We start from the raw sequence: 144,179 nt of genomic DNA on the forward strand, positions 1-144,179 counted from the left end.
TCTTTAACATTTAGACCAGGGGTGTCAAACTCAAATTCATCGGGGGCCGCATCAGCAGTTTGGTCACCCTCAAAGGGCCGGTTGTATCTGTAGGACTATGTGTCCACTCTTTATTATCATAAATTATTGTCACTGCATTCAATTATTACTGTTTTTTGTAATAATGTAAGTAATAACTAGCTCTGAAAGCAGAAACATAGTCAGAATAATGGCAAGTAGATATTCAAATGTACAATTATTGTACAATTTGTTGAAAAATGATTTTTGGTAACTGCACTGGGTGGTGGAGGCTCGCTAGGGTTTCATGCAGGACCTTTGCAGAGCTACTAGTACCTGGAGATGCTGGGGTCCTTCTGCATGCAGGACAGATGTTCTGCCAGTGAGCCACCACCCTTCACCAAAGGGACTGGCTGAGGTTGACTCACTGGAGCTGCTCTCCTGGTTCCAGGGTGTAAGGGCCAGAAGTATAAAGCAGCATCCTATGTTTCTGAGGAGAGGGAGAGGGAGGGGAGGGGAGGGAGGGAGGGAGGGAGGAAGAAAAGAGGGAGTGGGAGGGAGAGAGGAAGGAAGGAAAAAGGGGAGAGAAAGAAGAGTAGGAAATAAGGAAGGGAATAAAGAAGGAAAGAAAAAGAAAGAGGGAGAGAAGACGGAAAGGGAGAAAGAAGGAAGGAAGTAGAGGGAAAGAAAGAATAAGAATGAGGGAGAGGAAGAAAGATGGGAAGGACGGAAGGAAGGAAGGAAGAAAGGAAGAAAGGAAGAAAGGAAGAAAGGAAGAAAGGAAGAAAGAAAAGAGGGAGCAGGAGGGAGAGAGGAAGGAAAGAGGTGAGAGAAAGAAGAGTAGGAAAGAAGGAATAAAGAAGGAAAGAAAAAGAAAGAGGGAGAGAAGACAGAGATAAAGAAGGAAGGAAGGAGAGGGAAAGAAAGAATAAGAACGAGAGAGAGGAAGAAAGAAAGGGAAGGGGGGGTCGCCGTCTTGATGCAGCGCCAGAAAAGAGCGCAAAGGGACCCAGGGGCAAAAAGCATTTCCCGTGCAGCGTGAGGCAGCGGGTGTCCGTTTTAGGAGACATGCGTAAAGCCTCAGAGTTGCACGTTTGTGAGGCTGAGCCGCTGCTGAGCTCACGTTCATGAGGCTGAGCCGCGGCAGGAGGAGGAGGAGGTGAGGCAAGAGGAGGAGGAGACGGCTTGTCGGGTCGGTGCCCGGCAGCACCGTACGGAGAGTGCCGAGCCTCTGGGACGCAGCAGTGCTCTGTAGCACTTTGAATCCTCCTCCTCCTCCACGCGGCGCTGCTGGGTGCTTTGTCTGTGCTGCTGCAGCAGCAGCAGCAGCCGTTTCCAGGTGCCGAGCTGTGGCAGGAGGAGGAGGATTCAAAGTGCTAAAGAGCACTGCTGCGTCGCAGAGGCTCGGGACTCTCTGTGCGGCGCTGCTGGGCGCTGACCCGGCAAGCTGCCTCCTCCTTCTCCTGCTGTGGCTCGGGGCGCTCCACGCCGCGCTGCTCTGGCCGCCTTTCTACCTCCCCCCGGCCCCAGCTGTTTGTCGGCGCGTTGTCAGCACGGCGCTTCAGCAGCAAGGTCCCGCTGGCTGGGGTGCTCGGCGGGCCACATGACGAGGTCTGGCGGGCCGGATTTGGCCCGCGGGCCTTGTGTTTGACACCCATGATTTAGACTCATTTGTTCACTCAGCTCTGACAGTACTAATTGTCTGGTGGTTGTTATAGAGAGGTTGTTTACCTTTCTACATTCACCCAGAGTGCAGAGGAAATTAAACAGATGACATGACATGCATGGGAAAGTGCAAGCAGACACTTTTATGGGCCTGCCTTACAGTTTTCTATTTTATTTTATTTTATTTGAGCAGTAGATGCATTTGCCTGGAGAACTGTAGCCCGTGACCTTTTCCTTTTTGGTCTTTCTCTCCACTGAAACAAAGAGAGAGCACTAATGTTAGCAGAGAGGCAGGAGAAGTGGAATTATGGTTTAGGGAGAGCTACTGGTACAGTATATGGATAGCTGAAATTGGCCTCTTCCCAGAAGCCAGAATAAGTCTCAGGAGAGGTTCTTGATGGAAGAAGACTCCTGGGGTGGAGGATGACTGAAACTGCAGAGAGCTTTTGTCAGTCATGAGCTACCCTAGACCAATGGTCTGACTCTGTGTAAGGCAGTTTCCAACATTCAACTTTAAAGCACTGGGGACGCTCTGCGTCACACTCTCATCTCAGTTCACTCAGGTTGATAGGGAGCCCCTGAAGGTATCATGAGCTAAATGTGCCCTGTAGCACATGCCTCTGAGCTCAGATCTCCAGTCGGAGCAGAAGGAGGGTTGAGAAAGTCTCTGAAAGAAATCACTGAAGAAGGACTTAAAATGAGAGAAAGGACTTGCCTGGTCAAATATCTGATGTTAACCTAAAAAGATGTTCCAGACCTAAGCTGTGAACCTAAAAAAGTGAGGAAGACAGTGGCAGGTCCCAGGGGCGATGTCTCTTTGACCTCCTATTGATCTTGTAGTCTAGGCTGTATGTTTGCTGTTATTTATTGGGATGGGGATTTGTACAATTCAGGGGGTCCTTTCAAGACCTTCTTTCCCTCTCACACAACTGCATTTTCAAAGGGTGGCGGAAGTAGAGGTCAGGGGCTATCCCTTCCTTCACTCCATATCAAAGAGGACTTGTTAGGAACTTCTGTATTTTTCCAAAAGAAGAAATAGTTTAACAAACCAAATACGCACCCTAACACACACATAATGTAGGCCGACCCTAATGCACACCAGTGCAATCTGTCCCAAATGACGTAACTAGATAGCTGCTGTAACTCTGCTGGAGTGGAGGCCACACCCTGGAGGAAATATTTTATGATAATCCCATCCCCAGCCTTCAAACAATGCCAACCCAGTTCTGCAGAAAAATCAGAGAGAGCTCTGCCCCCACTCCTGGGGTCAGGATAGAACTGCCTTAAGGGGAAGGAGATCCTGCAAGAAGACTCTGTGTATTAAATGCTTGTACATTACATTTCCAAGTTTCCTACTACGTTAGTGTGTTGGACTCAACAATAACTATGGTGGGCAAATGTTGAAAGAAAATGCACCAGGAACATATGGGTTGGAAAATAAACGTATTTGCAATGCTTCTTTAGGGTGGAGCTTCCTGAATTGTGGACAGCTATGTTCTTGTTAAAATTATGACTCAAAAACATTTTTTTTAAAAGGAAACATAACAAAGAAGAGTAGGAAGACTTCCCTGCTGCCTCTCTGTGTAATGCATTTCTCTACAAGCAGCAAACGAGTCACAGGCGTGCTTTGTATGCATTTGAAATGCAGGAATGGCTGGTTAAGAGCAGTGCCGGATTTACGTATAAGCTAAACAAGCTATAGCTTAGGGCCCCACTCTCTTGGGGCCCCCCAAAAAATGTAAAGGGAAAAACTGGATGTACATTACATACAGCACCAGTGTTTTGTTTCGTGTTGTGTAGGCTTCTATGCTGCAAGTAATGGGCCCTTCTATGATGCAAGTAATGCTCCCTAAAATTTGCTCATTTCTATATATAGGGTGATGCGGGTGGCGCTGTGGTCTAAACCACAGACCCTAGGGCTTGCTGATCAGAAGGTCAGCGGTTTGAATCCCCACAATGGGGTGAGCTCCTGTTGTTCGGTCCCAGCTCCTGCCCACCTAGCAGTTCAAAAGCACGTCAAAGTGCAAGTAGACAAATAGGTACCGCCCCGGCGGGAAGGTAAACGGCGTTTCCATGCGCTGCTCTGGTTTGCCAGAAGCGGCTTAGTCATGCTGGCTACATGACCCGGAAGCTGTCTGCGGACAAACGCTGGCTTCCCCGGCCTATAGAGCGAGATGAGCGCCGCAACCCCAGAGTCGTCTGCGACTGGACCTTACCTTTTATATACAGTATAGGGTGCCTACATTCCCCATGTGCAAATGGCTTAGATACCTTTTAGGTCCATAAATTACCACATAGCATATATTCAACACAAAAACCAGTGACAATTTGTTGTTGACAAAGGACAGCTGGAGATGTAAAGGGCCCCATTACCTTCAGTAGCTTAGGGCCTCATCAAACCTAAATCCGGCCCTGGTTAAGAGTCAGGGAACGAGTGGCGTGCAGAGCACCAAGAGGAGATTCATTCTCTCAGCAGTATCCCTCAGGGCAGTGCTTTTCAACCTTGGGTTCCCAGATATTGCTGGACTAGTGCTTCTGTCCTCCCTGACCTAAGCTACCCGTATCTAGTGCTGATGGGAGGTTGTAGTCAGGCCACATAGCAAGCCTTAAGGCTGGAGAACAAAGCAGGAGTGTTTCAAATGGCAGGGGTTTTCCCAAACGTTCAACCCACAGGAAACCTTCCCTACATCAAGATATCAGCTGCAGAAGCTCTGTACAGTTCCGGGGGATTACTGGTATTCAGAAATATGTTGCCTTGGACTGTGGAAGCAGAGCCGAGCCATCATGCCTAGCAGCCATTGATACCCCTGCTCCTCTGTGAATTTGTCCACTCCTCTGTTGAAGTTGGCGACCATCGCTGCCCCTGTAGGAGCAAGTTCCACACTGGCTGTCACCAGTGTTGAAGTGAGATTCAATTGCCAGTCCTGCTAGCCTTTGTACACGGAATGTAGTACGAAAGAGGGTTAGAGGTTGTCAGCTTTGTAATTGCCTCTGGCAGCAGAACACCTACGTGTCCAAACATCTAGGCTACTCTTGGAGGATCTGTTCCCTCTGCCTTCCCAAGTAAGGCAGGTGATGACTGGGGAAAGAGTATTTTCTTTTGTTGTCATACTCCAACACTCTCCTCTAGAAGGCTTGCCTGGTACCTGAGCTCATACCAGACAAATTAGAAGAAGAAGAAGAAGAAGAAGAAGAAGAAGAAGAAGAAGAAGAAGAAGAAGGCGGCACTCATCTGACTGGGTTGCCCCAGCCACTCTGGGCAGCTTCCAACAAATTAAACACATTAAGCACAGTAAAACATCAAACATTTAAAACTTCCCTATACAGGGAATTGATATATTTCCAGGTGCTTGCTATTTAGTTATTTGAGGCTGCTTTTGACCTCCATCTCCCAGCTCTGTTTTAATTTCAGATTTACGGTGTTTTGTTTTTACTTTGTTAGCTTCCTCGAAATGTAGGTTACTGATGGGCAGGGCATAAATATGTTGAAGAAATAAATAGCACAAAGATGTAGGAAAGAAGAGGATTGTTAAAGTTCTGAAACTTGCAGAGAATGTCTCTGCCTTTGCCATAGCAGCCATAGTGAGGGATAGGACTGAGTTTCCCAGAAACACTTTGCTATGCACACTTAGCTTGGAGTAGAGGATTGCACTGGTAAGGTCTCTACACATATCCTCTTGAAAGTACTTGCCGCCATGTAAACCTGCCTAGGATCGTGGCCAAATAATATTTGAAACTTGTGTTTGGGGGGGGGGGAGAGAGAAAATCCCATTGTCACCTTCTGGGTCTTTGTATAGGAGGAAAGAGCAAAGACCAAATCTGTGGTGCTAAGTTTCATTTTATATTGGACAGAATGGATTCCTCTTGCAAGATTTGAACAAGAATTCACTTGGCAGTGTGTACCAGTTCATCTGAGTTCCAAACTATTAGCCATGGGCGGCTGGGCTTCTGAACCCAAGCCCACATTTTTTGGCATTGTTTTCTCTGCGTCTGCAGTCCTACAATAACAGATACATCAAACGATCCGGTGAACCATTTTGGCTTATTTTCTTGGTGCATTTCAGTAGTTTTTTTCTCCATCTTTGAAGGCTTTTATCATGACATTGACTTAAATTTTGGACAGCTTCCAATATTTGTATGCCAGCTATTAACTTTAAGGGGTGAGAAGTTTCTAAATATTAAAAAAATGAATCACAAAAGCTGAGTAATCCATTTAGGTAAAGGTAAAGGTACCCCTGACCGTAAGGTCCAGTCACGGACGACTGGGGTTGCGGGGCTCATCTCGCTTTATTGGCCAAGGGAGCTGGCGTACAGCTTCCGGGTCATGTGACCAGCATGACTAAGCTGCTTCTGGCGAACCAGAGCAGCACATGGAAACACAGTTTACCTTCCTGCCGAAGCGGTACCTATCTATCTACTTGCACTTTGACATGCTTTTGAACTGCTAGGTTCCCGTTGCGGGGATTTGAACATTTAACATGTTCCTAAATCATAAAGTGGCACAGGTGGTCTTGGAAAAGAAAAAGATAGGTCCTGCATTGTGCTGTTTATGTACCTTGATAGAATGGCACCTTTATCATAAGCATTTGTATTAGCATATATTGCAATGCTGAGTTGCTGTGAAACTGCAAATCTCCCACATCTCATTTGATTGGATCGAGCTACATCATGAGAGATATGGGGGAGACCAGAACTTTAGACAAAACGAAGGAGAAATCCTGACATGAAGCTCTGTGTGCTTTAATGGGGTCAGGCTTTTACCTCTGCTTCAATTAAGACACTTATAGACCGATCCATTAAGTGTTTAAGTGCAATGCACCATCAGTAAGAAGGCACTGCAAGCAGAAACCCTAATACTTGGAACCAGGTTGCCAGCAAGCACATTACAGCAATGTGCCTAGCAGGAACATTTATATACTTCGGTATGAACAATACAAGGGTGTTGGTATTCATTTTAGAAAAAAAATGCTACAGGGTTTGGACACATTTTTTAAAAAAACGAGCACCAAAACATTACTAAATACAGACTAATAACTCCTTTACTTACTCTCATGTTTATCTACGTGGTGTTGATTCACACATACGACTCTATGGAGGACAGCACCACGGTTGCAGTTATTCTGAAAAACTCACCATGGTGGACTATTTGCCCAGCACATTCCTTGCTGCAGTAGCTTTCTACTTGCAGGGAGTTTTCTTTGTGTAAGCCTGCACTCAACAAATGCTATGTGCTATAGGCAGCCTGAAGACCAGGGCCTGATTGGGATTTACACCAAGGAGACAAGCAAGGGTTGGATTATTCAAACACTTTCAAAAGCCCATGCTTAAGAAGTGGTTGCAAGGGACGCGGGTGGCGCTGTGGGTTAAACCACTGAGCCTAGGGCTTGCAGATCAGAAGGTTGGCGGTTCGAATCCCCGTGACGGGGTGAGCTCCCGTTGCTTGGTCCCAGCTTCTGCCAACCTAGCAGTTCGAAAGCACGTCAAAGTAGATAAATAGGTACCGCTACAGCGGCAAGGTAAATGGCGTTTCCATGTGCTGCTCTGGTTCGCCAGAAGCGGCTTTGTCATGCTGGCCACATGAACTGGAAGCTGTACGCCAGCTCCCTCGGCCAATAACGCGAGATGAGCGTCGCAACCTGAAATATACTCAGAGTCGAGAGTGAATTTCATGCTCTTTATTCAGCTCATATTCATCAAGGAGAAGAAGAGAAGACGAATGGCTCTTTTCCCAAAACCATCTGCTTATATACATTATTTACACAATGGGCCTTGCGTGATTGGCTACTTCAGGGCTACACCTGTGGGCCAATTATATTGTGGATTGACTTCTGCCTGCAGCCTGATTGGCTGCTCCTACAGGCCAATCAGGTAGCAGATTCACTTCTGCCAGCCGCCTGATTGGCTGCTCCAGCAGGCCAATCAGGTTGCGGATTCACTTCCACCTGGAGTTGGATTGGGTAGCTCCCGCTGATTCTGAATCCTATTGTTCTAGGATTCAGCTCAGTACATAACACCCCTCCCCTCTAAGTTCCAGTCCTGCCCGGGAAGTTGCATTCGTAGTCCCCAAGGTCTGCTGGCCGCCTCCGTGTGCGTTGTGGCCTGGGGTGTTCCTTGGTCAGGGGTTCTGGTTCTGGCTCGTGTTCCGAGGCTGCTGGCTGTGCCGGGGCTGTCTGGTCTGGCGCCACTGAACCACTAGGTTGTGACTCTGGTTCCGGTGTCCTTCCAGCCTCGGGGCGCCCCTCTGTGCCTACTGCTTCTGCTTCCCCTGCCCACCCCTCTCGCTCTACAGGCCTCACTGCCCTGCTGTCCCCTTGGGACCCCTCTGTCCCGCTCTCCTCCCGGGTTCCTCCTGGGAATCGTCGCCGTAGCTGGTCGCAGTGGCGGCGCCAACATTGCCCCCCTTCCGTTAGTACCTCGTACGACACGGGACCGGTCACCTTGGTGACTGTGGCGGGTACCCATGCTGGGCCTGCCCCAAAATTCTTTGCATACACTGGGTCCTGGGCCACAAATGTCCGGGGGTTCCTGCCTTTCCCCACCACTACCTCATCCTGAGCTCTGTCGGGGTGAAGTCGGTCCAGTCTAGTTGCAAGGCGCCGGCCCATGAGTAGTTCAGCTGGGCTCCGGCCCGTCGTTGTACTTGGGGTGCTGTGCTGTGCTAGAAGAAATGCGGCAAGGCGGTATTCCCAGTCCCCTTGTGTTATGCGGCGGAGGCTGTCCTTGGTGGTCCGCACCATGCGCTCCGCTTGGCCATTGGTGGCAGGGTGGAATGGTGCTGAGCGGATGTGGCGGATGGCGTTCTGCGCTGTGAAGGTCTGGAACTCCTCTGACGTGAATGCGGTTCCATTGTCCGAGACGAGGGTGTCAGGGAGCCCGTGGGTTGCAAACAGCTTACGTAGTACCCGGATGGCTGCCGCCGTAGAAGTGGACGGTACCAGTGCGACCTCCAGCCATTTGGTGTAGGAATCCACCACTATGAAGAATGTTTTTCCCTGGCAGGGGCCAGCGAAGTCCACGTGCAAGCGTGACCATGGATGTCGGGCGGACTCCCAGGGCTGGACTGGGGCCCTTGGGGGATCCGGGCGGGATTCTTGGCAGGTCTGGCAGTGTTGGACCCAGGCCTCTATCTCTCTGTCAATCCCCGGCCACCACACATAACTCCTGGCAAGGGCCTTCATCCTCACTACCCCTGGGTGTGTCTCGTGTAGGGCTGTGAGGACCCTTTTGCGGAGGGGCTGGGGAACAACAACCCTGCTTCCCCATAACAGGCACCCCTTGTGGGCCGACAGTTCATGTTTGCGGTTTGTGTAGCCAGCAAATTCTGGCCCGGGGCTGCTGCTGGGCCATCCTCGCCACACCCAGTCCAGGACCCGGGAGATGACCCTATCTTTTGTGGAATGGTGCGCAACTTCTTGTGCCTGAATGGGTCGGTCGGGAAGCAGCTCCAGGGTCATAACCTCTTGCGCAGGCGCTGGGTCGGGGCCTGTTTCTGGTAGTGGTAGCCTGCTGAGTGCGTCTGCGTGGCCCATCGCCTTCCCAGGGCGGTGGATTAGTGCATACTGGTAGCCGGCAAGGAAAATTGACCACCTGAGGACACGTGGAGACAACACTTGGGGGGTCTGCTTCTCGGGGGCAAACAGGCCAAGCAACGGCTTGTGGTCAGTCACTATGGTAAAGGGCCGCCCGTACAAGAAATCATGGAATTTTTTTACGCCCTTCACGATTGCCAGACCCTCCTTGTCAATCTGTGAGTAGTTTCGTTCGGCTGCAGCAAGCGTCTGGGAGAAGTATGCCACCGGCACCTCTCTTCCATCCGGGAGTTGGTGTCCCAGGACAGCGCCGATGCCATAGGGAGAGGCGTCGCATGCCAGCACCACTGGCAGCCTCTCGTCGAAGTGTGCCAAGACCGAGTTCGAGACGAGCAAGTCCTTGACTGCCTGGAATGCGGCCCTTTGTCGCTGGCCCCACACCCAAGGGGCCCTTTTATCTAGGAGTCTGTGTAGGGGCTCCGCTACCGCTGCCTTATGGGGAAGGAAGGCATGGTAAAAGTTCAATAGTCCCAAGAATGACTGAAGTTCGGGCTTGCTCTTGGGCGCTGGGGCCTCACAAATGGCCCGTACCTTGTCACCGGTTGGATGGACCCCTTCTGCGTCCACCTTAAATCCCAGAAAGTCCACCTGCGGCACTCCCAGTAAACACTTTTCCCGCTTCACCTTGAGGCCCGCCGACTGGAAACGGTGCAGGACGGAGCGGAGGCGGTCCTCAAATTCCTCTGGTGTGGGCCCGGCGATCAGTACATCATCGAAGAAGGGGGTGACGCCAGGAATCCCTTTAAGGAGAGAGTCCATTAGATTCTGGAATATGCCTGGTGCCACGCTAACGCCAAATTGCAGCCGCTTAACTCTGAATGCCCCTCTGTGCGTCACAATCGTCTGAGCCTCTGCTGTGGCTTCGTCCACAGGCAACTGTTGATATGCTTGGGCCAAGTCCAGTTTGCCAAAGATTTTTGACCCAGCCAGGGTGGCGAGGACATGGCTGACCACTGGCACTGGGTATGCATGGGCCGTGAGAGCCTTGTTTATGGTGCATTTGTAGTCTGCACAGATGCGGACCGAACCGTTAGGCTTGACGGGTGTGACAATTGGAGTTTCCCAGGGGGCGTTGGGCACCGGCTCCAGCACTCCTTGCTCCACGAGCCGGTCCAATTCCTCGTCTATGCGGGGTTTCAGGGCGAACGGGACCCGGCGGGCCTTGTGCCTGATGGGTCGTACAGCGGGGTCTAGCTGTAGGGCAATGGGGGGTCCTGTATATCGTCCCAATGCCCCATCGAAAACCCCTGGAAACTCTTTGCATATGGCGTCCACGTCCACTTGTAAGCTAGTGCGGTTCACCCCGGTAACGGCTAGCCCCAGAGGTCCAAACCATGCCAGTCCCAGTAAGCTAACGTAGGGGCCCTTAACTACCAGCAAGTCCAATTGTTGCTTTCGCCCTCGATATTGCACCCTGAAGGTCCCCACCCCCATTGTAGGGACCTTACGTTTCTGGAAGTCCCGGAGGGTGAATGGGGCCGGCCTTAGTTTGGGACCCCCATTAGGGCACAGTTCCCTTAATGTTCGGGCCGAGATTATGGATAGAGTTGAACCCGTGTCCAGCTCCATGCGGCATGGGGCTCCCTCTATCTTTACCTCTATATAAATTTTCTCTGTGCTGGGATGGGGCAACTGGAATACCTGGTAGTCCGTGATCTCCGTCGAGTTGCCTTGGTGCATGGTGCCGTGTGACCTGGGGCTCCTGGGTCGGTCATCTGATGCTTGTCGACGGGTGAGTCGAGCCCGACACACCCGGGCGATGTGTCCCAATTTTCTGCACTGCCTGCACTCTGCGTTGCGGAAACGACAGGTCCTCCTCTCGTGGTTCTCCCCGCAGCTTGCACAGTTCCCTCCTTCTCGTCGAGGCTGCTGTGGTGTGTGTGCTGCTTGAGTGCGCCGCTGTACTCGGTGTACTTCCTCCCTGTCAGATTCGGATTCGTTGGTGAGGTCTTCGTGGTAGACCCTCGGTTGGGATGGCGGGGCCGGTCGTGCCTCTTGCGTTGACCTCTCGGCGGCTTCGGTTGCCAGGGCTTCCTCCAGAGCAATCTGGAACGTGAGGTCTTTTTTGGCGTAGAGGCGTCGTTGCAACATCTCGTCCCTCAGGCCACCGACGAGGCGGTCACGAAGCATGTTCTCCAACTCTGAGAAGTTGCATAACCGGGCGGCTTGGCGGAGGGAGGTCACAAACCCAGTTATGGTTTCCCCCGGGGCTTGCTGCTTTGCGTAGAAGGCATTTCGGCAAGCTACCACCGAGGGCTGTGGTGAAAAGTGCTCCTTCAGCCGTTCCATTATTGTTTTGTAAGAGACGGTAGCGACATCTCTAGGTGCAAGGAGAGCCCGGGCGATTTCAAACGTCTCCTCTCCACAGACGCTGAAGAATGTCGCCCTCTTCATGGCATCGTTGGTGACTTCTTTCGCTTGCAGGAGGAAGTTGAAACGGGCGGCGTACCCTTCCCAGTCTCCTGATGCTGGTTTGAATGGCAAGAAGCTGCTGTCGGTTGCCATTCTGGGTTCCTTGGGTCCTGGAGCTGAAGCCTGGATGCACGGTGCGATGCAGCGGTGCAGCAGGTGGCGGTGCTGCGGTGCAGTGCGTGGTGGCGGTCAGCTCATCAGGATCCCATCCTCGTCGCCAGTGAAATATACTCGGAGTCGAGAGTGAATTTCATGCTCTTTATTCAGCTCATATTCATCAAGGAGAAGAAGAGAAGACGAATGGCTCTTTTCCCAAAACCATCTGCTTATATACATTATTTACACAATGGGCCTTGCGTGATTGGCTACTTCAGGGCTACACCTGTGGGCCAATTATATTGTGGATTGACTTCTGCCTGCAGCCTGATTGGCTGCTCCTACAGGCCAATCAGGTAGCAGATTCACTTCTGCCAGCCGCCTGATTGGCTGCTCCAGCAGGCCAATCAGGTTGCGGATTCACTTCCACCTGGAGTTGGATTGGGTAGCTCCCGCTGATTCTGAATCCTATTGTTCTAGGATTCAGCTCAGTACATAACACAACCCCAGAGTCGGTCACGACTAGACCTAATGGTCAGGGGGCCCTTTACCTTTAAGAAGTGGTTGCAGTTTGGTTTTAATCCATGCAATCAATTGTTATTTATTACCCTCTGTATCCCACCAGACTTGTTCAGTTCCCTTGTTCAAATTATGTAGGGTGGTGGCAGTGCATAAACCCAGAGCCCCTGTTCATCTGTTTTAATTCAAGTCGTGCCTCCCACCAGCACCTTAGTTTCATGCCCCGTGGAGAACGTCCAGAGCCCATGGTTACTTCGGATTTAGGTGCAACAAAACTGCTAGCACATGTGCAAAGCTAAGCAGGGTCTGGTTTCAACTTGCATCTCAAGGGGTTGAACTAGATGACCCTCGGGGACCCCTTCCCACTCTTGTATTCTGTGAAATTAGTTCACAGCGACCAGCCACGACCTAAACATTTTTTTAAAGATAAAAAAGCATTGGTTATGACGCCTTGAGAAGGCTTGGACTAGATGACCGGGGAGGGGGGGGGGCTGCCGTCGCTTCCAACTCGACGATTCTGAGACACGCGTCGCAAGCGACCCAGCTCTCTCTCCGCACATCCCCCGCGCAATTAACCGCGGCGCCCCCCCCTCCGCGCGCGCACCGGGGCGTAGGAGGGGCCGCAACGCGGGTCAGCCGCAGCAGCAGCAGCCACTCCCTCCCTCCTCAGTCTGGAGGGCGCGGGGGCGCGAAGGGTGTTTCTCCGTCCCCTGCTCCTCCTCCTCCTCGCATCGCCCATCTGGGGTGGGAATCTCCTCGCGCTCGCTCCCTGAGCGAGGCAGTGCTTCATGGCCGCGCGCCTGGGCTGAGGGGCCGGGCTTGGAAGCGGGAACATCGAGGGACGGGGCGGATCTCTCCTCCGCCGGACACAAAGCGCCGCCGACGCCGCTGCTTTCCGCAATCCCGGGAGGAGGAGGAGACGGCGACGGAGGCTGCCCCTCGGGTCTCTCTCCGGCCCTTCCTCGCGTATGAGTCAGGTATTTCCCAGCCCGCCGTCGGCAGCCGAGGCCGCCTCCTCGCGCTCTCCCCGCGCGCTCCATGGAGAAGGCAGCGGCGGCAGCGGCGCAGGGCTGCGGCGGCGGCGGCGGGGACCCCGGAGCAGCAGCAGCAGCCCCGTCCAGCGGCGGCAGTAACAACAGCAGCCGCAGCAGCAGCCGCCCCACCTCGGCGGGCTCCTCGCCGTCCTCCTCCGCCAGCCGGGGAGGGCTCTCGGGCCGCCAAGGAGCAGCGGCGGCGGGTACACCAGCGGGGAGGCCGGAGGGAGGTGGCGGTGGCGGCAGCAGCAGCAGCCTCAGCTCAGCCGCGGCCAGCCCAGGAGGGAGCGGGGGGCTGGCGGCAGGCAGGACGACGGAGGCGGTGCTCGAGGGCTCTCTCAGCAAGTACACCAACCTCATCCAGGGCTGGCAAAGCAGGTAAATGTTGTGGGAATGACCTCCTCTCTCAGTCTCATTTTTTGGGGTGTGTGTGTGTGCCAGTGGGTCGACCTACTTCCTTTCCCCCCTGTCTCCCCACCCTCCCTGTTCCTCAGTCCCCCACCCATTCCCAACCCCACAGTATTTGCCCCCTCTTCCCGCCCGCCCTTCTTTCAGCGTCGGCCTCTCTCGCTCCCAAGCCCGCCCTCTTCCCGCCCTCTTTGCCTCAAGGTGTGCGAATTGTGGAAGTTTCCCCTCACCTGCGACGGCTTCCCCTTGGGATTCCCCACGGCCACTTCCCACAGGGCAGCTGTCTGTGTCTCCCCCTGCTGGCTGCTCATGAGGTGTCCAATGCTGTTCCACGTGTTCCTCAGCACACACACCCCCACCCCCAATTTACCCGATCTTTCTTTTTTAGAGGTTGCTCTTCCAACATGCACTCATATCCCAAATCTGAACTCTGTGGACCTGCTCCATATGCAGGGGGTAGCTCAGCCGGTAGAGCAGGAGACCCTTAATCTCATGGGTCATGGGTTTGAACCCCATGTTGGGGAAAGGATTTCCTGCATTGCAGGGGGTTGGACTAGATGACCCCTTCCGACTCTACAGTTCTGTGATTCCAGTGGCAATGGGATAATAACAAGACAAGAGCTTGAAGAGCACCCGGCTCTTGGGAAATTGGCTGTGCAGTCAGCCCAGTGCTGTATGCCAAAGTTGCAGGGTCGATCCCTGTGTGGGACAGCTGCTTATTTCTACATTGCAATGGGTTGAATTAGATCAGGCATAGGCAAACTCAGCCCGCCAGATGTTTTGGGACTACAACTCCCACCATCCCTAGTTAACAGGACCAGTGGTCAGGGATGATGGGAGTTGTAGTCCCAAAACATCTGGAGGGCCGACTTTGCCTATGCCGGAATTAGATTATTCCCAGGATCCCTTCCAACGCCACAGTTCTATGCTTCTAGTATGTGGGACACTGCCTTTTGAGGCTTTCTAGTGCATGCTGAGAATTTAATTTTGCATGTGGCAGTGGTGCGTGTGAGCAAGCTTTCCCCAAGGCCACCATGTACCTGGAATATCTAAACTGGCCATGTAAATAGTCTGAAATACCTGGAATGATTAGGAGCATATACTGAAGACTTAATATTGATCAGTTTTCCTTCTTGGTATGCTTTATTCACCCTGTCATGTTTGTATTCTGGGCTGTTTTGACTGCGTGCTTGCTAGTGAAATGGAGGTTACGAAACATTAATTCTGAACTATTCAATACATCGTTGTGATATTCTTTTCTTTTTAGGTAAGATTAGACTGCATTAACTGCTTGTTTCACACTCAGGTTGACTAGGGAAAAGAGTAGTGGGTTTTTAATATTTTAAATTGGTTTCCCCAATTTGCAGTTTGAAAGCAGAGATTGTGCAGTTGTGTATGCAGCAGAAAACATTTCGGTTTTTTTGTTCCTGTGTTTCATTATCCCATCTCTCCTGGGATAATACACCATCAAAAAGTTTGTCTTGTCACTTTTTCTTTAGAGTTGAAAGCTGCAGTCCTAACCCCAGTTTACCTGGAAGTAGGTAATTGCAATCCTAACCCCAATTTACCTGCAATCAAATTTACTTCTTAGTAGACAAGGTTAGGATTGTGCTATCAACTGTATTTTTATTTTTACTCTCTACTCCTGAAGGAGCGTCTCCACCTCCATCGTTCTGCCCGGACACTAAGGTCCAGTGCTGAGGGCCTTCTGGCAGTTCCCTCGCTGCGAGAAGCCAAGTTACAGGGAACCAGGCAGAGGGCTTTCTCAGTAGTGGCACCCGCCCTGTGGAACGCCCTCCCACCAGATGTCAAAGAGAAAAACAACTACCAGACTTTTAGAGGACATCTGAAGGCAGCCCTGTTTAGGGAAGCTTTTAATGTTTATTGAATTATTCTATTTTAATACTTCTGTTGGAAGCCGCCCAGGGTGGCTGGGGAAACCCAGCCAGATGTGCTAGGTATAATTATTATTATTATTATTATTATTATTACTATTATTATTACTCTTCTAGACTTTTGCATGGTCATGGTTGGATGCTATCAACTAGAATTTTTTTGTCACTTTGACTGACAATAAGAGTTGGACTTGTTCGTTTGGTGGTAAGATCAATGGCATTTGTTGTGCGCAAAATGGCGTGATTTCCCCTACAAATGACATGTTAGTGGAAAGATGGAAGGAAATACTCAACGTTCCGCAGCACAATCCTATACATGTCGCTTCTCAGTTGGCCCGAGTCCTAGTTCAATAGGGCTTACTCCTAGATGTACAGTCTTGCAACACAATATTCTGCCCATTCGCTCCCTACTTCCAGGGGAAAAAACAAAACTTGTTCCATTTACGGTAATACTCATTGGGTGAAGGAGAAAAAAACTTGTATTTCATGTGCATAAAAAGCTGTAGGGATTGACAATATTGATTCTTTTGGTTTGCATAACTTTACAATATTGATTCTTTTGGTTTGCATGCCCCTTACAAAGTCACTCTGACTTTCGTGGGCATGCAGGTGGAGACAGCCACTGTGAAGGGGAAGAATGTGTGCCATGTTTTTGCAGCCATCTGTAGGAGAATGTAATGCTGAATGCTGCTTTTTTTCTTTTTAATTTATCAGAGCTGAGGTTTCTGTTTTCGTAAGATAATCTGTGTGTGTGTGTTTCTTCCTTTGTTTCAATAGCAAACTTTAATAACTGCTGAAAATGGCAAATTTGCAGAAATGTTTACTCGATTCAGTACAGAACGTATACCCTTGGCCAGCCACTCATTTTGCTGGAGAGGCAACATGAGAAAAGGGGTTATGGTGGCCAAGACTCTGACCCTGCTCCTTGTCTGACCTGCTAGCAAGGCTGGCTGTCATGTATACTCCATGTCTCTTTGATTTTTGAAATGGCAACTTGGGAAAGGGAGGCAGGCAACTCCTTTTACGGGGCTGGATTTGGTCCAGGAAATACTGGTTGCTGATCTTTATAGTCATTCTTTTTCTTACTGGGAACTGGGATTTTCTAAGTCAGTGTTTAAATTTCTGATGGGGAACATAGATTCTACACAACGATCTTAAATATAATTATTTTGAAAAAGCTTGCGAGAGCCAATGGTCTTTGATGCACCTTTTCTGTTTCTTTGGAATTTCCTTTCTGATACAGACTGGAAGCACTATTTCTAGTACTGTATGGGCATACTGTTACCTTATGATAACCTGTTCTTCTGCTGTTTCAATCTATTTCCCTTAGTGAAATGCGCTACTGGAAGGAATTTTTTTAATTTTGTTTCAACTACGGCAGACCAACACGGCTACCTAACTGTAACTAATCAATTTCCCTGTTAACTTTTATAAATTTACATGGATATCATTCTTTCGGTTTCCTTCCTACCTTGATTCTTTGATCTGTTTGGTTGGTAGATAACAGGTTTGTTTGTTTTTGTAATAGTTAAGTAGTAAATATTAACACCATCCCAGTGTGTATTACTTTAGAGCACTGTTTCCCAGCTTTGGGTCTCCCACTGTTTTTGGACTACAACTCCCATCATCCCTAGCTAGCAAGACCAGTGGTCAGGGATGATGGGAATTGTAGTCCAAAAACAGCTGGAGATCCAAGGTTGGGAAACACTGCTCTAGAGTTATATTGTACTTTATGATCTGCTGGTTTTTTGAGTTCGAAGAAATTAGTGGAGTTGCTCAGCCTTGAATTTTCACCATCCTGTATAATTGGGTGATATCTGGACACTTGGCTGCCTCACTGTCTACTGCTGACTCAAAATAAACCCACCTGTTCTGGTTTGAATGTAGATCCTAGCAGAGTGCACTGTTTGTAGACACTGACATTTTGTTGCTACACACACACTGTTTCTTAAGCAGTTAAGGATCAAAGTTGTTATTATTATTTTTATGCCTATTAAGTCCCGTTGGAACCTTTTGTGATGAGCTGTGTTCAAAGGTCCCCCTCCGTGGCAGGGGGGGGGGTTACCGGGGAGAGGAGGGAGGGGTGGGGTGGGGTGGGGACAAGCCCAATTATAAAATGTACCACCTTCGACTGCGCACTGTTCATGGGAATACCTCGTGGCAGGAGGGATCTCATGGAGGGGGGGTTACAAGAAGGGGAAAAAATGCTACCTATTGTATATGTGTCTTTGTTTTCTCAATATGCAAAATCAATAAAAATTACTATTAAAAAAGGTCCCCCCATCCAAAATAAAAAAAATCAGGTTGAAAATGTTCCCTATTAAATGCATAGGGACATCCTTGAATAACATGGAACACTTCTGTTGCTGCTATTCATTAGATTTCTTATCTGCCCTTCATCACAAGGTCCCAGGGAGGGTTGCAGCAATCTAAAAATATAATATTAAAAACAGTTGAAACAGATTACAACCAAGAGAACTGAGTAGGTCCTAACCTATTTATCTGAGGTGTCAAACCACAGAGTAAATATGTGACAATAAAAACTACATTAAGTAGGTGACAGATGCGCGCCTCGGGGGGGGGGGAGAGGCCTCTCCTGGGCTCTCTCTGCTGTTCTTAACACCGAAGAAGGGAAGGAGGCAATATTTCAGATATTTTGGTCTGATGTATTGAATACAGTGGTTCAGAATTAATGTTTCATAGCCTCCATTTCACTAGTAAGCATGCAGTTAAAACAGACCAGAATACAAACATGACAGGGTGATTAAAGCATACCAAGAAGGAAAACTGATTAATATTAATATTAATCAGGATATGCTCCTAATCGTTCCAGGTGTTTCAGACTATTTACATGGCCAGTTTAGATATTCCAAGGTACATGGTGGCCAATTTGAGCACCTTGAACTGGGCCTGGTGGCCAATTTGAGCACCTTGAACTCAAAACGAGGGCAGCTATTTTAAAATGGGGGTTATACAAGTTCTAAATGGAACCCCCGCCATTGATCTGGCAGCTGTATTTTGGACCAGTTTAAGCTTTCAAGCCAACTTCGAAGACATCCCCAAGTAGAATGTGCTTTAACAATCTGGAAGTTTCCAGAACATGGAGCACAGCGGCCAAATCATTTCTGTCTGAAAGGGACTGTAGCTGGCGAAACAGCCATAGCTGGAAATAGGCACCCCTATCCGCCTGAGACTCTAATGACATGTTGGATCCAGGAACTCCCTGCTTTATAATGTAGTCCTAACTACATCTGCTCAGAGGTAAGTCCTGATGAATTCAATGGAGCTTACGCTCAGGTCATTGGGGTTAGGACTGCAGCCTGAGTTAGACCAGGCTTCCCCTTACAAAAGCCATGCTGGTTCTTTTTGGTAAGGCTTGTTCTACACCAGGCATCCCCAACCTGCGGCCCTCCAGATGCTTTGGCCTACAACTCCCATGATCCCTAGCTAACAGGACCAGTGGTCAGGGATGATGGGAATTGTAGTCCAAAACATCTGGAGGGCCGAAGGTTAGGGATGCCTGTTCTACACTCAAGCACATGTTTGTTTCGCCCTTCTATCTGCCCTTGCTGATCATTCATTGACCGGGTCAGAAGAAGTTACAGGTTTGCAATTTCTTGGTATCTTTAACCACTTTCTAGTTGTATAGTAAAGAGGCTGATTTGAGAGAACACTTTTCCTCTTTTGCCCCACTCACCAGAGGGGTATCCAGATTCAACTGTTCCTGGTCTGGATATCATGTAGATTACTCACAGCTGCATATATCTTTTGTGAGGGCTCCCAGATGCTTGTTAGAATTTGGTGTGGGGAGGAGAGGAGTTGCAGTTTGTACCGTAGTCCCACACCCCATTGCATCCTCCCCTGTCCTGGACAGGTTGCCTGCTGCTGACCTCCAAGCTGGTGACACATGTCCTTCCTCAACAGTTGTGCTTCTATAACTAGGAAAATTAAAGACCTCCCATGTATGAATTCTAACCTGCACTAGCTGCTAGCTGAGCTCCTACAGCTGAGTCTTAAGTATATCCAGTAGGGCTGGGTGATATATCGATATATTGTCCAAAACTAGTTTGAAGTCCATATTGTGGATACCGGTTTCATAATGTTTGACCTGGCAATATATCGTGAATCATGACGTGTGTTAGGGCTGGGTGATATATCGTCCAAAACCAGTTTGAAGTCCATATTGTGATAACGGTTTCATAATTTTTGACCTGACAATATATCGTGAATCACAGTGTGGGTGTGCGCACGCGCATATGCTATGCAAAAATCATGAAGTGGGAAAAACCGTGAAGCCAGCTCCATCCTTATTTCAGGCATTGTGGTATATCAATGTATTGTGATGCTTAGCTAGTAAATGGCACCTTAAATCAAGGTTATGCAACAAGGGGATGTCTAGGCACACTTTTTTAACAACTAGAATGCAAAGCTGAAAATGAATGAACTGCAGCTAAAATCTTAACGTTCATTTTTTACATGGTCCAGTCCTCATCCGTAGACTGCAAAAAACAAAGCCATGCTTCTTCTGCCCACCCCCCTAATATTCTTAAGAGTGTCTCTTCTCCAGTCTCCAGGGAGTGGCTGGAAGTGGGGAGGCAGATGAACTTCCTTTCCTTCCACTCTGCAGTTTTAATCTGAAATCTTAGGTGCAGCACTTTGCCTAGACCTCAGAAACTTCTCGCACTAGTGAAATTCCTTGTCACAAAATGCTCCTAGAACAATGGGAGTTTCGAACGCTGGTGATATATCTCAATGTTGAAAAACAGAGATTGCCCAGCCCTGATAATCCACTGAGCCATTGTGTTTCTCAGTTGCTGCTCATACATTGGGGTTCTGACTTTTCTCGAGATGCTTGGCTTAAACAGCCGCTTTTGAAACTTGGGAAAATGTTGAATGTTGCTTATGATGCAGAGGGGTGGTGGTGGTTGTTAGGTCTCCTGAAGGAGATGTTGCGACCCAGCATCTTGCTGTTAGCTTGTAGGCTTTTATCTGAGTGAATAGTTTAGCTCCATTGGCATACAGCTTGCTGGGAACTGATGTGTAAAATGGCACTGTGCTATAGCCACATTTGCTTCCTTCAAGATCTGTGATATTTTCGAAAACGTGATTCTTTCGCAGTAGAATAGAGCGCTTCATAATCATTTTTTAAAAAAGTAAACCTGGTAGATCCATAATTTGTGGCACAATCCACCCTGGGCTTCTTTGGTAGGAAGAGGCAGATATAAATTGGATAAACAAAATAATAAATAAATCATCTAGTCAAAGACGGGCACTTTTAGGTCTCATCAATTTCAGTGTGAGATGTTTGAAGCATGTGACCGTTGTTTATTGGCTGTATTCAGTTGTCATCCCCTCAGTTTCTAATGTATTCAGAATTTGCTTCTTGCTACAAGTCTGGTTATAAATTATCAGTTAAGTTTTCAAAATGAGCAGTTCCCTAGGGCACATGTTCTATACAAATTAACCACTGTTGTTGTGATGCATTAACTGTTTGCCACACTTCAGGAATTAAAAGGTCTGTGTAGAATATCAGTCCGCTTTTATTGAGTCTGTGAGCCAGCTAAGTAGAAATGGAATGAATGGAATATACCAATTTAAGTAGAACCCTTTCAGAACATGATTGCTTTAAGCCAGGATTTCCCAAACTTGGGTATCCAGCTGTTTTTGGACTACAACTTCCATCATCCCTGACCACTGGTCCTGCTAGCTAGGGATGATGGGAATTGTAGTCTAAAACCAGCTTGAGACCCAAGTTTGGAAAACCCTGCTTCCAATCCCTAAAACTTCTGTTATGAGAAGCTGTTTTCAATTCCTCACAAATAGCCATTGTGTGTGTGATACATTCAGATACTAGACAGCTAGTAAAATTATTATTATTATCATTAGCATTTTAATCACCACTTTTGATGTTCAGTTGTTTTATTTTTATACCACTATTCTAAAGTTAAAACCATGCTCAATAATAATAATAATAATAATAAATTTTTATTTATACCCTGCCCTCCCCAGTCAAAACCGGGCTCAGGGTGGCTAACACCAATAAAATTACAATAAAACATAAAAAGCAATTAATTAAAATACAGATTAAAATACAATATTAAAATTTAAAATGCAGCCTCATTTTAAGTAGTCCATAAATCCAAACCATGAGGGAGGAAAAACACAGGGGTCAGACTAAGTCCAGCCCAAAGGCCAGGCGGAACAGCTCTGTCTTGCAGGCCCTGCGGAAAGATGACAAATCCCGCAGGGCCCTGGTCTCCTGTGAAAGAGCGTTCCACCAAGTTGGGGCCAATACTGAAAAGGCCCTGGCCCTAGTAGAGGCCAATCTAGCCACCTTATGGCTCAGGATCTCCAGAATATTGTTGTTTGTGGACCTTAAGGTCCTCCGCGGGGCATACCAGGAGAGGCGGTCCCATAGGTAAAAGGGTCCCAAGCCGCATAGGGCTTTAAAGGTCAAAACCAGCACCTTAAACCTGATCCTGTACTCCACCAGGAGCCAGTGCAGCTGGTAAAGCACTGGATGAATGTGATCCTGCGGCCGGCACCCCGTAAGGAGCCTTGCCGCGGCATTCTGCACCCGCTGGAGTTTCTGGGTCAGCTTCAAGGGCAGCCCCGCGTAGAGCGAGTTACAATAATCAAGCCTGGAGGTGACCGTCGCATGGATCACTGTGGCCAGATCAGGGCGAGAGAGGTAAGGGACCAACTGCTTGATGCGGCGGAGATGGAAAAATGCCACCTTAGCTGTGGCTGCAACCTGCGCCTCCATGGAAAGGGAGGCATCGAAGGTTACACCCAAACTCTTGACAGAAGGCTCTGGCACTAATTGAGCCCCTGCAAGAGATGGGAGTTGGCCCCCCAACCCCATGTCGTCCCGACCCAGCCAGAGGACCTCTGTCTTCGAAGGATTTAGCTTCGACCGGCTCCCATGTAGCCATCCAGCCACAGCTTCTAAGCACTTGGTGAGTGTGTCTGGGGCCGAGGCAGGGCGGCCGTCCATCAACAGATAGATCTGGGTGTCATCTGCATATTGATGACAACCCAGCCCAAAACTCTGGACAATTAATAAAGATATTAAAGAGCATCGGGGAAAGGATTGCGCCTTGCGGGACTCCACACACCAAGGAGTGCCGCGGCAACAACTTCCTCCCTAGTGCCACCCTCTGTCCCCAACCTGAGATAAAGGCTCAAGGCTGATTACGACCTATATAAAGAAAATTACATAACTACAAACATAACAAAAAGCAGCCATAAACTATAAACAAAGCATTGAAAAGTATGCAACCAAATCAAACAATTTCCACATAAATCATAAGATCCAAAGGTATTCTTAGTTTTTAATTTAATTCCCACTCCCAATCTGTTAATAATGGAACAAAAATAATCAGCAAGAGGTAAAAAAAAAATCCGTTCTGTTTGTATCAGCAACGATATGGAACAGCTTGATGTATTCGGGCTTTACACTTTAGGTGAAGGCTGGCAGCTAATTAAAATGCTCTCCACACCTCCTCATCTGTGTTGCATAATATGAGCTGGTACAATTGTTCTGTGTCAAATAGACTCTTAATGTCCCTGGGTGTTTGTATTCCATAGGCACTGTGGAGATTTAATATATTATCTCACACAGAGCTTGCTTTAATTCAATTAATGTAGAATGAAGTACAGTATATTAATGCTTGCCGTTTTACATTTTGTCCTTGACTTAGTAAAATGTCTTAGACTTTTACTATCTCAAATCATTTCTGTCACAGATAAGTTATATTAAAATGCGCGTGGCGTAGTAATTCCTGTTTTGTTACTCTCTCAAAGAAGTAACTTTTCAAGATTTATACCTATGATTTATATAAAGCCAACTGTGAACTGAGATATTTTGGAACTGGGACTGAAACTCCATTCCTATATACACTGACCTCAGAGTAAGCAACCATTAAATTCCCTAGGGCTCGTTTCTGAACCCGATATGCATAGGATTCACTGCGAATCAATTCAATGAGCAAACTAATATAATGCGAATGTTGCCTGATATTAGACAGTACATAGTGCTGCGCCTGGCCTGAAATATCTGTGTGCTCCATCTTCAAGCAGAGGTCCTTACCAGATTCTTTCAGGATTGAAATTCCTCCACCTTTTGCATCTGTCTGTCCATTTCTTAACTGCAGCCTGTGACAACAACAACAAAAGTAATTCCAGAACAAATCCCTCATTTCTCTTCAAAACGTGGTTTTAACTTCACAATACAGTTGGACCTTAGAAGTCGAATGGAATCCGTTCCGGAAGTCCATTCAACTTCCAAAATGTTCAGAAACTAAAGTGTGGCTTCTGATTGGCTGTAGGAAGCTGCTGAAGCCAATCAGAAGCCGCGGACGCCCTGTCGGACATTTGGGTTCCAAAGAACGTTCACAAACCGGAACACTCACTTCCAGGTTTGCAGTGTTCGGGAGCCAAAACGTCCAAGTACCAAGGCGTTTGGGATCCAAGGTATGACTGTATGTGCATTGGTAGGCAGGTTCCTTTTTTTTTTGGTAGGCTAGTAACTGTTGTGAGCTTATTTATAATGCCTTATTGAGCACAAAAGAACATGACGGGCACAAAGAGGAGTCCTGTTTTTGTGTTCTTTTGTTCGAGAGGACTTGAGAGATGGATGGAAAGCTAGCTATGTCTGTTGTGGGCCTGGGAACAGATGGGGTTGCGGCGCTCATCTTGCTTTACTCGCCGAGGGAGCCAGCGTACAGCTTCCAGGTCATGACTAAGCCGCTTCTGGAGAACCAGAGCATGGAAACACCTTTGCCTTCCCGCTGGAGCGGTACCTATTTATCTACTTGCACTTTGACGTGCTTTTGAAATGCTAGGTTGGCAGGAGCAGAGGCTGAGCAACGGGAGCTCACCCCCGTTGCGGGGATTCGAACCGCTGACCTTCTGACCGCCAAACTCTAGTCTCTGTGGTTTAACCCACAGCACCACCCGCGTCCCATAGACCAGTGCTCCCCAACCTTTTTATCGCAGCGGATCAGTCAACGTTTGATCATTTTACTGCGGCCCGCTGAGGGGGGGGGACGTTGATTGTTTCGCGGCCCGCTGAGGGGGGGACCTTGATTGTTTATATTTTATTTAGATTGTTTGATTTAATAATTTTAATTTAATTGTATTTAATGTTCCTTGGGCGGCCCGGTACCAATTGACGCACGGACCGGTACCGGTCCGTGGCCCGAGGGTTGAGGACCACTGCCCTAGACCAGTGTTTCCCAACCTTGTGCCTCCAACTGTTTTCGGACTACAATTCCCATCATTCCTGACCACTGGTCTTGCTAGCTAGGGATGATGGGAGTTGTAGTCCCAAAACAGCTGGAGGCACAAGGTTGGGAAACACTGCCCTAGATGACCAGTTAGGATGGTCTATTCTCAGACCCCTGTAGGGGATTTCCCTGCTACCTCTTTCTGGCATGGTTCCCTCTTCTGGAATAGGGGAAATGGCCTGGACAGTTGGCATTAATGCTGCTATACCAGGCATAGGCAAACTCCGGCCCTCCAGAAGTTTGGGACTACAATTCCCATCATCCCTAGCTAACAGGACCAGTGGTCAGGGATGATGGGAATTGTATTCGCAAACATATGAAGGGCCAGAGTTTGCCTATGCCTGTGCTAAACACAGTGTGTCTTGTTGACTAGATCCTAAGCTCCCTGGTTTTCTGAGGAGCTGAAAGGGAACATGTTTTAGGAGAATACATTTTAGCAGACCAGGGAGGGATGTGTTCACATCTTCTGCTTGCTTCATTTTCATAGATAGCTTTCGGTTTATTGAGCCTTTGAGGATGCAGACTAGTTGCTTGGGGACTTTAGACTACCCATGTACTCAGCCTATCTAAAACCGCCGCAGTTTCCGTTCAGATGTTGGGAAATTCATAAGCGTGCAGCCATTTGCCCCATTAGTAAGTCAAAAAATTCGGTTGTCGAGTCGTTCATAAGTTGAGGTACCACTTAATCTAAAACCAAGATAACCACAACACCCGCAATAAACTTCCCATTATGGGTGGTTGGCATCCTTTGTGCAGCATGACCCTGGTCCTTCCTGTATTGGATCTCCTTCCTTGATCCGTCTTCATTAAGCATCTTAATATATGGACGTGCTGGTTTTCTTGAGCACTTCCATACATGGCAGCAATGACTTGGACCAATGATGGCAATGTGGTCAACTCTACTGTTGCACGGTTCGGCAACTGGTGTTAGAAAGAGCCCAGGGACTCATTAGTTTTTTTATGGTACGGTTTTATAGCAAGATAATATGGGTCTGAGTTGGCAATGGCTTTTAATTTTCCAGTTAGAAGCTGTGACTAAATCAGGCTATGACATTAGGCAAGTGTGGGAGGTGCCGCAGATGGTTTCCTGCTTAAATATAAAACACTGAGCCTGGGACTGGTCCCAACTGTGTCTCGGGAGGGTGCCTTCAAAGTGAGCAGCAAAACCAGTTGGCTGAGGCTAAATATAAAGCCAGCACTGTGAAAAGCTGGTTAGGGAAGAATGCAGTTGCATTGCAGACAATGGCTTTGTTGTGCAATAGATTTGCAGTCAGGTGGTTTTTATTTAATGGGCTCCAGATCTCTCTTGCCTGGCAAACTTGTCTCTTGTAGAGAGATCTCACTTTCCCAGCACAGAAATAACCATGGGTTGTTGATACTAGTAGGGGAAAAAAAGTGCCACTGTTCCCTTAGTTCAGGGGTTGGCAACCTAAGGCCCATGGGCCACAAGCAGCCCACGGGGGGTTGTTTAACCGGCCCATGAGCTGCCCCCAAACCCAGTTGGTTGTTCGGTGAGTCCCTGCGCGCTGCGCCAAACCAGCACAGCACAGGGGCTCGCTTCCGCAGTGCCGAAAATTGCAGACGCTGATGCCAAAAATTGTGTCTGTGCAGATGGAGTGAACCGGCCCAGGGGAGGTAAACCTTGCCGATCCCTGTCTTAGTTCCTCTCTGTTTGAGAGGCAAATGCTCTATGAAATACAGCTGCACAAAAATGTATGGGTACCCATTGGCCAGTACCTATGTAGTCACCCATGACAAGCTGCTTTTCCACCGATATCATTAAAAAAGAAACCCACCAGTGAACACCTTATCTACAATATATTACACAGGCAGTGCATTTCCCCAGCAGTGTTCGAAGTTAGCCAGGTGCCAGGCGCATTTTGCACCTGGCTTAAGACCCCTTTTGACCAAGTGAAGATTCCTGGGTGCTGGGATGGCCCCTGGTATCTCCACCATCTGGAGGTGCATGCCTGGGGATCGTTGGATCTGGGCTGTTTTCACACACTAATACCCCATCCTGTAGAATTCTATCAGTTATATTTTATCTGCATAATCAGAATGAATTTCTGGAACCAAAATGCTTTTTCTGTGCAGCCTGAGCAGGATCAGTCACCATTAAGAAAAAGAGCTTGGAATCGGCCAATATATATGTGGACTGTTCCTGGCTGGATCAAGTGACTTTGCTTCTTTAAGTTCTCAAAGCTCTTAACCTAGCTGAACAAAGCCAGATGTCTAACTGATAATCAATCACAATCCATTTGCCATTTGAAAAATAAGACTTTAGAGCTGTCTTGCCCCCAAATGGCAACCAGACATTCCATTTTGGCGATTGTAACCTTGGTTTAAGGAGCCATTTGGCACCTAGCTTATATATCTGAGTTTCAGACACTGCTCCCCAACTACTGCTGCTATAACACAACAGTAAAACATTTATTTCCTTTTCTTTCTCCAGCTGCAGGAGATGTGACGAAGCAAACCTTTTGATGTAATTGACTGGGTGTGGGTTGGCCAGTTGAAACTAATAAGCCCAGTGAATTGTGAAATAATTGTGAGGTTGGTCAGGTTGAGGATTATGATGCCGTGTCAGCTTTGGTGCTTCTAGGTCTAAGAATTCCTTTTCCGTTTGCAGCAGTGGTTCTGAAACTACATATTACTCACCAGCTCTACCAGATGCTAATGGCCTTGTCTAGGTTGCAACGTCTGGCAAGAGTCTGTTGGTGACTCTCCAGGGTCTCAGGCTTGGAAGTCTTTCCCATCATCTTCTACCTTTATCCTTTTAATCGAACATGCCAAGGTTTAAACACGGGACCTTCTAACTACAAAGGAGGCCTTCTAACCTTCAGTAGAGCTATGATGCCTCAAACTGCAACAAATTACCCCTGGGGCTGTTTTTTTAAGGAATTGAAGATTAGTGATTCCTTGCACGATTTGGACACTGGGAACCCATGATTCCCATGCACTTGGGAGCTTCTGATCAGGTGTTGCCAAGTTCAGATTGTAGTGGACATTCCTGAATGAAGCAGATCCCAATGGCACTTGTATTCAGTGCTAAATTTAAAATACTCCAGTGAACAACTGGCAGTCCTCTTTAAGGATCCTGGCCTCTTTTTTTTTTGCTGCTGCTGTTTCGTTACCTGTCACACACACACCTGATGTCATATGATAGCATCTGTTTGGGACAGGTAGGCGTGGCTTGTGGGAAATGTCTGGGCCTAATGTGGCCCAGAGGGTGGAGCTTTCCCACTACACCATGTTGGCTTCTCAGTGGTTTTGTTTGTGTGTTTATTGTTTGCTCAGCCGCTTTATAAAATGTTTATGTGCATTTTATTGTGACACACAGCACTCTGACTTTAGTTTCTTTAAATTCAGTGGATGCACATAAGCCTGCTCATATATTTATTTATTTATTGCAAATAGCCTTGGGGACCATGTGTCACTGGATATTAATGCTTTTCCTTCGTAACATTGCAGATTTGCTGGTGTCTGGCAGTAATTCTTGCTGAGGGCTGAGGGTTGCTAAAGTGAAGGGTGAACCATGAAGGTCTGGGGAGGAGGGGGGAAACAAACATGACCTCAGTATAGAGCTCTGCTGACTGAGGATAACTTAAGTTAATCTATATCATATTCACAATGACAGTAGACCTCTTGGAAATGCAAGTGCCAAAAGTTCCAGGAGTTCACCCTGAAAGTGCACTTTCCTAGCAGTTTGTGTGTTAAAATCAAATTAATGGGTCTTAAGCTGTATGTTTATTTAATATGCAGTAATATGCAGTTAAGGTGGTGTTTTCTGACGTGAGGCAAAATTTGTATGAAGTTTCAGGACAAAATTTTCTGCAGGCTGCTGTATTCATAAAGATTAATGGGATAGCTTGCCATCATTGAACAGCATGGGTCCTGTGGACTTCTGCCCTGGAGTATGCATCTGTTTATGCATGTCTAAAGACCAAAGTTCAGTAAAAAGGAATGTACACAGGTTGGTAGTCCTTGGTGGTTAGTAGAGAGTGCAATCTTCTGCTTCTCTTATACTGCGGATCACATGGACATGACAGTGTTTGCAAAATGGTTTTGTTTGCGCTACGGGCAACTCCCCATTTATGTGGGGGTTGCATTCATGTCAGTGGGATGTGCATAAGACCCTCCTGCCTCACCCTGCCCCCTTGCGGGGCCAAAAACAGTGTGCACATGCTGATCGTGTGCAAATGGGAGAACTACAGTATATTCCGGCGTATAAGACAACTGGGCGTATAAGATGACCCCCAACTTTTCCAGTTAAAATATAGAGTTTGGGATATACTTGCTGTACAAGAAATACGACCCGGCATATAAGACGACCCCCGACTTTTGAGAAGATTTCCCTGGTTAAAAAGTAGTCTTATATGCAGGAATATACAGTAACCTATTTTACAAGCCCAATTCCTATGTAATGCTAAACTTGTTGTTGAGTGCTACATGGACGAGCCTCAAAGAGTCCAAAGAAAGTCGTTGGGCTCACTTCTACTCTTATTGCTTAATTCAATTAAAACAATCTCTGTCTAGCATCGTACATGAATCAGGCATCTTCCTTTAAAGCAAGCTCTGGTGAGTTTCATGCTAAGCCACACCATGTGCTATGAAGCTGGTTTATCAAACTACCCAGAGTTTGTTTTAAGCCAGGATCTTTGGTTCGGGGGTGCACAAAGCACTTCAGCAGAAGTTCTTCTTCTGACCACAGAGAGGAGAGGGTCATGGTGCTTTCCTCAAGCTAATTGAGGCTCATCCTCATGGTGCTAAACATCACTTGCCAACATGATCTTTGTGCCCATAGCAGAGGAGTGTGAACTTGGCCCTATCAGATCCAGAGCCAAATCTGTCTCCCATATACTGAGTCACACTGCCCAGACTTATCAAATTAATGGTACTGTTCTGTTGATCTTGGAGAGTATATTGGCTGTCTGTCTTAGGCCTAGCTGTCAAGTTCTCCCTTTTTAAAAGGGAAATTCCATTATGCTGAATAGGCTTCCTCATGAGAAAAGGGAAAACTTGACAGCTATGGTCTTAGGTGTGCATGGGGCCTAGTGGCTGGAGGGTACATAATCCCCATGTGGGGTTATTTTATGGGGATTACATGCCCACCACCACCAATAATACTACCCAACTTGGTTTCTATTAGGTTTGCTAAACTAAGGGCTTGTGTTGTTGTTGTTTAGTCGTGTCCGACTCTTTGTGACCCCATGGACCAGAGCACATCATGCACTCCTGTCTTCCACTGCCTCCCACAGTTTGGTGAGACTCATGTTGGTAGCTTTGAGAACACTGTCCAACCATCTCGTCCTCTGTCGTCCCCTTCTCCTTGTGCCCTCAGTCTTTCCCAGCATCAGGGTCTTTTCCAGGGAGACTTCTCTTCTCATGAAGTGGCCAAAGTCTTGAAGCCTCAGCTTCAGGACCTGTCCTTCCAGTGAGCACTCAGGGCTGATTTCCTTAAGAATGGATAGGTTTGATCTTCTTGCAGTCCATGGGACTCTCAAGAGTCTCCTCCAGCACCATAATTCAAAAGCATCAATTCTTCGGCGATCAGCCTTCTTTATGGTCCAGCTCTCACTTCCATACATCACTACAGTGGTACCTCGGTTTGTGACCACAATCTGTTCCGCTGAGGTGGTCGCTCGCCGAAGCGGTCGCTCCCTGAAGGCACGCTTCTGCGCGTGCGTGAAGCACCGATAGAGCGCTTCTGCGCATGCGCGAGCTGTGCAAATCGCGTCTGCGCATCCAACGCCATTGAACCCGGATGTAAACACTTCAAGCAAGCTTTGGACTTGCCCCAAGGGAGGAGATAGAAAGCTTCCATTTTCCATTTGGTCCTATCAGGAAACTGCAGTTTATTCCAAACTTTAAAGGTGATTGCTTTCAACAAACTTGGATCAAATGCATACTTCCAGATCCTGGTTTGTTAACTAAACCACAGCTGGAATAAACCAAGTTTCGGTGTAAGGACTGCAGTTTATCCAGAACAAAAATGGGGAGCTTTGAATGTTGTGTGTGTATGAGAAGGAGAAGGAAAAAAGGTACCGGAGCAGGGAATGCCTGAGCTCAGTGCTCATACTGGCTCATTCTTGTAAAGCTTGAGCTACGCTGCTGTGACATGCCCATTTCTTAGCAATAAGCTGCTGAAGGATTTTATTATTAAAATAAGCTCTAGGAGTTTTACATTACTAAGGTGGCCAGAACCAAATGACCCATTTATTAATTTATTTACGTATTTATGTAAACCAAGCTTATCTCTCTGGGACTGATTGAAGTATGCATGTTTTCTCCACCCCCCCACCCACCCCTCAGCAAAGTCTGGTTTGCAAGATAATGCAGGATCATGGGAAATGTATTTGGGCTTGTTATTTGAACTGCAATGAAGAAAGGGCACGAACCTTATGGGATAATAGTGTTCAAAATTCATGCGGGCTGCATTTTGGGTTTGTTGTTCTACGAATTAAGAAGCTTAATTGAAGGGGATATGAACGCTACGCAAAGACAACAGCAGTTGAATCCAAATCTGAAACTGCGGCAGAAGTGAATGGGAAAGAGGCTGAGGAACGCTGATCATTGTGACTGTCTGCTTCTCCCCTCCGTTTCTACTCAGATTTCTCACATCCCTTCGGGATACTCAAATTGGTGATGGAGGGACCTGGGCTTGCGGTGGTGTAGCCCCACTTCATGGTTTAGAAGCCACTGTTTACACTGGCGGAGGAAGAGGAGTGCGGGGGGAGCGTACCACCCCTGGCAGCCATCGCGGCTGCCCCCATGCCCCCGCAGGCGGCACGCCCCGTCCCCAGGATGTGCGCCAGCCCCGCCCCCGCCTGCTCTCGGCCCCCCCGGTGCCAGAGCATGAAGCTCCACCACTGACTATTGTTTCAGTGAGTTTTGCGCTGGCTAGCCTAATTAAGGTGCAAGAACAGACTTCTACAGGAATAACCTTTAAGGTTCCTGAGCAAAGATTCAAGCTGCCTCAGTACTTCCCAGTCGAAAAGCAATCGCGTGGAGTTGTAGCCAGCTAACTAATTCTGGGAAACTATGAAGCAGCTGCTCCTGCCAACCTAGCAGTTCGAAAGCATGTCAAAGTGCAAGTAGATAAATAGGTACTGCTCCGGCGGGAAGGTAAACGGTGTTTCCGTGCGCTGCTCTGGTTTTGCCAGAAGTGGCTTAGTCATGCTGGCCACATGACCTGGAAGCTGTATGCCGGCCATAGTCAAAGCTGTACGCCGGCCATAGTCAAAGCACATTGGGTTCGATGTTGGTTGGTGCACATAGTCAAAGCACATTGGGTTCGATGTTGGTGGGATTGCCAACATCCAATAAAGCAAGATGAGCGCCGCAGCCTCAGAGTCGGTCATGACTGGACCTAATGGTCAAGGGTCACTTTACCTTTATGAAGCAGCTGGTGCCACTACTAGGAAGGCGCCGTAGCCAGGGCGGCACGTTCCGTTTCGACCGCCTGAGGTTTAATTTCATTGTTTTATTGCTTATATATTTGCCACCCTTTGGGAAGAAGGGCAGGAAACAGATTTAATAAATAAAATAATAATTGCTTTAGCTGGAATGCCAAGAGATTAAAATACCTTTAAAAGCAAGATTTCCTTAATGAATAAGCCCATTTATGGTATCAGGATTTTCATTATAGGTCTGTATTTTTAAACTGTCAAGAAAAAGGCTGACTTGGTTTTATTTGCCAATTAATTTTGAATTTCTAACATTGAGTTCCTGGCACTTTGCCTTAGTCTACAAATGTTTGTGTACAAGCAGCCTCCTTGAAATCTGTGCTGCACCGTCTCTGTTTTTGGAGTTTTGGTTTGAATTGCCTGCTCCTTCAGTTTCAAGAATGAAGGACTACAGTGTGTTTTCTATGGGGCTGTCTTTGCTCAGGGTTTGGAGAATGAAGGGATACATAAGACCTGTTATCCACAAGTTGCCCTGTCTTCTAAGCTTAACTCACCATCTTGGTTCTTGCATAGAAAGAGAGCTCTTTTGTAGCCTTGCCTCAGCAAACCTTGCCCTTCTCTCTATGAACTCATCCATCCTTCAATATCTGCCTCAGTCTAGTTAAGTTCCAAAGTGAAAGGCATAAAGTAACTTGAGCAGGATTTGGCTATTATTGGAGACAATACAGGGAGATAACGTAATACTTTTCAGCTGGAATACTGTGTCCAATCCTGGGCACCACAATTTAAGAAGGATGTTGACAAGCTGGAACGAGTGCATAGGAGGGCAACCAAGATAATCAGGGGTCTGGAAACCAAGCCTTATGAGGAGTGGTTGAAGGAGCTGGATATGTTTGGCCTAGAATAGAAGAGACCGAGAGGAGATATGATAGCCATCTTCAAATATCTCTTGGGCTGCCACATGGAAGAGGGAACAAGCTTGTTTTCTCCTGCTCTGGAGGGTAGGACTTGAACCAATGGCTTCATGTTATAAGAAATAAGGTTCTGACTAAACACATGGAAAAACTTTCTGACAGTAAGAACTGTTCGACAATGGAACAGTCTCCCTCAGGAGGTTGTGGACTCTCCTTCCTTGGAGGTTTTTAAGCAGAGGTTGGATGGCCATCTGTCATGGAGATTCTTGCATTCCTCATGGTCTCTTCAAACTCCGTGATTCTTTGTATTGCTTGCATTTTTTTGAAAAGCCAAATTCTTAGTCCACTTCTAAGTATTACAGCAAAAATGTAAATGTGGAACAAATGTGTATGGTAGTCCACTTCTATCTTTATATGCAGTACATAAAGGTAAAGCTATCCCTGACCATTAGGTCCAGTTGCGGACGACTCTAGGGTTGCGGTGCTCATCTCGCTCAATAGGCCAAGGGAGCCGGTTTACAGCTTCCGGGTCATGTGGCCAGCATGACTAAGCTGCTTCTGGCGAACCAGAGCAGCGCATGGAAACACCGTTTACCTTCCCGCCAGAGCAGTACCTATTTATCTACTTGCACTTTGACGTGCTTTCAAACTGCTAGGTTGGCAGGAGCAGGGACCGAGCGACAGGAGATCACCCTGTCGCGGGGATTCAAATCGCTGACCTTCTGATCGGCAAGCCCTAGGCTCTGTGGTTTAGACCACAGTGCCACCCGCGTCCCATGCAGTGCATAGTTGCATATTAAAAATGAAAACTTTTTCGGGGGCTGCATAGGAAATTGGGTTACATGCATCTGTTTATTTCCCTCTCTGTTAACAGGTATTTCATGCTGGATTTTGAGACTGGAATCCTACAATATTTTGTGAACGAACAAAGTAAAAACCAGAAGCCACGAGGACTGTTATCCTTAGCTGGAGCAGTAGTTTCTCTCAGCGATGAAGCCCCTCACATGTTGGTGGTTTACTCTGCTAATGGAGAAATGTATAAACTCAGAGGTATGATTCTTTGTCACCGCTGCACAGTAAGTCTGCAGCTCACACTGGGTTTACATTCCGGGGATTTCGCCTAAAGCCAAAATCGCATATAGTCAAGCCAAAATTGCACATAGTCAAAGCACATTGGGTTCGATGTTGGTGGGATTGCCAACATCCTTTTCCCCCGGACATCCAACCCCTTTTTAATGAAAGAAAAAAACCCCTTTTGCCAATTGCGTAAAACTGAATGTGCACAAGTTAAATGTGTGTCAGTTGTGGGCTTATTGCAGTCTTTAAACTTGCCTTTCCTACAGCTGTTGCATTTCCCCAGCTACTCTTTGTTTAATAGTGACAAGCTTTTAATTGGTTTGGAGAAGGTAATGCTTTTGTGTTTGAAATTTTGAAATGACTACCTTAAGGCAGTAGACTCAGCCAGGCAATGTGGTTCACCTGAGAGCCAGTTTTAAAAAAGTGAAGCTTACTCGCTGAAATAAATAGTCTACTGATGGTTGCCTTGTTTCCCAAGACCAAACTGAGGAAGTCCTGAATATAGCTGGGATGGAAGAATCCACCCTCTTCTTCCTCCCCCTGCCCCCAGCATAGGAGAATGAGCATAAAATGAGCTGTGATGGATAGACCAAAGGCCCAGCTATAATCCAACATCCTGTTTTCCACAGCAAGGGTCAACAAGAAGACCCTGGGAAACCCACAGGCAGGACATAAGCTCTTTGCACGGTTATCCATACCCCTCTTCTTAGGAAAGAATTTCTAATTGATATTCAGTCATTGAATGTTTCAATGCTGAAATAAAACAAGATCTGAATTCCTTTAAGATTATCTTAATGGGAACTTGCCCATATTTCTCCTTCTGTAAAAAAGAGGTCCTAAGGTCAGTACAAGGTGATATGTGCCATTGTGCCAGTTGTACACGTGGCTGCTTTGAATGGTTCTCTGCAGAATAAGGCAAAACTGAAAGATGTAGGTTTTATTCTCCACTTGAAACAGAACGTCCCAAAAATCTCAAAAATGCAAAGTGCACATTTCCTTATCCAACTAACGTTTTAATAGCCACTGCACAATATCTGTTCTTTGAAAAGATTGTGCTGACTTATGTTGCCTTGATTCTGAACTGGAATGTTGGCATTCAGTAGACTAATCTTAGATTGCCTTATTTAAAGTGCAGTTCTAAGCACTTTTACTCAGAATGTAATCCCACAGTATTCGATTGAGCTTACTCCTTGGGAAAGTCTGCAAAGAATTGCAGGCCCATATTAGAATAAAGTATTTCAGGACTGGAAAAAGGGTACATCCCCCAAAAGTCTATTGATTTTAACGAAGGGATGATTGATGGTTGATAAGTAATAGTTTAAGTTGTGGTTCACGGGAAAGTAACAAACGTTAAAATATTGTGTCAGGTGCATGCTAAAATGCATCAAGTTAAAAATGAAGATAGAAAAGTCAGTTATCAATCTCAGTAACCAGGTTGTTTCTATAGGGAGAGTTTGAGATTAAAGAGACTGTACATAGCAGGAAAATTGGTTGGTTTTAAAATGAGAAGAAACTACATCTCCCCCCCCCCCCAACATGTGTTTTCTTTTTCCAGCCGGGGATGCAAAGGAGAGGCAGTACTGGGTGACTCAGCTCCGATCCTGTGCCAAGTATCACACGGAAAATAATTTGAAGGTAAATAATTATAGGGCAGGAAATTGCATTCTTGCATGTCATTTGTAGTAAGTGAAGGTCGTGCCTGGAAATATTAAACTATTAAAAAAAACCACCACACCAGTCGGTAGAGTCCTTCCATTATTCTCCCACTTTCATATTCTCTATAGTTGTCTCTATACAACCTGCTTGCCAGATTTTTAGACAACAGCAAAATGTTTAGGACTGCTTACTGTTAAAACAGAAACAAGGTGGTAGCCAGAAAGCAATTGGATGTGTGTGTGTGTGTGTGTGTGTGTGTGTGTGTGTGTGTGTGTGTTTTATTTTGAAGGGAATGTGTGTGTTATTTTGAGGAATACTGCTTGGGAGGTACGTATTAATTGGAATCATGATAATTTTTATTTAGAACAGTCTGTTAAATGAATGGACAAGAAGGTTATGTTGCATCTAAAATTTGCAAAAGGATGAAAGACCCTCCCCCATGTTTTGTTTTGTTTTTGCTGCTTGTAGCTGCATTTTGATTAGGTTATGTTTCTCCAAACGCATCAGACGTTTGGGGAGATGCTAGTCCAACATAGGGAGTGGCTCAGGTGAAGATTGGTGAGGGAGAGTATAGGAGAATCATTTCCCTGGCTTCCCAGCTGAAGCAGGGGATCAATGCTAATGAGCAAGGGTTACATATGTGTATTACCCCTGTTCTGCAGATTGTATACAAACACTAAGTTAAAAAACTGAAGAAGACCAAACCGAAACAGTATGATTACCTTGGATCACTGTCTCGCATGTCGTTATAGTTTATAAAGATAAAAATAGATATATTTCGCCCGTTGGAATTGGTCGACGTGTTGTCTCTTTTTTTGGTATTTTGAAGCAGGGGGGTCAAGCTATGTGAGCAGGGCCGTCTTAAGCACATCCAGTGCCGTGGCGCAAAGGTCCCTCCGGCGCCCCCTCCCTTTCCCCAAGCTGCTCTCTCGCCCTGGCTCAGGGTCCCCAGAGCCACCAGCCCAGGCTTCCCCCTGCCCCTCAGCTGCCGTGCGGTGTCCCGCTGCCAGCCCAGGTCACACCGCCGACCCCTCTCTGCCCCAGCCAGGGCGTGGGCAGCTCCCCAGCTCCTGCCACCTCCCTGGCCCGGAGGCCGTGTAGCCCAGTGGCCGCCATCCACACTGGAGGAAACAAGCAGGAGCGGTGAATTCCAGGTCCCGCAGTGCGCCGCTTGTTCCCCGGCCAACTGACCGGTCCACCGCTGCCTCCGCCTGCTCTCTCTTGCTGCGCTCCCAGCGGCCCGAGGAGCAGGAGGTGTTCGCCACGCCGTCGCCTGAGCCCCATGAGTGGTAGTGGTGGGGCAGTGGGCCACAGATGTGGAGGAGGCCCCTCGGGAGCTGCTCCTGCCACCGCCGCTCCCGCAGGCGACAGCATCTTGGCGGGCAGCGACTGAGGGGAATCCCACCGGGCGAAGGAGAGGAGGAGGAGGCGGAGCCATAGGGCTCAGACATCGGCTGTGTGGCGGGCACAGCAGCGCCCCTGGTGGCTAGGCGCCCTGGCGCATTGCGCCACCCAGCCCAGGCTTAGAGACGGCCCTTTATGTGAGGAAGTTTACTGGTGAGTTGGCAATGGCTGGTAACTTTTCTGACTTTGCATAGTTGTCGCTGCTGTGGCTGGAGAGTGCGTGGCTGGGATTTCAGAAAGGTGGGAAAAGAGTTCCATAAGGAATGCTTACCATCACAATGACATGACTGTTTGCAAGGAAGGAAGAGGTGTGAGTTGACTGCGCTCCTCTAGGAAAGTGGCAAGGAAAAACACACAATAGGGAGTTAATGGAAAGCAATATTTGAAATGCAAGAGGGTTAACCCAAGAGAGAGAGGGAGAGATGAATAACTGAGGAGGGAGTTTACTGTTGATTTTCTGCGAGGATTGAAAAGAACTTGTTTCCTTTTCACTACATGTAAAATTATAGGAATTATGTAAACTACCTTGAGACACTGAGAGCTAAAATACCCCTGGTAGCACCTTGCCGTTGGTTGGGCAAGGCAGTGAGAGGTTTAGGATAGCGCTCTGGTAGCCTAGGGGCCAAGCCAAAAAATGTGTTGCATCCTGAGAGAAGGACTTTGTTCATCTAGTGACACTGTGATTTCACCTGTATGTTTGGAATCTCAAGCCATAGGTTCTGAAATAAAAGCAAGGGCCACAGATGGTTCAGTGTGATGTTTGAGTGAGCTCTTTATGACCGTAACCAACTGCCAATAGCTGTTTCCAAGGTCTTCTAATTGTAGGTGGCAGAAAAAGAAATGGCTTTTCTAAACCACACGAAATAACCACTGTAAAAATTATTGGGCTGTGAAGAAAATGCCCTAGTCTTTTAGACTAGGTAGCAATTTTGTCGAGTCTCATAGCCACGGCATTCATCGTCTTTATAGAAAATGTGCTATGTAAAGGGGTGCCAGGTCAGCAGTTATGTTTAATGTCTTATCTAACATACATAAAGACTATTATTAATAGAAGCTATGTCAGTACAAACCATTTATTCAAAAGCTGATACAGTCAGCCTGTCATTTTGACCATGAGTCAGAGTAATAACCTACTATAACTTTAATAATTCTGCTATCATGTCTGAGGCAACGTCCAAGAAATCCTTGCTTTACTCCTTGTAAATTTTTTTAAAAAAAACCCACAGTCTTCCCCTCCCTCTCTTTCTATATATTTTAAGTGAAACGCTTTGTATTCTGAACAACAGTGAGTGAATTCCACTAGATTTCCATCAGGTTTTGTAGCTTATCCCTTTCTCTTCCAGAAAATGTTCGGACACCAGGCTTTATTATTAAGGGTCTGTATAGACAGAGGAGAAATTTTACATGTCTTAAACTCATTGTTAATATTCGCTTACCTTTATTCCCCCGTGATTTAAAATGTAACTCATAGATGTGTGGCCTTCTTTATCTTGTATGACTCCAGCATCAATCTGCTACAGTCAATATGGCCAGTGATGAGGGCTGATGGACGTTGGAGTCCCACACCAGGAAGGCCATGAATCTCCCTCTCAGTTCTTCGTATTCTCATGTACAGTCGTACCTTGGGTTACGAACGCCGCAAACCCGGAAGTATTTTCGTTGTGCACGCGTTCTGTGCATGCGCAAAGTGCGAAAATTGTGCTTTGCGCATGTGCAAAATGGTGCTTCGGGTTACGGCCATTTCGGGTTACGAACTGCGTCCCGGAACGGATCGTGTTCGTAACCCGAGGTACCACTGTAAATGCTAAGACAATTAATATTATTTTCTCTTTGACCTCTTTCTTTCTTTCTTTCTTTCTTTCTTTCTTTCTTTCTTTCTTTCTTTCTTTCTTTCTTTCTTTCTTTCTTTCTTTCTTTCTTCCCACTGTTTTCTCATGGCTGTGTGTCTCTTTTGAAGTTAAGTCTTTTCCCCGGACTGAAATATACTACCTTTTTTTGACTTTGGGTTCTTGTCTTCTAATTCTTTTTTTAACTGTTTATGCAATCGTATCTTCTCATCAAGGTAGAGATGTTTGTTTTTATCTTCTCAGACAGTAGCTAGATATTGTCATTTTCAGTTGTCAAATATTGCTTGAATTTCATTATTTTCTTTGTGTCTTAAATATTGTCCCAGTGGGTTATTCTCATACTCTTTTTAGTTTGTCTTCTATATTTCCACAGTAAGCCTCTTGGGTCTATTTTGCTTCCTGCGTTTCACCTCCTCTTTGATTGCAGATATGATAGGTTCCCCCCCCCCCCAATGCCTAATGATTTCTCTGAGCTGGTTGCCTTTTCCTCTTTCACATTCATTTTAAGACTCTGTTTCTTCATTCTCTAGCTCCTGCTGATCTTTCATTGAAATATATTTTCATTGAAAGCTATTTTATTCATTCTCAATATTCTCCGTCTCTGCATTTTTTCGAGTTCTTCGCTGCTTGTTAAACCACATATTTCTTCCCCTCATTGTATCTTTGCACCCTTTTCTCTAAATGGGCTTTTATGTGTGAAATTCTTTTTGCAGCTGGCTGAGTTTGATTCTTTGTAAAGAAACACCGAAATCCAGCTCCTGAAAAATAATTTATTTCTCTTTAGTCTTTCTCCCACAATTCTCCCCCAACCTTTCCCCTTCCCCTTTTGCTATTTTGTTGTTTTTGTCCAATTGGGCAGGACTTGTAATATTTAGTGTGTGTTTTTAGGTGCTTCATACATAATCACGCACATGGTCCAGAGGCTCAGTGTTCATTACAGAGTCTTTGTCTTTGGGATTGCTTCTCTCTAAGCCTGGTATAGGAGTGATATGCCAGAGAGCCCACCAGTTGGATTTGGAAAGATAGATGGGCCTGGTTTATAGTCGAGAGTTATCCCTGGATGGGTTTCACCTAATCCATCTGGCCCTTATGGTGAAACAAATATATTCCCATTCTGAGGTTCCCTTTGTTGGAGGAATTCAACCCACAATTGGCTCCTTGAAGTCTTGGTTATATAGGGATTATATATTTTTTATTTCTAGACTGCCTTCATCTGACAATTGTAGGGTGGCTGGCATACTGTTGGAAGTTGGGAAAAAGTTTGCTGACTCCTGATTTAGAAGGTCCTTTTGACAGCTGAAGGGGGGGGGAGCCCTGTTTGCTGTCACTGCTCCAGGGTTGCTTATAAAGGCAACTTGTATTGCATTCAGGCTCTGCGATTTAAGCACTGCTTGAACACTAATACTCTCTCCTCCAGCTTCAGTTGTGAGAGCTCCTCATGAACAAAAGATGTGTGCTGCCAAGTCTGTAGGAGAAAGCAAATGAGAGCATCAGTATTAATAGACAAATAGTTGCACATGGTATATTTTAGTGTAGCAGCTAACCTTTGGAGTTGTGCCATGACAAAGCACTGTGACGATAAAAATCATTTGCACCCACTGCAACTTGGATGCTGCTGATCGGTCTATGGATGCGCCCAGAGCCCTGTCTAGTCTACTGTTCATGGGTGAATTTCGCTTGTTGGAAGACTCAAGATGCAGGCAATGTACTTGGGCAAGTCCGACGCAATTATAATTTGTGTGCTCAACCTTCACCTATGAAGCTTGGTTGCATCAAGCAGAGAGGGTTTGACCTCCTCTGCCTAGGATAAGGTGAACATCTCCTTGTAAAGGGGTAGTTCTAGCTGCCTTGCTGTTTAACATTTACATGAAAACTCTGAGTGAGATCATTCACAGGTATAAGGTGAGGATCAGCAGTATGCAGGTGACACACAATTCTTCTTTTCTCACACGCCTCTCCATCTAATGAAGGGAAGGCAAGGGAAGTGCTGAATTGGTTCTTGGGTGTAGGCATGGTCAGGATTAGGGCCAATAAACTGAAGGTAGGCAAGGTGGAAGTTCTCTTTGGTGGGAAGTTCACCTGCTTAGGTGAGTGGTGTTCACCTTTCTCTGAATGGGTTTGCTGTCCCTTGAAGGATTGGGTTTCCAAACTGGGGCTGCTTCTTGATCCAGTTTCACCATTGAAGATACAGGTTGCTTCTGTGTTGTGGACTGGCTTTTTCCAGCTGTGTCAGCTGCAACCTAGCCATAGCCTAGCTTTGACTGTCCGTGCACAGGCAATCTCCAGATTATAATCTGCTGAACTTCTGTTGAACAGCAGTGTTTCCACTGTCTACAAACATCTCCTCTAGCCTGGTAAAAAGGAGGCTGAGAGGAGATATGATAGCCATTTTCAAATATGTAAACGGCTGTCACATGGAAGATGAAGCAAGCTTGTTTTCTCCTGCTCAGGAGGCTAGAACCCAAATCAGTGAAGTCAAGCTACAAGGAAGGAGATTCCAACTAAACTTTCTGACAGTAAGAGCTGTTCAACAGTGGAATGGATTCCCTTGGAGGATGGTGGACTCTCCTTCCTTGGAAGTTTTAAAGCAGAGGTTGGGTGGCCAGCTGTGATGTATGATTTAGCTGAGATTTCCTTGGGATCCCTTCTGACGCTACAGTTCTATGATCTCCTCACTATTTGAGATAGTTTCTTATGCTGTCATGTCATTTTAACTTCTTGATTATTCCAGAGTACTCCAACCTCACGAATGAAAAGCTCGTCTTTGTTGCCCCCTGGAACACCCAACTCCACATCTTCTTCGAGTTCTCAGAAAAGCCTGAATCAAAGTGGGCCACCAGTTGTCACCATCACACATCACAAATCACCTGCAGCAGCCCGAAGAGCCAAGAACCAAAGTCCTGGACAGCTCAATGAAGTCAGAGAGGTAGGGGACAAATGGAGCTTTCTTGTTGGTGCAAAGCATGACATAAGTGGGTTTTCCACTTCTAAAAATACATTCTTGTAAGTTTCTTGTGGTTTAATAAGTTCTTTTGGTTTAAGATAAATACTAATTTTACCTTTTATTGGTGCAACATTTGTGTGTGTGTGTGTGTGTGTGTTTGTGTGAATAAAGTAAATGGATGATTAGCCGGCTTGAAATAATGTACTTTAGTTCTGCTTGGGGAATTGGGTGGAATGAATCTTAGCAGGAAACCTGTACATTCTGTCTCATTCTCCTCTCCTCACAGAAGCAAGTCCTCTTCATTCTGTGATTACGGTAGCATGTTACCTATTTTGCAAGGAAAGTTTCCTGTACTTAGTTCAGATTTTGTTGTGAATTCAGAGTTTGAGGGGAGGCTTGTGTGTGTCTGGACCAGCTTAAAATCTTCCACCCAGTTCCATCAGAGGGATGTAAATGGACCTGTACAGCTAGAGACTCCTCTCTCCTAGTTGGCGCAAAAATGCCTTTCTTTTGTAAAAGCATCAAGAAAAGAGGACGAAGCAGGGTGTTCTCGTTTGGGTGCAGTTAGCTGCTCATACATACATACATACGTAGCATGGACTCGCCCTGTCTTCGCAGTGTAAAGAGTTCACTTCAGCCATGGGAAGCTGAAGTGATACCATCCAAATGTTTCGGATTGCAACTCATATCAGCCTCAGTCAATATGGCTAACGGTTGGGGATGGTGGAAGTTGGAAGTCCACCAGCATCTAGAAGGAACTGCATAGACTTCTCTTGACAAGCCACCTCTTAGTGCATGAAGTTCTAAGAGAAATGGCTCTACTCCTTAATAGTCTTGGTCCACAAGTGGGCCACCACCCATCTTTTCAAGCTGCTTCTTTGCTGCAAGTAGAAGCTGTGATATCCATGCAATCCTAACGGTGCAACTCGGCCAGGGCCTGTCTCTTGTGTGCAGTCTTTCCGGATAAAAACGGTTCCCAGGAATTCAGTTGCACAGGCAGGCAGTGATAGGGGTGAGGGTGGTGTCTCCTTGCTTGCAGCAGTGGGAAGATGAAAGGGCTGTGTTAGGGAGCAGGCTTCTCAGGGATTATTTATGAACCTGTGCATTTACAATTAAGATATTCTAGGAGGTCAAGCTTTGTGGGCAAAAAGAGCTTTCCTCAACCTGCTGCAATCGAACTTCTACTCTTTTCGTGGCTGAAAGCTGCCACTACCGTATCTGCTGATGGCTCTGCACTAGGGGTTTTAACAGCTTTGATCAAGACGGAGTACATAAGGAAAGTGGGAGCTTTAATAAAATCTGTCTTCTAAATGAGAGAGATGCTAGTGCCATAGCTTCAGATGAATAGAGATCTCTGAAAGCTTTAGTGCTTTTATTTGGCACAGTTGCGCTACGGAACCACTCTGTGTGTGCCCTGTTTTCTGTGACCGCTGTGATGGATTTTGTTCCATTCAGCACTGATGGATAATATGAGTAGTAAGTAACAGTGGTACTATGGAGATGTGTGGAGAGGGGAATTGTATGCCAGATCTGCTTCCTCCGAGAGATAAATCTAGCAGGGAAAAATAACTAGTAATACTTGCTAATAATTTCCTATTGTGCATGGTGGTTATTTGAATTTTATTACATGCAGTGGACATATGCGCCAGAATTGGTTTTACGCAGGGATAAAATTTCACTAAGCTTATGGCATAGTGTAACGAAATAACCCTAGGATGATATATTTGGTCACAGCCTGAATGTATAAGGGTTAACGCATCTCCTAACCTGAGTTACATCACATGCTTTTGGGGGCGGGGTTACGAACATTCTATGAGAAGAAAACGGAAGTTAGAGAGAGTTGACAGTTGGGAGAGAGAGGGAGATGAAGCAGGAGAGTGTGAGCTTGGGTGATGGTAGAATAGGTTTATAGAGTAGTGTTAGGTGAGGAATTGGTGAGGTTTGAAGTTATATGTTTAACAAGAACAGTTCCATTGAAACCACATGCTTGTACACATGAACCTTCAATGCAACCATTAAGTTCATAAGCCATTAAATGTTAAATTAAAGTTCCATCTGTACTATCGTCTGTGTGATCTTTCCAGCAGAGGTATCTATGGCTCATCTGGTGGGGATACTCATTAGAAGGACAAAACCCCTTTTCTAAGGCAGAAAGGATAGGTTGTTGTCCCTTGAGTGCACCAAGAGGAGGAGGAAGAGGGAGACTGGTTCGAGGGTGACACAAAGTTTCCTCAGGTGGGAGGAAAGCTTCAAGTGGGGGGAAAGCTCGAGTGAGGAGAACCCCTTACTGTTGTGTACATTAAGAATAGTCTCATATTTCCCCTCAGAGCTTAAAAGAAATCGTGCCACGTTTTGGGCTGGAAGAGCACTTTCATTTTACCTTAAAACTCCAAGCGTTGTGAGGGGGTTTATAAGGAGAATAACTGGGATAGAGGGAGGTGAACTTTACCTCAGGACATCCCCATTAAAGCCTTGCACAATCTGAGAAGTAGGTTGTACAATAAAGACGGAAAGTAGAGGACTTTCGTCACACATAGCTTTTTTAAGGGGTCTTGATGAAACAATGAAAATGCTACTGCCTTTTTTTATGCTGCATAGCCAATGTGGTATCATTCAGATGTTACGGACTACAGTTCCCATAATTCCTGACTGTTGGGGATGGTGTGTGATGGAAACCAACACCGCCTGGCGGACTTCCCCTATTTCATAGGGATGCCAGTAAGAGAATTTAGCACCTGCTGGTATCAGTGAAAATCATTTTTATGTATGTGGAGTGGGTGGTGCTGTGGTCTAAACCACTGAGCCTCTTGGGTGTGCTGATCGGGAGGTCAGTGGTTGGAATCTGCATGATGGGGTGAGCTCCCATTGCTCTGTCCCAGCTTCTGCCAACCTAGTAGTTCGAAAGCACGCCTGTGCAAGTAGATAAATAGGTACTGCTGTGGTGGGAGGGTAAACAGCATTTCCATGCGCTCTGGTTTCCGTCACGGTGTTCCGTTGCGCCAGAAGCGGTTTAGTCCTGCTGGCCACATGACCCAGAAAGCTGTGGACAAACGCTGGCTCCCTCGGCCTGAAAGCGAGATGAGTGCCGCAACCCCATAGTCGCCTTTGACTGGACTTAACTGTCCAGGGGTTGTTTACCTTTACCTTACCTTACACCTTCAGATTTTCAATTTTGCACCCAGCATTTATTGGTTGTTGATTGCAAAAAGATTAGAGATTTAACACCGAAATTATTAAGTACATGAGGGTAGGCATGATCAGAGAAAGCTCTGAATGAATCTTTTCTGGTGGCATGTAGGGTTGAGTTATATAGGATTGGATACTTCCAAAGGTTGTCTGTGTCTGTGTTTGTGTGTGTGAGAGCACTACACAGTCTTTAAACTTTACATTTCAGAAGTTGAATCTTTGCCCTTCTTTGCTAGAAGCTCATAATCCTAAGAGAGTAAGCTTCAATATTGGGCAAAGGGCTGAACTGGAGGAACATGTAGCTCAGCCATATGCTTGCCTGTGGCAGAAAAATGTATATACTGTATTTTAACCAAGCTGCAGGGACCCAGGTGGCGCTGTGGGTTAAACCACAGAGTCTAGGGCTTGCTGATCAGAAGGTCAGCGGTTCGAATCCCTGCAACGGGGTGAACTCCCGTTGCTCGGTCCCAGCTCCTGCCTACCTAGCAGTTCGAAAGCACATCAAAGTGCAAGTAGATAAATAGGGACCGCTCCGGCGGGAAGGTAAACAGCGTTTCCGTGTGCTGCTCTGGTTCGCCAGAAGCAGCTTAGTCATGCTGGCCACAAACGCCGGCTCCCTCGGCCAATAGAGCGAGATAAGCGCCGCAACCCCAGAGTCAGACACGACTGGACCTGATGGTCAGGAGCGCCTTTACCCTTTAACCAAGCTGCTTCACTGTCAAGCATTTTGCCATATTCATGCTAAATGAGCACCAAAAGCTTTTTGCTAATGGAATTGTAGTAAACAAAGTCGGAGGATTGCTATAAGAGACAGTACACTTGTGAGGTTATTGATCGGTAACTTAAAATATCTTTAGAAGAGCATAAATAGAGTTTTTGAGACCAATCTGGAACTATAATGTAGCGCATTGTAGATTCATGGTTGGTACAAAACGTACTAAAGATCAGACATCGTAGGTTTCATTTCCATAGATCCTGGCTCCTTTTGCTGTTCTACCATTATTCCAGCCAAAATAATAATATCCTGCGATCGTGAAAAATATTCTAGTAAGAAGTAACTCACTTTGAACTCCCTAGGCCACAACCCTAAGTTCCTTTTAAATGTGGAAAAACTTCAATTTGAACTGGAAAGCTTTCAGAGAAGCAAAGGGCACATTTGGCACTTGATTACATGAAGAGTTGGTCCCTGCTGTATTGAAAGAGGCAACGCTAAAGGAACCATCTCTAGATCTGGTGTTTTTGAACTAGATATCAACCAGTCACAAAACTTAGGGAAGGTTGTGAAGAGGGTCATGGTAGGGCAACTGCAAACTTTCTTGAATAGTACTGATTATTTTTTAAACCCATTCCAATCTTGGTTCGGGCCTATGATTTCCTACTGCACTGGCTTTATGGGATACGTTTTGGGGCACTGTGTTACATCTGAAGATGTATAGACAGTGAACAGTTCATTGGGATTTTCTGTTATTTAGACTTGCTATCATATTAATGACATTTGCCATTAATATGTGAACCGCCCTGAGATTTACAGATATAAGGTGGTATACAAATTTTAACAACAACAACAACAACAACAACAACAACAACAACAACGGTAATTTCTGTATTATTAACAGACTAGCTTTCAGCTACTGACAGACTTACTGAAAATAAAGTTTTAATTGGTGAGTGAAGATAGTGTATAGAATGATACACCCTTTCAAGATACCTGAATAACTTTTGGTATGCACATTCAGGACAAAATTCTACATTTCAGGTTAGAATGCTAGTTTTTGAGGGGAAAAGAAAAGGTGCGAAATACAGGTGAAACTCGGAAAATTAGAATATCGTCAAAGTCCATTTATTTCAGTAATGCAACTTAAAAGGTGAAACCAGTATATGAGATAGATGCATGACATGCAAAGCAAGATATGTGAAGCCTTTATTTGTTGTAATTGTAATTATTTGTCATTAGGCGTGTCAATTATAAATGGAATGTAATTAATGAAATGTAATAGTGATGTTTATTTTTGTATTATTGTAACTATTTGTTTTATTAATGTGGATTTTCCAAAAGAAAGCATTTGTAAAAATAATAATAAAATAATAATAATAAGTTGCATTAGTGAAATAAACGCAGTTTTTGACGATATTCTAATTTTCTGAGTTTCACCTAGTTGGCATTAAATCATGGATTGGAGCAGGATCTTTTTTCCAGTTGTACTGTGCAACAGAGAAGTCAGCAAGCGGTGATAATGGTAACCTGTTGACAAATTGGCTGCACATATGCATTTTAAAATATGTACATATACTTGCAGATCATGAGCCAGGTGGAGGGACAGCAGAAAAGCCTTGTGCAAGCCATTGAATCTCTCCCAGGTTCTGGTCCTCTTTCTGCCTTGGATCAAGACCTGCTGCTTTTAAAAGCTACCTCTGCTGCCACCCTCAGCTGCCTTGGAGAGTGCCTACACATGCTTCAACAGAGCATACAGCAAACGAGCCAGCACAGTAACAGGAGATTGTCTTCAGGTGAGCGATGCTAACCTTTTCAACTCCACCCTGGGAGTTACCAATAGTATCGTAACACCCCCTTTCTTAAAAAGAAGACTTGCCTCTTACCAGAACACACGAGTCATTTAACCAAAGTGTAAAAAAAGGGAGCACCTGTGAAGTTTCTTCACAGTTCTGGGTTCTTACATCACGCCTAAGTGAAACCACGGCTTTGTACAAACGTGAACTCCCAGAGAGAAGATCCTAGCTGCTTCGCTTTCCCCCAACTCTGCTGAGCTAACCCATGGTTTGGTTTTTACCATGTTGACCAAATCTGAGCTCTACCGGGCAACGCATGAGTGGCAAACCATGGGGCAAACCCTGGTTACAGCTGATGGTTAGTCTGGAGAGAGCTAAATCATGAACCCAGGTTTGGATGTGATGCTAAGCCAAGTTATGGCACAGCATCAAAAAAGACTGGGGAGCTGCAAAGCAGTTGGGATCTCATTTCCAGAAACCTGCATGCTTGTGTGTTCTTGAAATGAGCCAGTTAAGCTTTGATGTTGGGTTTCAAACTGGAATGTTTGTGTATAAGACTTGCAACACAGGCCAATAAACAGCCAGGAAAGTCATGCATAGTCCTAATCTTGCATTCCAAGTGCAGATACTGAAGATTGTGTTGTCACACTGCCAAATTGTCGTAATCCATTGGCTGATGCAAATTTAGCTTAGCTTGTTTTGTTTATGCACGGTGACAATATAATAATGCAAACTGTAGTCACATTTTGTTTCTGTTTTTTTTAAAATAGGAATGACCTTTCTGCATATTAAGCCCATGCAGGTCATACAGAGGGTTTTTAAGTTCTGAAACTTTCAGCAGTTGATTTCTAGACAGTCTTTTATTTGAGCTACATTTTCAGAACATCCTCAAAATCCCATTAAATTCCACAAACATAGCATTGGAAGTGCAAATATATAAAATAGCTAACACTTTGATTCTAACACTCTAGTCATTATCATTGAATGTTGTTCAGTACCTAAACTTTTGGATCTATAAATAGCCATAAATTATCAAGTGTCAAATCTACTTGGGTGAATTCCCCCTAGATTAAGTTAATTATGAACATCTTAAGATCGACAATTATTCAGGCAAAAGTATGCCAGTTTAGACTTGATATGGCCCAGTAATAGGCTTTTGCTTGCCAGCCATTGGTCATTTTCAAAGTGGCCCATGCCTTGAACATGCTGACCCAGAGGCTTCTTTGCACCTTAGAGGGAGGGCAATTTGTCATCTGTATGATAATCTGGGATTTTTGCCTTTGAGCCAAGCCCATTGACTTTGTGGGCCATTTGCAATAAAGCAGTGGTGACCAGGAGATGATGGCTACTGAGTTATTACCAACTTTAAGAAATGATGCTGCCCTGGTTCTGATTTGAGTTGAAGTATGTGTTTGCAGCTAACAAGAATCGGAACCTTTCTAAAATGACGAGCACCTTTCTAAAATGCTGTTCTTGTGAGGAATTGCCGCCGTCTGTGATTGTATGGGACAGTCTGGTCCACGGTGCCTTCAATTTATTGGCAGTGTTGCCCAGTTTTCAATGAAATACGCCTGTGGAGAGGCTGTTTGCCCAGAAAGTATAACATGAACACCTTAGCTGAAAATATCACTGGGTCACAGAGTGTGCAAATTCTGGAATTCTGTCTTTGTTCCATCACAAACACCTGGTGTGAGCAAAATAGGGTTAGTAGAATTCTGTGTTGTCACACAAGCCTGCCCTCCCTTTGATCATGGAGTGGAAACTGCTTCAAGTCTTCATCTTTTAAGCTAACGTTAACTTGCCTATCAATGCCTATGCACCTTTCCTTGAAGCAGGTTTTGGACTGCTTCTGCCGCCGCTGCTGCTGCTGTTGCCCAATGTCTGGGACCAGTTGCTCAAGTACATGTTTATGCTAGAGCTTTCTTCTAGCCTTGAATAACTTGAATATGGGTATTAATCTTTGGAGTAAACCTGATGTTCAGCAGCATTCACAGCTAGAGAGCTAAATAACACTTGAATAAAAGGGATGATGTGCTGCTACCTGCCCTTGGATGTCTATGTGCAATGGTGTCTTTGGGCGTGTATATAATATATGCAGTCACTGGGGAAAATGTCAGGGACTCTCACTCAGCTGTTAATATTTGACACCTAAGTACTGTATAAAACAGGCATAGGCAACCTCAGCCCTCCAGATGTTTTGGGACCACAAGTCCCATGATCCCTAGCTAATAGGACCAGTGGTCAGGGATGATAGGAATTGTAGTCCCAAAACATCTGGAGGGCCGAGGTTGTCTATGCCTGGTAGAAAAGGTAGGAGTGTAATTGCCTGTACTCATTTCAGAACTGAGCGAATCAAGTCAAACTGTTTTGAGAGCGGTGTTCTTATTATGCTGGTGCTCGCTCAACAATGGAACCGCACTTGCTACAAATAATAATAATAATAATAATAATAATAATAATAATAATAATAAGAGTAGCAAGAAGGGACGCAAACAAGGTTGAAATGCAAGTGACTTAATGGGAGGTGGGGTACAAGGGGCCGAGAGAGATGTTCTTTATTGAGACCTCCCTCAGGCGTTGAGAGAGATCCCATTCCCTGAAAATGAGTATGCATTGAAGGAATGACATTACTGGTAACTTTGGCTCTGTTTCTGTTTCAGAAAGCTTTCTGGGATGGCATGGGCCAAAGTCACATTCCACAGAGCAGCTGAAAAATGGTGCCCTTAGTTCTTTGACAGTTGCTAGTGCCAATCTTACGTGGCCAGGAGTCCCATCTAAGCCGCAGGAGGCACAAACCATATCGTCTTTGTTGGTGAGTGTGGTGCAATTAAAACACTTGGGCCAAGTATTTCTGTGTTCAAGGCATGTCATGTATATGTGGTGTGTTACGTAGCTGAACAGATCACCTTTGAAAGGTCCTTTTTTTACTAATGCTAGTGTTTCCTCCCTAGTCTAGGAGTTCTGGTTTATATGAACTCATTGGAATGCAAGTTGCTGTGCAGGACTAGAACTTAACCTCCTTAAGAATTACTTTATACTGTGTGTTTAGATCTCCCCATTATAGCAGAAATATAGGAAGCTCCCTCTTGTGCATGGATGTTGGCTGCATACGGATCAGTACATGGGCAAACATTATTAGTACATAGGTTGGGAGTTATTGGTTCTCGTAACCAGAGAGGTTTAAATAGCCCTTTTAGATGTTTGGTGAAGAAAAAAGGCTGGAGAATATAAAGGCTGTGGGTAAATGAGTTAAGTGCTTCTGCTCAAGTGCTGCGGATGTTGTTCTTTTAGTCTTGTTAGATTGTGGAGCCCTTCGATGAACAGGTTAAGTGTGTGTGTATATGTGTTAAGTACAGTATATGTGTTGTGAGAGTCCTCCCTTTTATTTTTCAGTTCACTGTGCAGTGAAGCAAATGCCCGCAGAAAATACCTAGCATAAGCAGAATGCTCTCTCTTTCTTTTGTGCTGAATTGTTTCCAAAGGCCCCCTTGAATTATGAACTGAGAATGAAATGTTGTGGCATATTTAAAGTGGCTACTGGGTAGCTGCTGTTGTGGGAATTGGTTGCCTAAATTCTGCCTGTGTTGCCTGTGGATGTGACACCTGAAGTTGGGAGCTTTTGCTCAGTCTTCACTCTGCCAAAATAAAAACAAAAACCTTCAGAAAGTGATGAATGGCATTTTCAACCCAGGGAGCAAATAATCCACAGGTAACCTCGCTGACAAAGGAATTGCTTTAATAAACACCGTAGCTTCCCTCATCATAGGCCTGTTAATGATTTTCGTTTTCACAAGTCTCATTATCTTCATCCAACTCAGCAGTATTGCTTTATATGCCCTTTGCTTCATAATGTCTAGTCATTCAGACAAGATGAATATGTTTACTGCCTCCTTGGGAGCCAATCAAAGCTCATGCAGCCAACCCTTCTCCCCATCTCCCCTTTAACTCACATGGTCCACCTTATTGAGATTCCCTTTGGATGTGTGCCACTTACATCCCAGTTTTATTTTCTTCCCTCTTAGGCTGCACTAAGAGATTCCTTGACAAGCAGTGTAGTGTTGCTGTAGATCACCACCTAGTGGTCAAATGCTGTTCCAGTGGCTACGCTTTGAAACCTTTTACTGTATAGAAAAGTCTATGGTAGAAGATTGAAGTTTTTTCTTCAAGAATTAGAAAATATTACGGGCAGATTCTAACAATACCTGGCATTACTCAAGTCATATGTGTAGTTGGTCAAAAGCTCAAGAGACAAGGATGTTCATGCTTATTCATGTAAAAATATTAAAAGTAAAAATAGTAATACACAATTGTACCCTGTTTTGTATAAATTGAAGTAAAAACTAATTTAATAGTTCTTGCTTGCTTTTATGCTGATTAAAAATCCTTTTGTGGGATTTTGTTTTTATAATGAGGCATTTGTAAAACGCATGTTTTCTTAATTTTAAACCAACAACAACAACAGCAGGTTCAGGCTTGTATAAAGAAACAAATATAGCACTAACAAAGTACAGTGGTACCTTGCAAGACGAATGCCCTGCAAGACGAATTTTTCGCAAGACGACTGCATCTTGCGATCTGATGGTGACTCGCAAGACGAATTCATTTTGCAAAAAATTTGTCTTGCGAATCATGGTTTCCCATAGGAACGCATTGAAATTTAATTAATGCGTTCCTATGGGCAAAAAAAGAAAAGAATTTTCAATGTATTCCTATGGAAAACAGCGATTCTCAGGACGAATTTTTCACAAAACGAATTGACTCGCGGAACTAATTAAATTCGTCTTGTGAGGCACCACTGTAGACTTCTCTCCCTTTGTTCAAAGACATTAATATTCTTTTTTTTGTAAATCTTAAGTTTCTCATTTGAAAGTATTTTTTTGAATTGCAATATCTATCTATCTATCTATCTATCTATCTATCTATCTATCTATCTATCTATCATCTACAGTATCTATCTGTTTATCTATCTATCATAGTGATTGTTGCCTAACATTGAGTAAAGCTAGAGTAAATAACCATATAGATGTACCTGGTTGTGAAGATTTCTGGCCAGATTTTGCCTATGAAACTTTCTTCTTCTTCTTCCATCATAGCACCCCAATTTATGAAACATCAAGGGCTGTATCTAGGGGGTTGGGGGAACTCTCAAAGCAGGTGAGATGACTTCATTGGATACAACCCAAAGATACGAAAGTTAAAAATTTGTAATGAGTAAGACCTTTTAAAATTGCTCAACTCTTGTCTACTATTAAATGGCCCATGGTTCACGGAGTATAAGTTGCACTTTCAAAACAACAACAACAACAACAACAAATCTAATAAAGGGGGAAATGGATAAAGGGGGAAATACAGCCAAGTGTCATTTGCGAAGCTATACACGGAAACACCAAATCAGCTCATAGGGCTGCAGAGCCATAGGGCAAACCTCAGTTGCAGTTTGTGGTTTGTCTGAAGCTTAACCCACAAGCCTGGGTTTGGACGGTACATGAAGGCAAGGCAGATCATGGTTTGGCTCAGCACAGCAGCAAAACAACAGGGGAGGAGGTTAGCTGCTGCCCTCTCCTCTCCTGCAGTTGTTTGTTCTTGCTAAGCCTTAGCTTGGCTTAGTGTTACATCCCAACCAGGCCAGTCTCAGTGCATCACTTTTGTAGTTAATGCCTGGCTTCCTGTATCTGAATACCTGCAAGGTGCTTTGAACCACTTCAGAAAAGCAGTAACTTAGTCACCCTTAAAACAACCCTTTAAGATAGGCATCACTAGATATCTGTCTCTTGAGACAGACATTGGATGCCAGCAACAACACCAGATATTCCAAAGAGACAATTCCTTTCTTTTTCAAAGGACTCTGACTTTCTCGCTCTCTCTTCCCCCTCCATGCGCCAAAACTTGGTGAATTTCCTTTCTAGTTGTTCTATTCACCACCAACCCAGGCTGCTTTTAAAACTCCATTTAGGGAGTGCATTGATTTTCATCTCCTAGGGCGGGTAAGCTAGGCTTTTCCCTGCCTTTGCTGTGAAAAGAGCAGATGTACATTCCATTGATTTTTGAGCATTGATTCACCCCTCAGGCTTGGCCCTCCTCCCAGGCTTCAAGCAGCCTCGCAGCCTTCCCCGCTCCCCCCTTTAAACCCCCCCCCCCCAATTTAAGGTTTGGCCTAGGTATTTATAGAATTAAATGCACATTTCCCCTTCAACCCCCCCTCCCATTTATTTATTTAAAAAAGAGACTCTATTTTAAAATTCTGTAGTAAAACCTTTTTTATATCCCATCTTTTACGCTTTAGATATGCAGCCTATTGAAAATAGTTTTAATTCCTCAAAACGTTGGCCGATCGCAACAGATTTTGCTTCCCTGTCTGGTTGCCAGGGGAGCCCCAAAGTCCAGCACAGAGCTAAAAAAATCCATGCCTCTCTGCTTCCTGCCTACTTCCAGCTCAGCTGTCTCTCTCTCACACACTTTTTAGCCCAGCCCTCCCCACTATTGTTCCCCTTTGCTGCAGCTATTGCAACGTAGCTCTTTCTTTTAGCTGCTGATCAGGGCAGTCAAATTGCCAGCCATGGGCGTACCCAGGATCAAAACTAGGGGGGGGCAAGGGGAGGGGCCAAGGCACGGAAGGGGAGGGGCCACAAAGTGGGCGGGAACAGCGAACTCACGCTCCGCCGGGCTGTGCCCCTCCCTAGAAGCAGGGCTGGTGGGCGGAGGCGGAGCCCAGCCCAGCGGAGCGCGAGTTCGGCATTCCCGCCTGCCGCGCCGCGCTCTCTGGTTCCCCGCTGCGCTTGGCCTTGCCAGAGGGCGCGACGGGGAGCTGGAGGGAGGGCGCAGCGCGGCGGGAACGGCGAACCCGCGCTCCGCCGGGCTGTGCTCCGCCTCTGCCCACCAGCCCTGCTTCTAGAGTAGGGCAGCTGCCCTAACTTGCCGCATGGTGGGTACGCCCTTGTTGCCAGCCTAGGTCATTGTCTTACTAAGGAACTTGCCTGACTGGCTTGGCAACCTACTCTGCTAGAGTCGTACATTCATGGAATACAGGATCCCAAGAATTGGAAGGGATTTGGGGTATCATCGAGACTGAACCTCCCCCCCCAACCCCTAACATTATATTTAAAACTGCTTCACTTTCCATACACAGATGCCACCTTGTTAGATTCTCACTGTATTTTTTCAAAGAGATAGCAGACTGTTTGAGAGGCTTTGTTGCTTCGTGTTATCAGCATGCTTTTGACTTTGCAATATCTGGCAAGCGAACTTACATAGATCCTGAAAAGGAGGACCTCCATGGCAGGATGTTTCTTTTTCCTGGAGTGTTGGCATGGCGCTTGAGTATTTAAAGGCAGGTTTCTTATAGTAATTGGCTTTCCTCTGACTTCTGTTGGGGTGTGTTGCTGTAAATTGCATCTCTCTTAATTAGAGTTCATGAACTGACTGGGAGGGGGGGGGTTGGCTGACATCCAAAATATACATTGCAAGTAACTAAATAAAATGAGGTTTCACTTGTCTCTTGAAACAGAACGAACCATTTAACGCTACCCCTGAGGAAACAGACTGACACAGCTAGATATTACCAATAGTAAATAATAGTGCTCCTTTTTGCCCCCTCATACCAGTAGTTTAGTGTTTCCCAAACTTGGGTCTCCAGCTGTTTTTGGACTACAACGCCCATTATCCCTAGCTAGCAAGACCAGCAGTCAAGGATGATGGAAATTGTAGTCCGAAAACCGCTGGAGATCCAGGTTTGGGAAACACTGCTGTGGCTGGTAGAATCTGGGTTCTTGATGTCAAGTGGGGTTTCTTTTTTAAAATACTAAGTTGAAGGGTTTTATATCTATTTTGTTTCATTCAGCATCTATTTTGGATTTGGGGTGTGCGTATTCATACCAGAGGGAGATAGTGGGCTGTGTGTGTGTAACACCAAACAAATTATATGGGTTAGCAAATTCCTAGTCTGGAGTGAGATACAAGGTGGCTAAGAGGATTTTTCCAGGTGTCCACAGTTCTGCTTGCTAGGAGTGAGTGTCTTTGCTCCTCTAGGAAGAAGGAACTCCCAGAAGTCGCAGGCAGGTTCTCGCTTCCACCGCAGTTTGGATAAGAGAAGAAATAGCAGGTGTCTAAGCCTTCACACAAGTAATGCAAGACCCCACCTCTCCCCAAGGCCTCTATGCTTGCTGGAGGGGACAACACATTGATAGGAAGGACAGAGGAAGCTTGATTAATGGAGGAATTGGACATTTGTTTCCCTTTTCTCCCAGGGGAGTGTCTGTCTGCAGAATGCATTCTGCTCATTCCACAGTTCTCACTCAACTCTACAACTTTCCCCCTTCCCTCTCATAAAACTGTTTAATGAATAGGGGTAGCCCAAGTTGCAAAGCCAAGGCAACTTGGGCAGGTGTTAGCTAAGTGGCTAACTTGTTGACTCGAGATGATACCATGTGGTTTATTCTGAATCTAGGCAAAACTTTGCAAGGGGCCTGTGGGGGAGTTCTTTTTCAGGTAAGAGCCATTGGAGATGCTCTGATTCTGCTGAACATGTTCCTCTTATTTGCTTTTAAACTTGAAAGGGAAAATATCTGTTCCACAATAACCCACACACTCCCATTTTTATCCTTGGCTTCTCAGGTCTTGTTTGATGCCTATTTCGGATGCTACTTTTGGCATCCTTTTGCTTTCATTACTGCACACCTGAGCAAACCACACCCAGTCCTTGTTTCAATGCAGGGGCTGCACGAGTGCCCAGACAGCTTCCCCATGTGTGCTGCCAAAAATTGCTGCTTGTCAGGGTGAGGAGTGTGATCGTGATGAAGAGGAAGGGTGCATTAGGGAGAGTTCATCGCTGTGTACCTTCCCTCCATGGAAACCACTGTTTGGAGGGATGGGGGGGACGACAAAACTCTGATGGGAGGAAGGCATGTGGGGAGAGTCACCTCTGTACATCTCCTGTCCATGCAAATCTCCATTGTGGGTGCATGTGTAAATGGCCTAGCTCACTTCTGGCCGCTGGTATACCAAATGGGGTGCTGAGGTGCCGGGGAAAAGATTACCCATCCCTGCATTGGTGCATCGTAATTCGAATGTTAATTGAGGATCCCATTGTAAACAATGCAATCTCAATAGCTGAGGGTGGATGGAGCCCGTTCAGAGTGTGGGGCAGTGCTTTGTGAATAGGGGAATACTTTCGACCTCTTCAAGCAAAACCTGATAATCGTCAATTGTGCTACTATCTAAAGGTGCCGGGATGTTTGTGAAGATTGCCAGTCCTTTCATTTCAGACCTTCTTTACATAGGCTTGAAAAGAATCTTTTTTATTTGTGCTTTGGAAGTGATGGAATTTAATATACTTCAGGCCATGAGTGAATTAGCCCTGCACTTCAAATCCCAAACACCCATGTCCTGAGCAAGCTGAACTTAATGGCTTATGACTTGCATACATCATTGAGGATCATTGTGACAGCATAGGTGCATCTTGTCCTGTCAGTATCATGTTTCCTTAAGTGACCAGCTCTTTTCCTACCCCAGGTGGGTAGACCATTCTCCTAGGCCTTATCCTTTATCTTGGTTCCTATTTTAATTTCCCCTTGTTGCTCTGCTTCCCGTTCCAGCATTTGTGCTGACTTATAAAAACAACAACATGTTTACAATAACCCTCCCCTTTTCATTTTCCTTACTCCTTTCCTCCTAATTTCCTCCTCCCCTACTCATCTCACTGATTTAGTGGATAATTAGCTCCTTACCCAGTATGGAATTTGTGTCTGTCTCCCCTGCTCTGATCCTCACAGACCCCAGTTGTCCCTCTACTGCAGACTTGGGCCTTTTCTTAGCCACTTGCTAGCTCCCTCTGACTATCATCTCCATCCTTCCATCTCCTATAACTTCCTTATGTTTCGATCTGCGTGGTAGGAACTGCAGGCACTGCTTTCTTGTTTTCTAGAGTTTAGAAGTGCTACCAAATGCTCCAGAGATTCTAACATCATGTGGTACAGTCCTAGTACACCAGAGGGAAAAGATCTAGCCAAGTCCTGTCCCTGATGGTGCTAGTTTTTTTTATGGCATCTGGCTACTCGGGTGCTAACCCAGGGACCAGTTCATACGTCTCCCAGGTGAGTAGCAAGGTTGTGTTGTGCCGTACTTGAAGTGCATTGCTGCTCTGGCTAGTCTGCTAAAAAAAGAGAGTATATTCTGAATGTTTATATTTAATGCAAGGTGACTTTATATTGGACTTGATCTTTATGGCATCTTGATTTGTATGAATGATAAAAAATAGTTGCACAAAATAGACATTCCATGGACTCTTGTTGCTAAGCTTGCAGAGATACACAGACACACACAGGAATTACCTGAGATCAGAATGTTTTCAGTTTGCCTTGCACTTGAAATGAAATGCAAGCTTTTAATGGTCCTAAATGACTAAACGATCAGCATACCTTCTCAGTGTTGCTTGCACTTAGCAGAAAGTGAACAGTTTCAGCTTTGACGAGAGCATGTTCAGTATTACATAGCAAGGCACATCCTCTGTGTGGCAGAGACATTAAAGGATTTCTTACTGTGGCCTGTCTTTTTCCATTATGCTTGATTAAATCCTTTTTAGGCTGCATAGTACTGCAAATGCCTTTAGCCTGTAATGATTCGTAGGGCTAAATTAATCTGTTGGCAAAACGCTGCTGTTCTAAGCTTATTTGCTATATCGGACCACCCAAATATGACATCTGACATAATCAATTGGAAAGTCCCAGGTAAGGTATGCTTAGCTCAAATGATTAAATGTACAATTACACTAAAAGTAGAATTAAATGACATTAAGCCCGTTGCAGCAGCATTGACAGAAATGACTTATTCCAATCTAACTAATCTTGATTTTTATAGCTTGCTGCAACAGACATTGTGCACGCAAGTAAAATCTCCCTGGTAAACCTGTTTGCGTACATATTTTATACTGTAGCAAATGCCTTTTAAGCCAAAGCTTCTGCCTTTATTTTCTCTTGGGAGTGGAACACCCTGGATAAGATGTGTGTTTTGCATAACTTTTCCAATAAAAATGGGAAATGCATATCTCCATGTAAATATATAATAGTTGCATAAGCTTGGAGCCTAATGTTTTGCTAACTTGTTGAGTTATACTCACCCAACTTCCATGAGGGCTGCTCCCCTTCCATGAACAGTAACGCCTTCCTTTCACAGTTAAGATCCAAGCCATAACCCTAATTTTGATCAGGTTCTTGGGATTTTTATGTGGCATATGCATAGGGTTTGGCAAAAGGTGGCTGTGGTCCCCCTCTGACCACTTGACCAATTCTGGATTATTATTATTTTTGCAAAGAATACTGGGCTGGGTAGACATTTAAGGCTGATCCGTTAAGGCACTCTGTTAAGGTTCTGAGTGTTCACTCCTGTTTGTAAATTTCAAAAACCTGTAGTGAGCCATGGGGATTCTAGTGTTTTCGATTTTTAAAAAATTAGACCCAGCAATAGTAGCTGCAGCAATGATTTTAAGTCGTTTTCTTTCTTTCTTTTCAATTAAGGACAAACCTATAAGGGCCACTGCTTGCTTTTATTCATATCAACTCCATTTGGTGCTGGCCTGTTTCTTGCTTATTTGATAGCAACTCTGATTAAGACGCGTTGTCCTTGAGATTTACCGTGTGTTCGAAACGAACATTGTAATTAGTTTTGATCTTTCTCTCTCTGTCATCCCAGCATTGCCAAATGTTGTTGGCCAGGATCCAAAGAGGTACTTTAGGTGCATCCAAGGCCTTGAGCATATCCGTGTGGAGTATTTGACTAGAACAGCAGAAACCCGTATCAGAAACTGCTTTTGAAAAGTCTCCCTAGCTTTTTAAAAACGAGTTTGCTATGTTTCACAGAAGTCTGCTGCTTGAGAAATAGAAGCCATTAGCCCTTACCTCTCCCTGAAAGAGTAGAACAAGGTGGGTGTGCTTTTTGGGGGAGATTCTGGCAGCGCCGTCTTAAGCGCCCCTGTCGCCATGGTGCGCCGGATCTCTCCGGCGCCCTTCCGCCCCATTTCCCAGCGCGGTGGGCAGGTGGGCGCGGCGCTGCTGCGCGGCGGGCGGGCGGGCGGGCAGGCACAGTGCAATCTCTCCGGCGCCCTCCCGCCCCGTTTCCCAGCGGGGTGGGCAGGTGGGTGCCGCGTGCAGCTGCGCAGCGGACCGGCGTACCGGCCGGCCAGCGGGCGGGCGCAGCTCGCGGTGCCCTCCTGGCGGGCCGGCGCCATGGTGCCCTGTGCCACTGGGGGTCTACGTTGAGCCGGCCCTGGATTCTGGCCATAATAAACAAACCACGAAATTTTAATTGCAGGTTACACTGTGTTGTGTGTTTATGCCCTGGTGGACATTGATACTAGATTTCAAGGGAAAGGCCCATTTTAACACATGGTTACATGCAGAATTTAGGGGACTAGACTTGCTTGGCTGAACTGCCTCCCCTTCTCCCCCTTTTTGGCCGCTCTAGAATGTGCCTTTGTCTGTTGTTTTCATTTGTTCAATTTTAATACTGGTGCAGAATGCTGGAAGGAAACTTAAATAGAATTGAGAGCATAATATATCATGTATTTGCACAGAAACACATATGGTTCATTGAAGTGGGACATCAGCATTGATTATTAGAAGAATGCTAAAAAGGGGATCAGAATCCTTTCTGTAAGAGTGTTAAATATGCAATCTATTATTATAATTGTCTAAACGTTTTAGTGTCAACTTAGAAAAAGAAGATAAAGAACAGCAGGCTAACTGAAGATCTTCTTTACACTTAGAAAACTTTGAATGTGTCCCATTAAATTAAGTATTGGGGAACCTGTGGCCGTTGAGAATTTATTTATTTATTTGATTATATTACTCCCATTATCCCTGGCTGTTGGCCAAGTAATTACATGCAAGTAATTACAATTAGAAGAAAAATCCTCTTTTAAAAAAACAAACATTGCCTCAGGTGTGTGTTTTGGGCTGCGGGTGGTATTTGCTCACTTGGAGGTAAAGTTGAACTCACTAGGGCTTACTTCTGAAGACACTTCTAGGGTTGTGCCGTCGCTGTCTGATATGAGTTTAACAGGATCTTAATGAGTTGGTTTCTTTTTGGGAGCGCAACACACAGCCAGTGACCATGTGCTTTGACAAATTCAATAGGTCATACTGCCTGATCGTTACTTAGAGCAAGGACAGAGTGCATTAAAACTATCAATAATTTCCCTCTCTATAGAGCATAATAGTAAATTGATCAGTCACTTACTGGAGTGTCCTCTGGAAAAGGTGACATTATGCTGATAAGCATTGCGATGTTTTTTCTGTGCACACTAATACAGTGTTCAGGATGAACACAATGAGCTGTGGGTTGGTAGACATCACTGCAAACTAGTCTAGCTTAAATTGTTGCATCAAACACCATTTAGTGCCTGTGGAAGAAGTTTCTGAAATCTGGTTATATATAACTTGTTTAGTTTTAGGTTTGTAATTTTATTTTTTTTAAAAGAGGAATACTACCTTTTATGTAAGAATCATTTCCCATTCAAGGTCACTAATATGCAATTATATAGATATATTATGTAGTACATATAGGGATGCGGGTGGCGCTGTGGTCTAAACCACAGAGCCTAGAGCTTGCCGATCAGAAGGTCGGCGGTTCGAATCTCCGCGATGGGGTGAGCTCCTGTTGCTCGGTCCCAGCTCCTGCCCACCTAGCAGTTCGAAAGCACGTCAAAGTGCAAGTAGATAAATAGGTACCACTACAGCGGGAAGGTAAACGGCGTTTCCATGCGCTGCTCTGGTTTGCCAGAAGCGGCTTTGTCATGCCGGCCACATGACCTGGAAGCTGTCTGCAGACAAACGCCGGCTCCCTCGGCCTATAGAGCGAGATGAGCGCGCAACCCCAGAGTCGTCCGCGACTGGACCTAATGGTCAGGGGTACCTTTACCTTTTACACACACAACACACACACACACACACACACACACACACACACACACTCATCAGAAGCCTCACAGGTTTGTGCCTAGGGGCATGTTTTTCATGATTAATGCATTGGATGCAGACTATGTCTGCAACCCCAACCCCACATATTCTTTATTCTAGGATCAAATTGTTTATATATGGCGGCTGAAAGTTGTTCCTTGCTATATTTAGGCACAGACCTTGCCTAAGTGTAATTTTTAAAAAGGCAAAGCACAGTGCTGTCATCATATACATGTCTATTCAGAGGTCGCGCTGAGTTCAGTGGGGCTTAACCTCCTGGTAAGTGAGTACAGTATAGGACTGCAAATTTAATTCCTGCTTGAACTTCAGTTTTGCTTTCTGCATCTGAACATCACACACTTTGCTCAAAGTAAACATAGGAAGCTTTCTTATGAGCCAGACCCTCAGTATTGTCCATGCTTACAGTCAGTGGCTCTCAAGAGTTTCAGACAGGGACTTGCCACAATTTGAACTCGGGCCCTTCTACATGCAGAGCATATGTTCTACCACTAAGCAACAGACCTTTAGTGTAATTACTAAATGTAGAATGGGTTGCATGATATGTCCTTTATTTTGTTTTTTTTAAGGCGCCATTTCAGACATTTTGTTTCCGAGTGGCATTTTAAAAGCACCTGGCAGGATCCAAAGTGGGGTGGGGTTGGTGGGAGTGGACCTTTAAAACACAGCACTTGCAACACACACAAAAGACTGCAGTTGAAAGGAAATTTCCTCCCTTCTCTGTGCATGTACTGGCATGCTCAGTCAATAGAGCCTCTTAATCTCAGGGTCATGGGTTCAAGCCCCACACTGGGCAAAAGATCTCCACATGACAGGGGGTTGGACTAGATGACCCTCAGGGTCCCTTCCAGCTCTGCAATTCTATGATTCTATGCTTTCTACTGCTGGGGCGCACACAAGTTTGTGAGAACAGTTTCACGTATGAAGTGACTCTCGACTGATGGCTTTATATGCATTTTCCTAAACCAGGCATAGGCAAACTCCGGCCCTCCAGATGTTTGGGACTAAACAAACAAACAAATCTTTATTGTCACTACACCACCTGTGTGCAGTGAAATTAAGCTAACAGGACCAGTGGTCAGGGATGATGGGAATTGTAGTCCCAAACATATGGAGGGCCAGAGTTTGCCTGTGCCTGTCCTAAACTCATCTTCATTGGCAGCAACTCGCATTTCATTCATATAAACTAGGCATCGGCAAACTCGGCCCTCCAAATGTTTTTGGTTTACAATTCCCATGATGTCTAGCTAGCAGGACCAGTGGTCAGGGATGATGGGAATTGTAGTCTCAAAACATCTGGAGGGCCGAGGTTGAGGAAGCCTGATATAAACCTTCCGTGTGTGTGTGTGTGTGTGGATGATTTTGTAACCCTTTCTCCTTTAATTCTAATGAACTTCTAGCAAAATTGCAAGATGCTTCTTATAATCTGGTATAGGGTAGCTCTTCCACCTCTGCAGAGGCACTTGAAATCTGACATCTTGGTTTTTTGTTTTTTTTAAGCCCTCTGTAATAGGGAATTATTATTTAAACCCTGCTAGCCGAAATCTGTTCCTGTTCTGAGCACTGAACAAGATGCTCTTTTTGTAAGGTTAGCTCCCGTGCCCAGAGGGAAAGAGACCCACGGCCCCCCAACACAGCTTCATTTCTCCTGTTGTAAGCGATTTGTAGTTTAAGCTCGCTGATCCCGTGTCACATGTCCGGAACGGTAGGCAGCAGATTCGTGCTGAATTGACATCATGCTTTTCAAATTCAGTGGAAATTAAAAAGGAGGTGGGGGCAGAGCAGGGAGGGGAGGCTTCTCTTGACTCTCTTCTGGTACTACTAATTCCTAGCTCCAGCTTGCCTGTTATTAAAAGGAGCTAGGCAGCAGCCACCAAAAACAGCAGCGCTGTTACGTAGCTCAGGACGCTCAATGAGGTCGAGCTGGATGATAAACAAACCCGCTGTAGAAACATCCTCTGTAAGTTTTGAAGCTCCGTTAATAAGTTCTTTCTGTCTTCCTCTCCCCTTTGCAAGTTAAACTCTGTGTTTAACTCTGTGCAGAATATTAGTTTACACCCATGGATAAAATTGCAGCCTCGGGTTCTGCGCCGTGCTCACTTTTAAATCCCGTTGAAATTGAAGCCACTCTTTCAAGTTAACAAGTACGGTAAAATAACCATACGGAAGAATATTATTCCTTTGGTTTTTAATGCCTAGCATTATTTGGCCGGGGGGGGGGGGAACAGTTGCTGTTTTACTCTTTCAGAGCTACTGCAATCTACAAAGCTTAAATGGATATAGCTAATGTAGTTAATGCAGTGCTATCTTTGAAGACAGCGTTACAGCTACTCTTCTGATGGAATTATATTGCCAGATAAAGCTGTATATGTTGCTTGGAGAGCAAGGATATTTAATGCTTTGTTTTGGAAGGTATTGAGGGGTCTGAGCGAATTTTTACTCTGTAACTTGCTTATATAATGACGCCTAACTGGGTACGATGTAGATAAGAGAACCCTCAGTGTTTTTGACTACTAGAAAGTTACTGAACTTCAGTAAGCAGCTTTTGGGAGGTAAAAAAATGGATTCAGTTTTGTGTGAAGTCACAAAGATTCAGTAAAACATGTTATTTTCTTCTGGACCTTAAATTCTCTGATCTGTTCCTTTTCTTTCAGTTCTGTTATCATATCAAGAGAGCAACTCTCTTCTCACACTGCTTCTTATAACTGCTTAAAATTATTTATTGGTTCATTTTGCAGTTACTGCTATGGAACTATTCTATTACTGAGCTTTTATGAAATGAGGCAAGATTTCCCATGGTGTCTAGTTTATACCAAATATACCAGTAATATAGCCTCAAGAAATACCTGGCCTAACCCAAATGATTCATTCCCTGAAACTCCTTGAGTTGTGGCCAACTAAGTTCTGTTACGCTTGCCATATGTCTGGAATTTCCTGGACATAGCTGGGATTCGGTTGTTGGAAATAGTGTCGGGGAGGAAATTGCTGAAGTGTCCGCGAAAATCCAGACGTATGGCAACCCATGTTGGAAGTGTAGATTTTGGTGAATTTCATTAACAATAGCTCAAAAATGTCATTTTAAAAAAAGATTTTTTGGGGTGGGGGGAACTCAACAACCTTGGCCTAAATAAATAAAACAAGCAAAAATTGAAATAATATAATATAAAATAGAAAGCTCAACAACTTAACAATCTCATCAAGTTTTGTGTCTGGATTTCCCCTTTTCGAAATATGGTAACCCTAGTTCTGCTCCAGGTTGACCCATTGCAATTAATGAACCTAAGTTAGCCATGTCTCTTATTTTCAGTGGGTATACTTTTGAGTAGAACTGTGCATGCAACCTCCTGAAAACAGGAAATGCCTTTATCTTAGTAAATTTGGAATCCTGTTACTTTTAGTTAAAAGGTTATGGATTATAGTATTGCTTTTCTGACGAGGAATTCCTTAGTTGCTGCTCTTCTCCTTCCTTCCTTCCTTCCTTCCTTCCTTCCTTCCTTCCTTCCTTCCTTCCTTCCTTCCTTCCTTCCTTCCTTCCTTCCTTCCTTAAGAGTAAGTACAGGAGTTGGTATTTGAAACACTCACCAATATGTCTGAAAAATGAACACATTGTGCAACGTTGCCATAACCTTTAACACCAGAACTTAGAGCATCCTGAACATCGCAGACTTGTTATTGACAGATGCATTGTCTTAAAATAGTGAATGAACCATTTATTTTCGTCTATTACATCCAATCTGCTTGAAATATTTAGCTAGCTGACTCTTTATTTGACCCCTAGCTCTTCAAATGATTATATCAGGGGTCAGCAAACTTTTTCAGCAGGGGGCCGGTCCACTGTCCCTCAGACCTTGTGGGGGGCCCGGACTATATTTTTTTGGGGGAAATGAACTAATTCCTATGCCCCACAAATAACCCAGAGATGCATTTTAAATAAAAGGACGCATTCTACTCATGTAAAAACATGCTGATTCCCGGACCGTCCGCAGGCTGGATTTAGAAGGCGATTGGGCCAGATCCACCCCTGGGCCTTAGTTTGCCTACCCATGGATTATATCCTTCTCTGATTTACTAGGTGATAGTAGAACATTTGTCCTGCTGCATAGCATCCAAAATTTTCAATGAGTAAGATGACAAGACCGTTTTAAAAAAATGAAAGTGGTGCCTTCATAGTATATGCTCACATTCATTCTGCAAACTCCTTATGGCTTATCCAACTCCTCAGCGCCGTGGATTTCGTAATTGTTCATAACTTACTGAAGATTATGCTAGTCAGTTAGTAATGTTGAGTGAGTATTTGGAAATAATCTGGTGTTCTACGAGATCTCTGTAATTAAGCTCATATGAATTCATGCCATATTGTTCTTTGTTGCGCCCAGCTGGTGATACTGATTATATATTTTCCCTCTCTCCCTTCCACTCCGAAACCAGTATTCCACTCGTGACTTGATCCTAGTTGAAGATGAGGTGACAGATACTGAAGATAATGAAGAAGAAGATATAGGAGTCCTGGAAGATCAACGCAGTGTAATTCTTCACCTCATCTCGCAACTCAAACTTGGAATGGACCTAACTAGGGTATGCATCTCCTCCTCCTCTTCCTCCAACCAACAATGCCTTCTTTAAGAGTCACATGCTATTAAACAGGCAGTCTCATTGGACTTTGCCACAAACCTCTCCACAAAATCTACTTTGGCAACATTTGTTCCAAGTGTTGCCTCCCTTAATGAGTGTAATGAATTTGATCCACTTTACCAAGCGGACAGTGTGCTGCCTTTTTGTGGGAGGTTTTGCAGTTCAATCTGACTCATACTATGTGCTTTGACACCATTTCTTACGGTTGAAAATACTGAAGCTTCCAGCTTCTTCTTGGGCAAAATCAGAAGGAGAAGTAAAAGCAGGGGTGTGGCTAACCCATTTTTTAGGGGGAGGCAAGAGTTTCACTGACCTATCCGCAGCCCTCTAGGAGCCCTATTTAAAGTGAGTATGGCTGAATAGATGGGGTCAGTTTTAAATTTTGTTAAGAGACACATTTTGAGGGTCATGGGGCATCACTGAATTGTATCAGGAACCCACTCCAAAGGAGATTTTTTTTTTAAAGAATGGACACATTTGAGGGGCCTTGGAAGGTCACAAAGCTTACAGTATTATGGCACAGAGCAGTCAGTTAGTGTTTCTTTTTTAAATTGAATTTTAAATATTTGGGTTGCAAAAAACTTTTGGTACCATGGCATAACAGTGAGGGGTGGCTGGGATAGGAGCAGCCAGTTGTTGTTGTTGTTGTTGTTGTTGTTGTTGTTGTTGTTGTTGTTGTTGTTGTTAACAACAAGCCTAAAGGGGCCTCACAGGTTAACCACACCTGAAGTATGCAGATGAAACCTAACTCTGTTACATCTGGAACCATTTGTGGCCATGCAGGTATTGGTGTCTGGTCGTTGGTGGTAGGCTGGAAGAGAACCATTACGTTGATTCCTTGTAAGATGGAGAGTTGGCAGGTGGTTCTGCAAATAGGGGCCATTTGTCTGTTCCAGATAGGCCACACTCCTTCTGAAGAACAGGTGCATAATCTTTGGGGTGGGGGCGGGGGGATGTTTCTGAAAGCCAAGTTGCTGAAATGGCTTTGAGCATCTTCTGGCAGCTTGGGATGGTGTGCTGGCTTCAGTGGTTCGTGGACAGGGATCACTCGGTAACCAAAACTGCATTACTGCAAAGTGAAGACCCTCCCCTTCCCCATGACTAGTCTGTAAAGACCAGAGCAAGACTTTCATGTTTGTGTTGGGGGGTCCCATGCCTTGGAGGGGGAAGCAAGTGAGGCTTATCGATGACCAAACTTAATTGCTGATTACCATATCCAACCAAAATTTGTTGACCATGCAAGGCCAAATTATTTAATTTCAATCGTTCTTTTTACTATATACCATGCTAGAAAACAAAATTGCCTCTAACAGTTGTCGAAATCAGTACACCGGTGACATGGCCAATATACAATCGTCCACACTTTTGGGGAAATGTTCCACATCCCTGTATGTAAAAAATGAAGAGTATTTAGCCTGTGAAAGGAGTACTGCAAAAAGCTCTCATTATATTGGGTTGTCGTCTTGAGTGTATGTCGTTTTTCTGAACATGGGAAGGTCAAAAAACCACTGACTTTGATTGGTGTCGTAACCCAATACACCAAGAGAGTACTATCCTGAATAATGCATGGAAAGAAAATGGTTTTTCAGTTTGACCTCGTAGACTAAATGAAAATATAAAGGGCAGCTGGAGCAGAGATATTAGTGAAATATGTGTTTTCCCCATGAATTAAATGCATTGGCAATCATGGAACAGAACATTATTAAATATTCATTTGCATGTTTGAGGACATTGTGGAGAACTTTTCAATCAGAATGGTTATCTAAGGATGATGCTAGAATGAATAAATATGGCTAAGTGAAATTGTTTTAGAATTCTTTTCCTTGGTAACAATGGAAGGATCTGTATTGTGGTATTTTAGAAAAATATTTATTGGGTTTCAGCATTTTGGGTACATAGCCAAAATAAAAAGGGAAGAGACCAATATTCAGATAACGGGGGGGGGGGTAGAGAGGGAAACCCCCAGCAGCATTGTGATAAAATGCTAGCTATTCACAACTCTTCGCTTATGCAAAAAGGTTGTGTAGGAATTCCACACAGCAGGGAATCTGTCTGTATTCTCATCTGTTCAAAAGCACTGGAACTAAATTTCACATTCTTTACACATCAGTAATCAGGTCCATTAGGGTTCATTCTGCGCCCTGATTGATCTTTTGAGGGTGGGTTCCCCCTCCAACCCTAATTATTTAGTAAATATAACAGAGTTCAGAGCTGAGTATCCCAAGCGTTAAAGCTCATCGTGTGATATCTCTGTTGATTTTAGTCACTGCACTGTTGAATTCTAGGCTTTGCACAGTTTTCTCTAGGCATATCCACTTTGTATCAAATTGTGCAATGACTGCTGTAATCTTGGCCAAGGGAAGGAAGCCTGCAGTTTTAAAATGCAGCCTTCCATTTCCCAGTGGCGGTGGGGGACTGGAAACGAGGTGTTCTTTGCGTCTTCCCGCCAGCAGTGGCGACAACCGTGATGAGACAGGGAGCATGGGAAGCCTTGTCTAGGTCACCCATCTGCTTATTCGCTTGCTTTGCCTGCTCCTTTGCTTGAAGCTTTCCGCTTGAATGTATCTCCCAGTTCTTTAAGAATCGCAGAAATAAAAAAATAAACGCAATGCAAAATGCTGCCAGGTTGGTTGGTGGTACAATTCTCAGTTGCAGGGGAGTTATGGAATGCTGTCTACCTTTAGCTAGTCAATGAGGAGGGATTTTTATTGGGACAAGTAAAAGGGGTTCATTCTCCTCTGGTTGCTAGGTGTGCCCTGCATCTGTTTACCAACCAAGATCCTTGTTTACCAAGGTCCTTGAGCTCTTATGATTAAGGGCAGTATAGAAATCTAAAATTGGGACGAAGGCATAGCTGCCAAGTCTCCCGTATTTCCCGGGAAAGCGCTGTTTTTCCAGCCGTTTCCCGCTGGCAGCCCGGATTAAAAAAAAACCCGTAAATCCTCTGGATTCTTACCGGCCCGGGGAGGCTCCTTCTGCGCATGTCTGGAGTCTCTGGACATGCGCAGAAGCGATTTCTGGCGCTGCTGCCATTTTGGAAATGGGCAGAGCATGCATAGAAGCAACTTCTAGTGCTGCTCTGCCCAGTTCAAAAATGGCCGCAGCACGACTTCCGGTGCCACGTCGCTGCTGATCCCGGATTTTTCAATCTGGGAGTTTGCACCTATGGACGCGGGTGGTGCTGTCGTGTAAATCATTGAGCCTAGGGCTTGCTGGTCAGAAGGTTGGCGGTTCAAACCCCCACAATGGGGTGGGCTCCCATTGTTCGGTCCCAGCTCCGGCCCACCTAGCAGTTTGAAAGCATGTCAAAGTGCAAGTAGATAAATAGGTACCGCTCCGGTGGGAAGGTAAACGGCGTTTCCATGCGCTGCTCTGGTTTGCAAGAAGTGGCTTAGTCATGCTGGCCACATGACCGCTTGAATGGACAAACACCAGCTCCCTCGGCCTATAGAGCGAGATGAGCGTCGCAACCCCAGAGTCGTCCGCGACTGGACCTAATGGTCAGGGGTACCTTTACCTTTACCTTTACCTATAAATCTAATAAATCATCACCATCTTACAGTTTTGGTGGAGTCTCCCTGCCTTGGGTCTAGCACTTCATCTGCTATGCCACTTGTATTATGGGGAAGGAAGCTCCTTAACACATTCACTTTGCATTCCTATCCATGCTTATATTTTGGGATTTTCTAATAGTTAAACTCAACTATGGGATTTGTTCCCACAAGATGTTGTGATGACCACCAACTTGAAAGGTTTGAAAGGAGATTTGGACAAGCTGATGGAAGATAAGGCTGTCTTCTGCCTTTCGGAAGTAGCATGCCCTTTAATATCACTGGGTGATGATCACAAGTGGAGAGGGAGCTGTTGCACCCATGACCTGTGGTTTCTCACAAGCAACTGGTTGGCCACTGTGGGAGCAGAACCAAATGGAACCGGGCTGCTCTTGTTTTCATTCATTGTTGTCCTTCTTCACCTTGCTTGTATTATGAAAAAGCAGTTATATTTTAAAGATCAAAAGCTGTGTTTGGGACAGGCCTTACTTTTTCCTATAAAAGCATCACCTCTGGGTATCCGGATAGTCACAGGAGCATTTATCACACAGTTCAAAGATGGAGCGAACTCTTGATTAGCAAAAACACAACCTCTACAGACTTGGTTGAGTGTCAGGCCTAATGAGCAGAGCAGCTCATTCCTAGTGGTCTTCCCCCATGAAAATCAGTTGCTGAGACTGAAAGTCCCCGCCTCCTCAACAGGACTTTCCCCAAGTACAGGTAATCAGTTGTCATAGCAGGAGGGTGAGATACCCATGCCCCTGCCTCTTGGCCTTCCTCCTCCCTCCCACTCACTTTCTTCAGCTTCTGCCTCTGATTTTGTACTTCTCTCTGTCACAGACTCTCCCTGCTCACTAAGCCCTGTTACCTCTTCAGCTTCTGACATTTCCTCTTCCCAGGCTTCTCCCTCTTCTCCTCTGACCACTCACTGTTGTCCCATCACCACTCTCCAGGCTCTGAGTCTTCTTCCCTTGCTTCCTCCCACCATCCTTCTGTGTCCACCCAGCCCATAACACTGATGCTGATGTGAGATAAATAGCACTTAGTTATTACAGAAGAGGCACCACTTTTTAAATAAAAAAACATTTGCTGTTTTACTTGTATAAGCTACCTTTTTTGTGACCTAAATGCTGGTACCTGCAATCTCAGGGTCTTTTCCTTATTGAACTTTAAATTGCAACGTGGGTGCAGAGAGCTCCTCTGCAGAAAACTTAATTTTGCATTTTGCTCCTGGTGGACTTGCTCATTATGTAAGCTCGTATGCTATTCCAAAAGTAGGATCACTTAGCATGCACACACCCCCTCCACGGTAAATAAATATTGTTGGTAGTGGCCCCTAGACACATGCCATTTTGACTCCATTCTCTCTGCAATATTAGCCCTGAGTGTTGCACAGGTGTTAAAGAGGAATGTAGCCAAGTTTCCTTTTGAAAGCTCTTTATTACACCGGCAGCCCTCCCAAATTCAAGCATCACTGGTGGGGGGTAGGGAGGGCCAGTTCTGTATTGGATTTGCAGGTGACTTTTCTGTTTGTATAAATCGGCCTGCAGCAAACTTTTTGAAGCCTCCTTGTTCCTTAGCCTTTTCAGTGCAACAAATATTGCATCTATTGTTGGAAATAAAAATGCACAGCTATTCTTACAGCATAGAGCTGCTATTTCTGTCCATTAATAGACAGAACTGTTTGGCAAACAGTATCATCAATCACACACATGGCTGTTGGGTAGTCAGATCAGTCCAGCAATGCTGGGCATTATTCCAGAGCTGATGCTTATGTTCCTTTCTCTCCCCAGCTATTACTATTCCATTTTCATGGGCAGCCCTGCCAAATCCCAGGCGTCTGCTTACCAGAAATTGATATTGTAGATGTGCAGATTCTCTCTCTCTCTCTCTCCCTCTCCACCCCCCTGGCACATGCTGCTGCTTGTCTCCATGCTGCATCTGGCCTAAAGGACCCCTGACCATTAGGTCCAGTCGTGACCGACTCTGGGGTTGCGCGCTCATCTCGCATTATTGGCCGAGGGAGCCGGCGTATAGCTTCCAGGTCATGTGGCCAGCATGACAAAGCCGCTTCTGGCAAACCAGAGCAGCACATGGAAACGCCGTTTACCTTCCCGCTGTAGCGGTTCCTATTTATCTCTCTCTCTCCCTCTCCACCCCCCTGGCACATGCTGCTGCTTGTCTCCATGCTGCATCTGGCCTAGAAGTCTACAAAATAGCATTTGTCCCTTGTTATACACTTCACGTGTATGTGTGTGTTAGAATAGGGAATTATTTTGGTAGATCTTTACCTCTTAAGGTAAAGGTAAAGGGACCCCTGACCATTAGGTCCAGTCGTGACCGACTCTGGGGTTGCGCGCTCATCTCGCATTATTGGCCGAGGGAGCCGGCATATAGCTTCCAGGTCATGTGGCCAGCATGACAAAGCCGCTTCTGGCAAACCAGAGCAGCACATGGAAACGCCGTTTACCTTCCCGCTGTAGCGGTTCCTATTTATCTACTTGCATTTTGACGTGCTTTCGAACTGCTAGGTTGGCAGGAGCTGGGACCAAGCAACGGGAGCTCACCCCGTCACAGGGATTCGAACCGCCGACCTTCTGATCAGCAAGCCCTAGGCTCAGTGGTTTAACCACAGCGCCACCTGGGTCCCCTCTTTACCTCTTAGGTTGTGCTAATATTCACTGATCGAATGACACATGTTGGCTTCAATAGTGCTTCAAAAACCTTCTAAACCTATTTATCCAGAGGCAACAGCAGAGTGAGCAGGAGAAATGAGCAGCACTATGAGGAATGACAGCACTATATCAGCAGTTCTCTCTGAAAAGGAGATTATTTGTAAAGATGAATATTTGTATGCATGCTTAGACCAGGTACAGCTCTGATGCTGCATAACTGTGGTTTAGGTATACAGATCAAGTTGCTGGGTTGCATGCTTTCTCCCTTCTGTCCCTTCTCTCTTGAACATGAATCCTTTCTCTTCTCCTGGCTCTTTTGTGCCATTGCTTTGGATTGAGAATTTCCAATTATAATTAGTGGCATTCTTAAAACTCCAGAACCATGCAGTAAATACTGAAGCATGGCTGAGGATGGGGGGGGGAAGAGTAACTTTGTGCCCATGCTCCTACAGACTGCTTCATATGTCTCAACCCTGATTTAGTGTCCTTATGGCTAGTGCAGATGTAAGAATGGTAAATCATGATAACGTGTTTTGAGAAGGCAGAAGCAAACATCTGCTTATTTCCACCATAGTTGGCTTAGGTTCAGTTTAATGATAAACCATAAAGACGCAGAGAGAGTAACCGAGAACTCTGTGTTTCCATCTGTGCAACTGAAATATTAATGTGGACAGGTTTGTTGTAAGGTCTGGATCAATCAAATAAGGTACCCTGCACTGCGTATTAAAGTGCTGTGGAAGTTGTACTACTGACAGTTGTATCTCATATGCCTTCTAAAGCAAATCTTTGAAAGCATCAAGGCAGGAGAGGAAAATCAACTCCGCTCTCCCCCCCACACACTTTTGGACCTTTCAGGATAAAAGCACAGAGCCTAGGGCTTGCCGATCATAAGGTTGGCGGTTCGAATCCCTGCGATGGGGTGAGCTCCCGCCCGTTGCTCGGTCCCTGCTCCTGCCAACCTAGCAGTTCGAAAGCACGTCAAAAGTGCAAGTAGATAAATAGGCACCACTCCGGCGGGAAGGTAAACGGCATTTCCTTGCACTGCTCTGGTTCGCCAGAAGCAGCTTAGTCATGCTGGCCACATGACCCGGAAGCTGTATGCCGGCTCCCTCAGCCAATAAAGCGAGATGAGCGCCGCAACCCCAGAGTTGTCCGCGACTGGACCTAATGGTCAGGGGTCCCTTTACCCTTTACCTATGTATTTAAAGTTGTATTTTGTCAGAATTTCTAAATGTACCGTACTTTATCCCAAAATACACATTCTGGCAAAAACCAAAACACAATTGTTTCCTGATCTATGGAATAGCATGGGAAGCGTGAATTGGATCAGTTTGCTTTAGAATGTGGATTGAATGAAAATCTTCTCCATCCCTACTTTTGTAACATCCCTAAAAGAGAACATTGCACGCTTCCACTAGCAGTCCCTGTATATGATGATGTGGCCATATCACACTTTAAGGACCCAGTGTATCTGAAGAAGTGTGCATGCACACGAAAGCTCATACCAATAACAAACTTAGTCGGTCTCTAAGGTGCTACTGGAAGGATTTTTTTATTTAGTTTCGACTGCAGCAGACTAACACGGCTACCTACCTAGTTGATTAAAACATTGCTTTTACTTAGGACTGGTTGTGTCATTGCTTGCTTTGGTGCTTTTTAAAGTACAGTCATTTGATTTAAATTTAGTGTTGTATTCTGGGCTTAATGTTTTTTTAATGGTTAATTCTGGTTCCTTGGCATAGAATTGCTCATCGTTATGGCGATTTGCATGTTGTAGGCCACCTTGAGAGGGTCTGACCTGGAAAGACAGCCTATAAATACTTTCAAAAATAAATAACGCCAGTCCTCAACTAGCAAAGACAAAATTAAGGTGGGATCAGAAACTCCCTGCCGGGTGAAGCCCCATGTCAGTTTTGGAGAGGCATTAAGAGCACCATCACTACGAAACACCTGCTCTTGGGCACAGCCGAAACATTACATGCCAGCACTAGAGAGTGGTGGAAAATTAATGTGAAACAGTGTGTGCTTATAATCAGGTTTGTTTTTCTTACGAGTGGAATCCTGGGCAACGCTTTTGCCTCGCTCTGATTTGAAATGTGTCAGAACTACCGGTGTCCAGATAGATTTCTTTGTGCCACCCACATCCACCCTGCCAGCTGCCAAAGTTGGCACGTCGCTAGTAGAACTCAATTAACTTGAACCAAACTGATGTACCACTTTCTGTAAACAAGGAACACTGTCGGGGAACAATTGGCTCACTTATTAGCTAAGCAGAGCAAGACAACGAAAGAGTCCAGGCAGTTTGAATAGCGTGACCTTGTTAGGCCACCGAGGACTCTGGCGAAATAGATAGTGACTTGTAGAATTGACCAAAGCAATGAGTGTTGCCTTCATTCATTATTTGCACTTCTCAGTCCTGAGAGCGAGCTCTCTGGCAGTGCGAGGGAAAAAAACCCACACGTTTATTTTGGCACAGGAAGTTTTGCAGCTGCCCTAACTGTTTACTCCTCCCTGTTGCAGTCATGAAAAAAAATGATTATTTGCTTTCCCCCTGCACTCGATACAGGTAGTTCTCCCAACCTTTATTTTGGAGAAGAGGTCCCTGCTGGAGATGTATGCAAACTTCCTGGCCCACCCTGACCTGTTTTTGACAGTTTCGTCCGGAAGCACCCCTGAGGAAAGAATAATTTACTTTGTGGAGTATTACTTAACAGCCTTTCATGAAGGCCGGAAAGGAGCTGTTGCCAAGAAGCCCTACAACCCAATTATTGGAGAAACTTTCCATTGTTCTTGGGATGTGCCTAAAGACAAAGTGAAGCAGTCAAGAACTAACTCTCCCTCTCCAAGCCCCAAGGGCAAGGCACCGCCACCACCAGAAAAGTACAAGCTGCGGTTTGTAGCTGAACAAGTATCCCATCACCCACCAGTCTCCTGCTTTTACTGCGAGTGCAAGGAGAAGAGGATGTGTGCAAATGTTCATGTATGGACCAAAAGCAAGTTCATGGGAATGTCTATAGGTGTTTCTATGGTAGGTGAAGGTAAGACATACCACAAAGATACAATATATATTATAGCAGGCTTGCTTGTCGCACAGGATTTTAGGAAGCATTGAAGAGAAGCTCCCCACCCCTCAAAACAAACAAACAAACAAACCCTGAAATCTACCATCCTCCATTAAGAAACATACTTGTGAGTAATAGCAGCAAAGCACTTTATGTACTTTTCAGCCTCTGGACACTAAAACAAAACTAGTGGAAATGTCCCTTATATAAGCTTTTCAGGAGTCCCAACAATTTAACATGTGGTCACAGAATCCTAGAATTGTATAGCTGAAAGGAACCATGAGGGTCATCTAGTCCAACCCCCTGCAATGCAGGAATCTTTTGCCCAATGTGGGGCTCGAACCCACGACCTTGAGATTAAGAGTCTCATGTTCTACCAACAGATCTTCATTTTCCTCCCCAACTGACTTAACATATTGGCCCAAATATAAGCCACACCCCCCCCAAAGAAATTCTGACCGTGAAAAGTTAAAATGCGACTTAAATTCACAACCTTACAAAATTTGGCTTTTACGATATCGCTGCTGAAACAGACATGCGATAAAACGGTACAAAAAACATTTTATTGCTGATTTGCGAGCTTGAGACTATTGTGCAATTAATTCTAATGTCATTCATCGTATTTTACAGTGCAGTATTGATTTTTTTATTTGCATTTACGGTGCTACGAACAGGTGTTTAACCCACTTGAGGAGGGTCCTCTCTAGTACCCTTAGGATTTTCTTCTACATTTGCCATTTACAGGTGCGAGTGCCTGCGGAATTGTAGGAATTGAATAGCGATTTGCGATTTTAGCAGTTGTACGGTAACTTTTGCAGGCTTGCAAGATCAAAGGCTTAAATTGGCTCGGAGTTACAATTCTACCAACCGCAGCGATTTTCAGCCTGTAACCCAAATTTAAGGGAGCTGCTTATATTCGGGTATTGTCTTTTTCCTCCCCGCCCCCCTTGAATTTTAAAGGTGAAGCTTATTTGCGGTTGCGGCTTATATTCGGGCCAATGCGGTACATACCCCAGGCTTTGCAACGCACCTTGGCTGTGAGAAAATGCCACATTCCCGGCTTTGATTTTAATATATTTCTTTCAAATACATATTAAACATATTATTGCAATATTAGTAAATATGGCATACCCCGACTTACCTGTTAAAAGCACATACTGCAAACATACTAATGGAACGATAACACAAGTTGTAAATCACTGCTTCTCATTTTTGGTTCCCGGCAGACATAATAGCCTAGGAATACGTCCTGAGCTTTGGGTCGTAACATTGTTTTGAACATTGCATCTTGCTCACTGTGTATTACTTCTTACAGTATAGTTGTTTTTGCTCAGTCTCATCTTAAGAATTGTGGGCCTTTTCTCGCCTCTCCTATCTGATGCTGTTCAGATGTTGCTGAACCACAACTACCATAATTCCTGACCATTAATGATGTTGGATGGGGTTGATGGGAGCTGGAGTTCAACAATATTTGGAGAGTAATACATTGGAGAAGACGGATATAACGTATGTTGAAATAATGGGTTGATCTGCAACTGCTTCCAGGCAAAGACTACTTCATGCTCTGCCAAAAAGGGAAAAACACACACAAAGCATGCTGATTGGAAGTTAGTATACGAGAGATTCTTTATGGCGAGCCTCCCCAAGTTGAGAAATTAATTTCACGCTGGGAAGTATGAATTTTCTCATCTCTTCTCTCCTTGGGAGCGTGTGAAAGAATCCTTCGTTTTGAATTAAGGGGGAAAGCCCTCATGTGTCCAATCCTTATTTGCTAGGATAGCAGTGTATACAATTAGACTGTCACAATCTTAAGCTCATTGGAAACAAGCAAAATAAAAAAATTCCTTCAGTAGCAACTTAAAGACCAACTAAGTTTTTATTTTGGTATGAGCTTTCGTGTGCATGCACACTTCTTCAGATACAGTACAGATACAGTACAGAATAAGTGTGCATGCACACAAAAGCTCATACCAAAATAAAAACTTAGTTGGTCTTTAAGGTGCTACTGAAGGAGGTTTTTTTTTTTTTTGCTTCGACTCAGACCAACACGGCTACCCACCTGTAACTGGAAACAAGCAGTTTGGAATAAATTATTAGTGTCTTCTCAGGTGGGACCAGTCTCTCTGCTTGCTTTTAGGTGGGGAGTGATCATGCTTCTATTCTAGCACAGCTTTTAATGGTTTTTGATATGTGAAAGTTTGATTCCGTTCCTGCTGGTTGTAAGATGCTTCCTGCTTCATTCTTAATCTGGGTTTGTTGAATTTCGGTTTTAATGTTTGCATGCAGCTTTTTTTTTGTTATTTTTGCAAGGGGGTGTGGCGTCCCTGTTAGGATTGAAGGGAAACATTCATGTGATGATGACATTCCATCATATGACTATGTGTGCCATTTGCCGTGCTGCTCAGTTATTTTCGTTCTGAAAGTCAGTGTAGCTGCTGGTTGTCCTAAGTGACTGAAGTTGTGGCCTAAGCGAGTACCATGTGATTGAAAAATAAGAGATGTGCGTGAGAACCCTTCTCTTGTAGGAAACCACTAAAGACTGCTGACGTCTTCCAGCACCATTCATTGCGTAAATGTTTACAGAATCGAAAGGGAATGTTGATTCTAACACCTTATGACTTTAAAAACTCTGGTTTCCCAAACTTAGGTCTCCAGCTGTTTTGGGACTACAGTTCCCATCATCCCTGACCACTGGTCCTGCCAGCTAGGGATGATGGGGGTTGTAGTCCAAATACAGCTAGAGACCCAAGTTTTGGACCTACAGTGTCATCTTGTGTATTTTATTGATGTGACCTGCAGAAAACGTGTTTTGAGCATTGAGTATGGGGTCAAAGAGGGAAGAAAAGAACATGTTTAGCAGTATATATAATGGATGCTTGTAGTGAGAGCTTTCCTTGTCTCATATAAGCAGTGACCATAACATGGACCTGCTTCAGGTTTGGGAATTTGGAAGCATTTGTTCACATTAAATGCCCAAATCAAGGATGCTGGGACTATATCCCAGAATACATGTCCAGGTCAAATCTGTGTTTTTAATTTTGTGTGTGTGCTGAATGCATTTCTCAATTCATGCTGTTAGTTCTAGTTAATGGTAACTGATGGTGGATAATGGTATAAAGGTCTCTTACTATAGAGTCGAGTCTTGCTTGCAGGTTTCTTCAGAAGGCAGGCATCTGTTTGGACACCGTGAGGATGATGAGCTAGATGGGTCTTTGGGGCGATCCAGCAGGCTCCTCTTGGGTCTTAAAATATTGTTTTAGGGGAGCCTTGTTAGATGCACTGCCAGGCTACCCGTAGTTGGTATCACTTTGCCACATTAGGCACCTCATATGCAAGACAGGTACTGTAGTGCCTGACGTTTTGGCTGAATCTAAGCAAATACCGCAAGTCATTCTCATGGTGGGACTTCCATTGCATGTAGGCTGCTTATTCAAAGATGGCAGGAAGTGGGATAGATACGTTATTTTATCAAATTTTCAGGAGAGTGACTTCTAGTTAGGCAGTTTTCTCTTGGGGTGTGTGTGTGGAATATAACACAACTACAGTATATATTTTTTGAAGCTTGCAGCTATGTTGAGCGTGGAGACCAGGTTGGGTTGCTTGAATGGATTCACCAGTCATGTCTGGGTTGTTTTTTTTTTTAAAAAAAAAAATCGTAGCCTTTTAAAACCAAATTACCCCAAGAAAAGGAGGATTTTACAAAAGGGCAGTTGCAAAAAATAAATAAAATAAAATAAAATAAAATAAAGCATCTTTATTCTTGGTGGAGATCGTTCCTGTTATATCAGTTTTGGTGCCCCCCCCCTTTCAAGGAAAATAAAAATAAATAACACTTACTATAAACTACAGTCGTACCTCGGGTTGCGAACACCTCGGGTTACGAACTGCGCAAACCCGGAAGTATTTTCGCCGCGCGTACGCGTGCAGAAGCACCACGTGCATTTGCGCATGCGCAAAGCACGAAAATAGCGCTTTGCGCATGCGCAAAATGGCGTTTTCGGGTTACGAACTTTTCGGGTTACGAACTGCGACCCGAAACGGATCGCGTTCGTAACCCAAGGTACCACTGTATGTTGCTTCTTTTCAGTACCAGGTAAACAGTGACCATTCTTCTGGAAAGAATACATGTATTGTCAAATTCTCAATGCTGAAAAATGTTTCAACCCCCCCCTCCCATTTCTGCTCCCATCCATAGGTATTCTTTATCTGCTGGACCACGGGGAGGAATATGTGTTCACGCTGCCTTGTGCCTATGCTCGCTCCATTCTTACCGTTCCTTGGGTGGAGCTTGGTGGTAAAGTGAACATTCTCTGTGCCAAGACTGGCTATTCGGCTACAGTCACATTCCACACCAAGCCTTTCTATGGGGGAAAAGTACACAGGTACTGAAACGGCTCTTTCGCATACTTTACTTTTCTTAAGATTGCTCTGTAAAAAATAAAAATAAACACTAAGACAAGCAATATTAACTGCCAAACTGCTTGCTGTTTATAAGGCTGCAGTTGCTAGTGATTTTATACTACTTTAGAAATGTGCTTTGCAAGCAATGTCCTGTATGCTTTCATAAGAACAACATGTGCTCGTATTTGAGGCTGTTCCATTTCCTGCAGCTAAGTGAACTCCAGGAGTGCCTGGAGGCGGTTGGAGGATGGATGGCGGCTAACAAATTGAGGTTGAATCCTGACAAGACAGAAGTACTGTTTGTGGGGGACAGGAGGCGGGCAGGTGTGGAGGACTCCCTGGTCCTGAATGGGGTAACTGTGCCCCTGAAGGACCAGGTGCGCAGACTTGGAGTCATTCTGGACTCACAGCTGTCCATGGAGGCGCAGGTCAATTCTGTGTCCAGGGGCAGCTGTCTACCAGCTCCATCTGGTACACAGGCTGAGACTCTACCTGCCCGCGGACTGTCTCGCCAGAGTGGTGCATGCTCTAGTTATCTCTCACTACTGCAATGAGCTCTATGTGGGGCTACCTTTGAAGGTGACCCAGAAACTACAACTAATCCAGAATGTGGCAACTAGACTGGTGACTGGGAGCGGCTGCCGAGACCACATAACACTGGTCTTGAAAGATCTCCATTGGCTCCCAGTTCATTTCCGAGGACAATTCAAAGTGTTGGTGCTGACCTTTAAAGCCCTAAATGGCCTCGGTCCAGTATACCTGAAGGAGCGTCTCCACCCCCATCGTTCTGCCCGGACACTGAGGTCCAGCACCGAGGGCCTTCTGGCAGTTCCCTTGTTGTGAGAAGCCAGGTTGCAGGAAACCAGGCAGAGGGCCTTCTCGGTAGTGGCGCCCACCCTGTGGAACACCCTCCCATCAGGTGTCAAAGAGAAAAACAACCACCAGACTTTTAGAAGACATCTGAAGGCAGCACTGTTTAGGGAGGCTTTTAATGTTTAATAGATTACTGTATTTTATTTTTCTGTTGGAAGCCGCCCAGAGTTATTATTAGGAGACTCCCAAACACTCAGTGGCTGAAACTGCACAGGGTCTTGAGTCCACATCACCATCAGGACTGGGAGATACCTGATTTTCAACTTCACGATCTATCACTAGCTAAACATCGTGATATACCGATATATCACAGTGTCTGAAATAAGGATGTAGAACTGTGTAGGGGTGAACAGCAGGGATGGGCGATACCTGTTTTTCCCAGCATCGTGATATAATCACCAAGTAAATATCGCAACATATCAATATATCACAATGTTTGAAATAAGGGTGGAGAGTGTTGGCTGGCTCCAGTTTTCCCTGCATCGTGATTTTTGCGTAGCGCATGCGCACACGCATACATCATGATTCACAATATAGTACCAGGTCAAAAATTGTGAGACCGATACCACGATATGGACTTCAGACTGGTTTTAGGTGATATATCAATACATAATCACCATATTCTAACTCTGGGTGCTGTGTGAAATGTGAAGCACCAACCACAGGGAAGTAATTCAGATGAAGAGAAAGGACACTATGCAAGAACAAGATAGTTCTTTAGTGTGCCCCCTCTTTTTTTTAAAAAAAATACCCAGACTAAGCTAGGAGTCACAAAATTGGCACTGCATTTGCATAGAGCAATGATCCCTGGTATTTTGTTTGTAATGGAGACATCAAGTTTATGAGAATGTGGTCAATACATAATGAATGTAGCTCCTTGAGTGCTCTCCAGCTCAGAAATGTATCTGCATTGTTCTTGTTGCTGTTTTTCTAAAAAAACCAAAATGATTATTCTTGGCCTCCTTTTCTGAGTTTGAGTCCAGTGGAAATATTTGCTGTGCATGCAAGTGATTTCCATTCTGGAATCCCCTGTGTCTTACTTTTATCATTTTGATTTAGGGTTACAGCTGAGGTGAAGCATAACCCCACCAACACCATAGTGTGTAAGGCACAAGGGGAGTGGAATGGCACGCTGGAGTTTACGTACAGCAACGGAGAAACCAAAATAATCGACACCACCAAGCTACCCATCATCCGCAAGAGGATCAGACCGATAGCAAAACAGGGTCCATTTGAATCAAGGTGAGGACGCTTTTGCAAAACCATCTTGACTAGTTGCTCTTAAGAGAAGCAGGAAAAGAAAGGATATATTGAAGCACTTGTCCTTGTTTGTCCAGCAGTGTGGAAAAAGCAACACCTTGCTTCCCTAAGGATGTTTCCAAGTTTATGGGTTTTTTCCAATGACTTGTATGCTGAATCAGCATGCTGACATTCTGCCCGCATGGGGATCTTCCACCCACTGTGCTAATTGCTGCTGCGCAAAGGCTCTTTGGAAGCTGCTTTCCCGTAGATGTTATTTTTATTTGCTGAATGTTTACCCCTCTAATACGGAGGCCCCAGAACAAGCAAGAAGAAAAGTCACGTAATACAATGATATCCTTGGGGGAAGGGCTGTAGTTTAGGGAAGAGCCATCATAGCTCAGTGGCAGAGCATCTGTCTTGTATGTGATGGTTCCAGATTCAATCCCTGGGATCTTCAGGTAGGGCTGGAAGAAACTCCCTGTCTGAAATTCTGGAGAGCTGCTGCCAAGTCAGTACAGACAAAACAGAGTTATGGGTAAGCTCAGTGACATTCACACACTCCACCATGAAAATTTCGCAGAGATTTTGTTCCCAAATGTTGCCGCCCTGCAGTGATTATTAAAGTAAAAACAACAACAAGAAGATGATTCTAGAGTTGCATGCTATTTCTTGGAAGTCCCTTGTGACGGATTGGCCTGGTGGGCAAAAGAACTCCAGGGTGCAGAGAGTTAAACCCCAACCTCCTGGATAAATGACGCATTCCATTCCTGAGGGGCGGGACTGCCAGGAGTTTAAAAGGGAGGCTGTTAATTCGGTGGAGAGGGTTGTGGGAGCGAGGGAGAGTGTGGGTAGGCGTAGGAGATCTTAAAGTGTTCTGAGGAGTTTAATTGAATTATATTATCTAGCCATTGTTAATTGAAACTAAGAATATGATCTAAGAGCCTGTACCCATGAAACCATTACGCATTTAAAAGTCATCTAGTCTAAATAAAGCTTTCTTAAATGTTAGTGGATGTGCTTAGTTATTCCAGCTGGGTATCTAAACTCACAGAAGTGATGGCTCAATAGAGGACAACACTTACCTCGGGAATAGAGGCAACAGTTTGTGTCCTAGAGTTACACTGAGGAGGCTTAGGAGGATAACCTGGGGTGCTACAAAGTTGCCAGAGTGGAAAGGGCAAACTTTTGCAGTGGGGAATCAAACTGAGTGAGACCCTTTACTGTAGGCAGGAGGTTATTCCGTCTTTCAGCCTAGAGTTTCTCATGATACCAGGCCACGTAAGCTGGAAGACTCTCTTTACTAAGGAACCCAAGTAACAGGGGTTTATTTTAAGGCGGCAGGAGAAGTGGGGGGTGGTGGTGGTTTCACCCCTGGATTCCTGTGGCACATTTTTAGTAATAGAGAGGGAGGACATTTCGTTACATCCCTCCTGCTAGGCTTCAGTTGTTTCCCACCTGCTGGCTAGGAGGTTCCTTTCCATTCCCAGACGTGGACTGGCAATTTTCTTAATTCCTCTCCAATTCCCTTTATGTCCTGGTCTGATCTGCTCGACAGGCACCTTTGGCAACACGTTACGAACGCCCTGAGAGAAGGCAACATCAGCGTAGCAACAGACCAAAAACAGCTTCTTGAGGAGAGGCAGCGAGTAGAGGAGAGGCAGCGAGCAATTAGCAATACGGTCTGGAAACCAAAATATTTCATCAAAGAGGTAATGAGACTGCTACTTAAGTGGCAGGCAGCTATTTATTTTTCCTTTTACCATGGCAATGCATTAAACAACTGTGTTCAGACATCATGCTCAACTAGGGTTAGCAAGATGCGAATGAACCTTGCATCCTCCTGCGTGCTCATGCGTCTCCTTCCCCTCCTCTCTCTTGTCCTCTCCTCATGTGTGGTCAGGAGGACTTTATGCCTTTTGTTAACCACAGATTGCTGTGTTGCCTGTACCTGGAACTGTGATTATCGTTAACTTTGGCTGGTTTAAGCAAACCCACTTCAGAAACCATGGTTTGAAACCATGGCTTGCTGGAACTAACCATAGTTAACATTAAGCGCGTATGATATTTACCCAAATAGGGAGCAACTGCTTCTGAATTCCATCAAATCTCTTGCCCCGTGTGGAAGGAGAGGAGAGCATTCAAGCCCTGGAGGCGGTTAGCTTCCTTCACTAAAGGAAGATATCCTTCAGCGTGATATCTGAACGCTGCCAACGTTGTTAGGACCACGAGGACCTTTGCTTTTAAGATTTGTCTTAGCCATAGAACATGCCTTGTTGAAAAGTGCTCTGATGTTGACTCATGCAATATTGATAAAGATTTCTCTACATGGAGGAATGACAAATGCGCCATTCAGCAACACTGGAGCAAATTTTGACGAAACTATTTTTGGATGCCATTTAAAATTACTTTTCAGGCTCTTAGTAACCATTAATTCTTATTAAATGCAGGAAGCAGGGAGATGAATAGAATGGGCGAGGTAGAGCCTATTAGATGCCTTTTACCACAATAAATATTTTATTCAGTTATTTATAGGAAGACTTTTATGGAGTTCTGCACAACTCTATGAAATGTCATGAGCCACTACAAGCTTAAAGCAATAGGCTCAGGGCCAAATGTGCATCTTTCTTTCTTTTTTTCATTTTCCTTTCATTGATTTCCCCCTCGGTTTGATATTTTTCTGTGGCTTGTGGAAGAGCTAATAGCTTGAAACAGGGTTACTGTTGTCCCTCAATAAGAAGATGGTTTTATTGCAAACCATTTTTCTGGAAACCAAACAGAATGTCTATTATCTTTTCGTTCAGACAGAGCGTTTAGGGTGGGGGTAGGAATCTGTGCCCCTGCAGATGTGTTTGAACTGCAACCCCCAGACAGCCTGCTCAGGGATGCAGGGAGTTTTAATCCAACACTTGAAGGTCTACTTTCCTCCATCCCTGGTTTAAAGTAAGGTTAATAAATGAGTAGTTTTGGCCATGAGGTGCAATTAGCCTTGCAGGCAGAAAACAAGAGGAGCCGAGATAACATTCTCTGGTGAATATACAGTATTCCCTGTTAGAGGCACCCCAGTAGGAAAATTGCCCTGAAACTGAGATAAAACAAGGCAGACTGCTGTATTAAGCAGCAGTTACAAGTTTGTAAGTGCACCATATCCCCAGGGGAATATTTCTTTAAATCTTTCTCTGTTGTAGATCCAGCTTCAAAGAGGCAAGCTCTCTTAGTCTGAGAAGTGGCTTGCTTCCTCAGGAGTGGAGCTAAATTGCCGAGAGGCTATCAAAGGAAATAATTTTCTGTGTGGATGGCGCTCTTACTGCCAGATTAATTGTGACTTTGGGATCACGACTCAGTACATGCAAGCTTTACAGAAGCTATGCCGGACTTTGCAGAGTATTTAACTTTATGAAAATCTGTTGTACAGCACTAAAGTGAGACTGACTTGCAATTTCTGTGATTCTTTACAGGGTGAAGGGTGGATATACTTCGATCCCCTCTGGAAGACTCATTGATAATCAACTCACCTGGACTCAAAAGGAGCCCATTTTCTAAGGCATTAAAAGATGCACTTTTTAAACTTCAGGTGTGATCTTAGTCTTGCTATAAAAGCTGCATACTGTGAATTATGCAGCTCAAAACAGCTAAAAGCTCAAGTTTATTGAAGAGCCATTTTCTGTTCATATTAGATATATGCACTTACAGTGTATTGATATATAGACGTCTATTATATAACCCCCCCCCCAAAAAATACATGGACGATGATTAAAACTCAGTTCTTTTGCACTCAAGTCACAATGTCCATCACATTGCTTGCAGGATCAGCCTTCATATTGGTAATTAACACTTTTTAGTATTATTATTAGCTGAGATTTTCAATTTTTCACATTGCCAAAAAAAGAAAAAAGGGTTTTGCACTTAAGGCCACTTGACACTGACAGCAGTCTCATGGTCAAGCCTGTGGCTTTGTCGCTTTGTCTGACACAAGAAAATGTCTTTTGTGCATCCATGCAATAGAATGCTTCTGTTCTGGTGATTCACTCTCAAGCACTCATTTCTTGACATCATGTAGGAAGACAGGAATACCTAAGCAGCCTTGTTCATCTGTTGCCCTCATCTCATCTTTTCAACTGTATGCTGTGCACGCCCATTTGTCATTCTTTCTTTTGAAGACCCAGATCCCCTTGGTGAGTCACTTGCCAGCTGATGCAGCAGAGACTTCTGTTAAACCATGCTTTTAGAGCTGGCTTCCTCAACCTTGGCCCTCCAGATGTTTTTGGCCTACAACTCCCATGATCCCTAGCTAGCAGGACCAGTGGCCAGGGATGGTGGGAATTGTAGTCTCAAAACATCTGGAGGGCCGAGGTTGAGGAAGCCTGCTTTAGAGCAGTCTTTCCCAACCAGTGTGCCTCCAGATGTTTTGGGACTACAACTCCCATCATCCCTAGCTAGCAAGACCAGTGGTCAGGAATGATGGGAGTTGTAGTCCCAAAACATCTGGAGGCACACTGGTTGGGAAACACTGCTTTAGAGACTATTAATTGTTCCTTCAAGTTATAAGCAGATTCGCCTCGTTTCTGTATACCACTCTTTTGAGATAATAATTGCTTTGATACTTGTCCAAATAGGGGGATCGTATGTGTAGCCCCTGAAGAAAATATCAGCTCTACAATAGAGATTTAATTTAGATGCTGAGACTATACTACTTGGCATAAGTTAAGGGTTTTAGAAAGTGGGGGAGGGGGGAAATCCTGCACCATAGTTTTTGTAGTGTAAGAGAGATGCCCTAAAGTGTTAAGTGACTCCAAGGGTTGTCAGAGTATTATCCTGTCTACTATTAAGTTTTTTTGGGTTTTTTGTAGGAAATTTGTGGTCCAATTTGTGGTTGTTCGGAATACTGTTTATCAGCTGCTGAGAAGATAGAACAGGGGAGTAAAAATCCAGCCCCTCCCCCAGCACCTAATTTCTCATTTCCTGGTTGATGGCATTTGGAATATCCCAAGAAGCACTGGGCAGTAGAATTGTCTGCACATCAGCCCTTTGAACACATGTTACAGATGCTTGACTAAGCATAGCCATGTTGAGGTGATGGGGGTGCCTATGTATCCCTCTGAATGGTTCAATAGGTAATTGCACTCTTAGAGCCAGCAGCCATTCTCATTTTTTCTCTCTCTCTCTCCCTTTCCCTCTCTTTTGTACATACATTTGAACCATTCATAGATGTGATTGGGGTGCATGAAGGAAACCTATTGGGAAGGAATTGCAAAATCCATTTCAGAGTAGGAAAAGGGTCGCGTGAATTTGCCATGAGATCGTTAGAGGAAGGAATTCTAGTTGTGCTTCAGTTGTAGCTGCACAATTGCTCGTATTTCCTAATGGTTAAATAGGCTTGACTTAAAATAATGGATCAGTGTAGAAGGTTCTCTGTGTAGTCCATGGAATCATCTTTACAGTCCCCCTAAATCATTCTACGTATTAGTTAGGAATGCTGATTTTTTTCTTTGTATTATTTTTGTGCCTTGTCTGCTCTGATTCACTACTCACAGATTGTATATTAAAAAGTAAAGATACATTAGTTAGCTTTTTAATAATTTTCTCAGCAGAAATCTAAGGTGGCAGTCCAAACTATACACATATATCTATATATAAAGGAATGTATTACAACTTTGCATTATCCTTGCTTTTAGCTCTTGCTTTTGAAGAGCATCAACCATTTTACCTGAATAGCTATGAATCAAGCTCTACCTTTGTCCCTATTTGTTGAATACTTGTATCAGCATATGAAAGCCATTGTATTTATAAAAGCAAATTTTTCTTAAATGTCTTTAAACCACATTTTAAAGGAGGGGAAATGTACATCCTCTGTAATACAAATCTTGTTTAAAAAGGAAAGTTTTATAGATACTGATTTTCTGTTTTCAAATTCTAAGTCTGAGTGGTCTCTAGTTGCAGCAGAACCTGATTTGCACTGCTTGTACAAACTCTTGTTTTAAAGAGGTTAGCCTGTTAAGTAGTAAACAAATGCTCTCAGTGTCACCTGAAATCCGAAAGTATCACCTCTCAGTACTTTATTTTGCTCATTCGCCAAAGAAATTGTTACATTCTCAGATTACATTATTAATGTTAATTTGAATGTCTAGGTTGTATATTCCCTTTCTGATTTGAAAATGGTTACCAGTACTGCAGGATAAAGCTACATTTGAATGAACACTTTACAATTCCTGGTGTATTAAAGAGTCTTTTCTACTTAGCACTGCATGGTTTTAAAAAAACAGTTTAATGTTCTAGTAAATACCTTACTTTCCTCATGTCGGTTAAACACCTGCTTCCTCTACTGAAATCAGCCAGAATTTTATTTTCCAACACTTAAGAGGTGCAGGCTCGTATTTGGATAAAGTTAATCAACAAGAGATTCCAAACAGGAAGCCAAGTGGACCTTCCCCTTGTGTTCCAACTTTATGTACTACTCCTTGTATTTCACAATTACAAGAGATTATTTTGGAATATGAAGCAACATGCCTTATTTGTAAGTTATTTCATGTTTGTCTTGCACCTACAACTGAATGATTCTTTTCAGTGTAGATGCTGTACACTTTGAATGGTGTAAATTTTGATGTTCTTGCAGTTAATCTTTGTGCACAGCTGTAGGACCTATGCAATTTTTTTCTTAAACACAACTGTTCGTAAACGAATTTATACCTATTTGTTTAAGATCCAGTTCTCTGGCAGTCACTTCTGATTAGCCTTCCTTTCGTAATTTTGTGAACTGAACTCACAAACGAAACACTCAATAAATTTTATTTGAATTTATTGATTCTGATGCGCTGTCTGTTCAGCTCGTACATAACTGTGTGGGTTGGAAACCAGTATCCACAATGGAGCCAGCATGTAGCTAGTATTATTGCTAAAACATCCACTCACTCCTGCAGGCATTGCATTAACAAGTCGTGGGAGACTTGTGTATAACGAACAGGCAAGCTGTGCTTTTCTTGGAAGTAAGTTCAACATTGGTGTAAGGCTCCTGGGTCAAGACCAGACCCAAGATGTGTCCTGCCAGTGGCATTTACCGCTATATAAATGAGGCTAAAGGTGGATCTGAGCTCTGAAAAGATGGACCTTGCCATTCAGTTTATGAACAATGTTACGGGACTGTTCACCTTGGATAATAAGGTAAGGAAGCAAGGAAGACTGGACATACTTGGTTTCTCGCTTTTCCAGTCTAAAGGGCATTTTGGTTAACTTCACATAAGCATAATTGGGATTTCTTCTTGGATCTCAGTGTCAGTCTCACAAATGCATTTGTTAAAACCAGAATTGCTACTTGCCTGGAAAGAGATGGAAAATGCCCTCCACTGGCATCCTATTTTCTGCGTTATCTACCTTATCCTAAAGCAGGCATCCCCAAACTTCGGCCCTCCAGATGTTTTGGACTACAATTCCCATTTCCCCCGACCACTGGTCCTGTTAGCTAGGGATCATGAGAGTTGTAGGCCAAAACATCTGGAGGGCCGCAGTTTGGGGATGCCTGCCCTAAAGCAATGGAAAGTAAAGTTTTTGGGAAGAGAGGACTTTAAAGATACCTCTTTATGATGGATTTATTTTATAACTCAGGACTTTGCCTGAAAGAGGATGGAGAGCAACAACGTTGAGGGACCTTTGAGGGATTTTGAACCACCCCTTGGAACTTTGTATTGTGAAATGAAAATAGTAAAGAAGAAAGAGATTGGTAATAACTGGATTGACTGTCTGTTAAGCACTTGGAAGAGAATAAACTCTGGAGTTGGATATAATGGGACTGAGGACTGGAAGGATGGACTGCAGGAAAATTTATTAGTTTAGGGGACAGGATGGAGAGGAAATACAGATTTTGTTGAGGTTAAATCCGCCTAGCACCTTCAAGCTTGAAGTTGGAAATAACAACAGTGAAAGTGACAGTATGGACCACAGACCATATCGATGGCTTCTGAGACTTTCAGACAGAATAAGAGAAGGGGATTGTTTATTAATGAGCTGGCTGTATGTTAAGATTGAGGATGAATTTGGTGAAATGTGAGTGGTGAGTGATGCTGCCAGGGGGGGGGAATGTATGGTATATTGTACATTTATACAAATATATATATCTATATATCCAGGGTTTCATTTCCACCCTCTGCATGCAGCACCAGTGAAGCAGAGTTGTTTGTTATTGGGGCCAGATGTCAAGACAGCAATGTTCAAGGCCATGTTGGGGAGCAATGTATGCATGCTGTCTGTTTTTCTCAGGCAAAGTGTTACTCCAGAGGTATCGGAAGGAAATATTTCAAAATTGATGAATAGCTATTATAGATAGATGAAAGAGGATTTGCTCTTTTGAGGACATATTATAACATTGTTATAACCCAGGGATAGGCAACCTAAGGCCCGTGGGCCGGATGCGGCCCAATTACCTTCTAAATCCGGCCCGTGTTTTTACATGAGTAGAATGTGTCCTTTTATTTAAAATGCATCTCTGGGTTATTTGTGGGGCATAGGAATTCGTTCATTTCCCCCCCTCAAAATATAGTCCGGCCGACCACATGGTCTGAGGGACTGTCGTCCGGCCCACAGCTGAAAAAGGTTGCTGACCCCTGTTATAACCTGTCCTCTTATGCGGACAGGTTATAACAATGTATAAAAGCCATAGCAGAAATTGGTAATTGAACAGGTGATGTGTAGGGAGAAGGGGTGACTGTATTTTGAAATGATAGTTGGAAAAGTTATTTTTCTGGGAGCAGCCAAGAAGGGAGGAAAATAGAAGGGACATCTTGGGGGGGAAGTCAGCTTTTAAATTTGTATTAATTTAATGACAATTTGTTACAAATTATGGAAAAATCAGTAAAAATAATTTGCACAAGAAAAGGGAAGATCTGGTTACCGTTCTTTTTCCTGATCAAACTGCTCTTGCCTTGTAGGCCGCCAAACAGCCTTTGAAGCATGAGATGTTTGTAGTCCATATTCAGGAATGCCTTTCCCCCATACTCCCTAGAAATCAAGGGTGGGAAGGACTAGCAGAAAGCAATCAAGGGGAAGGGTGGCAAGATCTGAGTAAAAGAGGTCACAGATGGTATGTTTGACTTCTTGATAAATCTCCCTTGAGACAGCAGGAAAGGTTCTGGTTTTACAGAGTAGAGGGACAAGGAGATGGGAACAGTGTTGTCAGAACTGTGTGGCGAGGAGGAGCTGGTGGACTTGCTGGCTAGTGGGAAAGTTCAAAAGTAGTTAGACAGACAGGGGACTTGCTTGAATTTAGGCATGGATTCTTCCCTTTCCTATGCATCTTTGCTCTTTAACACTATCTGTATAGGGAACAGACTGCAATCTTCAGAGATAAAGGAAAGGCACTCTGTATATTCTTAAGGCGGACTTGCAGTAAAGTTTTTCAGTGTGGCAGGTTTGTGTTCAGGGTACTTAACTGGCGGCATCCTTTGCCAGGATACTCCATTGCCCCTGCACCAACACTCACTGTTCCATGATCATTGAGTGTGCAGAGGGGTCTTCATCAGCCTGTTTATAAGCATGAGACCTTGAGGCTCCCTCCCTGCTTGTGGATGGAGGATGCTGTTGTGACTACATAAGGGTTGACGGGAGAGTGAGTTCAGTATTAGTCTAGACTGAGGATGGTTTTTGTACATGTTGCAAGATATGCTGCTTGTTGCATACATGGCTATGAGGTCCAGCATGCTTCTCAAAAGTGCTGTTTCCGGTCAAGATTTGAGCCTTCCGTGCGAGAGCATTTTGTGTCTCCTGCTTTTCTTGATAAGAGTTTAGCTAAAATGCAGTAGGTGCATCAACACAACTGCACAAAGGATATGGAGGCCTTTAAGATCCTAGATGGATTCCATGACCTGAGAGGTAAGAGCAGCACTATCAAAAAATGGAGTATGAAAGCTGTTGTTTTGCTGTCATATCCCGCAAAAACAACCACCCTTAAGACCACTATAGAAAAATTAATTGTTCCAAGTAACAACAGTCTGAAATTTAGGACAAATCTGCACTTGGTATCAAGGTTGGATTGGAGTCTTGTACTAAAGAAGTAAACAATTTCCCACTAGAACTGAAACTCAGAATTTAAATGTGATACTGGGTACAATAACCCATAAGGAAGCTAGTGTAAGTCAGAGGTATTGGTCCAAATTTAATGTACCATAAATATGAGATGTACTAAATCAGTGTTGAAGGGACCCAGGTCCGAGACGACCCCCGCCGCCCGCTGCCGCCGCCCGCTCTTACGGCGCACGGCGCGGCGACGATCTTAAAAATCGGCAAAAAATCGCCGAAAATCCTGTGCGCATGCGTATGGGCCTCTCCCGACCCAGAAGAGGTCATTTCCGATGCACTTCCGGGTCGGGGGAGGCCCATACGCATGCGCACAAGCGATTTTTGGCGATTTCCCCCCGACCGTGCGCGTGTGCGCAAGCGCACGGGCGCGCACTCCCCCGCCCTCCGGCCCGCTGCGCGCGCACTCCCCTGCCCTCCGACCCGCCGCGCGGTAAGTCTGGGGACCCCTGGCCTAGGGCTTGCTGATCAGAAGGTCGGCAGTTCAAATCCCTGTGACGGGGTGAGCTCCTGTTGCTCGGTCCCAGCTCCTGCCAACCTAGCAGTTCGAAAGCACGTCAAAGTGCAAGTAGATAAATAGGTACTGCTACAGCGGGAAGGTAACGGTGTTTCCGTGTGCTGCTCTGGTTCGACAGAAGCGGCTTCGTCATGCTGGCTACATGACCTGGAAGCTGTACGCCGGCTCCCTCGGGCAATAACGCGAGATGAGCGCTGCAACCCCAGAGTCTGTCACGACTGGACCTAATGGCCAGGGGTCACTTTACCTTTACCCTTAAATCAGTGTTAAGGATTAAGCCTGCAAACATAAAGCTTATTTATTACTTGCAAATGGTTTAAACATGGAACATGAAGGGTTGTCTCCAGTAGTGGCCCTCTGCTGATAGAAAGCTCTGAGTGGTACATGATTTTGAGGCAATCTTTGGCAAATCCCCCTATCGCCTGCAGACCTTTACTTTTTGGGGGGGCTGGGGCTACAGAAGAGAGTGGGAATAGCTGAAGATTGCCTTGATCCACGTTGCATACTAGAAGCTTTGCTGATCCTTCTGTCAGCAGAAAGGCAGCAACTGGATGCAACACTACCCCCTCAGTGACTGGGCAAAGGGTAGATCATCGCAAGAGAATTTGTAAGCAAGTCCATATGCGGAATTGGCAGAGCTTAATGTAAGATAATAAAAAAGGAACAGCAGCCAACCACTTAACACAAAACTTGATTTAACTTTATTTTCCCCTATAGTCAACAACGGGTCTGCATTGAGCTTTAAAGCAACAAAGTAATATAATCTCAATGACAAAGGGTCAGAAATCCAGATTGTTATTTTGTGAAAATGTTGCCACTGCATTATTGATTTAATAACCTCTTTACTCAAAAATGAATTTACAAATAAAAATTATACATCTGAGAAGAAAAGTCAGCAGTAACATTCTCACTGAGCAATAGATATTTTTTGTTTGTTTGGAAGGTACATACTATTCTGCTTTACACCAATACATCTGGTATAAGCTGTTTACTATATTGAAGTTATGTCCTGTGGCGGTCAAGTGAGCCATACCCCCAAACACATTTAACTTTATTAAAATAACTAAAGGATGTTCAAGTCTGTAAGGTTTCCTTTAGTTGGAAAGTGAACGTGTTCAGTCTCCATAATTTAGTGCACTTGATAATTGTCTTTTTAATAAAATAGAAAAGACAAAGCACATAGTCAAGCAAAAAGTTTCCCATCAACTGAAGCACTAAATAATAATATGGAGAAAAGCCAGTCATTTCCACAACCCTGTGAAAATGGAGGCAGGTTTATAAACCATCTGCCTTTCAATAGCCACAGAAAGCCTTTGGATACTTGTCAAAAAAAAACACCTCCTAACAGGCCAAATTATGGTTTAATGAAAATATGAAGCTAAACAAGCAAGATCTGAGAACGCCAGGTGCTCGGGTGCTCAGTAGCATTCATTACTGTCGTGTCTGATTTAAGATACAAATTTAGCCCTTGTATCTACCTACAAGATTTGCCCTATATAGTCCAAGAATACACCTGCACAAGGGCAGCAAGACCACCTCTTCTCAAAACAAGTTGCATAATCCAATTATATAATCTGTCCGGTGATTAGTGAAACTGCAGCTTGGTTTACAGTCCAGCACACAACATACAGCAAGAGGAGAGTACATTTCATGAAGTCTTGTAAAATAAATACCTTTAAAGGAGTCCTAGTAGCTGAATATAAAAATATCCACACTCCTGAAAGTGTCAGACCAAGGCTAGTCAATTCATACATTTCACCATTCCAGTAAGATATTGCTGTTCAGCTCAACTACTTAAAAAAAACTGACAAGTATGCATGTGCCAAGGACCGAATTAAAGGGCTCTTTGGTGCAACCAGTCCAAATTCAATCGATTGGAAGGATAATATGTACCAGTTGAAAAAAGTAATCAAAAAAATAATAATCTGCTGCTAGACCTGGACAGCAGCTCAGTCTTGCTCCACAATACAAATCTAAAACAGCTGTTCTCAATAAGCCAAAAATTTTAAAGTCAGACATTGCCTGAAAGTTTTGTACAATAATCTGGACCAATGATGGTTCTGTACCCTCATGTTGCTGTGAAACATGACTTGAGCTAAAGGCAAAGACTGGTTATCTCAAGGACAACTGCTTCAATATTAGCAATCATTACAGTGTATTTAAACTGTCTTCCTGTTGGGTCTCTTGCCTTTCTTTAAAATTAGTTTATTCTTAATGTAGCCACGCTTCCTTTTGGCAGTCTAAAAAGAAAAACAGAATAGTGTATTAGTTTCTTACAATGCTCTAGTGACTACATCAAGTTCTGCATTGCTCTAGAATATTTAAATATTACATTTGGGGTCAGGGCTAGGAAAATGGCAGGCCTAAGAATCTGAAATTATTAACAGCCCCATCCTATGCATGTTTTCTCGGAGACAAGTCCAACTGTACTTAGTGGAACTTACCCCCTAGTAAGTGTGTTTAATTTCATTGCCTAAATCAGGTAAAACTTAGTTGTAGATGATTTGCAGTAAATTACAAATATTTTAGATTATTAATCTATGGCAGATCCCCCCCATAAGGGCTACAGAACTCTCTTCTCCATATTTTTTACATTTTATTGGTGTGTCACAATAACCTTTAACACTAAATACCTTTTCAAAAACTAAACTTTATAATCTTTTAAAGGAACTGGGCTGTTATCTTGTGAACCTGCCCTGAGATAGGGCAGTATCTAAATTTAATAAATAACAACCTGGCTTCATAAATTTATTTTCTATGTACATTTACTCAACACCCCTTAACATAGGTTTCTGTTTAGTACTTCGTGTTAAGCTTATTTTTAAAATAAAAGGTGACAAACACAGCATCCATTTTTCCTTCTACAATTGTGCCCCCCGCAAATATTTTAAGCATGTACCTTGGGTTGGATTCTCCAAAATAGTTGAGCTAGTGGGAGCCATTACAGTGATGTGATAATTATATGCTAAAGCAAGGTTGCTTGCCACATGGCAGGCAAGATAGGTAACAGACTTTTCCTGGGGTCTGATATACTGACAAAAATATGGCTGTCATTTCCTTTATCACTGGGACACAACTATTCTGGCACTACAACAAAAAGTTAAACTATAAGGCCATTATATGCAGGGTACAGTACAATTTAGATCCTTAATTCTAAAAGCAACTTTACCTTACACTCTCAAAGGAAGGGAAAATTTTTGAACTGACCCTTTTCCTGGAAGCAAAAAACTAATATAAAGACTTGCAGTTGCATACCGCTGTCACTTATTTTAAGCCCTACATCCTTGACTCATCCACACTCGTATCTCCAAAACTATAAATGTGATTTGCTCATCTTAAGACTTCCAAAAATTAAGACAAGATTTTTTGCTGCAAAGGTACATGTCAACATAGAGCAAGTACAACTAATATTTGCAACACTGAATCTGAAAATTATCAGGACCTCATTCCAAAACGTGTATGACTCCAATGCCAGAAAGAAAGAAAAAAGCCCCACATGGTATAATGCACTGACATTCCAACCTCGCAACTATTGCAAATTGTGTTCATATGTTGCTCATACTATGCTTTTAAACACAACATGAACATGTCACTACCATATGATTTGTGTTATGTGTGTATAGTGATTTTTAAGACACTAAAAATGTGCAAAATAGGTACATGCAGGAAGCCAGGAGCACCAAACTGGGAGAACTCAAAAGACAAGTGGGAAGTAAATACTGTATAGCAGAAAACATTTGTGCATGAAAGTAGAAGCCAGAAAACACATTTAGTGGCTTACATGGGAATGTGTGAATATGTCCTTGCCACTCAAGTATCGAATTATTAATTTACTCTTTGAATGCTTTTCCAAAATCCAACAATATCAATAGTTTATATAGCCAGCCCTTAAATCTATACAACTCTGCCCTTGAAGTGACCTTCCTAAAATATTAAACATTGCCTGTCCATAAGGTTCTATTTACTTTGCAAGGAATCATGTAAAAATGGGGGAATTTGTTTAAAAGGATTTTATTTCCATGCCTGAACACTTTTATATTCAATAGGGTAGAGTAGCGCGCGCACACAAAAATGAGTCTTTAAAAATGAAACCTGTGTAAGACAATTTCAAAAGGAGTAAGCAAGACACTCAAGCTGTCAACAAAAGCTCCAGGTTTAATTATTTTACAAAAAAACAAAAAGTCATTCTGAAATTTCTAGGTATCACTTTTCAGAACGACACTTTCACATTTTACTCAGTGAGCTGCCATAGTTACTAAAACACTACTTACGTATTTTGGATAGTACTCTGTTACACTTTGCTGGGATTTTCAAGAGATTCTGAGACAGCCTGCCAATTAGCACAACAATGAATTTAGTTGCCCTCACATGCTTAGTCAGTGTTAGTTAACCATGGTTACCATCAAGCAGGTCTGATATTTGATACAAACTCTCTCTGCATCTGGCTAGTAGAAAGAACTAATCATATAGTTGGTAAATTTGTGTAACACTATGAACCTCCTTAGGGCTATTTCACTGGGAACCCACCTTTTTTGACAAATACTTTTGTTTTGGTAAAATGTTGGTTAGCCTAGGCTTATGATCCAGTGTCTCTCTGTTGTCTAGTTGTTTCACTTTATATATTCTAACAAGCCAATGCTCTGATGTGAAGGCTTCTTCCAAATGTTTAAACTTAATGTCCTTGTTGCCAATCTCAGCATTGCGTGTGCGATCAAATCCTGGAGGTGTCCGAAAATCCAGCTACAAAAAGTTAATGTCACACATTAGGTTGAAGATATAAAATGCAAACCTGTGAACAGAACTCAACCCAAGTACTACTTCGAAAAATATCTCCCAGTGTTCCAAGTTCTACTTAAATATATATGAGTTGTCATACATTTTACAATAGGATATTGTTATGGGGGCCTTAACTTCAAATCGCTACATTGCGGTATAAAACTATAACATTTAAATGTTTGGGCCTCAAATGTGGGTACAATTTACATGAAAAATCTGGAGCCCCCTGTTCCATGGCAATTGCTTGCAACAAGTTTCTTATTTTTATTTGTGTACAGTGCAAAATACAAAAAGTACAAAAGGACTATCCAAGAACACTATTATCCCATTTATTTATAGATGTGTAATCTCTTCCTAGAACCAAATCTAAGAGCTGGAAATGGGAGACTGATTTAAAGGATTCCATCCAGCCTCACAATAAAAAGCTGCTGATGATAAAATCAAAAATATAAGCCACCACAACAACCAAAAAGCAAGTTAAAACACCAGTGGCAAAATAGGAGAAGGCTCCCTGAATAAAATTAGCTTCACCGCCTACAAGAAGCTGTGTCAAAACCAATAAACTGATACCAGTGGGAGTTGCTAAAGGATCACTGCCGTGTGCTTTTACCTCCTATTTACCTTCACAATGCTGGCAGTCCCTGTTAAGAGTAACACAGTACAGCAGTGGTTTTCAGCCATTGTGCTGTGGCACCCTGGGGTGCTGTGGGCAACAATGGCCTCAGTCCCTCTTTCCTGCCCTCTCTCCTCTGATGCCCTCTTGCGTCTCTGCCTCCCAAAGGCTTGCACGGCTGTTTGTTGAAGCAGACCTGGTTACAAACTCCCAAGGCAAATGGTGCTTCTGGGGCTGGCCAGGGGCTGCTTCCCAGGCTCCTGTGGGGCAATGCGGGGAGACACTTCTCTTTTGGGCAGGGTGGGCAGCTCAGAGACCAGGGGTGGCAGCAGTGGCTGCCCAGAGGACTCCCAAGGAGAGGGGAGGGGAGAGGAGGCCAAGGGAACACTCCACAAGGCTGGGTGTTCAAAAAGTGCTCTGCAGGCAAGGGGTGACATAACTGGGCTCCTGAGCCACACAGGTGTGCTGCAGAAAAAATGGAGCTGTGGACCCCAAAAGGTTGAAAACCTCTGCATTACTGTAATCAAGCCTGTAAGTAACGGGATGCCAGATTTCTTCTGGCAAGGTTTTGGTAAAAGGTGCTTGGTGATGAGAGCTACATTCACAAGAGAACCTGCTGCTACAAGATTCTGATTTCATCCAAAATAGGTTGCACACATCTACATCTGCCATCTGATTCCCCTAATCAGCCGCATCCAATACCAAACCGCCCCCAAGCACCAGTTTCGATTTTACACCACCTCCCTGGGATCAGATGATGGCAATTGAAAGGCAGAGTTGTGAGTCATACCACTGACACCCAAGCTAAACTTCCAGATTACGCCATCCAGACATTTTCCTTAAATGTATTAAATTTAAAACTTATATGCCTTATTTCTTTTTCTAAGGAAACCCCAAAGTGGTCTATAGCATGTGCATTAAAATAATAATAATTCAAAGATTAGCTTAAAATACATATTATACAAACTTGTAGCCCATAGAAGAAACATGTACTGTGAAATCTACAATCTACGGCAACTTTCACATAAGAAATATAACAGATAATATAATGAATTACATTTGTCTGCCCTTTATTTAACTTTGTAATATAAGCCCATATTAACCAGCTCTTCCTAGTTACTTATAATGAAAGCTCCATGCAGATGTTAATACCCACCTGATCCTTTAACCCTGGGGTTACAAGAGCTCAGAGCATATTTGACCTCTACTGCCACTTCCTTTCCCTCTTAGCCCTTTGGCTATTTTATCATATTAGCACTAAAGTACTATAATACTATACTAATGGGTGTCCCTCACTGGATCTTGATAGAAGGCTATTTGATCCAGTAAGTCTCCCATCAACTAAACAGCGATTGAAGCACTCTTCAGGTTGATACTATTCCCCTTCCCACCTGTCAATCTGCTCTAGAGGTTTGGGGGAATCACTGAAGACCATCCCAATCCTTATTCTGCCAATGGAAGACTACACAACCCTATGGATTCTTTGAGGGATACACAGGTTAGTTGTTAAACTAAATTCTTAAAACTAGCACTGTATTGAGTTTTAAAAGTTTTGCTGATTTTAATTTTTATTGAGAATTATATTGCACATATCGCTTAGAGATTTTCTGGATTAAGTGGTCTACATTTTTTCCCAAAGAAACATTTAAGATAGCAAAATTTCACTAACCTGCATTTCTCCAAATCTGTAATATGACATTTTATACATGAGGCAGTTTAGCAAGGTTGGAGAGCCTGCTTTATCAACTCGAAACTCTCCCTGTGGAGTAAAATAGTCGCTTTCCTTTAGGGAGAAAAAAGAAACACAATTAGTGTTATGCATGTTGCCACAATATGGGAAATAAAGCGGTGCTGTAACAACAAACAACAAAAACTATTTATTATTTCTACCCCGCCCCTCTGGCTGGGTTTCCCCAGCCACTCTGGGTGGCTTTCAACAGAATATTAAAAACACAATAAAACTTCAAACATTAAAACTTCCCTAAATAGGTCTGCCTTCAGATGTCCTCTAAAGGTCAGATAGTTGTTAATTTCTTTGACATCTGATGGGAGGGTGTTCCACAGAGCGGGCACCACTACTGAGAAGGCCCTCTGCCTGGTTCCCTGTAGCTTCACTTCTTGCAGTGAGGGAGCTGCCAGAAGGCCCTCGGAACTGGTCCTCAGTGTCCGGGCTGAACGATGGGGGTGGAGACACTTCTTCAGGTATACTGGGCCGAGGCCGTTTAGGGCTTTAAAGTTCAGCACCAACACCTTGAATTGTGCTCGGAAACGTACTGGGAGCCAATGTAGGTCTTTCAAGACCAGTGTTATAGGGTCTCGGTGGCCACTCCCAGTCACCAGTCTAGCAGCCACATTCTGTAACTGGTTTCTACTTCAAATAAACTGACTTAACTCTCACAGACTTGAGCTCAATCTTGTTTTTTTCCTATACAGGCCGTAACCATGATTTTTGAGGTGGGTACGGTAGCAAAATTATTACTCAAGCATTCAGAAATTGAATTATTGGATTATTCAACTGTAAGAATATTCAGCTGTGTCACCAAGAAAAACATATTTCTGAACAACAAAAACAGTGCTTTTTTGAGGGGACGGGGGACGGGGACGCAGGGGTATACATACCCCTAAAAGTTTTGTGAATCTTTGTACTTTTGTCCCTTTACTGTACATTTTTCCTGATTTAAAGTATAAAATGGTGGTTTTCTTGAGTAAAAAATGAGAGCGCCCCTAAAAATTTTTTTAAGAAAGAAGCACTGTCCATAAGGATAGACCGCAATTTGTTCTTATTTCATCTTTCTACTGATCTTATCAGGTATATTATGCTATAGCACCAATGTCTGATAAGGCCTGACTTGAATCAATTCCTCAACATAAAATACTATTATTTATTACATAAAATACTACAACTATTAGGATGCCATCTAATTATAGCTCTACTGAGATGTACCTAGAATCCAGAGAATATATCAGGAAAATTTCCTCAATGGAAGTGTGGCAGAATTAGAAGCAATATCTTGATAGATTGTACCAACAGCCCATACATAATTACTAAAGGGTGTTTTTCTTTTTTTGGGGGGGGGGGTTATATTTCAGCTCACCCTGATATCTTTAGGATGTTCTCCTTCAGCTATCCTCACCATCCACAAGAATTTGTTGATATCATCACCAGAGTAGCCAATTACACCTCCAAAAATTATTAACACATAATCCACATCCAGACTCTTCATGATCTCATAAGCTGCTGACTCATTTGAAGACATAGCTTTTCCTACCTGCAATAAAGAGAGTTATTTCTAAAACTTGCAAGCGTTCTTGTCTAAAAGGCAGTTATTAACCAACCAGTCAAGATATATCAATAGCCCATGCTATTAGAGGTCATTTCATACAATGTGAGTTTAACTAAAAGAATGTTTAAATGACATGCTAATGGCATTAGCCCATGCTATTAGAGGTAATTTCATCCAGTGTGAAATACAGAATTGAAATAATCGTAGCATCGAGTTTAACTAAAAGAATGTCTTAATGACACCTGCATGCTGCTCCATTACACGAGTCAGTGGTTGGCTTAAAATATGTATAAACACAACTTAAAACATAAAACTCTATAATTATATATCTTTCAAGCCTAAAACGTCAGTCACATTCAGAATGTGGCAACACTACAGCACATATTTTTGTAGTCACTGGCCCAGTTAAGATGTCACAAACCATGGTATGTTGTTATATAAATCGGGCCACTCTTTATGAAGACAGCCAAAGCCCCGTTAGAATATACTTTTCCCCTGCTGTTCCTCTCAGCAAGAGGAGTCCAGAGGGAGTAGTGATAATGGTCATTGTCCTTTAACACAGGTGACAGGCTGTGGATATAAACAGGATAAGGCCAGGTAGATATCTCAATGTTTATTGAGAATAAAAGTTGAAACACTGTTTTCTGTTTCAAATTCTATATTATTAGATATCACCATCAACCTAGAAAACGAACATTTCTCAAACATGATCTTGGAGTTAAGGCACAAAATACAGCAACATAAAGGAAAGCAATCTTCGGCATATATCAAAATGTAATTGTTTATAAATCTAGAGCCACGTGTTCTGTCAACACAGTTCTTAATAAACAGAAGTACCTCTACATACCAGGGCTATGTGGCTGTTATTCCAAGTATTATTGTCAACTAGAGTAGTCCGATTTGCCATTCCTGCTATCTGGTAGCCATAATCCCACCAAGACATTACTCTGGCATGTTCATCTGTGTTTTGTCTTAGCCAATAGTAGGCTTCTCTGAAGTCATCCAAAATGTTTCGGGTGCTGCAACAGAAAAAAAAACCCAGAAAGTACAACACTGTTTCATCGGAAAGCAGACTCACTTTGATTAGATCTTATTTGTTCCACTCCATTTATGAATTGCTTGCTATAAAGCATCTTAAAGTGAATGAATAAAGGGTTTCAGATATTTGTAGCCTCTTTTAGTGGAGCGGGATCTGTAAGACCTGCCTTTATGTGTATGGTTGGGCTTACAGGTTTCATTGGTTGGTTGTTATACAAAGTTGTTTATTGGTTATGTAAACTGTTTTGGGTCACTTTTGTGAGAAAATATATAACTTTAAAAGGAAATATAATTTAAAAAGGAAAAATAAAAGCATATGCAAAGCAATTTCGTATATAAAAGCAATTTCCTATCCAAAAAGTACAAACTAGGAAAAAAATATCCACTTAAAAGGCTTGTTGAAAAAGGAAGTCTGCCAAAGGTGTCAAAAATACAGATGATGTCTGTCTGATATGTAACATAAGGGACTTCCAAAGGGTAGCTGCTGTCATGCTAAACACCCAATTCCTGTATCCTCCAGAATGAGCCTCCTGGTGGGAGGGCATCTGCAGGATGCTCTTGCAGAGAGCAGTGACTGGTTGTGTATTGAAGTAGTAAGGTGATTTTTTTATGCATCCTGGACCCAAGCTGTATGGGGCTTTGCACATCACTTCCAGCATCTCAAATTCTGGTAGCTAACTGGCAGCCAGCGCAATTCTTCCAGCAGCGGCATAACATGGTGGTAGTAAGATACCCCAGTGAGCTATCGAGTTGCTGCATTACGCACTAGCTGCAACTAGCCAACAACCTCAACGGCATTCTGAATTTGCAGTAGTTTAAGCCAGAAGTTACGAGTCAGTGGACAATGGGTCAGGCCAATGTGTCACGTGATGTGTTTTACATTCCTAACCATTCTCACACAATCATAAAACTCACACTAAAATGCATACAAAATGGGGAGCCTTACCCATCATGATTATAAGAAGCCAGGACGACACTGGGACTGGAATAGGCATTGCTAGTTACCCATGTACAGTGGACAGCAAACATCATCAGCAGCATTAGCATCAACATTGTCACAATGCTCTTGATATTTGGCCCAAGACCCTCTTCCGTTTTCTCCTGTTCAGATATGTGTTTCCTCACTTTACCTGCCTGAACAAAAACAAATTAGAATTTTGGGGCTTATGCCAGGCTTTTAGGGTTTACAAGAGCTGTATTCAACAATAAAGCGACATTTCTAGAGCCCTCCCTCATGAGTTGTCTTCCAAGTTATGTGCTAGACAAATGTCTATTAGGGATGTCAGAAGCTGTCTTCTACTGGGTTTTTTTAATAGCATGCCAGTAATTGTTGATGTCTCTCAAACAAAAACAGTCCCTCCCCCCCAAAAGCATGTGGTGGAGATGGCATAAATCTGTCCACATTTAACATCTGCATGAATGAGATTGTGTTTCCTTACATTTTTCATTTTAACTGCAAAAGTTGGGAAGCAACATCACCCTTCTAAAAAGGGTTCAAGTCTTTTTGTAGTCATGCTTATGTACAATAACCTGCATTCACTAGCGCAGATAGGAAGCAGCTAAAAGCTACACTGCTAAAAAAAACACACCACCTTTAGTCAAAACAAACAAAGGAATGAACCTCCAAAACAATCCCACTGTGAGACTGAAAGGAAACAATTGACAACCAAGTGTGAAAGGGAATGGAGAGAGATGCATCTATAAAGGGTAGAAAGAACTGGTTGATACCGAGAGCCTATTTTACAATGTCCCCAGGGATGGAACTGAAAGCTATCTAACATTTTAATGTAGCAGCGACAGAGCAGTAGTGTGTCCACTGCTTCCCCAGAAAAAAAGCCAATGAAGACCGCATATGCTCAGTGAGCATGACTGATGGAAGGAGATGAAAAATTGGGGGGAGGGGGAAAAATGGAGGAATCAGAACCCCTTGGCAAGAACAGAAGCACTACACGTGCAACCATTTTGCTCTCTCTGTTTTTGCTTTTAACGTGGATTCATTTATTTTAAAAAACATCTAAAAACGGAAGCCATCTAGATCTTCAAGTCCCACCTTATCATAAAGATTTCCTGGGTTTCTTTTATCGTCCTCATCACTGCTATCTTCTATTGGTGGATTCTCTCTCTTCATATCATCACCCAAATAATGCTCAAAAACATTGGAGAAAGCAATTGCTGACAGCATACAGACTACTGGAGTCAAAGTTAACATAAGACGAACCATCACTCCAGCGAAGTAAACAGCACTGATTGCATACAGAGCCACTGTAGAGAAATAAAGACAATGAGATTTACTATGGGACATTTTAAAAACTTGATTACAGTTCTGCTATCCACTTCAGAAATAAGCACAATTACTGTACACTTGAAGAAGCTTGCAGATTTGCTTCCTAAAATCTGCTGTGTGTGCAGAATTGAATCTACCTTTGAAATACATTATATTCTTGAACTTTAAAAAAGGGATTCAGTTGTTTATAAAAAAAAAACATGGAAAATTAATCAGAACCAAGTCTATATGTGTGTAATCTTGCTAAAAGACATCTCACTTTACTAGGATCTGAAGGATAAAAGAGTAGCTTTACCAAAGCATATAAATTACTCCACAAGGTTTCTGTGAACTCCTGAAACTTGACTGCACTAAAGCTAGAAGGGAAAGAAGTTTTCAAAAGTTCTCACAAGCAGCATTTTAATAGCATTTTAAAAATTAATTTGAAGAAAATCATTTTCTTGTACTGGATTAAAATGCAGACTAATACAAACCCTACACTGGTGGAAAGCTTGTGCAAACTAAAGACAGGTATAACTTCAGAAGCAGCTAACTACGGACAGCGATGCCCATTTTTAAATTACCTGTAACTACAGTGATGGAAAGATTCCCCACCCACCCCCAATTTGAAACCAACCAAGTCTCACCTCTGCAATCACTGGAATTTCACCATATTATGAGGAGAGTCATCAATTTGCAAACAAAATTATCTAAAGTAACTGAAGAGTGTATTTGCTGATGAATAGTCTATCAGTTAAATTACCATAAATCATATTGTTTATCATTTTATTGTTTTTTTTTTGCAAACCGCTTTCAGGGTTTTTTCCTTTATAATCAAGTGGTATATAAATTTATGAAATAATACATAAAATTACATTAGCCATTTAGTGAGAAGGTTGTATTTGTATATTCACAGTGTAAGCATTCAGTATACGCCATTCTAAAATGAAGTTCAATCAAAAGGAATCACATTAAGAAACATTATATCTACTTCCTGAGGAAATACATTTAACCCAACACTGAAGTAACAGCAGTAAACTAAGCTAATGAATCTAAGCTAATAACTAGGACATCAGCATTTCAGCTAAAGCTCATAGTTTAGTTCTGAAAAGATGGTTACTTCTTCTTACCAAAGACTCTCTCATCATTGATGTTTTTGATACAGAACCACAGCCCTGCTGGGAAAGTACACACGAGAATATGTAGATCAAAAAAGAAGGAAACCCATGTTGTAGGCTGATGTTCAGACACAGAGGCAATGATCGGGATGTGAATTTTCGCATACCTTGTTTAAAAAAAATTCAGTTCAAATTATTTTGAAGTGATGAAACTACTAAAGATAGTACAACCGAGGACTACTGAACATTTCTCAATTTTTTCTGTAATGTTCTGAATACACCTTTAAATATGTAGGTTAACATTTACTTATTTATTTTTTAGCTAAAATGTATTCCATTTAACTGCAGAAACTGCCCAAAACCAATTCTCATTACAAAGCTTCCCTATGTTGCCTTAACAAAGTGTGTGGATCAAATGATCCTGCACATCCCTGTTTAGGGGTAAGAGGCACACAGCACAGGCAGTTAGCTAGTGACTGTGCCATGTGCTAGCCCCTTCTCCAACCTGGGGAATTGAGGCCGTGCTATCAGCCAGCCCTCAGGTCTGTGGTTGCTGTTGCTGAATGCCAGGCTGGCTCTCAGTAAGACCTCCCTCATCCATGATTTGGTTATGGATGAGGAGGCTGATCTGGTCCTGCATCACTGGAACCTGGGTGGGCGAGTAGGGTGGGGTTGGTCTCACCTAGCTGTGCCCACCTGGGTACTCAGTGCTGCATCAGGACAGACTTGAGGGTTGGGGAGGGGGAGTTGCTGTAGTCCAGGCATCCTCAAACTCGGCCCTCCAACTGTTTTGGGACTACAATTCCCACCATCCCTGACCACTGGTCCTGTTAGCTAGGAATGATAGGAGTTGTAGTCGCAAAACAGCTGGAGGGCAGAGTTTGGGGGTGCCTGCTGTAGTCTATAGAGATTTCATTTCTCCCTCTCCACACTCTCTGTCCAGTTGTGGGGGGAATCTGCCCACCTTTCTGCCCAGCAGTTTCCCTGCTTGAGCTGGTCTCAGAGGTGCTGCTGAGGACCCTCAGACTGCCAGTTCAATGCATATGGCAGGCTACATTCTGGGCCCTTTTTCTCAACTGGGCAGGAATAGGGTGAAAAAGTGGGGGATAGTGACATCAGTTCCTTGTCATGGTCAGATCATTTCCTGTTGAGATTTAGATTTAGATTTTCAGCACCTTTCCCCCTCTGTAGAGGTAGGGGATCTATCAGTGTGGTCCGCCCTCAAGAGACTGATGAATCTAATGGGTTTCTGGGGGATTTTCTGGCTGATATGATTGACGCTCCTGTTGAAGCCCTGACTAACCCCTGGAACATCCACAAATGGCTCGAGATGTTGAAACAATTGCCCCCCAAAGTAGCCTCGCCCGCTTGGGTCTCTCATATACTCCAGAGCTTAGGGTGAGGAAACAAGCTGGGAGGCAGCTTAGACATGAGTGGAGGAAAACTCTGGTCAGATGCAACTGAACACTGGTGCAAGCGGGGAACAGGTCTTCCAGGACTCATAGCTAAGCATAATTCTACTACTGATGTGCACAACATATAAAGCATCTATCTATCTATCTATCCTATCTATCTATCTATCTATCTATCTACACATAAACTCTGAAACACTTTCCCTCTTTCTTCACCTGTGAGGGGAGAAAGTTTAATGCTTCTGCTTGTCGTCTGGAACAATTCAGAAGTTTCTCAACGTACAAATACAGATAGCAATGGTTTGCTCGAATGAAACCAAGGTATGAAACCACTGAATGAACTCACCGTGGTTTGCATAAGATGCTCATATTTGGATTTAATGGGAAACTGCAGATTGTTTAAAACAGCAAATGGAAGCTTAAAGTTTTCTCATAACAGTAGACCATAGTTCAGGAGGTATGTCTGAAATGGATCAAACCTGTCACCCACTCAGCATAGCCTAAATGTATGGTGCTGTTTCTATTCCTACTTACCCAGTATCCCATAGTGAATAAAATCTGCCACTCCATGGTGCAATGTAACCTGAAAATTACAACAAAACAATTTAAGTTAGTAGATGAGCATTATTATGGATTTCTAGAAAGGCTTGGATCAATATCTACTTTCCACATGTTTCAAAAGGAGAAAGACCCTCAAGAAGGACAACTGTTTTTTGTTTTAAACTAATAGAAAATGAAGGAAATATCAGTCCTTTAAAAAGCAAGCTGCTTTGAAAATGCTTTAATGGGTGCAAAAAGTCAGCTATTACACCAAATGCTGTTTCTATAAATAAGGTTGCTGAAGTTTCTTTTGCATCATGCAAACATTGTTGGGAGGCCTGAAGGGCTCATTGAATCTTGTGGATTACTCAGGGACTATCTGAAACTCTATTTATCAATGAAACACATTTCTTTTGTATGATTTACCTGTATACGTTAAATAGATGACACTCAAGAATACAACTCCAGCAGCTAGAGATATACCCAAGAAGAACAAGGTCTGAAATTCTTGCTTTGTAAGCCGGTCTCTCATATATTGCAAGAAGGCATAGGCCTGCAGCAGTGCGAATACACCTGATTAAAGAAAGACAACCTTGGTTTAAGTTCTCAAACAAGATTTCAATCCTTATGCAAAGGACATAGGAAGTCAAGGGTGTGTGGATTGTAAGCAGGAGAGGAATATCATCATCATCAAACCTTTTATTGGCATCACATACAAACATATTTACTATCCTTTAACTGCTTATATGGTATATTTTGCCTTTCAGTGAGGTACGCCATTCATTCAATACTCTGCTCCCATAAGTAAACAAAAACTCCAATTCTCTTGTGGATCCCTTTAGTTCAAATATGCCACCTTTGGCTGTCATTTGGTTACCAGCCAAAAAAGTGTCTTGGTGATTAATTATGATACAGAGTTACACGTTCATAGTGAGTATTTTCAATGCATGAAACTATTCTTTTATTTAGGGATTTTCTGAGGTGCACTGGATCCTAAATATTTTTTATTGTAGACTGCCTTGAGGCTCTGGTGTAAGGCAACATATAGTAAATTTAATATATAAAATAATAATAATTTTCTTACCTGCAGCTGCCATGTGTTCGCTTGTTCTTATTGGCTGAAATCCAACAAAAGGTATCTGCATGGATAATATCAAGCCCACAATATAGAAAGTACTGTATGCTGTGAATGAAAAACAGCAAAAAAGGAAAATTAGTATGCACAGAGAGGAAGTTTTGGTTTTGTCTGTGCTTAAAATTATGAGGGAGAAGACAAATATTACAGAGTTAAAAGCAGTACTCATAATTTTAGGACTTAAAGCAGGGGTGTATCTGTCCCCATCTGCATCTTTCCATCGGGAAGAGCATAGAAAGAGGACCATGTCCTTCAGTTTGTCGTCTGATAATGGAATGACTTCCAAGCACTGAACCACTGATATATCACAAGTGGACTCTATTACTGTGTTCGCAATTGTTCAAGGTAAAACCTACTTGGGAAAGAAACTACTTTTGCAATTTTTATGGATCTTTAGTGTTTGTTTACAGATAGTTGCCTTGGTGATATTATATTGTGTTGTATGAGCTAAAATTAAACAAAATAATTAAAACACAAAGTCACATATTGCTGCTGAGGATTAAACTTCCAATTATGAAACTGCAAAATCCTGTATAAATAAAAATGTTTTCAATTGACATCTAAAAACCAACAATGAGGGAGACACAATGAAGATGATTATTTGAAAGTTGAGGCCGCACCACAGAGAAGGTCCTTCTACACCCCCCCCCACTTATGAACCCTGACCTGGACCCAAACAGAGGCTCCTCCCCTTGCCACCAATTTTAAAGATTGCATTGCCTGGTATTGGAGCAGGCGCACCTACAGATATTTGGGCACCAAGCAGTTTAGTTTCATAACATGCATTTTTGTGGATGCCCAAAATACAGCAAAAGTGAGCTTAACCAGCTTGTATAATAATTATTGTGTGTAGATTGCCAACTATTTTTTCTTTGCAGATCCATCTAGGCAAGCTGACATGACAATGCCCTTGTAAAACTGGATATTCAGAATAAAGCTGCTAATATATTTGATATTTTCCCAGTTTATGAACACAACATACCTCTACCAGCTTTCCTTATAATTGTGGATTATGTTCATTACACTTTTACATCCTCAATCAAGCAGCTTTATTTCAAATGTCATGAACTTCGCACAACACAACTCGTTTCGCTAAGACTCATTTATCAAAACATTTCAGTCAATAGACAATGTGTTGGAAACCACAGAAGCACACAGTGATCAATGGCATACATTTTTACATAACTTGTCCCCTTTTTCTTTCAGTTCAGGGTCCATATTTTCATCTAACCAAGATATCTACACACATCTCTAAAAAGGTCAAGCCTGCCACTATTTTGAAATCCATGTCACAAAATTATTGCAACACTGCCATCCTGTGGCATTTAACAGCAATTAGTATCCATTGTCGCATTTACAGCTTTGTGTTCTTCCATTAGGCTAATTACAAGAGTTTATTAATTCTGCACATCAACGCCCCCACCCAGTTACACTTTAGATGGCTGTAAAAACAAATTTATTACTGTTTGCTCATATGAAAATGCTAATAAGATTCCTAAGTCTGTGCGAAGGGAATATAGACCCATTCCATGCCATCCCAATATCCTTTGCAATTCTGACATATTTTTCACAATGATACCTTCATAAAGAATTTTCCTCCATCCTCTATTGATGCCTTCTGCTGCAAACAAGCTAGCAGGGGATAAAAAGGATACTCATCAGCCAGCAGGATTCCCAAACTGGTAGTGCTGGGGGGGGGGGTTTACCGAATTTTTCGCTCCATAAGACACACGGTTTTCCTCCTAAAAAGGTAAGAGGAAATGTCTGTGCGTCTTATGGAGCGAATGCATGGTTCCTGGAGCCAAATTGCCCAGGGGCAAAAAGCAGGTCGTGCTTGTTTTTTTTAGAAAGAGCTAAAGGCTAACAAGAGGGAAGGAGGGTGTTTAAAGGAACCCACTGAGCAGCTGATTGCAAGAGATTGGGGAGGGAGATAAGAGACGCTAGCTCCACGGCCAGCCCCCTTGCCCAGGCCTCCATTGTTGTGTTTCCCCAACGACATGTGACTGGCTGATTAGATTATCTGTCTGGAAACTGTAGAAATGGCTCCCTTTCCTTTCCTAAAGAAACTGCAGAACTGTGAGTTGAACCCATAAAAACAGGATTTTCCCCCTTTGCAAGGTAAGCTCAACAACTTTGAGCTGATCCTCACAAATGGAGCTTTCCCCCTAAGCAAAAAAACTGCACAACTTTGAGCTGGTGCTCAAAAAAAAAATGGGACTTTCCCCATTTACAAAAGAAGTTGCACAACCTTGAGCTGATCCCCCCCAACCAGGGCTTTCCCTCTAAAAAATTAGGTGCGTCTTTTGGTTAGGTGCATCTTATGGAGCGAAAAATACGACAATTGTTGCTGCTTGTCTATAACTCTTTCCCCAACTACTTTTTCCTATTTGGCCAGAAAGCAGACTCTGAACCAGATTTCTTTTTTGGTAGGAAGATATCAGATATCAGATGGGGAAAGGATTAGCAGCCTCCTCTTAACCTCTGCATATCTCTTGCCAAAGAGTTTTTAATTATAAAAACTTCACCTTGAAGTAATTCAGTTTTGATGAGCTTGCTTCTTTAGGTACATCACAGCATGATGAAAGCAGAACAGTCAGGTCTGGACTGTATAATTAGATGGTGTGCACAGTTAGCTTGAATTGCAAATGCACATTGGACCTCCCTTTCTCAGACTTCCTGGTATGGTTAGCTCACACTCACCAGCAGCTCTAGCTAAGAGCCTTGGGTGTATTTCAGCAGCACAGAAATTCATTTACTGACTGCTTTACACATTTCAGTTAACGGCTATCAGAATATAAAGACACAATATTTTTGCACCATCCCTTACCAGTCCTTTGGCAGCAAACACAGCATTGCTAGTCTTCCCTAAATACACTAAGTACTTTTGAAAATCTTCCACCACACAACTTTCTTTTTGAGGACACCTTTGTCAGAATACAGTCTCAGAGAAGTTAGAAATTGAAGGATGGGCTGTTCTCACTAGCTGAATCTTTTGGAAATACACCGTAACAACAATGTCCATCTATCAAGGTGATCCTGATTGCTGTTACCTTTCTAAACGTAATACCTGATATCTTAGTTATTCATTATCTCCTCACAAAACATTCAATCCTACACTCAAAAGGACTAGGATGAAATTAGTGAAATACCTACAAGGCAGTTTCAGTGCTGCTCAATAATACAAACCCCATTTGCTAATAACAAAACTGTCCAGCTAATTAAGTATTCTAACAAATGGATATGTGAAAAACCATGTAAAAAAAGAAGTTATGGGTCTACTTTGTTCCACTTGAAGAAATCCTGCTATTTATAAGCACATCACTTATTTGTCTTTCTAAACAGCATAAGAATAAATTTTATTTTCCTCAACCAACAAAGGACATTACATTTGCATATGAAGTTAAAAACAGTGATATGAGAAAAGTAATACAATGTGCCTACTATTTTACTGGTTATCTTAGCGAGCAACTTCCCACGGTGTCATCCTGCTTGTGTAATGGGCTTTTGTAAAAGGCTTCCACTTGCACTATGGAACTAGCCCCTCCTCTACTTCCCCACGTGCCTCCCCCCAAACTGCTTTGGAGGGTTGGAGTACCCTACAGAAGAGACTGGTGAGAGACACCGCAGCAAGAAAAGGAAGCACAAGTTCTCTCGTGTCCACTGGATATCCATATAATTGGCTACTGAGCATTGTTCTATGAAATATGCATTAAAAGTGGGACCTAAAAAAAGATGCTGCAGCATAAGAGTGACTCCTATACACCCTGTTCCAGGATAGCCACTGTATTTCTCCTTCCTCTGCTTTCCCCCCTCCTCTAACAGATAATCAGTATTCTACAGCCACTGGGCATGATCAATCCTCATTGAGTATAGAATGATAAATAGTCCTACAATTCAGTCTGACTATTTCCATTATATTGTTCATTTTCCTTGAAATGTGTTATTAATTACTAGCTGATAAACTTGAACATTGAAATTCTGCCAGCTGCTTTAGTATGGAAGTCAGCTATAGTGAAGTATCACTTAAAATTATGTTTACATTAATATTGCTTGAAAGTAACAAGCCAAAAAACCTGTTGTCCTAAACAAAAAAGAGAGAAAAAGACTGAAAGACAATCAACTTTGTTCAATGTGACCAAATTCTATTCTTAAAGTCAGTATGTCCTTGGGCAGAATTAAGCCTACAATGTTGCTTCTGATTCAAACTAGCTTTCTGCATGTATATATCCTCTTAAAGTTATTTGAAACTAGATTTAAAAGCTCTAAATTGTGACAAATATTTGTCTACTACTGTTGCAAATGTTTACCTTTACCGCTAGACTGCTCTAAAATAGATCATAGGAAGCTTATTCTGTTTATGAAGGTTTTTTCCTTTTATTCAGCACTGTAACCTTTTGCAGCTAAGCACTTGCAGAAGATCTTCTGCAATATTCCTAAACTGATTCAAAAGTAGTCACACTGATGTCAACATCAATAACTCTGCATCAAATATGCATGAGCAGTCAGCAGGAGTTTAGTCAGCATTGTAGTTATGATGCCAAGTAGGTCAAATAGAATCTCAGTTTACATCCATTTACAAAAGCCATGAAATATGTCCAATTCTGGCAAAGAATTTACATTCTGAAAAAGTTCTGTGAACATCAAATGATCCTGAATAAGATTGCGATGCCCCATTAGTCTTTTTGTTATTGTATGTGTGTCTGCAAAAAAGAAAACCATACCAAGTTTCTTTCCCACAAAATTTCATTCTTTCTTGCTGCTCGCTATATGTGGAACGTTAATGTCAGGGGCGAGATACTGAATCACATACCCTCCTCAGTCCAATTTTTGTCAGGTGACCATCAGTCAATCACCTGACATCATATAAAGTCAGGTATTCAAAATGCAAACTGTAAGAGCAGGAAGTGTTTTATCACCAATATTAGTGCTACAGTGCCCAGCATTCTGATTGCTTTTTAATAGTAAAAGGCAACACCAGAGACTTATCTCCATTCGAAGAACACATATTTACAGAATACAATTCATTGTAGCATGTCACCTTTTAGCACAGAAGAATTGCAGTTTTTCCACTGTGCAGTTGACCTTTTTTTTAATAAAAAGCCCTAGGTAAAGGTAAAGGGGCCCCTGACCATCAGGTCCAGTCGTGTCCGACTCTGGGGTTGCGGCGCTCATCTCACTCTATAGGCCGAGGGAGCCGGCGTTTGTCTGCAGACGGCTTCCGGGTCATGTGGCCAGCATGACAAAGCTGCTTCTGGCAAACCAGAGCAGCGCACGGAAACGCCGTTTACCTTCCCGCTGGAGCGGTCCCTATTTATCTACTTGCACTTTGATGTGCTTTCGAACTGCTGGGTGGGCAGGAGCTGGGACCGAGCAACAGGAGCTCACCCCGTTGCAGGGATTTGAACCGCCAACCTTCTGATCAGCAAGCCCTAGACTCTGTGGTTTAACCCACAGCGCCACCTGGGTCCCTATAAAAAGCCCTAGCAATGTCTAATACATGGCATCCATCAGCTTCAGCACACCAAATTGTACAGGGAAGCAGACAAGATTAGTATAAAGCTCCCCTCACACTTGTCCCTTCCTACTGGGGACAGAGACTGAGAGGTTAGTTGCCTCCTTCCCAGGGTGGAATCAAAGCCACATGCAGGGACAATGACTGATATCATTGCACTGGGATGATCAACTGTCATTCAATACCAGCTACGTCAGTCCCAATATAAACAATTCAGTCACACACTGGTAATAGTATGAATGTTGCATACATTTCTAAAAAATTGTCTTGAGATGAATGATTGTCATGTTAAATTATCTTTTTAAACTACATTTTGTTTTGTTTAGACTACAGTCATACCTCAGGTTGCGTCCGCTGCAGGTTGCGTTCTTTCAGGATACGAACGCGGCGGACCCAGAAGTGTTTACTTCCAGGTTCCGCTGCGCGTGCATGCGCAGAAGCACTCTATCACGCTTTCGTGCATGCGCTCTATCGCTGCTCGGGTTGCAGACTTTTGGGGTTGTGAATGACACCGTAGAACGGATTGGGTCCGCAAACCAAGGGACCACTTTACATTGTTCATTTTGAAGTATTATTATTCTGGTTATTAGCTACCTTAAGCATACTTATTTGTAATAAATAAATTAATAAATAAACAAACAAATTTGCTTCCTTATGGCACAAGCAATAACCAATGCAATGCAACATGATTTAAAAAGTAAAACAAATCTAATAATTCTAATAACCTTATTAGAATTCTAATAATTCTATTTTACGATTTTGCCTGTAACTAGACAAAAATATGGTAACTACTTAAATTAAGTTAAATTCATAGTCGTTTAAATTGAAAAAGGAAGTAATATGATTAAGAATTGGAAAAAACCCCACTTTTCATTCAATCTCAGCAAATCAAAACACTCACCTATGTAGACCCTCCTACTGTATCTTTGCATCAACAGGAGCACAAATACATGCAGTGGAATAAGGTTGATGATGAAAACATAACCACCCCATGCAGAAACCTGAAAAATAAACATATCAGAACATAATACTACTTTATACACAATATTGTTAAACCATTAAACTAACCAACATGAATTAAATTTTGTCTTCAAGACAAGATAAACGAGGCCACAAGGAAAATCCACAGGAAAGAAGGATTTTAGTAGAAAGCAGATCCAGGAAGCATTTTCTACTTATTCCTCCTCAACTAGTCCTTTACACAGATTATACACATTGTATGTGACCTTCAACGTTAGCTATACTCAGAGTAGACCCATTCAATGGACTTAACTAACTTAATTAAGTCCATTGATTTCATTGGATCTACTCTGGGTATGCCTTAGTTACATTTTACGTCATGGCTCTCAGTGAAATGTTTTCCAAAAAATTATAAATACCATCACTTTACTACTGCTAATATGAATTATTATGTATTAACATAAGGAACTACTTTTGTAATTTATATATAATACATTATAATGCATTTGTAAACTTAATAAAGGAGTAAATAAAATGGGGGACATACTATCAAGCAGGAACTTATTAACTCCAATTAAGAAGCCTGCAACATTAAGCAATTTGCCAGTTAGTTGAATTTCAGAGGCACTATTCACTTTACCAACAATGTCAAAATAAGAACTGCAATGTTTTCCTCTGCAATGAAAGGATATAGTGATTAACGCTAGTGAACAGATCTGTAGCACCCACACCTTATGCACCATTGATAGCTTGGTCACACATATGGCAACCAAGTATCTGTTATCTTCCAAATGAAGCAACTTTTAAGAAAAAACCCCCACTTCTTTAATAATCTAGCATATATATCAAAATCCGGGGTGAAGTACTTTAAATAAAGGGCTAGTGCTAGCTATAGTACTGAAACTATTACATCCTTCCATAAATATATCTGCTTGGATCTTGAGAAAGTCACTTGAGGCCCTTCTCCGGGTTCTTTCCCCGTCTCCCTTAAGAGCTGAAGTGGGTGGTTACTAAGCAGAGGGCATTTTTGATGGAGGTGCTCTGAAAATGGAGCATCCTTCCCCAATGAGACTCTCCTGGCACCCTCATTAAGATCGCTGCAGTGCCAGGTGAAGATCTATCTTCCACACATTTTAGATTTTCCCCATTGGAACAAATGCTTTCTGCTGGATTTTAAAGACTGCAGTGAATAGTCTTGCAGCAGCACAAATTAGTTCATCTGGTCTTTAGGATTAGAGAGACCTAGTTCACACACCACAGTAAGGCATAAGTTTAAAACAAGCTATGTGCTGATGCACGCTGCTCTAAAGTACCCACAGCACACCTCTCTTGCTGACGCCATACTGCGGAATAAACAGAATCTCGCCTGTTGTGTTGTTCAAACAAATGCCTGTGGTGACCAAGATTTGCAGATCACTTGCAGATCATGGTTTATTTGGAAGAAACTAACCAGGAGCCTTGGTTTGGATGACTCTGGCGTCTTTCATTCTCAGTGCAGCAGCATACGCTAAGTGCCGCAGGAACATTTTAATAGGGTGCACAACTATGCTGCTAATTTACTCTTTGATGTGAGGTGCAAACCGGGCGAGTGGCATGCTTACAATATATCTTCAACTGACTTCAATCAAGATACAAAATGCAAACCAATTCTCTAAAGTGAAGAAGCATTTTCTGTTAAACAAACCTTTCAAACCTACCACCATATATACAAAGTCAGTGTTTTCAGACAAGTGGCAATAGACTTTTTTCTATCTTTAAATGTTGCTCCAATATACTATTACTAAAAGCAATTACAGTGTACCAATAAAGAATGTGACTTGCACATTTGGGTTCTGCCAATACAGTGGTCCCTCGACTTACGAAGTACTCGACTTACAAAATTTCGAGTTACAAATGAAAAAAAAAGGCCGCACACTTATGTTTTTTTCGACATCCGAAAGGAAACCCGTTGCGGTTTAGATGTGGTTTTCTCGACTTATGAATTTTAGATGCGGTTTATTCGACTTACGAATTTTTCCGTTTCCAATGCATTCCTATGGGAAACCGCTTTTTTCGACTTAAAAACTTTTCGACGTACGAATGTGCATTCGGAACGGATTAAATTCGTAAGTCGAGGGACCACTGTAAATAATTTCAAAATCAATTATGTACATTAGTTTAGGATACCACTTACCATGTAAAAGTAGGATAGGCAGCAGCATATGGTCCAGAAGACTGATCCAGTTTTCACAGACTTCACCTACAAATGGTGATGTGTGTTATAACTCAGCAGAAACAAGAAACAAAGTATCATTCAAATTAAAAAACAACAAATAAGAGCAGAGGTTGAACTAGATATACTTTTAAGGTTTGCATCAGAATTAACTAAGGTACTTTACTGAGAGATTATTCATTTCATTACCACACTGATGTGCTTCAGACACAGTATTAAACAACTGTTTCATGTTACATGTTCCCCAGGCGCATGTGCACTGAAAATTTCCCAATACACAATGCACTGTGGGCTGCATGCCACTGCTGGGCATGGCTAATGCTCTCTCTCTCTCACACACACACACTAGGGTGTATGAGCTTATTTGTTATGTCTGTATTACATATAGCGGTACTAATACTAAAGCTGCATTATGTATTAAATTATATTCTAGAGCTAAATTTTTGTAACAACAGCAAAATGTCACCAACTTTAACTATTAAACTTTTTAATGTTTCATTATTATGACTTCTACTGCACTTTTAAACATGCATGTATTAGACCATGTAATACAATTTTAGGGTCTAAACTACACAAACGTGTAAGTAATGATATCCTGATGATCAACTCTGCTTTGTAGGGAAAAGCCAGTTCAGGAGTTGATTTAGAATGAAGCAGCAACGGGGGAGAGGAGAGAGGAGACAGTTCTTAATCATGCCCTCATATTACTTTGCTGCTACACCTCACCTCTCCCAAGATACCTCTGAGGGTTAACACATGTTTGGAATCCTGTGGGAGGAAATGGGACTTGCGAGAAAATAGATTAGGAGCAGAGAACAAGCAGGTGGGAAAGCAATAGACTAATGTACCATTACTCTCTCTAATGTAACCAATTATGATCTCTAATAGTGTCAACATGACCCTATCAGACCACTTTTAAAAGTCATATCTACAAGAACGTTACATTTAACAAAAGATACTGTTCAAAGGTTAGGAAATAAAGGTCTTGGATTGGCTTAGTTCAGGCCACTTCCATCAACATTATTTCAGGAACATGGGTTTAGGAATTTGCTCAAGCTGATGACATGTTAAATGAAACTTGCATGGCTACTGTTTATGACTGCTTTGAGCTGCCCTGAGAGTTTTGTTAAACTGATTGGGGGGTGGGGTGTATTTTAAATAAATAATAAAGTACAGTGGTACCTCGGTTTAAGTACACAATTGGTTCCGGAAGTCTGTACTTAACCTGAAGCGTACTTAACCTGAAGCGTACTTTCCCACTGAAAGTAATGGAAAGTAGATTAATCCATTCCAGACGGGTCCGCGGAGTACTTAAACTGAAAGTACTCAAACCGAAGCGTACTTAAACCAAGGTATGACTGTAATGCTTATGGCTGTTGAATTCTTATCATATTCAGAGCTTTCCAAACTTCTGTGTTGCGACAGGTTATTGTGTCGGCTGCAGTGTGTAAGTGTGTTACGGGATCACTCCCCATGCTCCTCCTACTTTAACCTCCAGTTTGCTAGTAAAACTGAATTACTGTGTTGTGAAATGATGCATGTCTAAAAAGTGTGTCACCAACATGAAAAGTCTGGAAAGCTCTGCTCCAGTTAAAAGGCCCTGAAGAATAAGTTGGTCCTTGACATAATTCCTATATGCAGGAAGTGTTCAAGCCATATCTAGCTAAAGAACATAAAATATTTCACCAGTTCAAAACCAGTTTACCATATAACAATGCAACTTTTTCTTTTGGAAAGAAAGTAATTAGCATAAGCAAAAAAGGCCCTCAAATATTTATATTGCTGCTTTCTTGTGAGTACCAGAGTGAAGAAATCTAAAATCATAGCCAATTTAAAAGGCAGAAACAACAAAGACAGATTCAAAATACTAAAAGATAGCAAGATAAAAATTATGAGGCTTGAGTTGTTACTTACCCACAAGTAGTATGTGAACTGCAGTGCAAAAATAGCTATCCCTTCATTGTCAAAAGATCCTGCAACTGATCGTGATATGTAACCTGGTACTATAGCAATAAAGCAGGCAGCTAGAAGCCCTGCTCCCTGGTTCCACAGTTCTCTGGTAAGCAGGAAAGTAGAAATTGATGTAAGGCCGCTAAAAACTGGTGCTAGGAACACACATACATCTCTTATATGGACAGTTATGTTAAGCATATTTAAAATCCAATGTATAAGGCCAGCTGTCACCATCAGCCCTGGGTAGACCTAGGAGAGAGTGGAAAAGTGATTTACCAAATTGCAGACGAAAAATGCATTTTTCTTCTATTTGAATCTATGTTATAGAAAGACTTAAAATATATTCATGTAACCCACATGCAGAAGGGATTGTCACTTCCACAACCCATATAAAATCAAGCTATTGCCAGAGCCAAATGTCTTTTAACACACACACACACACACACACACACACACACACACACACACACACACACACATTTCCTTTAACATTTTCTTGGGTAACAATTGAACATACAGAGATATTTTTCAGTATCTGCATTGAATTAGCTTCAATATTATAAAACAACATATAATATGGTATATAATTCAGGGTTTCAAGGATGGCTCAGGAACACAACAAAAGACACCTGCTTAATCTAGATTGCTTTATAAAAGATTTTCACGAACTGCAAGCAAAAAACCATATTTTATGAGGGCTGGCCCAGGATTTTTCTCAACGCTGCCTGCATGTATCTAATTGTATTTAAAATCCAAATGAGCATAAAGCTAATGCTCAAAAAGCACACAGGTCATTAACTAGAAAATCTGGAGCATTATACCCTAGCCAGCTAAATGAATCCAGCAGCAGCTAGGGAAAAGGGTGCAAGATAAACAGAAGCAATCTCAAAAGCAGCCTCTGCAGGGGGAAACAAAAAGACTGGGGGTGGGGAGCAGAGAGACTATTCCTGCAAGTATTTTAAAGGCGGTATTTCTAAGGATCCTACCAAAGATGGCTTGTATTCTTTCAGACACTTTTTTAAAAGAACACACCTCATTAAATGTTTGTAAATTTTGAATTGCCTAAAAGGCCATGAGATATGATAGCTGACAAATACTGTAGGAACATAGGAAGCTGTCTTACACCAAGTCAGACCATTGATTCATCTAACTTAGTACTGTCTACACAACTGGCAGCGGCTCTCCAGGGGTTCAGACAGGGGACGTTCCTAGCCCTACCTAGAGATGCTGGGAATTGAACCTCAGGGTTGCCAAAAGTAATATGGCTATCACTTATTTACTGAATTTCATTTGCTGAAGCCACAGCAGAAAGCATCAAGTAGATTATTTACAGAAATATGCTTCTAATTTTGAAAGTTTATGATGTAAATTATACCTTCTAAGGGAAAGCACCCTAATATAAAGCTAAACTAAGTAACCCAAAACTATTACACAATCACATCAAGCAATATTGACAGGGTTTCTGCTAAAATTGGCAGAGCTATGCTTTATGATATAATAATTCAAATTAGAACAGAAAAATCAGGATTTTTAAAAAGAGGAACCATTTGATTTCATTAAATGTTTTATTGATCAAATACGCAAGGATTCGTTTTATTGACTAGCATCTTGTAAATCTACTCAAACAGCACTTCTTAGATTGAAAAAGGAGCTAACTGGTGTTCAAGGACACATCTATATCCATCAGAGATGGTTCATGCTAAACATTTCTGCAGTACAACAGCAATTATATTCTACCACAACCCTATCATGAAAAACAAATAAGTTGAATCTTTTGTTTGTAAGAACATTTTCTCATATGAATGTTTTTGAACAACAAGCTTTTGAATTAGTTCTGCCTACACAGCTCACTAATACTTTTCTCTTATACTTTTCTCTTATAAAAGATAGCTATATTACAGTTCTAAAATTGAACTGTCCTAGGGACTATTCTGTCCAGAACTAGAAATTCACCAAGCACATTATGTGACTGGCGCAGGTTCAACTGCAACCAAGTTGAGATTTCTAGATGCCAGATTGGCGATTGACATCTCCATCAGGCTGGCCCCTCCAGCTTTCTTAAGCAGGTAAGCAGAAGAGCTTATTACCGGTACATTTATATCCCACCTTTTTCTCCAATGAACACGTGGTTCACTCCCCACCTCAGTTAATCCCTACAACAACCCTGTGGGTGTGACTGGCCTGACGTCACCCAGTGAGCTTCATGACTGAGTAGGGATTGAATCTGGATTTCCCAGATCCTGGTCCTGCTAGATGGTCATGATTCAATACTGAGATAAATATAAATATGAACACTTTTAATTTAATTGAAAAACAGTTTATTTTTTACATACTTGCTGTAATTGAAATTAAATTTAAAATCTGATATAAATGGAATTAAAAACTCCATCAATGCTTATTATATGCAACTGTAACCTACATATAGAAGTATAACATGGAATGGAAGTACAGTGGTACCTTGGGTTACAAACGCTTCAGGTTACAAATGCTTCAGGTTACAAACTCTGCTAACCCAGAAATAGTACCTCGGGTTAAGAACTTTGCTTCAGGATGAGAACAGAAATCGTGAGGCCCCATTAGCTAAAGTGGTGCTTCAGGTTAAGAACAGTTTTAGGTTAAGAACGGACCTCCGGAACGAATTAAGTTCTTAACCAGAGGTACCACTGTAACACTATGCATTTATAAAAGAACATTTGATTACATTTTCTGGTACTTACAGTCCCACCTACTATTCTTCCTAGTGGATACCATGCTCTTTCGTCAAACCAGTTTAGGAATTCATAAAATCCATGTGACGCAAGATGATGTGTTGATCTGTAGTTAAACCTAGAAAAAAGGATAAAATTTAATAGGTTTCTTTAAGCAATTAAATCTACTTTTTATGTAAATGTATTTGTCAGACAGCTTTTCAAATACACGGATCTGAACAAATTTAGCTGAACTGTTATTTGTCACATTGATCTCAACAGGATTAATCATGATCTAAGCCTTGTAGATATCAATGTGATCCAAATGTAACCAAGTTAGCCTGGATCAAACCCATAGTTCCACTTGGGGAGTAGAAGTCTGACATTGCTAACATCTTACTACTCTTGATCCAAGTTAGAAAGGAATGTGAAAATTGAAAATACTGTTAGGAGGCTTCACCTCAAGCTCCAAGAAGTGAGACTCCAGGAGTGCCTGCACTTTACTCAAGGTTCCATTACCTTCCCACAAAGGTCAGCAAAGACTCTGGTGTCTTCAGGGTATTTGGTTTTATTTACACATACATACAACCTGCACATAGGATGGAGGTGCTCAAGCATTAACACTCTAAAAGATCTTGCTTTTCCATTACGTTTCAAGCAGAACCACAAAATCCAGCATAGAGGAAGGCATATATGTTGTCCAACTTAAGTCTCTAGCCTTTTAGCTTACACAAATAACTCTGGCTTCTTCTTCTATCTATCAGCCAGGTGATGTGGATGAGAAAGGCCCATCCATTTTTTCTTTTTTTTAAATATTAAACTAATCTTTATTGATTTTTTTAAAATTACATATACAAAAGATAACACACAGTAAGAAAAAAGAAACAAACAAGGATACCAACCAAAAAAGAATAAATTAAATTAAAATTAACATAACATAACATAACATAGCCTGACTTTACATAACATAACATAATTTTTTTAAAAAAGAACCAATCAAAATTTAGGAAGATATTTCATACTGCATAATACTAAAATCTTTTTTCCCCTCCACCTCTCACCCCCCTCCACCTTTTCGTGACTTCCAACCTCTCCTATATCCTGATTTAGATTTCTCTGATGTTCTGCATACATTAATTTTATTTTCTTGGTGTTTTTTGTACCCCTCATACCTCTGCTATATATAAGATTCGCCTTTTCCACTTGATTCTGTAAATATGCTTTGAATGGTTTCCAATCTTCCCCTGCTTTTTCCTCACTTAATCCTTTCAATATACCTACTTTAATTGCTAAATTCTGGTAATTTATTAATTTGGTCAACCACTCTTCTTTACTTGGTATTTTTTCACTTTTCCAGTTTGTGGCAACTAGGAGTCTGCCCGCTACGGTTGCATGCATCAACACACATCTGTCTTTAGCTTTGATCTCCTCATTCAGCATACTCAAAAGAAAAATTTCGGGTTCTTTTTAAAAAGAATATTTGACTATTTTTTTCAATTCTTTATATACTTCCTCCCAGAACTTCTTAATTTCCCTACAACACCACCATATATGGATAAAAGTGCCCACTTCATCCTTACACCTCCAGCAAATGTTACTAACTCCTTTATACATCTTGGCCAGTTTAGTCGGTGTCATCCATTTGTTTCTATGGCACAAGGCAACTTCTTTGGATATGCTAAATCCTGGTACTTAGCAAGCCAGCCAAAGCTATTAGTTTGACAAAGGAACTGCTCACAGATACAGGATCCCAACAAATGCAAGGGACCCAGGGTATCATCCAGACCAGGCATCGGCAACCTCTGGCCCATGGGCTGGATCTGGCCCACGGAGGCCGTTTATCCGGCCCACGAGCCGCCCGCTCGGCAAGTCCCCCCCACGCTGCGCTAAACCGGCGCAGCGTGGTGCAGGAACTCGCCGAGCAGCGACGCAAATGGTGCCTGCGCAGACACTGGAAATCACATCTGCGCCGCCGCTGAAAATCACTTCTGCGCAGGCGTGATTTTCGGCGCTGCGGACATGCACAGAAGCGATTTCCGGTGCCCCGTATGGGCAGCGTGGCACCAGAAATAGCTTCTGCACAGGTCTGGCCCATGTCCAGCCCACAGACAATAGTCTGTGGGAATGCTCTGGCCCATGGCTGGAAAACTTTGCTGACGCCTGACCCAGACTGACCCCCCTCTCCAATTCATAACAATATTCATTCTTATGACTGAACTTAAATCTGCATTTATAATTTCAACTTCAACTTCTTCACCAATCTATCACCAAGCTACTAATCTTCAATAAACTTCAACCAGATTCTTCACCAATTCCTTAAGCTATGACCTCCCAAATAAAGGGAAGGGTTTGTTAATAAATGCATCTATTTTTAAAAAGGCTCACCCCTTTCCCCTGAGTAAAGGAGTTGCTCAGTGCAGTTTACAGATACAATACAAGCATAAAAGTAACCAAAATCCCTACCTTTATAACACTAATTAACTAAAAAGAGCAGCATAAAACAAAGAAAAGCATTCATAATCAGTACCATAAGCAGCAGCAGCAGAATAAAAAGTGAGTGCCAGCAGAACCCAAATAGAGACCTCTTGGGGCAGGTTTCTGCTTATTGGGTGCCACCACCGAGAAAGTTCTTGCTTTAAAAGGCAATGGTACACACAAGAGGGTCTCAACAGTTTATCTTAAAGAACAGACAGATTCACATAAGAGGAGACATTGCTTCAAGCAACTTGGTTTCAAGCTGCTTAGGGCATGGGTAGGCAAACTAAGGCCCGGGGGCTGGATCTGGCCCAACCGCCTTCTAAATCCAGCCCGCGGACAGTCTGGGAATCAGTGTGTTTTTACATGAGTAGAATGTGTCCTTTTATTTAAAATGCATCTCTGGGTTATTTGTGGGGCATAGGAATTCGTTCATTATTTTCCCCAAAAAATATAGTCCGGCCCCCCCACAAGGTCTGAGGGACAGTGGACCAGCCCCCTGCTGAAAAGGTCTGCTGACCCCTGGGCTTAGGGTTTTATACAAAATAACCAGCATCTTGAACTGCAGTCAAAACAGACTGGAAGCCAGTGCAGCTGATAGTCCACTAGCCCCAGTCAAAATGTATGCATGTAGGACCAGGACCAGGTATGGATTGGTACCCCAGCCAAAGTGGGACAGAAACTCTCCTGACATCTAAGCAGCCTAACAAGACTAGATCCAGGAGTACTCTATGAACCTGGTCTTGTAAGTGGAATACAATCCTTTCCAGTCCAGTCCAATATGCCTTCTGACCAAAAGCACCTCTGTCTCATCCAGATTGAATTTCAGTTCTGTTATTCTTAACCAGTCCAGGTGGTTGACAATCTCAAAACATTTTAGGTAAAGGAAGCCACACATACTCCTTTAAAAAAGATAGAAATGTGCGAAGAGGAAGGCACGCTTGGCAAATCCACACCGTGATTAACTCCTGCCCAGAAACCTTCCCCACTGTGGAAGGACGTGTGGATCCAGAATTGGCCTCCACAGTCTCTTATGGACTCATTGTTAAAACCATGTTTATGGAAGACAATCTTACTCGGCTACGAGTGATCAAAGAAGAAGAAGAAGATCATTTATCAGTTTTAGACCCTTAAGTAGTAGCAGTTGCCAGGGCATTGCCTGCATAGTTCCTTCCTTATTTCAGATGATATATTGTTATATTGTGATGTTTAGCTGGTGATATATCACGATATTGAAAACCCTAAAATGCAGAAATTATGGTTTGGTTTTATAGATTTATGTTTCAGCTTACTTTGCAGCACAATGTTATTTCTGTTCTTATATTATAATTGCCATTTGTACAGTACCGGTAGTTCACAGACAGGGGTCCCTTTTATTTAAAAAAATGTTATTTGAATGTTTTATAACTTGCTGCCACTTACAATTTATGAAATTGTTCACATATCCATATAGACGTGCATTTGTTTTGTTTTAGGCCAAAATTCTGATTGAAATGGATCTAGAAAATCAGTTTCCTCCAAGAGCTCCTGGATTTACTTTCAAGCAATCAAAGGCTGGTTTCCAGCTAATGCAGGCAGGCAGGAAGAATCTGCATACACTTGAACAAGGGACAACAAAATTCACATAAGTACAATGTAGGTCAGGGGTCAGCAAACTTTTTCAGCAGGGGGCCAGTCCACTGTCCCTCAGCCCTTGTGAGGGGCCAGACTATATTTTGAAAAAATATATGAATGAATTCCTACGCCCCACAAATACCCCAGAGATGCATTTTAAATAAAAGGACACATTCTACTCATGTAAAAACACATTCTACTCATGTAAAAACATGCTGATTCACGGACTGTCCACGGGCTGGATTTAGAAGGCGATTGGGCCGCATCAGCCCCCCGGGCCTTAGTTTGGGGGTCCCTGATGTAGGTGGTTGACTTTTAAAGAAGTAGTGAAAACTAAAGAGTTAAGCAGCCTTATAAGCTCATTATGTACCATGGACTGTAGCTCATATAATTTTAAAACTGCCAGTTGGAAGAATCAGAAATGTTTTATGGGAGAAAGATAGGCCTTAAGAAATGATACCACTCTTAATATCAATATAATTAAAAAGCGACATCAAAAATTATTCACATCTTGAAATTCTGGCCTACATTTGGCTCAGATATTGTATGCTACTCTAAAGTGGCTGTAAAAATGTTTCAGAGGAGATAATGAGGCAGAACTACACAAGGCAATCCTCTTTCATCGAGATTCTGAGGCAGGTTCAGATAAGTCAAACTAACTAATGGCAGGTAAAAGTTTAAATAAGCATGTGTAGGATATTTTTCTTCCCTTTTCAAAGTGATGATCCTTCCTTCTGTGAAAAACTACACTAATAGAAAATGGCATATCATAGTGAGTTAGGGAACTGGGGCATGCCAAGACTCTGTTTATAGGCTATAGAATTGCAGGATATTGCCTTGATTTAACTAAAATTAGATTTCTACTTCATCCAAGTTTGATCTCACTAATTCAGTATATTGACAACTAAAGTTCAGCTAAAATAATTCAATGTTTTTGTTTAAATATGCAGTTAAGAGCCAAAGGTCCAAACTAGACGTCAGTCAAGTGGTTTGGCTCTGCATGCAACGCTTTATATTAACAAAGAACTGGCACAAGGAGTCCCAAATCAGATCAGAACTATGGCATGTGGAAAGTGAGGCTTTAAGCCTTTGCCCCCACCACAGTGCATATAGAATTTCACCCCCAACTGCTAAGTGAACAGTGGGTGTAAAGATTCCAATAAGGTAATGCTCTCCTCCCTTTGAACACCTGTTCTGGCTTGGGGCTCCTTGCACTGACTATTGGTTAACAAAAAAATATTGCACAAAAAGTCAAAACACATTATAAACATCACATTTTGTTTAGTCCTGGGATTAATGTATTTGAAAAGGTTTCACAGCAAAGTGTTACTACACTAGATACATTGGAAACAAGTGGTATCATTCTAACTTCTAACTGTACACTGGGAATGATGGTGTGTTTTGTACTGTAAGTAAAGGTAAAGGGGCCCCTGACCATCAGGTCCAGTTGTGTCTGACTCTGGGGCTGCGACGCTCATCTCACTCTATAGGCTGAGGGAGCCGACGTTTGTCCACAGACAGCTTCCGGATCATGTGGCCAGCATGACAAAGCTGCTTCTGGTGAACGAGAGCAGCGCACGGAAATGCCGTTTACCTTCCTGCCGGAGCGGTCCCTATTTATCTACTTGCACTTTGATGTGCTTTCGAACTGCTAGGTGAGTAGGAGCTGGGACTGAGCAATGGGAGCCCACCCCGTTGCAGGGATTCGAACCGCCGACCTTCTGATCAGCAAGCCCTAGACTCTGTGGTTTAACCCACAGTGCCACCTGGGTCCAGGATTTGTACTGTAGTTGGTTGTAAAACAAGGTTTACACACATCTGAAGCAAACTGTGTATAACTTAGCCTGTATCCACTGTGCAGCCTGCTACATATGTGGATCAGACATTGAATGCCTTTAGTTATATCCCTTTAAGTGTTCAGAACTCCTTTCTATTCCTAATTAAAGTCTGAACAGCAATGCACGGTCTCTGAACCCACTACCAAGACAACTAATGAAGAAACGTAATAAAACTGCTATTTCTGTTCCGAGAAATGGCAAATATAGTCCCCCATGAAAATATTCCCTGGAAGGTTCCAACATTACAGGAGGCTGTCGTATTTCTCATGGAGTAAATCCTGTAAAAAAAACCTTATAGCTCAGGAACTAAGATTATGGGGTGATAAGCTTGTAGAAAGTTTTACCTTAGCAGGGCAGTCTATATGGCCACAGTAAGCCACAAACCAATGAGTTTAAATCTCATTTTTGTAGACTGAATATGTGTATGTGTGTATATATGCAAAACTAGATACAGTATTGGAGAACCCAGCTTTAAAAAAATATGCAAGCTTAGCTTTAACTTAAGGTCAGTGTAGGATTCCATTTCAGGTTATGAAGGGCAGTACCTAAATGTAAGGGTAGGCCTCAGTCCCAATTAAAATATTCAGCTTTCAGCTAGTTCAGTTTTCAAAGCTACTGTGTAATTTACTACTTAAAACTAGATAGTAATTTACACTTTTAAAAAACCATAGTATAGGCTTGGTTTAAGTTTAGTCGGTGCACCATATGAACTAAAGGGTAAGGGTAGGCATTGGTTCAAGTCTAAAGCCAGCACTTGGTTCAGTTTCAAATCAGTTAAAAACTAGCTCAGTTTTCAGTCGGAGCAATTAGGAAAAGGCTTGAAAATTAAATTTTTAATTTGATAATGCTATTATACAAATCTGCAGCATGATTGCTCTTGGAATACTGTACTCTGTACCCCTGAAAAAGAATATTGTAGAGCTGGAAAAGGTTAAGAAAAGAGCAACCAAAATGATCATGGGACTAGAACTTCTCAATGAAGAACGGTTACAACGTTTGGGCCTTCCTGGAAAAAAGCAAGGGTGGTGGGGACATGAGAGAGGTACAGAATTATGCACAGTGTAGAGAAAGCTGAGAGAAACACCATTCTCCCTCTCTCACAGTACTAGAACTTTGGATTTTGCAACCAAAAGATGTAGTAACAGCTCCCAGCTTGGATGGCTTTAAAAGGAATTTAGACAAACTCATAGCTTCGATCCATGATGGCTGGTGCACTACCTCCAGTATCAGAGGTGGTTTGCCTATGAATAGCAGTTGCTAGGGAGCACAACTGGAGAGAGTGCTATTGCATTCATGTTCTGCTTATGGACTTCCCTCAAATGATCATTGGCTGTTTATTATGTAGTCCTTTCCAAATCTTGATGGCTGAGGATGGCATACTTGCTTCAGATGATCCACAATAGCACTGCTGTAAAAGCAACCTTATGGAAAAGAGGATTTGTATTGGTACAAGAAACCATAGCACTAACTAAAAAATTTCATGAAATGTTTGGAAAGCTATAATTATTTTTTTCAGAATTTAACTTCTTTTTTGCAAACAGAGTTCTATTCATACCATGGGACTTTCCCTCCTTCCTCAGCAGCCCCTTGAAAACATCTAACAATTGGAAGTCCCTCTGGAATACCGTGTTTCTCCGAAAATAAGATATCATCTTATATTTATTTTTCCTTAAAAAAACACACTATGGCTTATTTTCAGGGGATGTCTTATTTTTTTCCTCCTCCTCCTGCTGCGGCCGGCATTGCTGCTGCACCTATCACTATGTCTTATTTTGGGGGTATGGCTTATATTCCTTGAATGCTTAAAAATCCTGCTATGTCTTATTTTATGGCTACGTCTTATTTTCTGAGAAACAGGGTACATCTGGAATACAATGGCATGAAAAAAATCCCAGAAAAATCATTGTGGATGAGTGGAAGCATCTTTTGCTAATGGAATACAACCATCCAAGCAGATGTCACTGTGCATTGGGTCAGCTAATCCTTGCTATATTAAAATGAGAAACGGTATATTTAAAAATTCTCAGATATAACAATATCAAGGTCTACAACTACACTCAATAAAAGCTATACACTGTGTAGGGTCACAGTCAGTCTTCAGTCGCATGCAAAAACTGGAAGGCTTTTGAAGAAGAAAGAGATGTGAGATATTCTCAAAATTAACAGGTGATCAGATCAAGTTGGCATATAGTAGCATATGGATCATGTAAAATCTGCCCTCACTGCTATGATATTGTCACATAATTAAAAAAATAGAAAGGAAAGGCCAGTACCTCTTTTTCATCTTCAACAATATTTCCTGCATAATTACCCCACTAAAATGGACAAAATTTGAAATCATACCACATTTGCACATTTGAAACTAATTTTTATTATTAATAAAAGAAATCTCTGCTGCATTTCTGATTTTGGTAATAATCCTGACCTTCAATAATCTACTCATTTTACTTATGCAAAACAGATGGTAAGGTTGCATAATCACATAAACACAGTGATTGTATTTTAATTGGTGAAGGACCTCAGCTTTTATTGCTTTCTACCTTCAAGAGTCTAGTGGTAAGGAACTTTGGCACAATGAGCCACTGTAACATTTGAAACAATTCATTTACGAACTGCTATGGAATACCTGGACCCAGGTGGCGCTGTGGGTTAAACCACTGAGCCTAGGTAGGCTTGCTGATCAGAAGGCTGGCGGTTCGAATCCCTGTGACAGGGTGAGCTGCCGTTGCTTGGTCCCAGCTCCTGCCAACCTAGCAGTTTGAAAGCACGTCAAAATGCAAGTAGATAAATAGGAACCGCTACAGCGGGAAGGTAAACGGCGTTTCCATGTGCTGCTCTGGTTTGCCAGAAGCGGCTTTGTCATGCTGGCCACATGACCTGGAAGCTATACGCCGGCTTCCTCGGCCAATAATGCGAGATGAGCGCGCAACCCCAGAGTCGGTCACAACTGGACCTAATGCTCAGGGGTCCCTTTACCTTTACATGGAATACCTAAGAGCTTCCTTGGGTGTACGCAGTGGGATTTTATATTATTATTTCTTCAAGCATCCCCCATGCCATGTCAGAAATATGCTTCTCAAAGAAGCCTCAACTTCTGCAGTTTTGGCTCATGAACTGAATGGTTCTAATTGCATGATCCCAGCACCTAGTTTTAAATTCAAGCAATGAAATTGCATTGATAAACTGATTCTGTATTCAACAAAATTAGTTTTGTATTCAGTTCCTGTTACTATGGTTGCATATACAAATGGAATTGGACAATATAATGGCCTGGTTCACTCTTAATGTTGCCGGTAAGTCAAACTATGGCTTAGCATGAATGAGCAAACGGCTGGTCACTGGAGAAAAGATTACAGCTGATTTATTCCTTCTGCAGTCCTGCTGCCACTGCTCTGCTATGAACTAAGTTACAGTTTGGCTAAGTGTTACAACTGAACCCAGGCTTGTGGTTTGTGCCCCCATGACAAACCACAAACTGTTAAACCATGAGCACTGATTCAGATTCAATGCTATGCCAAACTATGGCTTACCGTAGCTCATAGCAGCAAGGCGGCAGCAGGACAGGAGGAAGAGAAAAGCAGTCTGATCTCCCAGAATCCACATGTTAGGTTGTTTGGATTACATGTGAACTAGGTCACTGAATTTTTTTAATATTCATTTTTTAAAACCTGCTTTATTTATTTAAAGGCAGCCAACAGATAAAATAAACTAAGCCCAATACTGTAACACAAATTAACAAATCTGTAAGTTATTTAAAGAAACACTGCCTAAGCTAGTGTGGAAGAATTTAATCAGTCAACAGCCTTATTAAAAAGCCATAACTTTACCAGACACAAGAAGGAACAGAATGATGGGACTCAGTACACCACACCCTTTATCTAGCTGGCACCTCTTGAGGTTGTGTGATCTGGAGCTCTTTTGGGAACACTTTTACATGTGCTGATGATTGGAGCATGCAGAAAAAGGCAGTTCTTGAGTCATCCAGGTCCCAAGCTAAATGCTTTAAAGGTTTTATATCAGCACCTTGAATTGAGCCCAGAAACTATTTGGCAGCTAGTGCAAATCACAAAGGGATAATGCAACTGTTAAACATGGTCAGTTTTAGAAGTTTATTAGCACAATGGATTTCCCCCCACACAGGAATCCTTTGTTCATTCATTTGCACGTCTAATTTTTCTAGCACTGCAACCAACGTTTATATTTGAAACCTCATAAGGCATAAAAGTGACCTGTTATGTGAAAAGCTCCTCAAAAATCCACACTGTTGTTCACACCTATTTCAGTCCCAATACAGTGGTACCTCGGTTTATGAACACAATTGGTTCCGGAAATCTGTTCATAAACTGAAGCGAACTTTCCCATTGAAAGTAATGGAAAGTGGATTAATCTGTTCCAGACGGTCCGTGGAGTACTTAAACTGAAGTGTTCATAAACTGAAGCGAACTTTCCCATTGAAAGTAATGGAAAGTGGATTAATCCGTTCCAGACGGGTCCGCGGAGTACTCAACCTGAAGCGTACTTAACCCGAAGCACAGGTGTAATTGGTTCCGGAAGTCTGTTCATGAACTGAAGCGTTCATAAACTGAAGCGAACTTTCCCACTGAAAGGAATGGAAAGTGAATTAATCCGTTCCAGATGGGTCCGCGGCGTTCGTAAACCGAAAATTCGTAAACAGAGGTGTTCATAAACCGAGGTTCCACTGTATGCTGCTGTTTCAGCCTATTTTAGGACATCTCTCAAAACATGATCCAAGCCAATCACACTGGGGAACAGGGTGGCACTACCGTGTTTCCCCTTTTTTAAGACACCGTCTTATAACTTCTTTTTCTCAAAAAAACACAGGGTGTCTTATTTTCAGTGGGGTGTCTTATTTTTTTAATTACCTGTCATCTAGCCCAAATTCTACCATCAAGTTACCCCAAAGCAGATGCAGCACATGAGTGTCTGAAGAGAGGGGAAAGAGACGGAAAAGGAGGGAGGGAGAGAAGTTCCAGAGCAACCCCCCAGCCCTCCGGATGCTGTGGGGCTGCAGTTCCCATTATCCCCAACCACTGGCCATGCTGGCTATTGGGAGTTGGAGTCCAGCAGCACCTGAAAGCCTGGCTTGGATGAACATCTTCTCCTTAGCCCTCCCCATACGCTACGCTTTGAGCAAAATGCCTAAGAGCAACGTGACGATGGGGCAGAGCCGATCTGGGGAGGAAAGGTGGGGAGGCGGCAGCTGGGGAAGGTGGGGTTGGATTGAACCCTGAGAAAAGCAAACCCAAAAGGTCCACACCTCCTGTTTCTTGTGCCCATTTCTGCTTTGCTGCAGATAATATTTTTAAAAGGAAAAGGAAACTACCCAGTTATCTTCCTTTTTAAATGTGAAATTTAAACAGACAACAGAGTTCAATGGTTGTAAAGAACTAAAGAAAGACGTCTGTGCATTTCTCAATTGGCTGGGAGGGTTCCACAATTACACACACACACACAGAGAAAAGAAACGGAGGGGTGAAATTGTAATAATAGTGATGATGATAAGATATAGTTTGCATTTCTGTACATTGCAAAAAGGGAAGAAAACAAGAAAGAAAATGCAAGTATCCAAAAGGCACACCCCAGTCGCCCTCCCACCCAGGCCCCTGATTTCTGCCGATCCAGAGGCCACTGGCTTACGTGGTCCGCTCGGCCCGGCAGGGCGCTCCAAGTGCTTGGCGCTGCGGAGCGTTTGGCGTGCTCCACGCTGCAGCTGCCGGTTCTGGGCGGCGGGGAGGCAGGTCTCCTTGGCCGGGCCAAGCGGAGGCCGCTGGCTCAGGCGCTCCGCCCGGCCCGACAGAGCGCTCCAAGCGCTCAGTCCTGCAGAGCGCTCGGCGCGCTCCACACTGCAGCAGCCGGATCTGGGCGGCGGGGAGGCAGGTCTCCTCAGCCGGGCCAGGCGGAGGCCGCTGGCTCAGGCGCTCCGCCCGGCCCGACAGAGCGCTCCAAGCGCTCAGTCCTGCAGAGCGCTCCAAGCGCTCAGTCCTGCAGAGCGCTCCAAGTGCTCCATGCTGCAGCCGCCACTTCTGGGCGGCAGGGAGGCAGGTCTCCTCGGCCGGGCCAAGCGGACGCCGCTGGCTCAGGCGCTCCGCCCGGCCCGACAGAGCGCTCCAAGTGCTCAGTCCTGCAGAGCGCTCGGCGTGCTCCATGCTGCAGCCGCCACTTCTGGGCGGCTGGGAGGCAGGTCTCATCGGCCGGGTCAAGCGGAGGCCGCTGGCTCAGGCGCTCCGCCCGGCCCGACAGAGCGCTCCAAGCGCTCAGTCCTGCAGAGCGCTCGGCGCGCTCCATGCTGCAGCCGCCACTTCTGGGCGGCAGGGAGGCAGGTCTCCTCGGTCGGGCCAAGCGGAGGCCGCTGGCTCAAGCGCTCCGCCCGGCCCGACAGAGCGCTCTAAGCGCTCAATGCTGCGGAGCGCTTGGCACGCTCCACGCTGCAGCCACCGGTTCTGGGCGGCAGGCCTCCTCGGCCGGGCGGAGGCAAGACCGCTGGCTCGGGCGCTCTGCGCGCTCGCCGCTGCAGCAGCAGCTGGCTCCAGGCACCAAGCCGGCAGGCCTCCTGCTGCTGCAGCCGGCGTTCTGAGTCCCGCTGGCTGGCTGGGGCCCTCGGCGGTCTCGCTCCACACGGCATGGAGGTATGTCTTATTTTCAGGGTATGTCTTATATTTCACAAATGTTTAAAAATCCTGCCATGGCTTACTTTATGGCTACGTCTTAAAAAAGGGGAAACACGGTATGTCACTGTGTTAGCAGATATGGCTATGTGATATTGTCACCGAGGTCTAAGTGAAAGTGGCAAGAGAAACTGCATCTTTGTTATTGAGCCAACTGGGCCAACTCTCCCTGTGTTGCTGTCAGCACTGCACAGCAAGACTTTTGCTCTGATCCAGCTTTAGTCATGCATAGTTATGCATGAGTAGCTACACCAGAAGAATAGTGATGTCGATCCAAATGTACATCGCCGTTCTGCCGCAGCTAAATATACACAAATGAATTGATTTAGAGACCATTCCCTCTTCTAGCTCTCTTGGGAAAACTTACACACCCTCTCTTGAAAGGGGTGCAAACAATTTTTCTTGGGGAGGGGTTGCTGACTGCACAGAATAAAAAATGTCTATGATGCTACCTCTGTTTCAACTCAGCTCTGGTTATTTTTCCTTTATTTATCTATTGTCTATCAATAGCAGGTGGTATCAATAGAGGTGGTAGTACACAGAAGGACACATGAAAGTGGTACTCCAAATATGTCTTTATTTCACTTTCTTACCAAAGCACTGTGGGACACACACACAAAATCTATCCCAGATTGCTTTACTTTCTCCAATGTGTCTTAATCAAAGCCACTGAGAATCAGTTCCCCCTCCCTTTTTGTATAGCTCCATCCTAAGTCCTGTTTCAAACAATGCAATCCTAAGTATGTTTACTCAGAATTAAGTTTCACTTTAATCAGTGGGGCTTTGCTTTCATCTGTTCATGGGACTGCAGCTTTAGTCAGAGCTGGGGTGTAATGGAACCTTTGAAACTGATTTTAATGAACACTTTCATAGAAATCATTTTTAGTGACAATAAAATGCAAAAGTGTTTATCCAATATTAATATTAATATTCAATATGCTTAAACCTCCAATATATGTCTCATATCAAGTTTTTTTTAAAAAGAACCTGTATTATATGACAATGTATCCACCACCATTTTTATCCTTTGCTATCAAACTACTTCTATTTGATTATTTTAAACCTGTTTCCTCTTGCCTTTGCTAAGTACAATGTTAAGTGCTCAGGGCCACATCAGCAGCTTTATTTTGATAGGTGCATGTTACAGACACACAGCATGCATCCACTAAAATAGTAACAATAAGAGGTACAGCTGCTTCACCACACACACGTAGCTGGTCCAAGCATTGAAGAATATAAATGAAACTGCCACATATACAGACTCAGAGTATTAGTCCATATTCTTTACTGTGACTGACAGCAGCTCTCTAAGGCTCAAGGTAGGCTGATATGATATACATGCCAGGGATCACTGAATGGATCTTGCACTGTATTTTGTTTTGCTAAATGAGTGAGGGAAAGAGGAACACACATATGCTATGCCATTTTACCTTATTTGAATTGACCTTCTCCAGAGCTCATATTTGTCCTGCTGCAGAAAACTGATAGTACACATATCAGTGACAAATCCTGTGCCATTTTCCCCATCTTAATTCCACCCCAAGCTGTTGTTTGCTCTAGAAGGGGGGCAAGGGATTCACCCAGTACCATTGCTCCAAGTATATTTCCCTCCTATGGCTATTATTACCTTTGAAAGAGGGGAGAGATCTGATAAAGGCCCTCCTGACAATGCATGTAGCTTGGCCCTGGGAGCCTTCTAATTTGAAATTATTTCTCCAGATAGTGAATGTAAGATCCTCTACAGCTAAGACATGTACTCTACTGTTGAGCTGTATGTTTTCCTTAAGAGAGAAACATAAAGCACATCATCTGGTTTGAGATCGACTGTGTACACAGACCTGTGGTATGGCACACTAAAAACCATTTCATTCTTTCTGTACAACACACAACTGTCCACTAACATGTAATTATTATTAAACTGGTATCTCAACCCAAAGTGGTCAGAGAAGGAGATAAGGCTGTGATCCATTTTATCCTCTCAACAACCCTGTGAAGCAGGTTAGAGTGAGAGATAATAACTAGAAGAACATAAAAGGCTAACCCACTGTCATGCAGTGAGCTTCATAGCTGACAAGGGCCATGAATCTAAATCCTGTCCAAGTCAAACTTCTATTCCACTGCACCACACTGACAACACTAATTACTACTGTAATCTAATCACATTACTGATGTAATGTGTGAAGTGGCTCTCAGGATTCCTCACAGTTTAACATGTGGCAGTTTCTCAAATGCATCCCACTCTTATGAGAAATATGGTAACCCACATGGCAGGCTGGAAATAATGAGATTAAAATAAGTGATGCAATCCAATATAAGGGCAGAAATGTACATCTCCATGCAACTGTGTGGCGACACAGGAAGCTCTCAGTCAGAAATAACCCTATCATGATGCATTAAAACCTGCCATTACATTCAGAAATGAACTGTTCCACAACATAAAGTGTCAATTTAAAGCCAATCAATGCAGCATGGGGCAACTGAGCACAGAAAGTATTCCTGAGCCTGCAGAAACAGACCTCAGGACTGCACTTTCCTCAGTGCTATTTGGATAAAATCTGATGTGCAATCAACTCATACATTCTCTCTAGCAGAGACCACAGCCATGTAGTATGTTCCATGAGATGTGGTTTAAACCTCCTCTATACTTGTTTTACATGGAAACAAAGCAAAGTCTCATGAAAAACCATCCTGAAGCAAAGCGACACTGCATGCCTAACAATACCAATACAGTATATCAAAAGATTGAATACCAAAAATCACATCTCACATTTCACCAACGCCACACTAATTTTCAATATTTTAGATGGGGTTACCTACGCTACCCTTCCAACTTCCCGATTTGCTCTCCCGTCCCAAATGCTGTGCAGACCGTTCCCCGAGATTTCTCATAGCCCGGTTCACAACATGCCCCCTTGGGAAGCAGAAATCCAGAGAAACAGCGCGAAATGCTTAGCCCCTGGTGGGATTGCACTCATTTCCCTACACACGATTGCAGAGGCAGCTCCGCAGAACCCTCTGCCACAGCACGCAGGTATTACACCTAACGGCGACCCACCTGTACGTAGCAGCAGCAGCAGCAGCAGCAGCCTCCGCCTGCCCCTCTCACGGACCAGCGTCCCGTCAAGCAGCAGCCTTCTCTCTCTCCGCGCTCCCCCTGCAGCCGCTCCTTCGGCCATTCCCCCCTTCCTCCTGCTCCTCCAACGCACACGCCGCCCGTGCCGCAGCGGCGGCGAGGAGAAGCGGGCGCTGCACAAGTTTTGCCGAATGAAGTGCACGAGCAGGGCTGGGGGGGGGGCGCGACCTCTCGGCCCAGGATGGAAAGAAGCCGCCCCTCAAGGTCTACCTGTCCGCTCCGGAGCATCTGCGGGCGCAGGAAGGGACCTTTCACCCACAAAGGGCTCCTCGCCGGTCCCGTAAAACCACGCCTAGCACTCGCTCCCTCGCGCCGCGTGCTCCGAATCCCTTCCGCGCTTGGCCCCGGGAGACTCTTCCCAGTACCCGGTTGTGCAGAGGGCCCGACCCCGCTCCTCCTCCCTGGCTCCGTTTCAACGTCCCCCCGCCGGCTACCCGGGCCGGCGGCATCCTGCCTCACAGCCTGCAGGCGGGCGGCGAGGGGGATCCCCTGCTCCTCCTCGCCCTCTGCTCCCAAACTCACTTACCAGGGGTCGAACTCGTGGATGATGCTCTCGAAGCGGATGACGGCGAAGAGCCTGGAGCTGAAGCCGGCCAGCCAGGCCAGGAAGAGGATGGTGAAGGAGAGCAGCGACTGCCAGCCCGCCGGCTGCGACAGGCCCCCCGACAGGCCGCCGCCCCCGCCCGCCGGGGGCCCGGCGCCGGTCGTCGACGGAGACGACGAGGAGGAGGAACCCCTGCTGTTGGCCAGCGCTTGGGAAGCGGCGGCGGCGGAGTTGGACGACGAGGCGGCACCGGGCTTGTGCTTGTGGTCGGGGGCCGAGTGCTCCGCCATGTTGCTCCCCGGGGCTCCTCGCTTGCCTCTCCGCCTCACGCGCGGCGAAGGAGGAGGAAGGGCAGAGTCCGCCCCGTTTCCCTCAGCGCGCTCTCCGACGGAGGGAGGGAGGGAGGGAGGGGAGCCGAGGCAGCGACGCCTTACTGCGCCCGTTTCACAGGCGGCGGCGGTGCCTCCTGCCTCCCGCCTCCTCCTCCTGAATCTCCTCAGCGACCCGGGAACTGCCGCCCGATGCCGCCGCCAACATCCCAGTGCGGCGCGAGGCGGGCGGAGAGCGGGAGCGAGACCGGAGCAGCTCGCGCGCGATGTGAAGGGAAGGGCGGGGGGCGGGGAGGAGGCGGGGCCGAGAGCGCGAGATGGGCGGAGCAAAAGCCGCGGGTGAGCGGGGGGGGGGAAGAGAGGGAAAAAAGCTTCCGTATGAGGCAACGCTGGCTCGGGATGGTGTTATAATCAGTTGACGGGAGAGTGACGTGCCACGAGGCGCGCGCGCGCGGAGGGGGCAGGAAAGATTCGGCTGCGGAAAGAAGGGACTGGAGGTGGTTAATTGAGGCCGAAGCATCCGATGACATTCGCACCAGGATGGGCGGAGCCAAAAGCGAGGCCCGCCCCACTTGTCGCCCCTACCGCTCTACCTCCTTCTCCTCCGTCCGTCCTTCCGTGAGGGAACTCCCTACTAACCTGTCAGAGAGCGACAGGTACTTCAAAAGGGCAGGCCGGCGACCAATCGGAGCCCAGAACCGCAGGGCGCGGAATGGAGAGAGGCGGAGGCCCTAACCGCCTCCACTAATGGCGAAATGCCTGTGCTAAGTGGAAGGGTGCGATTGGCCAAGGGTCCCAACCATTCGCAGGCTAAGAGGTGGTCGGGTTTGGTTGCGCGTCACGTGAGGTGCACGGGAGCGTCGGCCTCTCAGGCTAGCGCCGCTTTCGCAGCAGGGTCTGCAGTGGGGGGCCAACGTCTGGCTTGCGAAGCTTTGCGGGGAGCGTTGCATCCTGGGGATTGTAGTTTGCAGCTGTTGTGGCTTGTCAGGCTCTTCTTGCGTAAAGCTGACTAGCCCTGTGGAAACTCTCTGGATGCTTTCCTGTAAGTAGTGATGAACTGGACAAAGGCAAATTAAACTGAGCCTCTTTCCAGATGGAGCAGGCGATGCAGATTAGTTCCTGCATTTGGCCACACTCTTCAGAGGATCAGCTTTGCAGCCACTGCTTGACTCTCGAGGGGCAAAAGTGGCAGTGAATGTCCCTTTCCCTTTCTACCTGCTTCAGTGCTCCCCTTTACCACCCTGATGTATGCCGTGAAACCTCTCGTGCGTATTGCTCAGACTTTTATTTTGTTAGTACTCTGCTGAAGCTCCTGTGCTGCTTTATTTAGTCCTTCAGAGCAGCTCACATACCCTCCAACATTTCTGCAATGAAAATAGGGACATCCTGTTCAATAATAATCATAATATTTATACCCAGCCCATCTGACCAGGTTGCTTCCAAAATATACAGTGGTACCTCGGGTTACAAATGCTTCAGGTTACAAACTCCGCTTACTCAGAAATAGTACCTCAGGTTAAGAACTTTGCTTCAGGGTGAGAACAGAAATCGTGAGGCCCCATTAGCTAAAGTGGTGCTTCAGGTTAAGAACAGTTTCAGGTTAAGAACGGACCTCCGGAACGAATTAAGTTCTTAACCAGAGGTACCACTGTGTTTTAAAAATCATTAAACATTAATCAACTTCCCTATACAGGGCTGCCTTCAGATGTCTTCTAAAGGTCCTATAGTTACTTATCTCCTTGGCTTGGGGGTCGCATAATTCCATACCCTCCGATGAAAATAGAGACGTAAGGAAAAGTGGGGCAATCAGAAACCGGGACGGCTTCTGTGAATCTGGGACTTTCCCTGGAAAATAGGGACACTTGGGAGGGTCTGAGCTTACAGTTTTGAAATGGTTGTGAAGAAATGAAAAATTGAAATTGAAAAAGCCAACAGCATTAGGAAAATGTTTGTGTTGGGGGGAATACCCCGCTCCCACTTACACCTCAACAGAGCCTAGGCAAATCAAAGATCTTCATCTTGTTTCCAAAAGGTAGCATTGCACCCGGCAACCATCCCTGGGAAATATTTCCATAAGCAGAACAAGGCATGACAAGTGGCTCTTTCTCTGGTCACTACAATTGAAATGCTTGCTAGTCTGGGAATTGCTATAGCCCTGAAACATTTTGCTGTTGTTTTATTTATATAGCTCAATCCATATATAAGCTATAAGCCATAGTGTGTCTTATAATCTAGAACAAGTGGGGAGCTCTACATCAGGGGCAAAAGCAGTATTCCAGACCTCTCTATCCTGCCCTTGGGAGTCTCCTAGACTTTGTCCCCTTTGCAAGCCTCGCCCATTTGCAGCCCTGCTCCTTGGTTTGCCTGGGCTGAAAGGTGTCCTGGAAGAATGGTGATGCCTCTTGCTTCCTCGCATTGAGTTTAGATATGCGTATATTGTGACTTGTGTGTGGCCGCCCACTGCAGAAAGGCAGAAGTCACATCCATTGCTCCACCTGCTTTTGCCTCTGGTGCTAACCGCTGCTGGTATGTGGCCCTGGGGAAGGTTGCCTACCAGGGAATGTAGCCCTCAAACTGGGAAAGGTTCCTCACCCTTGAACCAGACATTTCTGAAATATCTCCTTTGTGTCTAACGGAGATAAGGGAGGGAAACAGAGGCAGGTGTAAACAAGAAACAGTTCAGTTACACATGCGTTAGTTAAGTTACAGTAGTACCGTAGTGTATTGGGACTAAAGGGCTGTGCCTATAACTTCATGGAAAATGTTTTGAGGAGAGCTCTGGAAGATATACCGGTAAGCGAGATTACCTCGTAGGGGCATTCTGGAAGGCAGGTCCAGGCATAAGGGGCAACGGGGGAGAAAGGCAGTCTCATTTGAGGGAATAAAAGTGCAGCAGAAGGCTGAGGGTGGTTGAGTTGGATGAAGGTCAGGCACGTATGTTTTGCGGTATAAGAACGGAGAGATGTGGAGGTGAAGGCTGTGAAGGACCCAGGATGCCGCAGACAGGAAGCTAGTGTGTGAATTTATGGAGAGGTGTCATGTGATCAGGGTGATGGAAAATGTGAATAATGTCAAAAGCAGCATGCTGGATAGAAGTGAGATGATGGAAGGCCAGAGAGGAGATGAGCAACTCCCCTAGGAGGAAATGTTCCTGTGTTTGTGGCTTTGGGTTTTGGATAAAGGATGAGGAAGAGGCAACATGATAGGAGTGTAGAAATATACATATGGTGTGCAGAACGTGGATAGAGAAAGGCTTTCCTGCCTTTCTTAGAACGCTAGAACGTGTGGACATCCAATGAAGCCGAAATGTTGGAGGATTCAGAACAATCAAAATAAAGTACTTCTTCACGCAGCGCAGAGTTAATCCATGGAATTTGCTCCCACAGGATGGCCACCCACTTGGACAATTTTGGAATGGACAAATTCATGGAGGAGAAGACTGCTAGCCACAATGGCTATGTTCTACCTCTACTGTCAGAGAGCATACACCTCTCAATGCCAGTTGCCGGGAACCGCAGGAGTGGAGAGCGCTGTTGTGCTCAAGGCCGGTTGCAAGCTTCCCTAGGCCCTCGGTTGACCCTTGTGAGAAGAGGATGCTGGCCTGATCCAGAAACATCTTACGTTCAAGGCATGGATCAGAGAGTTCCTTCTGAGGGGGACACAGAAGAAGCGGCATATTGCAATTTTATAAAGAAAGAACCAAAGTTCAACGAGGGATGGTGATGTTATGCACTCTTAAGTGCTGAGAAACTGGCTATGACAGCACTTGTATATAAGTGCTGCCTGAGCCTTTCATCTTACCTCTTCAAAGTACTGTATATTGTTCTTCTCTTGTTACAGGTTTAGAGAAAACCTGCAATAGCTTTCTCACAGACCTATTGCCACCCTGTGCTATCTCTTAAAAGCATCACCAGCATTTATCAAGGTCCATCCTGTATTTTCACACATTTTCTTTTAAACCAGCCTGGGATATATTTTTTAATAGCAGTTACCAGGGCCTCGTCTCTTCCTTCCTTGCAAGAGATGTGGAAACCTTAGATGCAGCAAGGTCTGGGTCTGTTTTCACCTGCCTCTCCCCCCCCCCCCGGCCCCAATAAAAAAAAGACTTAAGACTTCTGTAGGCCGTATCTGACAGCCAATTTGCATCTATACGTTTCATCACCATCATTCAGTGACTCACACTTGAATGTAGGCAGTTTTGCTAACCAATCAGACTTACAGATCGGCCTATATTTTTACTACATTGTGTTTGCCAGAATTGTATGTCACTGACAGGTTAAAAAGCTTCATCTTCATGAAGAAGTGTACTGAATGTCTTCTTCTCTAACGCTCAGACCCTCTGTGTTGCAATATGTTTGCATCTTCTTGATTGGAGGTTGAGGAGAAAAATACAAAGTGTTGGAGTGGAAAGAGGTACCTCAACTCGGGCTCCCCAGTAGTCATTTATATCCTGCATCACCCATTCACTGTTTTCCCACCAAGCCTGGTTGACTTGAGGACTGTGCCTTTGAGGACATTATCCAGGCCAGGGGTAGCCAACAAGTTGCCTCCCAGCTGTTGCTGAATTGCAGTTCCTGTCATCTCTTAATCACTGGCCGTACTAGTTGAATCTGATAGGAATTGCAATCCACAACCTGCAGAGGGTACCATATTAGTTACTACTTGTGACTAGGTTGTGGGTGGCACTGTGGTCTAAACCACTGAGTCTCTTGGGCTTGCCGATCAGAAGGTCGGTGGTTCGAATCCCCGTGATGGGGTGAGCTCACGTTGCTCTGTCCGAATTCCTGCCAGCCTAGCAGTTCGAAAGCACACCAGTGGAAGTAGATAAATAGGTACTGCCGCGGCGGGAAGGTAAACGGCTTTTCCGTGCACTCTGGCTTCCGTCACGGTGTTCTGTTGTGCCAGAAGCAGTTTAGTCATGCTGGCCACATGGCCCGAGCTGTCTGAGGACAAACGCCGGCTCCCTCGGCCTGAAAGTGAGATGAGCGCCGCACCCCATAGTCACCTTTGACTGGACCTAACCGTCCAGGGGTCCTTTATGTTACCTTTTACCTTACTAGTCCAGCTTGCTTCTGAGGAATTTCTCTCTTGTTTAAGTGCCATCTCCCTCTCTTTGAATGCTGCCTTCAGTCTTGATCGCGGCTCGGTTTTTATTACACACTTGCTCCTCGCCCTCTTTGTTGCCTTGGATTGTAACCCCTGATGATTTTGGACCAGGCAGCTGCTGCAAGTCC

At 43.8% G+C, this 144,179-nt stretch overlaps 2 protein-coding genes and 1 long non-coding RNA gene across 4 annotated transcripts in view; 2 read left to right on the forward strand and 1 right to left on the reverse strand.

Moving 5' to 3' along the window:
• The first annotated feature begins 12,999 nt into the window (after window positions 1-12,999).
• Window positions 13,000-89,042, forward strand: OSBPL10 (oxysterol binding protein like 10). 2 transcript variants are annotated; one of them, XM_035130077.3, is made up of 12 exons: window positions 13,000-13,690; window positions 34,100-34,275; window positions 35,858-35,937; window positions 41,941-42,135; window positions 47,637-47,847; window positions 50,508-50,659; window positions 66,240-66,386; window positions 75,236-75,707; window positions 79,927-80,113; window positions 82,065-82,247; window positions 83,803-83,956; window positions 85,703-89,042. In XM_035130077.3, the coding sequence occupies exons 1-12, from the start codon at window positions 13,317-13,319 to the stop codon at window positions 85,745-85,747; spliced, it is 2,376 nt and encodes a 791-aa protein (XP_034985968.2). In that variant the 5' UTR covers window positions 13,000-13,316; the 3' UTR covers window positions 85,748-89,042. The 2 variants fall into 2 exon arrangements, with proteins under 2 accessions (XP_034985968.2, XP_034985969.2); XM_035130078.3 differs by lacking the exons at window positions 47,637-47,847; window positions 50,508-50,659 and having other exon boundaries at window positions 13,073-13,690.
• A 4,459-nt stretch (window positions 89,043-93,501) lies between these two features.
• On the reverse strand, window positions 93,502-139,586 carry STT3B (STT3 oligosaccharyltransferase complex catalytic subunit B). The gene is made up of 16 exons (XM_035130074.3): window positions 138,599-139,586; window positions 122,357-122,465; window positions 119,601-119,888; window positions 117,648-117,713; window positions 115,416-115,515; window positions 108,952-109,050; window positions 108,294-108,440; window positions 107,862-107,910; window positions 105,928-106,082; window positions 104,585-104,796; window positions 103,481-103,668; window positions 102,344-102,515; window positions 101,308-101,481; window positions 99,882-99,995; window positions 97,351-97,563; window positions 93,502-95,063 (listed from the first exon to the last, which is right to left on the reverse strand). Exons 1-16 carry the CDS (start codon window positions 138,904-138,906, stop codon window positions 94,983-94,985), a joined length of 2,475 nt encoding a protein of 824 aa, XP_034985965.1. The 5' UTR covers window positions 138,907-139,586; the 3' UTR covers window positions 93,502-94,982.
• A 208-nt stretch (window positions 139,587-139,794) lies between these two features.
• LOC148684212 (uncharacterized) overlaps window positions 139,795-144,179 on the forward strand; it is an 18,626-nt gene continuing 14,241 nt past the window's right edge. Inside the window, exon 1 of the long non-coding RNA XR_015946422.1 lies at window positions 139,795-139,987. This is a non-coding gene — a long non-coding RNA (uncharacterized LOC148684212). The remainder of the gene's footprint in view (window positions 139,988-144,179) is intronic.

Source organism: Zootoca vivipara, chromosome 11 (assembly GCF_965207765.1).
Source record: "Zootoca vivipara chromosome 11, rZooViv2.hap1.1, whole genome shotgun sequence".
NCBI classification, from domain to species: domain Eukaryota; kingdom Metazoa; phylum Chordata; class Lepidosauria; order Squamata; family Lacertidae; genus Zootoca; species Zootoca vivipara.

Excerpts from the sequence above, each read along its gene's own strand:
- OSBPL10 (XM_035130077.3), top strand. The coding sequence starts at position 13,317 with ATGGAGAAGGCAGCGGCGGCAGCGGCGCAGGGCTGCGGCGGCGGCGGC. Across the intron at positions 80,114-82,064 it reads TATGGGGGAAAAGTACACAG|GGTTACAGCTGAGGTGAAGC; the intron begins GTACTGAAACGG and ends ATTTTGATTTAG. Across the intron at positions 82,248-83,802 it reads CAGGGTCCATTTGAATCAAG|GCACCTTTGGCAACACGTTA; the intron begins GTGAGGACGCTT and ends TCTGCTCGACAG.
- STT3B (XM_035130074.3), bottom strand. The coding sequence starts at position 138,906 with ATGGCGGAGCACTCGGCCCCCGACCACAAGCACAAGCCCGGTGCCGCC. Across the intron at positions 117,714-119,600 it reads AGTTCACATACTACTTGTGG|GTGAAGTCTGTGAAAACTGG; the intron begins GTAAGTAACAAC and ends CACCATTTGTAG. Across the intron at positions 102,516-103,480 it reads GCTTCTTATAATCATGATGG|CACCCGAAACATTTTGGATG; the intron begins GTAAGGCTCCCC and ends TTTCTGTTGCAG.